This window comes from Benincasa hispida, chromosome 8 (genome assembly GCF_009727055.1).
Source record: "Benincasa hispida cultivar B227 chromosome 8, ASM972705v1, whole genome shotgun sequence".
NCBI lineage: Eukaryota > Viridiplantae > Streptophyta > Magnoliopsida > Cucurbitales > Cucurbitaceae > Benincasa > Benincasa hispida.
Window position 1 is genome coordinate 55,889,081 of NC_052356.1, and position 135,487 is coordinate 56,024,567.

General features: G+C 36.4%; 1 protein-coding gene, 1 long non-coding RNA gene and 1 pseudogene across 2 annotated transcripts; 2 read left to right on the forward strand and 1 right to left on the reverse strand.

Annotated features, from left to right (window-relative positions):
• Positions 1-9,314: 9,314 nt before the first annotated feature.
• On the forward strand, positions 9,315-11,649 carry LOC120084145 (annotated as a pseudogene).
• A 12,565-nt stretch (positions 11,650-24,214) lies between these two features.
• On the forward strand, positions 24,215-108,556 carry LOC120082833 (chaperone protein DnaJ). Its single transcript, XM_039038165.1, has 11 exons — positions 24,215-24,610; positions 26,558-26,626; positions 42,043-42,138; positions 42,715-42,839; positions 50,340-50,535; positions 81,715-81,890; positions 90,428-90,557; positions 101,951-102,111; positions 106,301-106,377; positions 106,880-106,994; positions 108,193-108,556. Exons 1-11 carry the CDS (start codon positions 24,281-24,283, stop codon positions 108,374-108,376), a joined length of 1,659 nt encoding a protein of 552 aa, XP_038894093.1. The 5' UTR covers positions 24,215-24,280; the 3' UTR covers positions 108,377-108,556.
• LOC120082834 lies at positions 107,202-108,719 on the reverse strand. Its single transcript, XR_005483294.1, has 2 exons — positions 108,600-108,719; positions 107,202-107,813 (listed from the first exon to the last, which is right to left on the reverse strand). It is a non-coding gene; the product is annotated as an uncharacterized LOC120082834 (long non-coding RNA).
• Positions 108,720-135,487: the final 26,768 nt, after the last annotated feature.

Consider the following 135,487-nt stretch of genomic DNA (forward strand, 5'->3'; position numbering starts at 1 on the left):
ACATGCAGCAGAAGTATCAAGGATCCATAAGCATTCTAATTCACTAATTTTGGCAAAAACAAAAGCATGCTCTTCATAAAAAATGAGTTTTCAAAACATACCTTTGATGAACTCTCCAAGAAAATGTTTGTTTAGCTGCTGTCTTCACTTGATATCAACGTGAACCACCTCAAAGCCTTCCCTAAGCAGCAGATTGAAGAAGACAGTTTCTTCTTTACCGTAATTTTTCTCTCAAAATTTTGTATCTCTTTCTTCTTCTCCAACAACTTCAATCTTCTTTATATATTTAGATGAACATGCAAAGTGATGGAGTGCATGGTTTACAGCTTATGCTTGGAGAATCAAAGTAGAGAAGATAATGCATTTTGTATGAGCATAAAGATGATGATAATGGAGAAAACTCATTTTCCATTTTGTGCAACCATGCAAAACGTTTTTCCATTTTCTTTTTAGAATACAAAATGTCTTTTAAATCATTTTAATTCAAAAATTGATTTTCTTAAATTAAATTCATAAATTAATCTTTAAAAAAATTAATTAATTTAATATTAAATATTAAATTATTTTTTGCACAATAATCATCTTCATATATTTAAATATTTATTCTCATGTTCCGTTTAATTTGAACGTTTCAAATTAATTTCTCGAGCTACCCTAAAGCTTACCCATTTACGAGCTAGTAGGGAGACCTCGCGGACATATAGATCATGGGCTCCAACGATCCGAGATTAATCGGCTAAACTCATTAGACTAATTTAACCCCCATTCATTAACTAATGGGTGATTCCACTAAAGCCCATAGCTGAACTCCCCTCNCCCATTCATTAACTAATGGGTGATTCCACTAAAGCCCATAGCTGAACTCCCCTCACTCTAGATATATTATGTCCACTCGATATAACCATGATTCGTAAGTTAACCCTTCACAGATTGCTCGTAATAATGGCTGGGTCGAATCTATGTTTTACCCACGAAATTATCTCTTATTCCTTAAGTTCCAATGATCCCCTAACGAACAATTGATTTGTGATCCAATCATCAAATTGAATCCCTCTTAGGCCAATGAGAGGGTGAGGCCTCTGGTTCAAGACCCAGAATTAACACTTGAAAAGAACAACCTCTCTACTAACCCTAATCGTGTAGGAGTGAATTCTCTCTTGCACCCTATGTTCCCAACTATTCATCCGGTCTTATCCCCAAAATGGTAAACTTATTGAGTGGAGGCAATTGGTCTACTCTCACCGTTTGCAAATCAAAGGATGATCTCAAACAAACAGGAGTTTATAGTTAGCTCAGGATTAAGGTTAAGCTACCTAGGTCATCACTTTGAAATAGTCAGTCTTAAATAGTAAACATCGTTATAAAGTAAGAGTGACAGGTTTCGTGGTCTAATCTTGCACAAAACTCATTTGCACAGGACACCCCCACTCCTCATGTCTCAACATGCATGAATTAGGATCACTTCGTATGTAGCACTTTACACCTTTTGTAACAACTACAGAGTAGGCCGCATCCAATAGTGTTTCCAGAATAAGGTACCAAACCTTATTCATATATTATAGATCATTTTGACTATTTACTGGAACCTGATCCACTTGTATGTCTCCACATAAAGTTCAAGTACTCATATAATAGTCAAGGGACTTAGGTTTATTAGATTTCTAAAAAACAATATATTCAACAACAATTTTATCGAATTCTAGAATAAGTTCTAATGTTTACAAACCACAAGTTTTAGGACATAAAACCCAATATATATATGGTGTCCTTTTGGGACCACCACTTATGTTTATGTTTGTGGCCTCTAGGGTCACTACTTATAAAAGCATGCCTTCGGGTTCGCTCCTTATGCCTATGCCTATGATGCCCTTGTGCACTTCAGTCCCCATAGAAAGACTAACAGATCACTAAGCGAGCCCAGTAGTGGGGCCGCTTATTGAGTATACTTTTATACTTATCCTTTTCTTTTCATGTTTTTTAGGAAAGGGTAAAGATAGACTGGTGCATGACAAAAGAGATCCGTGACCTGGCCATTTGGATGATTTACTTCTTCTACATTTAGGTTTCATGCACTAGAGTCTGGTTTAGAAGTTAGGCATTTTTTATTTATTTTAAAGTTGGGTTAGAGGTACCCCAAACGGTATTTTTTTTTAGATTTTCTCTTATTTGCTTATTTGAGCATTATTTAATTAAATAAAAATTTTATCTCTTTTATTTTATTATTCTTTGAGAAAATGTATTGCCAAGCCTATGCATGCATAAAGTAGCGTCCTAGAAACATATTAGAAATTTGGGTTATTACAGTTGGTATCAGAGCCTAAGTTTTAGGTTCTGTAGATTGACTTACATCGTGAGTCCAAATTGTTCCTTATGGCCACAAATGGATCTTTCGTCATCGCCAGGTATGTTCTTTCATTAAATGTTTTATGGAAAATGTGTATAAAAACCTTCATGTCTAAGCTTTATGTATTGACTGATTGTTATTGCTAGTTTAACGACTTGAAAGAAGTTAAAATGAGATGACTATTTTGTTTTGGTGTTATGGAAAGAAATGAGGATCATAATAAGGCCATTTGGCATTAGTTTAATTCATGGAAGGACTGTTAGAAATGAACATATATTTCTGTTCAGGGATATTGAAACCTGATAGAACTATGAAGTATTATGCATTTATGACATGAAAGAAAGAAATGGATGTATTTGTTTAAGCTATAGAATAAAATAGGTGAATTGGAAATTCACGGAGGAATAATATTAAGTTTTGCATTACGAGAATAGAATTAGTGGTGCTACAAGGAACTTTATCATAAGGCACACGTTCTTAGTTACGAGATTAAAGTTTCTTTATAAGATAAGAAAGAGGTGAAGAAGAGACTATAAATTCTATTAAGGATTACTAGATATTAAAGTCAAAAAGTTCCAAGAAAATTTTTGAAAGGATTAATAGGTCATGATCACTTTCGTGGTATCGAAGTTGGTGGAGCGAGTAATGTATGGTGTTTTGGTTCTTTATGTAACGTGCCTAAAAGGAAGAAGAATTACTAGATGGAGCATAAAGCGATAGTATGAGGAACTCTTTACAAGACCTAGGTAAGATGAATTGGTCAAGGAATGCCAAAATGGTTGAAATTATAGTTGCCTTTAGATGGGGGAAATTGAGTTGTTGGATTGAAAAATTCTTAAGGTGCTTGGGTTTGAACTATGTGTTTGTCGCAATGAAAAGGTTCAAGTTTAATTAACGATACCAAAATGGTTGAAATTATAGTTGCCTTTATCTTGTGGGGATACCGTACTAAAGTTCCAAGTTTGGTTTGAAATTTTAGATTTCTGGAAAAGGTTATAAAGGGTCACATGTTTTGGTTTAGGGATTATGTTTCACTAGGAAAGTGAAAAGTGTATCTTCAAGTTGTTGGGTTAAGCAAGGATAAATGTGAAGAAAATAATAGTATTTTAAGGAAATATTTTATTTATTTGGGGAGATATATGGAAATTAACATGTTCAAGATTCTAAAATAGTTAAGAACGGTTTGGTGTAAAATAGGAATCTCTCATTACCATTTGGAACTTTGCACTATAGTATGCATTGTTCGAAAAAAAAAAATATAGCTTGCTTAGGTTGTAGGATTGTAGACTGTGAAAGGGGATTCAAATAGTCACATGTTTTGGTACAGATATATTTCACTAGGAAAGTGAAATAGAGCATCTTGGATTTATTGGTCTTAGAAAAGATAAGGGAAGATGAAAGGATTTGAGAAATCTTTTGTTGTTTTAAGAAGGTAAAGGGAATTAATGTTTGAGATTAAGAACAAAGGTTTGGTTTGGTGTCCAAGATAGGAAATATGTGTTTACGAACCTTTAGAGTTAGTATGAACAATCTCGTTACTATTTGGAACTATGGATCTTAGTATTTGTTGGTTGAATGGATATCCTATCTAAGCTATTGGTCATGGAACTCAGTTTTAGCATGAGAATTTGATTAAGCTAGACTATCACGCGTTGGAAGAGTGCTTAGCAATCTTTTTCAAATTATAGTAGAGTCGGAGGAAATAACGTTTTATGAAATGATGTTTAGTAGCAATAGTTACTAGAAACTATGGAAATGGAAGGGGTAAGGCCTCGTTAAAGAGAGGGAAGACGTTGAAAGGTATTAGCAAGGTTTAGAGGTTTTGATTGTGGACATGAATATATAGAACAAGGAATTAATGAAGCCATCAATTTTATTTGAAGGTGAAAGTAATCTAGCTCCAAGTAAGAAACAAGTTCTATGAGTATTAAGGTTGAGTAAATGAGTTGAGAGAAACTTCTATCCTTAAGGCTCCTCATAGAAGGACTCTGGTAGAGTTAGAATAGCTTAAGTCACTAATACAAGAACCATTTAGAAAAGTATCTCATATGTGCCTTAATGTTTTGCCTTGGAGCACACCATCTTTATTTATTAGGAGAGAAAGATGATTCACACGACTTTGTATCAACTATTACGGATTGAATATGATAGCGTATCTCGGTTGCAAGGAATTGTCAGGGCAATTAGGTGCCGAATCCAAATTCTAAATCTTGGACTTGAGATGCCATGAGAGATATATTTTCTGTTGCATGGATAGTGAGGTGACCCACTCTATGGAGTGTGAACATTTTCAATGTAGCTATTATGAGAATGCAATCATAAAGGTCTTTATCTTAGAAACTGGCATCAGGTAATGGTTACAGCTATTATGAGGTTATGGTGATGTATTTTGGAATGACAAATGCTCTACAGTATATGGGGACTTCAAGAGCCTCATTTAAGTGAGATTTTCAGACTCGTTCATAGGAGGGTCTAAATGGTGATATCTGTTTGTTTTAAGATTAAAGAGTAACATGATATTGTCTCAGATAAGTTATACAATTCATGGTAGGAGGTGAAGACTTTCTGAAACGTGGAGTTAGCACTAATTAAAAGTTCTTTGGAAGTATTAGTGCTAATTAAAAGTTCTTTGGCAGTATTATCAATCTGAAGAAGCGATTTGAAAACATGACGATGAGACAAGAACTAAGTATCACGAGCCTTTAAAGACTTGAACTTTCGAGGATGAAAGTCTCTTAAGGAGGGAAGAATGTAACATCTCAAATTTGAGGAAAATTTAAGTTAATTATCTAAAATTATTGAGTTTAATTTCACTTTCATTTAGAAAATTGGGATTAAATTGAAATAATTGAAAAACTTTTATTGGTTAAATTGAATTTAATTGATTAGATATTCGAACTGATTATCTTGAAAATATTGAATTTTGCTTCCCTTTGATTTCGGATTTTAGGGCCAACTTAAAAAAAATTAAAGAGATAATTAATTTCATGTGGTTTTGAATTGATTTAAATATTTGGAAGGATTTAATTTGTATCAAATTGATGGATCTTATTCTATTTAATTTTGGTTTTTGAAACCTAAATTAAGATAATTTGAAAAGTTAATTGATCATTAAGTTAATAGAATCCCAAAAATTGGGGAGAAAGCAATTCGGTTTTTCAGCGACAACTTCCACAAAATTTTCGATTGCTGGAGTTTGAACCATTGGATCATGCTAAATAAAATTGAGGAGAAAGCAATTCGATTTTTCAAGATCTAATTTTTTCGTAATCGTTGCTAAATAAAATCTGTAAAACTAAAAATTCTCCTTATCTCTCACTCTCTCGCAAACCCTCCTCTTGCAAGACCCTCACTACTAGCCGGCCTAAACAATTTTTGCCGTCTGACAGCAACACCCGTTGCCTATCTATGGTAACCACGAGTCGACGCGTCATTAGCCACCACTGCCCGATCTTTGCCGAAATCTTGAGAAAAACCTTGGGTAAGATTTATTTTCCTTATAATTTGGGTGGTGAAATTCATCCATTTGATTTTGGGTTAAATTAGTAAGCTTTCTTTGGTGTGAAACTTAGATTTAAGATTTGGAAGTTTTGAGGCATTGACCATCAAGCTAGAGACCATTTTTTCGTTTTGCAGAAAATTGGTAAAGATCGGTAAGTATTAGGTAAGTTGTTGGTTGGTTATTCTTTTGGATTGAGAATAATAGTGAGAAAGTTAAGTTAGTGATTTTGGATTTAATTCTTGATCAGATTGGCTAATTGAATCAAGTTTTGGAATTTGTCTTGGACCAAGCTACAACTTTGGGTTGATTCAAGTTTTTCAAAGGTTTTAAGGAATTATTTGCGTGGACTTTTATGACCAAGTTAAGGTAAGTGGTTTACTACCGGTTTGCCCTCGAACCCAAGCATGTGTTACGTATTGGTTCCTAAGTTGGAATAAAATATTTTGATATGCCTGCGGGTCAGATGAAAATTTTGGAAGCTTACGCTTATGTCACTGTATGTCGATGTTGTATGTTGTCGCAAAGTTTGATGGATGGATAAATTGTAAACTTTTGGGTGATCTTAGCATGATTTATGACCTTGTTTGTATGCTTATGTCTGTATGAGATTTTAGTAACTGGTAGTGTTGCCATTGGGCTATGCAGATTGCATGTTGTAAGTCTTCGGGCCCACCCTATGCTTATGTATAGTGTCCTTTTGGGACCATCACTTATGTTTATGTTTGTGACCTCTGGGGTCACTACTTATGAAAGTGTGGCTTCGGGTTCGCCCCTTATGCCTCTGCCTATGCCTACGCCTATGATGCCCTTGTACACTTCGGTCCCAATAGAAAGACTAACAGATCATTGAGTGGGCCCAGTAGTGGGCCGACTTTTATACTCATCCTTTTCTTTTCATGTTTTTCAAGTAAGGGTAAAGATAGACTGGCGCATGACAAGAGGCTGTCTCTTATACACATCTAGATGTGTATAAGAGACAGCCCTTGTACACTTCGGTCCCAATAGAAAGACTAACAGATCATTGAGTGGGCCCAGTAGTGGGCCGACTTTTATACTCATCCTTTTCTTTTCATGTTTTTCAAGTAAGGGTAAAGATAGACTGGCGCATGACAAGAGAGATCCGTGACCTGGCCATTTGAACGATTTACTGCTTTCGCACTTAGGTTTCATGCACTAGAGTCTGGTTTAGGAGTTAGGCATTTTAAAATCTTATGAAATATTCATTTATTTTATTTATTGATTTATTTAATTGTTATTTATTTTAAAGTTGGGTTAGGGGTACCCCCGAACGGTATTTTTTTTATATTTTCTCTTCTTTGCTTATTTGAGCATTATTTAATTAAATAAAAATTTTATCTCTTTTATTCTATTATTCTTTGAGAGAAAATGTATTGCCAAGCCTATGCATACATAAAGTAGCGTCCTAGAAACATATTAAAAATTTGGGTCGTTATAGTATATATATTTTGTGTCCATTTGAAATAACCGTCATTAATAAGTTGATCCTTCACAGGTTGTTCGTAACTTCAGCTAAGTCAATTATTGTTTTACCCCTGAATTACATCTTTTCTCCTTAAGTACCACTGTCCCTCTAATGAATAATTAATTTAGGACTTTAATCACTAAATCCATCCCTTCTCGAGCCAAAGAGATGTTGGGCCCTTTGTTCAAGACCTGGGATCAGCCCTTAAGGGAATAACCTTTCTAGTATTCCTAGAATGGGTAGGAGTGAATTCTATCTTACAAATTCTATGTCTCCAGCTATCTACCCAAGTCTTATCCCTAAGTGGGAGGCATATTGAGTAGTATTGCTGAGCTTACCCTCATCTATGCAGATCAAAGGACAATCCCGAATGAACAAGAGTTCATCGACAACTCAGGATTCATCAAGTTATCTAGGTCATCAAGAAGTGAAGTTAATCAGTGTTAACCGTAAACGATGTTAATACGTAACAGTGATTATTTCGTGGTCAGTATTACACAATCTTATCGTGTAGAACACCTTCGCTCACATGTCTCTACGTGAACGAACTAATCACATTGTTTATGACAGTTTACAACATTTGTAACAATCATAAGGCAGGTTGTATTCAATAGTATCTCCAGAAATAGGTACCCAACCTAATCCAAGTACTACAAACTATTTAAGCTATTTTACTCGAACTTGATCCAATTTATGTCTCCACATAAAGTCCAAGTATTCATGACAATAGTTAAGGGTTCATAGTTTATTTGATTTAGAGTTATTAAACAATCAATTCATTTTCATTTAACAACATTTATCTAAATAAACTTCATATATGTTTACTATTTACAAACTACGAGTTTTAGGACATATAACCCAACAAACTCCCACTTGGACTAGAACTCCTAGTGGGTTACAACAAAGTTGAGTACTGTGAGAGAAGTCTAAATAAAAAAAACTAGGGCATCTCATATCCACTATTTCTCCCACATATCCTATTTATTCTACCCGTAGTTCTAAACTCTTCACGTGACCCTCGAAAATCTTAGCCGGGAGGGCCTTTGTAAACAGATCAGCAATATCGTGCTCAGACGCTATTTGTCTTACAATAACGTCTCATCTTAGTACGATCTCTCTATGAGATGATATTTGCACTCAATATGTTTTTCGCGCTTATGACTTCTAAGTTCTTTGGAGTTCGTTACTGCCCCACTGTTATCGCAATACAAAGTGATTGGTAGATGCATGTCTGGAACAACTTCCAGATGAATTAGAAACTTACGAAGCCATACTGCTTCCTTGGCTGCTTCACATGCAGCACCATATTCTGCTTCCATTGTGGAGTCTATAATGCAGCTTTGCTTAATACTTCTCCATACTATTGCTCCTCCATTTAGAGTGAACAACGATCCTAAAGTAGATCTCCTAAAGTCTATAATGGTTTGAAAATTGAAGTCAGTATATCATGTAAGGATCAAATCCTTATTTCCATATACGAGCACATAGTTCCTCATTCTTTTAAGATGCTTGAGGACATTCTTAACAACAGCCCAATGTGCATAACCAGGATTGGACTGATACCTACTGACAATCCCTACTGCAAAGCATATGTTTAGATAAATACATAGCATTGCATACATTATACTTCCGACTACTGATGCATAGGGAACCCATCTCATATCCTCAACTTCTTGAGGTGTTTTAAGACATTGTTCCGACACTTCTCCATTAAAACGAATCGGAGATCATCTATTACTACTACAAGAATTTTGGGCTTTAATGTCGGTTGAAAAAAGTGAAATCGGATGTATAATGTTGGTTTTGTTTTTTTTTTTTTAAAGCAGATCTTTAATGTCGGTTTAAAACCGACATTAAAGACCCACTTCACTTTTTCCTCTAACTTTCTATTCCCCCCCTCCCCTCCTCCATTTTTTTCATTTCCCTCTTCATTCTCCTTCTATTTTCTTTTTCCTCTCATTCTCACACTTCCCTCTTCAGACCCTATGCTTTCTCACTCCTCTCTTCCAAACCCATATCTGCTGCTCATTTCGTTTCTCACTCCTCTCTTCCAAAGTGGATTTGCTGGTCGTTCGGCCGAATCTGCTACTCATTTCGTCGTAGTTCGCGTGTCTTCAGATCTGTCGTTTGCCGGATCTGCTGTTCATTTCGTTCGTGTGTATCTAGATCTGCCACCGTCGTTCATGTGTCTTCAGATCTGCCACCATCATTCGCCATATCTATCGCTGTCGTCGTTCGTCATTTGTTCCACCGCCGTTCATCTTTCGTCATTCGTTCCGCCACCAGATCAGGTGCGTTCGCCTAGCCATCAGCCTCTTTTCATATGGAAGTTAAAACTCTTCTTCTTCCATCCATTTTCATCTGTAATGATTAATTTGCCTTTGTCTGGTTTCCGACGAGACGGTATTAAATTTTACATCCCTTTCCCCTTCCGATTCCGTTCAATTTCTTCGGCAAAACTTGGATCATGTGCAGCGGCGGGTGGAGTAGGTTTTTTTCCCCTGCAGTTTGAGTGAGTGGATGTTTGCCTGATGCTCTGCCAATTCATTTTCTCTTAATATCTTTATAAATTTATAACTGGCAGTTTCTATGATAAGATCTTAAGATTTGAAGATTTAGTGCTCTCTTAGTTCATCTTGTAGATTATTTGAGCTATGTGGTCAAGAATTAAACATGAAGTTGTTGATAAAAGAATTGCCTTCACTGAAAGATGTCGGTCCTCAGACTTGCCTCACTTTTAGTGTTAATGGTTCTAAACTTGCTATTGTGGAGTGGTAAGGACAAATATGTTATCTAGTTCATGGAATTCATGGTTCTTTTTTATTCTTGTCTTTCTAAAAAACACAGTGGATTTATTTTGACATCAAATTACCTACAGAATGGACATCTCAGAATCTTAGAGTGGCCAAGCTTGCGCCCCATTATAGATGAACCAAGTGTGCATAAATCTGTGAGAGATATGGACTTTAGGTGAGCCATGAAGTTGTCTATTGCTGGTATATTCTCAAACGTATGGCAACATGTCTGTTTGTTTATTTCTTCACACAGTATCTATACAAACATTGTTATTAGGACATCTTTTCGTACAATAAATTTGTGTGTTCATATTTAATGGGTTGCTTTGTGAACATAGTTCTTAGGAAAATGTTCACAACATCTTTAGATCTATGCATAAAGCATGATGGTATGGAATGTTGTGTAGACCATTTGACATTCTCCTGTTGCTAGCAGAACTACATAAATAACTCATAAAACATCAATTAAACTGTTTATCTGTGACTCTGATTATGGTGGATGAAAATTTTCAAGTATTTGTTAGCTTTTCTTCCCTCTCCTAGATTAATGACTTAGACGCTTAGTTTAATCTTGTTCCAGCCTAGACTTAGAGTTCTTGGCTTCTACTTCTAATGATGGATCAATAAGAGTTTGGAAGACTGACGATGGAGTTTCTATAACTACTTTAACCCGAAATGCAGTATGGTAGATATTTTTACATGTTATTTTATGTTTATTGCATTTTCCTCGTAATTAGTAACATGTTTATTTGGATTGTTCAGGATGAAAAAATTGAGCTCTGTCGATTTTCTAAGGATGGAACTAAACCATATTTATTTTCTACCCATCCAAACAGGTACGACTCTTTCAGAACTCATATTATCAAGCTCCAATAATCCAATTGAATGGCTCGTTGTATTCTTGGAACAGGTGAGAAGGTTGTCACCACCGTTTAGGACATCAGTAATTGGAAAAGAATTGGGTATAAAAGGTTGCTGAGAAAGCCTGCTTGCATAATGTCCATCAGTCGAGATGGAAAATATTTGGCTTTGTAAGTACATTTCATTGTAAAATTGATTATTAATGTCTGTTTTTAATCACTGTTCTGTAATTTATGTTAGAACAATCGATAAATTACTGCCTGATACCTCAAGTACGATGATATCAGTGGCAACAAATTAGCAAGATAATTTGAAACAATTCAATAGTCTTTCTGTTCTATCTTTTCTGTATACCAAGTGTCTACCTCAAATTTGATGATATTAGTGGCAACAAGTTAGCAAGATCATTTGAAACAGTTCAATAGTCTTTCTGTTCTGTTTTTTCTGTATACCAAGTTTCTAATTTTACGTTTTTGTTGCACATTTCAATGTGTTTTACGATAACAATGTTCTTTCTAAGTGTGATACTTTTCATTCTAGAAGAAGCAAAGATGGGGACGTATGTGTGGCCGAAGTATAGAAAATGGAGGTTAGTCATATGAGCAAGAGGCTACATCAGGGTACTTCCATAAAAACTCTTGAGTTTTGCCCTAGTGAAAGGTGAACTAATAAGAGTGCTTAATCAATTTTGTCATTTTCAAAATCACTCTGAAATACATCTATGCTGCCGAAAATTTTCCATCGTCTTCGTATCTCATATCTAGGTAATCAAGCTTCTCTTTTTCAAGATCTTGAAAAAGAAGATTCTCTCCTTTATTCAACTATGAAAATAACAACTCCACTGTCAATACAATGGGGAAATCCATGTTGATAAGAGTTAAGTTGTGAAAGGCATTTACCTGTAGTTGGATGTCTACATGACACCCGTGGGGGCAAACCAAAATGAAGGTAAATCACCATGATCGACGCATCAGCGCAACTCTTCTGTCTGGCACAAGCTAACTTAAGCAAGACATGAGTTGAGTTGAATATGGAACACAACCGAAGTTGGACGCCTGCATGATACATGTGGGGGTAAGCCAAAATGAAGAGCATAACCAGGTTCAATGCCACATTCGAATAAGTAAACACATAAGCTTGAATTTTTTTAAACGAATGCATTCTCATAAGCTGAACGCAAAGTTGCGGAGAATGAATAAAAAGTTTTTGAGTAAGGGCTTGCCAAATTTCAACTTAGAAAAGATCTATTTGAAGAAGCAACCAAGGTAGAGGAGAGCATTGTGGCCCTGGTTAGAGGTGCGAGTTAATTATATTCTGAAAAGCTGGTCATCGCAAAGGAACGCCAAAAGGTGAGTTAAGAATTTCTTGAGTGTAACGCATGCTTAAGGACAAGCATGATTCTAAGTTTGGGGGAGTGATAACTGGCAGAAATGCTAGTTATTATAACCCTTTTTATTTAGAATTATGAGAGCTAACATAGAAAATGCAGTGATAATACTTAGAATTTGTGAAAATTTGAGTTTTGCGTCGATAAGCATCTAAAACCTCACTAACCCAATATTATGCATTATTTCGTTCCAAAGTGTCTATTTTTATAGCTATCATAGGAATCAAACGCATGTGTTTGTAATAAGCAATAACAGAAAAACACATGCATTGAAGCTAGGCGACCGCAAAAGACGAACGCAGATGGCAACTCCATGCATCCAACGCATGGAAGTTCCAGTAATCGCATGTATCCAATACATGGAGAATGCGGTGAATAAATAAAGATTGCGGCCACGGATTAACAACCATAATAAAAGATCGCAAGATGGGTAGAACGCGTTGATAACTTCAGCTAAATTCAGCTCAGACGTATACCTTGGGAGTATCAACAAGATAAGGCGATGTGACAATGCCCATACCGCGACAAAGGCAGCAGTGAGCCATACCTTCATCATTACAGTTGTAGGCGTCCAAATTCTATAAATAGCCCTTGAAACCTTCATTTTGAGACATTTGAGCTTGTGCCTCAAGGCAGAAGTTTGTGATCACAGATGAGAGCTTGAAAGAGATTTCCAGTGAGAATTCTTCATCTCCATAACCCAGACCGAGTGACGATCAGAGCATTTGCCGAAGATAGAGCTCGAGAGAGACATCTTCACCATTCAACCATGGCACCACCGACAGCCTTGACGCAGAGTCCTTTATCTCCCTTCTAATCTCTGTATTGTATTACATTTTAGCTTGAGATATTAAGATATTTTGTAATCAATGCAAATCTTAATTCCTTTATTACCGTTTTCTTCATCATCTTCATCTCTATCATAGTTTATCTTCAGCGTTTATTTATCAAAGTCAATCGCATGCTTAAGCCTAGAGATAGGACGCATGTAGCAACCCACCGAGAGGTGTTCGTTGTGCGAGTATAGTGAGTTAATCCTTTTTGCTTGGTGAAAGGCTGTGGCACGCCCTGTCTATGGAATGCTGCATTGCTTGTCTATAAGTTAAGTAACTGCATCTAACTGCCTAAGAAGATAAGGGATGGAACGCACTAAGCAAGGTTCGTATTGTTCCTAGAGATAGGCATAATCTTATGCTCGACGCAACCATGCACTATAGAGATATAGTCATGCGGCTAACCATTGAGAGGTGTGATGCGTTAACGCAACGAGCTGGGATTACTAGGGCGATTTAAGATAGTAAACATTACTATGCGTTATTGGTTGTTGTATCTCTACTTATTCTCATTGCAAGTCTTCTATGCTTAATCTGTTTAGTTAGGAGTAAGAGTAGTGTGTAAAACATTTAAACCTTCTTCACTTTATTTTTATTCTTATTCATCGCCTCAAACACATCACTTCACAAATATTATTGAGTGACAAGTCCCCATGTTCGACCTCAGATTACCCGAGAAACTTGCGTTTGTGTTATACTTAGCACAAGCATAAGAAAACTTGTGATAGGAACGTATGATCATTGCATGCTAAGATTGATGCATCATCATTCCGACACATGACCTCAGACGCATGGGAGCAAACACATCAGTTACGTCTAACGCATGATTTCATGTTCAAACCCATCCATCCTCAAATGATAAAAATAAAACAAAACAAAACGCATCCCTAAATTATCCCAACAGGTCTGCTCAAGAAGAATTATGAAGGGATCCATACTTACTAAGTGGAGACGGACAGTAAACTCATAATGTTTGTATTACTTGTAATTTGTGTTTTCAAGGGCTGAATTATTGTACGACCTTTTAAATTATAATTTTATAGTAGAATTTGCGGATTAAATGTAATATATTTGCAATCCATACATAAATAATATGTCATAGCCACAATGTTCAATGATGATGTGTCATGTTATACTTTTTAACTGAAAAATGGATTCGACAACGTAATTTAAAAAAAAAGGACAATAATTGATAAAGCGGACAAGATTTTGGGCTTCAATGTCGGTTTAAAGGGCTTCATTTGATTCTTGAGCTTTAGTTACAACCAACATTAAAGCCCTTTAATGTCGGTTGCCAATTTCATTAAAGGGTTTTAATGTCGATTGCAACCGACATTAAATACAGTGTTATTAAAGCCCTTTAATGTCGGTTTAAAACCGACATTAAAGACAACCAACATTAAAGGGCTTTAATAACACTATCTTTAATGTTTGACGACATTAAAGCCCAAAATTCTTCTAGTGTACTAATATCGTGTTGATATTCGATTTCCAAGTTCCGTAATTAACATCGTTAAGTTTTTCTGAAGCTAGTAGTTGTATAATTAATGTTGTCATTACTGAAAAATAAACAATTTATTAATGAATTGATTAACTCTAATTTTTAATCCAATTTATTAAGCAAATAATAATGTACTCATACTCATTATTCTTTTGCTATGATACTTCAGTGAGTCAGAATAGCCCCTTCTGAAGGGTAGTCGACTACTCCTTCACTGAATCAAGACATTCTTGACTAAATACTATACCAAAATAACTCTTATCCTTATAGTACTTAGTTACCGTTTATTTGGTCAAGAACGTTACTGACACTTAGTAAGTCTTGTAAGTGTGAACTTGCCATTTTTTAATCACGGAGATCGGAATCAAACAAACCTTTGAAGGAGATACAATTGTTTAAAAATGAACCTAAGTAACTCTATCCATTTCTGGAGTTTACAGTGTTTTGAATCCTATGTTACAACCTTCCGAAGGGATTGTCGTGATTAGCGACTAGCTAGTGCCACCTAAAAAGGATAGCAAGTGCAACATAGAAATCTCACGGTGTGACCTAATGGAAGAGACCATAGGACATATTGACACACACCCTTCACCCACTTACTGTGAAACTACTTCCCCTATTCACCTTGGTATTAACCCATGCAAACACTTTCTGAAGGGAGGTTGCCTAAATAGCAACTTGAAGCTGAGCATGGATCTCACGGTGTGAACTCTTAGAGACGTGAGAGCTAGAAATAATTTAACTCATATATTATTAATCTCCCACTGAAGTGTTCTATTTTATAAAAATGGGTACTGACTTGGTTATTAACCGACTAATTTTATACAACCTAAGTTTAGGTAATTTTTCCTAGTATAGCTCTTATACTGGGATTTAACATATGATGTCTAGGTGATAAACCAATTTTATTACCTTACACCACTCACACATGCTCATAAAACTAGGATTATTGACTTAGACACCAGTTTGATCTCCAGGTAGGAGGGTTTCGTAAACCAACTTAAGTACCCCCAACCTTAGACAAGATCTACCTGAGTAAGTAAACAACTCTTGTTTTACAAGTAATCGACATATTTTAACTTTAAAAAAATCGATAGAATTGCATCAGTTACCCTAAGCAAGCATGTAATTTATCTTTGTTATAGATTTTAAAAGTCTAGGTTATTTTATAACAATTATAAGACCCTAGAACATTCATCTATAACATGCTTCCTTAAAAAAAAACATGCTTTAATATAACACTTATATTAAATTATGAAAATCTAAGTATGCATACTATATACATTATGACACTTATAACATATAACAAATGCATGCCACATGTTTATCTTATGGTGGAGTTTAAAACTATATGACATACTTTATGCACACATAATCAAAACAATATCATACATCACATGCATAATACTTAAACAACACTAAAATGAACCGATTTTGGCATTAAAATAAATAAATAACTAAAGTATTACATAATTCAGCAAGCAGCTCCCTTGAAGCGACCTCAAACCTTTTGAACCAACCCAAACTAGCCAAAAAAACACTCGAATCGGCTAAAAAAGCTCCAAAAGACCAAGTTAACCGGTCAAACCGACTCAACTAAGTTGAACCAGGCCGGACAATGCACGCGAATTAGGTCAACGACTAGAGCAACTGGGCGTGCGGGTTGGGACTTGGGTCGTGAAGCGGGTCGAGCACGAAAGGGTCAGACGGGGCGGGCACACAGGAGCTTCAACGAACCGGGTCGGACGCGGACAGTGGGTCTGATTCTCGGGCTAGGAGACTGAAATGGGTATGTAAGACTTTTCTTCACCAATTCTCTTGACCAGCTTGAGTTTTGCCAATTCTTTTGACAAAAGAAGACCTAATTGGACTCTATTGATCCCATAAAAATTTACAGACCCTTTGCAACACAATAATGTTCATATACATGTGAGCAATTACAATTTCAACAACAAAATAATGAGAAAACGATTACCAAAACTGTAATGTATCCACTTTAGCCCACAAAGAATTCATCATATGAAAAACAACGATTAAATGCAATAGAACGTTATAAGTATGCTTTGATACCAATTGATGGATGAAAAGAAGCATGCACAGCTGAAACAATTGATAAAAAACGCTCTAATTACATTAAAGAACTAGGATTAAGCATGCAAAAGAGTTAGAAATACAACCTTTGTAGTTTCCACAAGAATCTTCCTCCCCGTGAGCAATTGGCACCACCTACGATAAATCCTCACTATTCTCCGGTTGAAGAACACGGTTGTGGGACTGGATTTTTAGTTGAAAGATAGGGAATTTCACTAATTAATTTGGAGAGTAAAAGAGATTTTTGTGGGTTATAATTCAAGACGCATTAGTCTTTATATTTGGAAAAACAAAATATTTTATAAACAAAACACATGCAAAAACTTTTCTTGCATGGCCTCCACCTTAAACTCCATTAGCATGAAAAGATTAGGTGTCAAGCTTAGCAATGAGCCATTTCATAAACCACTTAGTTAGTGGAAAAATCTAACAATTGGATTTTTTTCACTAACTAATTTTTTATTAAAATAAATTTATAAAAAAATAATTTTTGGACAAAATATGAAATTAAATTTTTTTATATTTTAAAAATTATTTAATTAAAACAATTTTAATTAAATAAAATAAAAATTTAATATCACATATTAAATTTTCATTGACACATAATTTTGATTAATCACATTAATCAATTTTTAAAACATCTCATGCTAATATTTTATTTAATATAAAATATATTCTCCAAAAATAATTAGTTATTATTTAATTGTAAATTATATGTTATATAAAATACAAATTTTCCTGAATGCCGAATTCAAACATCTCAAATTCTCACTTCACCTAATTCTTCAATTTTGTTCATAGTCAGCTAGCAAGAAGACCCGATAGACCTACAGATCATGGGCTCCAACAATCTGAGACTAACTGGTTAAACTCCTTAACCCAGTCAATCAACATTCGTTAACTAACAGGACTGTCCACTATAGTCTGTAGTTGTACTCCTCTCATTGTATATATATTGTGTCCATTTGATATAACCGTCATCAATAAGTTGATCCTTCACAGGTTGTTCGTAACCTCAACTAGGTCAATTATTGTTGTACCCTGAGTTACATCTTTTCTCCTTAAGTACCATTGTCCCTCTAATGAACAATTGATTTAGGATCTTAATTACTAAATCCATTCCTTCTTAAGCCCGGGAAGATCAAGAAACTTCTAAGAGAAAGATTCCTATCCTTACCAAGGTGAGTGGTAATTTCCGTTAAGTCTTAAAGCATATCTTTTAGAGTAAATTGTATATGCTTATGTTATGAATGAGTGTCTAGCATGAGAATGAGATTATGTGATCGGGATGGTCAGGGGGTCAATAGACCTAGTTCCTGAGCATGAAAGCAAAACCTCAGGGGGATGGTCAGGGGATCAAGAGGTCTAGTTCCTGGGCTTGTGGGAGGAACCTCGTATGGGATGGTTAGAGGACCGACGGGCCTAGCTTTTGAGCCCATGAGCGGGGAGCTATGTGCACATAGAAGAAATTGAGAACAAAGGGAATGCAAAAGAATAAGCGTTTGTAATTAGTAATAGTTAACTATCTACCGTGTGTGTAGGTAGACAACATACTCATTCTAAATAGTTATCAGTTTAGCTATCTACCGTGCACATAGATAGAGTTGAGAACAGACTCATTCAAAGCCTGAGGTTTGAATGTAATCTCGTATTTATGATATGCTTGTTTTTATGAATTGAAATAGACTCTAGAAGTTGCTTACCACTCACTGAGCTTTGTGAAGCTCATTCTTTTCTTTCATATTTCTCTTTCCAGGTAGCAAAAGGTGAGGAGTTTCAATGTGCTGCTAAGGTCAAGGTCTGTTACGAGCCACAGTTATACTTCCGTGGGGTTTTACAGTTGTTGTTGTAAAGTTTGTAGTTAAGTCTTGGAGTTGTATAAATATTATATTGTTGTAATAAAATGGGCCTACTTAATTAATTGTAGTTTATCTCCTTGACTTAAAAGTTTATTGAGCATTATAAAAAGGTTCAGTTGGACAGCAGGTATCACAAAAGGGTGGTATCTGCGGTCCCTCACGCCTCTCCTCGAGCTCAGAAGTGTGGGCTCGGGGCGGGGTGTGACAATCTACTTCCCAAAACAAATTACAGCTTCGTTCATTACCACCCACTCTCCATCCTTTTCTAGCCACTCCTCCACATTTTCCTCACCCATCTCAGCCTTATCACCTCCCTTGACCCTCGTGTGATGTTGAAAGGTAGTAGGCACCTCTTTTGAGACAGGCATGCAGTGTTGCAATGCTCCAACGAGATGCTATAAGACAGAAGCATCAAATATAGGGCAACATTGCAACGCTGGCTAGGGCATCACAACGCAATAACTTCTAACGGACATTGAGCTTCCGCCCGCACATGGCAACATTGTGATAGTGCCGTGCCTCTCTTTCAACACTTGGGGTCTGCTTCGACAAGGGTGTCGCAACGCTCTTGGTAGCATTGATTGATTAGTTTCTCAATAGAACACCGTTGATTGAAGAAACTAACTTTTTCACTATAATGACTATAAGTAACTTGACTTTAATCCTGAGTGAGTTGTGAAGTCCTGACAAACCTTTGATTTATATGGGTGAGAGTGGCCTTTTTATATACTCAATATGCCTACCATAGGAAGCTGGAAACACAACTACACAAGATGAAATTCACTTATTCTAGTTGAAAGGGAAAGTAGATAAATTGCTCCCTTAATAGCTGATTCCGAGTCTTGAACATTGAGGTCTTACCCTCTCATTGGCCTGAGAAGGGTTAGTTGATAGTTGTTGTTCATTAGAGAAATCAGTGGCATTTAAGGAGTTAAATGTAACAAAAGAGGTAAAACGATAATCTTGACCTAGCTGTAGTTACGAGTAATTTGTGAAGGATCAACTTGTTGTTGATTTGTTATATACAATGGATACAGAAACATATCTAAAGTGTAAAGAGTGCAATTGTTGGTCTTTAGTGAAATGAATGGCAGTTAATGAATGTTGATTAATCCAATTAAAGAGTTTAGTTGTTTAATTTCGTATCATTGGTGCTTCTAATCTGTAGGTCCACACATTGTTAGCTCACTAAGAATAAAAACAAGGAATAATCATTTTTGGAATAATTTGACTTGTTCAAATTATTTATGAGAATTTAAGTAATTAATTATATTAATATGATTGATATAATATATAATGTATGTTGACACATTATAATATATATATATATAGTTAATTATAAATATGATTTATAACTAAAACTATATATTATGTGAGAGAAAGATTCAAATATGTTACATATATTTTATACTATAGAACAAAATTTAATATGAATTTGATTCATATTAAACTATAAGTTAAAAGAGGAGGTTGCAATATAATGTGATTATAAATGCATATAATATGGTCACTAATAGTTAGATTAACCATATTATTAACATTATATTAATATTTTTATTATTTAATATTAATTATATTAATATATTTAATAAAATAACTCTCTCCTCTTTCCCCTCTCCTTTTATCTATGCTAAAACATAGAGAAGAGAAGGTCTCTGAGAAGACTCTCTGCAATTGGTTCTCTCTCTCACTCTCATTCTAAAAAATTCCCTATGCCAAAATTCAAAAGAAGCCCATACTTCTTTTCCTTGTATCCTGAGAATAATGAGGAGTCCATTTGGTTGTGTTCACTTTGGAGAAACAATTTCTTGGGTTTTACAATAGTTTGTTCGTGACCTTGGAGAGAATTGTTTCGAAATTTTGGTTCTACATATGTAAAATTCCTCTATCTTTGATTTTTCAAAATTGAATATGTTTGACCTGTATGCATCATACTCCCACCACACACATAAAAATGATTAAAATATTTTGAAAAATAAGGAGAATTTATCATATGGTAATTTATAATCGGACAATTTGATGGAATGCACATGCTAGATGCACCAGAGTATTTTTCTATAAAAACTAGTTTCAAAACACGTGCGTTGCACGTGATTTATAATGTTTAAAGTAGGTACATGTGAAATTATAAATAAACTTGAAAGTTTACTTATAATGAATTTATGAGTTGAACTATGTAAAATTATTTTTATTTTATTTTATTTTTACAAAATACAAATTAGATAAATTCAATATAAAATATATTGCACAGAGGAATGTGCAAATTAAAGTAAAAAAACTGAAACTATTCTATTTTGAATTATTTTCATAATTATGTGTTATCATTTACATAGTTTTGATGCTTATTATTTTAAATATTTAAGTTTGTTTTTACACATATCTTGGTTTGTGAATAATTATATTATTTTAAAGATCAATTCTTGCTAATTAAATAAAAATATAATTAATTTTAAAATAACATAATATTAATTAAAAAAGTCAACCAAAGACAGGAAAAGACCCAAAGAAACTAACAATGGAAAAAAAAAAAGCTAAAGAAGCAAAAAGATTGATACAAATTACAAAATTGGGCTAAAATGATGGTTCTACTTGATAAAGCAAAAAAATTATTTTCCTTCATCATGACTATCATCATCGTCACATTTTTATTTTCATGTAACACAAAAAAATCTAATTAGTAAAAAGAAAAAATAAAACTTTCTTATTAATCATCAAACCAGATAAGCAAAGGCATGTGTCAAAATAAATTTACATTTAAGTAATTAAATAGCTCACATTCCTATGTGTCTTTTGATGCCAATAAGACACAACCATTCGGGTTGATACTCTTTTCATGATTTATATATAAAAATAAAAAATGTATATTGATAAATACACATAAATTATCAAATTTCATAATGTTTATTTCTTTAGAAAGGAAACGTTGAAAATCAGGAACTCATTATAGATAAAGAGGTACTCTATCATTTTTCTTTAATTTTTGATGGAGTATGTTAAAATGTATTTGTTTTCTAACATGATTGGTCACAAATATTAATATAAAATATTAATTTATATGTAGTTTTAGGATATAAAATAATATTTTAAGTATGTAAAATTCTTGTAAATAAAAAAATTTTAAAAATATTTACACTTTATAGTAAAAAGTTCCAAAAGACTTGTACTTTGCTATAAAGTATGAATATTTTTAGATATTTTTTTATATTTAAAAAGGCCCCTTAAAGTATTCGGATATAATGATATTTATTAAAATACTCTAACCTTTTTCATTGTCTACTTCTTGAGTTGCTCCAATTGTGTTAACCTCCAAGCTCTACAAATTTCTAAAATTATTCTATATTTTTTTCTCCCATAAATTTTTACTAAATGTGTTCTATTATCTACCCATAAATTATTATTATTTTGTGTGTGTTTCAAATGTTGGTTGGATTTTATATGTATAAATTATGCCAAAAAAAAAAAAGAAAAGAAAAGAAAAGAAATTGTGGTTAAAGATATATTTACCAACCGTTTTGATATTATGCTATATTTAAAATGGAAAACATATACTTCATCTAAAAATTTTAAAAGTAAAACCTCACACAAATTTTTTCTTCATAAATCTCATTATTATAATTTTAAACTATTTACAATATTTCATTTACAAAACTCTCTCAATTTTTTTTTTTTTTGGTTGTATTTGATTTAGAAAAAAGCTAATAATAATTATTTTTAATATAATTTCTAAATCTCAAGTAGCATACACTTTTTTAGAAGATAAAAATACTAAAAAAATGAATATAATTAATTTGTTATCTTACTTCATCAACTTGAGAAAAGTAAAGAGTGCTCACTAATATATCTTGTATTAAATATAACCGCAAATTTATAGTACCGAGAAAAATATAAGAAAATTTATAATAATAAAGAAAAATTAATATAATAATTGAATTAACAAAAAGGAGAAAGATGAAATTGATCGTGCTTTTTAAAATTAAGAATAATCAATTTTGCTTACTAACTCTCTCCTCTCTCCATATCTCCTCCTTACCCCTCAGTATCTCGACCTCCCTCTGTATCTCTCTTTTTCTATTTTTTTTCATATCTAAATCTACTAAATCCACTATAGTTACATAAAAATCAAATTGGTCATCATCTATGAAATAGAAAATGCACATACTTGACTTCCCATTCTTCTTTATCAAAACGAGTCAATAAAAGGTTTAGGAAATAATAAATTAATTAAATAGACTAACTAAATAAGCATGTATTCCTAATTTTAATAAAGTAATATATAGGGAAAAAAACAATAAGCCCATAAATCGAATCCAACACTAAAAGTAAATACGATCAAATAAATACTACATCAAATAAGCACTTACATATTTCATGAGATCGATAGACACGTAGGGGAGAAATTTACAAAAAATTATGAAAGAAGTTCATAAAAATGTATATTAAAATATTTTAGAAAGGACTATTTTGTAGGAATTGTGGATTGCCCCTTCATGTGGCAAGTGAGTCAAATAAATAATCCTCTCAAATCAAAAGCCTTCAAATAAAAAGTATTCAGAATAAAAAAACAAACAAACATCATTACTTAACTACATTAATTATTTTCATTCGTGAACAATTTTAGAAATAATTCATTTTAAGTTTAAACATCTAAATTTATTGATAAAAGAAAAAAATATTAATAAAGAAAAAAGAACTTCTCTTCTATTGTTAGATGGTGGTAAAGGAAAAAAAAACTAATAATTGAATTAAAAAATTGTTGGGCTACATGATGTGCCTCATAAAAAAACACTTACGCCGACAAAGATTACTCCACTTACTATCACCACCACACCATAAAAGTTTCTTTTAGAAGATTGTTGGTCTAGCATTGAGAGATATTTTGAAGACCATCTAAATTTCTTCTAATTTTTCAAGCAATTTTCTATTCATTCATGACCAATTTTAGAAAGCATTCGTTTTAAGTTTAATCATATGAATTTATTGGCAAAAGGAAAAAAATATCAATAAAGGAAAAATAACTTCTATTATTTTGTTAGACGGTAACAAAAGGAAACTAACAAAAAAATTGTCGGGAGACATGATGTGCCTCATGAAAAACGCTCATGTCGGCAAAGATTTCTCCTCTACTATCATCACCATACCAAAGTTTCTTTCGAGAGATATTTGAAAGATATATAATTTTTTGTTACTTCCCAAGTAATCTTCTTTTTATAACTCTTCATTATATTGTTAGGATTTAAATCTTTTTATGATGTGTCTTAAAAAAGAAAGTGATTTTAGAATGTATAATAACCTTCATTATATTGTTAAGATTTGCATTTTTTTTATGGATGAGATGTCTTTGAAAGTATGTGATTTTAGAACGATGGATATAAGGATAAAATAGATATTTTAAAAAAAGAAAGGGTAGAAACGAAGATAAAAATTCTCTCTTTTTAGTCCCATTTATATATATAGTATTGAAGATATAGATTAGGGCTTTTTAGAGGATAAAATGGTCATTTCATGGTTACAACGTCCTATCAGCCTTTCAAAATAAAATTCACCTAAATGTCTTTGTTATTATTTTCCTTTCGACTATATTTGGCAATTTGCCCGTGAAGTCCTGCGCTCAACCACGAGCAATAATGCCACCAAATGGTATTCGCAGTCCCTGCAATGCCAACCTCCCAGCATCTAAATTTCGACTAGTTTCTCTATTTCCAATTCGTAACGTGTTAAATTTTCCAATTCCACCTTCTCCTTACTTTGGTTCCAGCTCACACTATTCCGGATTTTCCCGTCTTGTTGGCCCACTCAGGAGAAGGGATTTTCAAACCAGAAGTCGCTTAACATTTGTAAGCTGTGGTGCAGCAGCAACAAGGGGCACCGCTACTGATCACTATTCAACGTTGAATGTTAGCCGGAATGCCACACTGCAGGATATAAAAAACTCATATAAGAAACTCGCTCGTAAGGTATTTTCTGTTTTGAATTCTGCTATTAGTGTGTTCTTGATTTTTACGGGCTTCTTGGTCCATAGCAAAGCGAATTAGGGGGTTGAAAATGGAATGGAACTGCACTGTGGGAGAGGTAATGAGAAACTAGAGACTTGAAAGATGAATGAAATTTCAAGCGCTACGTATATGGTATATCACATATGTTATGCAATTAGCTCTCGCGGCTGTACATCAGCGCATCTGNNNNCAGAGAGAGAGAGAGAGAGAAAGAGAAAGAGAGAGAAGTTGAGGTAGAATAAGTTTGTTGTACACATTAAGAAGCTTACTTTTGAGAATTCAGCTGCTAGGACGCTGATTATTATTTTTAAGAAGTCAGATTTTGTTTAGGCTCTTAAGACTTAACTTCTGCTAAGTAGAAATTTTAAAATGGTAAAAATTGCTTGCTGTAACTTCTCACGAAGACAAACATTTTAGGACTAGAAGTTTATAAATAAAGGTGATTCAGTTTGCAATTACTTTTTAGGACGCTTCAAAGTAAATCGTTCATTTTATTAAAGTATACTAGAAAAATAATTGATTACCACAAATGATGTTGTAGGATTAGGCTAAATTAGGGTATCTTGGTCAAGTTCTTAGTTGATTGGGATTAAGATTAGTTTCCACGATTGATTAGGATTAGGATTAGATTAGGATTTGGCTACATCATTTTCAATTAGGATATATGTAGTGGTTGGAATGCTTTCATCGTTCCTTCCTAATTTTGGGTTTTGGATTTTAGTTGTCTCTGTTTGTTTTTTTTCTTGTTTTGTCTTTATTTTTTGTATCCCTGTATTTTTGGGCATTAATCTCTTTTCGTTCCCTTAATAAAAAGTGCTGTATCCTTTTTCAATAAAGAAGAAAAAGAAAAAAAAGAAGAAGAGAGATACAGAAATTCCATTCCATAAAATGAGAGACACAACCAGGCAAGAAGATAAGACATCTCCTTTCAACCAATCAAAAGGGAATTTGAAAGGCCCTCAATCCAAATTTATTACGAAAATAAGAAGTTAAAATCTAATGACGAAGTTTTAAAATCAGAAAAAAATTTGTGTTTTAGCCCTTCCAAATTCAGGTAAAAGTCCATTAAAAAAAATATTATAATAACCATGTGCTGGCACATGGCGACAGGGACAAAACCTGCCGGCGGCCCATGAGGCTCACGTGCAGTGTTTTCCGGCAATGTAAATGGCAGAATGGGGCGAACAGCAACAACGCTCCTCCTGAGTTGTGGTGGTGTCAACAAAAGGTCACCTGAACTTGACCCAAATGCAAACCCTAACGTTGTGAGCAACACAAACCCTAATGTATCTGTAAAGAAAAAGCAAAAATCTTGGATGGTTTTGATACCATGTACTTTGTACTTTTTGAGAATATACTATATTGTTTTATTCAGAATAAAGATATATATATTTGCAAGCAAGAAACCTTAATCTAGGAAATGTACAATTACTATAAAGGACTACTATACATAATATTCATAATATTATACATACATATTATAACATTCTCCTCAGTAGTCCGGAGGAAGGATTTTAATCGAAATCCAGCCTCCATAACCTTTCACTAGTAGTGGCCGACTATGTCGAAACATATTCCACTTTTCAAACAACAAATGAAATCCAGTCTCCATAACCTTTCACTAGCAGGTTTTATTTTTATTTTTTTAATTATTATCTTTTAAATTTTGGTTGAATAGCCTTTATTTTGGTGCTAATAGTTTGTGGATCCCTTAACTGGAACTTTATCTTCTTTATCTTTTGTAAAGGTATACAAGTTGAAGTTACTCTGTCTTTGCTCAAATGGGAGTCTCGGTTTCCACCTCATGGAATAGGCCCACGGGCATCTTCTTTGTATTTGATTATTAAGATGAACTATACTACACTATGTTCCAAATGATTCCCCCATTTTTTATTTTTATTCGAACAGTACCATCCAGATGTGAACAAGGACCCTGGATCAGAAGACAGGTTCAAAGAGATAAGTGCTGCATATGAGGTGAGAACCGAGACTTGAGCACCAGTTCCTTGTGTTATTGTGTATATTTAATCTTTTAAATCATTTTATGTATCTTCTAATTGGTTTCTCATCTTTCAACTTATTCGTCATGTTCCTTCTTGATGTTTATGAGATTGATATATAGTTTCTCATTCCTGGAATATAGCAAATAGATATTTTTGTTCTAGTTAAAAAAAAAAATTTAATGTTTAAAGTTCTGCCGGGAACTAATGTTCTCTTTCTCCTTCCAACCCCCCAACCCTCTATTCTCCAAACCTTAGCATCTCCTTCGACAATCCTCCGACTGCCTCTCTTTGCTGCCATTAAAAGTCAACAATTAATTCTACTAAAGAGCTTCTTGGGTAAAAGATAACAACCAAACTCCAATTATGAAGGCAGCTGGTCTTTCCAAAAATGCAGGAACCTTGAGTATTCCACAAAACCTTCGTTGAAGCATTAAAAAGAATTCCTTGTGAATCTTCTTAGCATTTTTCTGAGACGTTGAAAGCTGGAATTTCACGCATCTGCAAACCACAAAGCTCAATTAACGGGGGGAACTTGCAAGGTATAGAAGATAAAGAAAGACTTCAAGATTCTGAAGTGTGATTCAGAAGTGACACTTTAACTTATTTGATCTTGAAATTTTGCTGAATTGGTGACTGAAATAAGGAAACAAATGACCCAGAGGACTATTATAAGGATGGGTTTCGATAGTTTGTTTCAAAATGGAGAAAAGGACCAAGAATTAGAAGAGCTAAAGACAGTTTTATCATCGGTAGATAAGTCACCATCTATACCTGCTAAATTTGCTTCTCTTGTTGAAATTTGTGTTTTACAGTTGAAGTCAATCCTAAATCAATCGTCAAAAGTTAAAGTCTTGAGGGGTGGTTTTGGTTAGGGATGAAATTAATATCGTGGAATACTCGTGGTCTTGGAGATAAATGTAAATGTGTTTCCTTGAAAAGATTTATCCAGAGTTCATAGTCCAGATTTGGTGCTTATTCATGAAACAAAATGTGCTGACTTTGATTTACCTTGCACTAAGTCTCTTTGGTGTTCTTGAGATGTAAGCTGGATTGATGTTGCTGCTTTTGGGAAGTCAGGTGGTCTCTTGATTAAGTTGTATACCACAAACCTTCACCAAAGACTCAAATTTGGTAGGAACTGGATGAGAAATCTGCTCCTTAATCGAAGAAGCTTCATCTGCGGATTTCAGTGGTAACTCCACCTGATTATCTAAGAATAGATTATCATAGGCTTCAGCAAAATAATCTTCCATTAGATAATAATTCTTTTCTAATTCAATATGATGGGTCTCTTCAAGAATTTGGGCTTCTTCCACACTGCTTAGGCTCATGATTAAATCCCCATTCGAATCAATATCATTGGATGGTTGTGTAGGAGAATCTGAAATCAAAACTCCCTTGGTGAAAGAATCTCCTGAATTTGATGATGCAATAGTTGATTGACTAAAAACGGGACCTAGATGTAATAGTTGATTGACTAAAAACCGGACCTGCACTTGATGATCCTTTATCTTCCATTACTTGTTCCACCTTTTTTAAATTAATAAAATTTGAAAAGTCATAAATTTTGATGAGCCTCGGTTTTACAAAACAAGTTGCCATCCAACTCCCTCTCCCCTTCAATCTGCCTGTTGTGCCTTCACTTTAACAAAGATCCTCTCCACCTCTTCTTTTCGTGCTCATACTCAGCTTGGTGCTGGGACAAGTTGCTGTCCATCTTCAATCTCTCATGGGTTATGAGCAATGATTTCAGGGAAAACGTGCTGCAACTTCTAACTGGAACAAGTCTGCATAATTCCAGCCGATTACTTTGGTTTAATGCGGTCAAAGCTCTCTTGGCAGAATTATGGTTTGAGAGAAATCAAAGGGTGTTATATGATAAATCTCTTGAGTGTCAAGATCGCCTCGAATCTGCCCGTCATCATGCTTCTTCATGGAGTATCCTCTCCAAGCATTTTAATAGCTATAGTTAAACGGATTTCAATCTCAATTGGAGAGCTTTTATCTCCCATCCCAATGATGGATCTTAGCTTAGCCAGCTGTTTGCTCTCCCTCGTCTAGTTCAGCTTGTCTAATTTTAAGTTTTCCCCCTTCTTCGGCCATTGTTTGGGCCTAGTTATGCTGTTTTGTCTCATGTTTTTGACTTCTCTAATTAATAGTTTTATTTCTCGTTTCTTTATATGTGATGAGGGCGCTAAGGGGGTGTCAACCTAGTTGAGATGCTTGGGTGCGCCTGCTGATCCTTAAGTCTTAGTTTTTGCTTTGCTCATCGTATAATCCTCTTGTACTTTAGGCTTTAGGTCACATTTATCTTAATATAATGAATCGTTTCCTTTTCCAAAAAAAAAAAAAAAAAAAAAAAAACTTGGAGGATCAAAAGAGGGAATGTGTCTAAATCTGAGGAAAAAATCATCAATCTTGGCATTCTCGACTTCTTTTATTGAAAAGGAAACAAAAAATTCATTGATGTAATGAAAAGTGACTAATGCTCCAAAATACAAGACCTCCAATTAGAAGACAAATATTAGAGACAAGCACAATTGATGATGATGAGTCATTGACTAAGCTAGAACCGAACCACAAAGATTCTTCTTCACTTGAATATGGGCTCCTGTGCAATCCAAAAGATTTGAAGTTTGGGTAGAAATGCTAATCAACCCCCAAAATGCTTTCTAGTAGCCTCAAAGACATTGCTCTTCCAGATAGTTAACGATAAATTGGACATCGAAAACCATCCTCCATATCCCACAATGACTTCATGTAATGAATGCTCATCTCTGGACCATTTCTCAATCTTCAAATGAGAATCTCCAATAATTTTTCATTTTTCCCTCAAAATTCAATCCAGCTTCTCTTGCTTTAAACTTCACCATGGCCTTACCAGCCATAAACGAGTTTTGTACTTAGTATTGGAAAATACTCTATATTATTCATATTAGAGTTACACATATATAGATGAACAGAGAAACCCTAATCTAGGTATGTACAGTTACGATAAAGGACAACTATGCATAAATGACAATGAAGACAATGAAATTTTGGATAAAGTTTCTTCAACACCAACAAAAATGGATGACCCAAATGGTAGTGATTAGTGAACTTCAAGCGGGGATATAACTCCAGAGCAGGCCATAACTTTTGGTATTTGGTGGTAAAAAATGTAAAAGCCCCCCAACTCAGATCCTCTACCAAGAATCTTCTTTGTCATATGATCCTGAAACAAGCAGTAAACATGAACAAACGAGACAAAACAGTTAAGGTCATGAGTAAATTTACTTACAGAAATCAAGTTAAAAGATAGTTGCGGAAAATGTAAAGCAGAAGATAGAGAAAGAGATGGGGTGAGATTAATGGTGCCAGATCCAAGAACAGGGGATGTTGATCTATCTGCCAAAGTGATAAATAGATATGGGACATGGGAAAAAGATGTAGAAAATAAGCTAGAATTACCTGTCATATGGGCTGTGACACTAGAGTCGATGATCCATTTGGTAGATGATGTAAGAAGGCATTGATTTATCTTGGCTCAACCATAGTTGCAATAGGATTAGACGAAAATGGTGCTTGCAATGACTCTTGGTACACCTGAAATTTAGCAAAATCATCTATAGAAATGGTGATCGACTTCTCACCCATATCATTGGTGGAAGAAATCTGAGCAAGTTGAGGCCGTTGGTTCTTATACAACAACTTTCTACAGTCACATATGAGATAACCATACTTATGGCAGTAGTGACATACAATCTCTTAAAAGCCCGGTCTTTGATTGTCATAACTAGTTCTCTAAATACTTGTGTCCATCCCTTTAGTAACTTTGGGATTATTATTTTTGCTAATAAGAGCACTGTTGGATTGAGGAGCAGACGAACCAAATTGAGAACTCACTATATAAAGAACATGACCAAATGCACCTTTCAACAATGGGATCTCAGAGTCAATAGTATGTGTTTTAGCCATTCCAAATTTAGGTAAAAGTCCATTCAAGAAAATCATAACAGCCATCTGGCTCGTTGAGCTTGTTGAATATTTACATTTGTGCTAAAAGGTAATAACAAAGCAAGCTCCACATCTTTGTCTTCTTAAGTCTCATAAAATAACTCATAACAAATTCTTCTTTCTACTTTGCACGAAAAAACTGCATGCATACTTCAACCACTCGATGACATACTCTTTTCCGGAATATAGAAATTTGTAAAAATTCTAATATCTCCATCAAGATTGCAATGATGAACCAAATCAACTACCTCACTATCAATGAAATTCTTGATTTGAAGATACAATCAAGCATCATCTCATAGGAAGCTTTTCCACATCATCTGTTGGTTGATCCTCAATCATATGATCATCTATATCAGTAATTCGTAGATAAAGTTGAATTATTTGACTCCAATCGAGCCACTTCCTTAGTTTGATCGTTATGAGATCAAGTTAAAGCTTCTTCATGGCACTCTCTTTCCAAACATTTTGCAGATTACTCAAGTCAAGACATTTGTTTAAATTAGAATGCATTTATCTCCTCTTAAATTAGTTAAATCTTGGATTACTCTTTTTGTACCGACAAATTTTAGTTGATAGTTTTATATTTTGTTTCCTATTTTGTACTCTGAGCATTAAACTCATTTCATTATTTCTGATGAAAAGTAAAGAGAAGAGAAAATGGCACACACTTGTTACGTGGAAAACCCTAGTACAGGGAGAAAAAACCACGATGTAGAGAACTTTTATTATAATAATGTGATACAAAGTAATGCCCAAATGCTACAGTTTAAATAGAAAAAGATGAAACCCTAGGATACACATGAAAAGACGAAAATGTCCCTAGGGCAAATATTCTATTTTTCAACACTCCCCCTCAAGTTGGAGCGTAGATATCAACGAGACCCAACTTGCTAACACATGAGTCAAAGAGTTGTCGTGATAGTCCTTTTGTGAGTACATTTGCAATCTGTTGACTAGAAGGAATATAGGAAACACAAATATTTCCACTATCAAGCTTTTCTTTGATAAAATGTCTGTCAATCTCTACATGCTTCATTTTGTCATGCTGAATAGGGTTGTTTGCAATGCTTATAGTAGCCTTGTTATCACAGTAGAGTTTCATTGGTCCATCATGACTTTGGTTAAGATCAATTAGGACCTTTTCCAGCCATATTTCTTCGCATATCCCAAGGCTCATGGTCCTGTATTCAGCTTCGACTATAACGACCTTAGTTTCCTACAACATTCTAGGACGCTACTTCATGCATGCATAAACTCAATCTTACAATGTCCTTTAAATCATCAAATTAAAGAGCCAAGATTTTATTTAATAATGCTCAAACGAGCAACGATGGGAAAACATAATTAAATAATAATGAATAAAACTAAAACAAAACAAAATAAAATAATTTACTAGGCGGGGTACCCCTAACTTCTACTAGAACATCTATTTGAAATTAAATAATAAAATTGATATATTTTGCATAAAAGTGAAAGACACCCAACTCCTAAACCAGAATTTAGAACAGAATACTATATGCGGAAGCAGTGAAACGTCCTAATGGCCAGATCACGGATCTCTCTTGTCATGTGCCAGTCTATCTCTGTCATTACTCTTACCTGAAAAATAGGGAGAGAAAAGGGTGAGTATAAAAAATATACTTAGTAAGTGGCCCACCACTGGGCCCACTCAATGACCTATTAATTTATCTATTGGACCAAAAATGCACAAAGGCATCATAAACATAGGCATAGGCATAGGCATAGGCATAAGGGGCGAACCCGAAGGCACGCTTTCGTAAGTAGTGACTCAAAGGTCACAACATAATTACAAGTGGTGATCCCAAAAAGGACACCGTTCATAAACATAGGGTGTGGCCTGAAGGCTCACACATGCGATGTGCATGGTCCAATGGTACACTAACAGTCACTAGAATCTCATATGGACATAAGCTTACAAACATCCAGTACATAATTAAACATAAACATGCAGTTAAGGCCATGACTCAAGATCAGACTTTAACACCGTTCCCCATATTTCCATCAACTGTTTCAGTCTGCTCATAACTCATACATCAATACTTACCCATAACTCATACTCAGTACTCAACATCAAGCCTTAACACATTATATCCATGCTTCAACCTTATCACAATATCCTTTAATCCTTACATCCAAATTCATCACAGCAAGAAATACTTCAAATTCAACACATCGAATTCAGCATAAAACCCATAGCAGATTTCATCACAGTTTCACATATGAAATAAGAAATATCTCACAGTAGGCCTAACAACATCCTAGGGCAACCAGCAGTAAACCACTTACTTCAGGATAGCTTACTGTCCAAAACAAGACCCTACTCCGTCGAGGACTTCCTTTACCGACACACGTTCCTGAAACCAATTACAAAATCCATAGGTGAATGTTAGCTTAGGCCCAAGAATCCTCAAATGACAATGGGCTGCCAAGAAAACAACTTACCCCCAACAGACCACCGGATTGCCGCAAAACGACGACAACCGACACTATTCCGGTTTGCAAAACGAACTAGGGAAACTCTGACGCGCGTCGGGCTTCAACTATCGACGTGCGGCGGACGAACAGCAGCGTCGAAGAGGCTCGCGCGACTGGGCCTCGCGCGAAACAGAAGCAGAGGGCACGAACTGGAAACCTGCGGCGCGGAGTAGAAGCAGACGGCGCGGTTGGGCCCTGTACGGAACGGACGGCGTGGCTTGCCGTCGGGGTCAACGGCGGGCGGATCGGAAGAAGGAGACGACCGGCGAAGCGACTGTAGCAAATTGGGGGGGGGGGGGGGCTGGAGGAAGAAGAAGAAGAAGAAGAAAGGAAAGGGAAAAAGAAACCCCCTTTTTTTTGTCCTTTCGCACGCATCCCAATGCCAATTTAAAAACCCTACTTCTCTTCCTAAAAATAACCAATATTCCCTTCATATGTTTTTCATAAGGAGACTGCATAAATTGGCTAACCACGCTTACTGTATGTGCAATATCTGGTCTCGTATGGGAGAGATAAATGAGCTTCCCGACCAAACGTTGATACCTCTCCTTGTTAACTGGTGCACTACTACTCAGATCACTTAGCTTAGTATTTGCTTCCATAGGAGTGTCAACTGGTTTACATTCTGTCATACCTGTCTCTTTAAGCAAATCTAGCGTATACTTTCGTTGAGAGACAAAGATGCCTTCCTTCGATCGGGCCACCTCCATTCTGAGAAAATACCTTAATCTTCCAAGATCCTTGATCTCGAATTCTTCAGCCATCCTTTTCTTCAATCTGTCTATTTCTGAAGCATCATCCCCCAAGATTACAATGTCATCAACATACACAATTAGAACTGCCATTTTCCTAGACACAGACTTCTTTGTAAACAAGGTGTGGTCTGAATGTCCCTGACTGTACCTTTGCGATTTTACAAATGTAGTAAATCTGCTAAACCAGGCCCTCAGAGACTGCTTCAACCCATATAAAGACTTCTTCAGTTTACAAACTTTGTGACTGAACTGTTTTTCAAACCCTGAAGGCGGACTCATGTAAACTTCTTCTAATTCGCCATTAAGGAAAGCATTCTTCACATCAAACTGGTGCAAAGGCCAATTCTTATTAACTGCAACCGAGAGGAGCACACGAATTGTATTTAACTTTGCTATTGGAGAGAAAGTCTCTGAGTAATCTATCCCAAAGGTCTGAGTGACACCTCTGGCCACTAACCGTGCCTTGTACCGGTCGATCGTACCATCAGGTCTATACTTAACAGTAAACACCCATTTGCAACCAACTGTCTTGTGTCCCTCAGGAAGAGTGACCCGTTCCCATGTGTCGTTCTTCTCAAGAGCTTTCATTTCTTCAATGACAGCGGCTCTCCACTCAGGAATTTCCATATCTGCATATATGCTGCTCGGTATTGAAATAGTGTCGAGGCTAGTAGTTAACGCTTTGAACACTGGAGACAGGTTACTATAGGGTATATAACTCTGCATTGGGTACTTGGTACAAGACCTCGTTCCTTTCTTAAAGCAATAGGGATGTCAAGGGAGGCATCATGATCTTTCTTTTCTTCTGACTTCTCGTCACACTTAGTATCTTGCTTTGTCTTAACTAGGTCTTTCTGATCTTCTGACTTCTCATCATACTTAGTATCCTACTTTGTCTCATCTGTACCTTCTTCAACATTTTTAGCCTGAACTTGGGGTTCATTACTGCCTTCACCCGTACCAGCCATATTCCCAGTACTGTCATTGTTACTGTCAGTACTATCAATGTGATCAGTGTCCACATTAGTCACATTCTCGGTACTGTCTCTACTTACACTACTTTCAACACAAGCATTATCACCATACATATTATCATTATTAGGAATAAAAGACTTCGTACTTGGAACTGTCACTCGTTCTGACTCATGTACTGGAGCCGGAGAAGTGATCGGCGGCACTATTTCCTTTCTAAGATTTCTCCTATAGTACGTGATCCATGGAACTTGCTCGGTAGGAAGAATAGGAGCATTGACACTTGTGTCGGGAATGGACTCAGAAAGGTCTAGCAAGTAAGAACTTAGACCCTAGTTGGACTCTTCACTTATACTCTCCTCCAGAAGAGGACTAAGGGGGAAAAAGGGACGGTCTTCGAAGAAGGTGACACCCATGGAGACAACGTACTTGCGGGAAGAAGGATGGTAACATTTGTACCCGCATTGATGAAGGGGGTATCCCACAAAAACACACTTCTGAGCTCGAGGGGTAAATTTGGTTAGATTAGGACCATGGGTATGGACAAACACAACACACCCGATAGTCAAAAGGGGTTTGGAACTTTAAGACCCGAGAAGGCATTTGGTTTATTAAGTGAGCTGATATCAGAACATCATCTTCCCAAAGATATGACGGAAGAGAAGTGGATAGCATGAGTGACCGAGCAACCTCAATTAAGTGACGATTTTTCCGTTTAGCCACGCCATTTTGTTGCGGGGTATAAGCACATGAACTTTGATGGATTATTCCTTTAGAGGCAAGGAATTCCCCAAGGTTATTATTAAAGAATTCCCGACCATTATCGCTCCGAAGAATGGTGATTCTCGAGTTTATGAATTGTAGAACTGCTGGAAGACAGAGGTGACTTCGGACTTGTCAGTAAGGAGGAAGACCCGGGTGTGTGGTTGTCTATAAAGCAAACCACCGTTTGCCAGTAGTGGTTGTAACCGGAGATGGACCCCACTCATCACTATGAAAAAGGGTGAAGGGTTTCGAAGGTTTATAAGGTTGGGGTTTGAACGATACACGAGGTTGTTTAGCTTGGACACACACATCACATTTCAAGTTAGAAACATTAATATTATGAAATAGGTGAGGAAATAAATATTTCATATAATGAAAACTCGGATGATCGCGACGAAAGTGCCATAACATATAATCTGTCTCAGAATTGGAAAAACAGGAAGACAATAAACTAGTCCTATCACAAATCCTAGAGGAGGTATCTTCAGTAAGGAAATAGAAATCCCCATCATGCCGGGCAGTGCCAATCGTCATCTCCGAGTTCAGATCCTGAAAAATAGTAGAGCATTGGGTGAGAAGATAACACGACATTTCAAATCTCTGGTAATCTTATTGACAAATAGTAAATTGTAGGAAATTTTGGGCACATGTAGAATGTCTTGGAGGGCAAAACCCTCAAAGGGTGATAAACGGCCTTTCTTGGCCACAGGGGCGAAGAATCCATCAGCGATCCTGATCCTCTCATTCCCAGCACTCGGGTAATAAGACAATAACTGGTCGGACGTGCCAGTTAGATGGTCTGTAGCTCCTGAGTCTAGAATCCATGGTTTTCTACCATTTATATTAACAAGGCCACAAGAATGATGCGTACCTGATTGTGCGATTGCACTGATACCCATTGTACTAGAGCCGTTCTGACTCGTCTCTTGATTTTATGGTTGATGACCAGCTGTAGATTCACTTGCTAAAGCACGTCCAGGTCCTGATTGTCGTCTTTTACCATTTGGAGGACGACCATGTAGCTTTCAGCATTGCTCCTTAGTGTGCCAGGGCTTCTTACAGTGTTCACAGACTGGAGGTACTTTTCCATTCTGTTTGTCAGTTCCTGACACTTTAAACGCAGTGGAATCTGTTGATTTAATTACTGGGTTATTCATGGCATTAGACCTATTTTCCTTAAGACGGATTTTAGAACATACTTCCATCAAGAAGCGAACTGGGCGAGTTCCCAGAATTCGACTTTGCACAACATCAAATCTGGGGTTCCATACTCCCTATTAACATAGATCGGAGTAGAGAGTCCTCTCCTTTCCATACGCGTTCCAGAGGGTTGCCTTGTCTAGGTTTTGGTATTTCACCAGTCAAATACCCGAGTTTATGACGACCCTTAAGAGCCATTCTCAGCAGGATTCCTAGAAAATAATTGAGCTGTAGATAAAGTAGGGAAAGAAGTTACCGGGCTTTCTGAATAAGTTGGGCAATTAGAGATTTCTCCCCGATCATTTGACGTAGTTCCAAGAGCCTCTCCAAGATTGGCCATCTGCTGCTGTATTGACTCATTTTGTTGTTTAATCTGAAGTTGCAACTGGGCCAACTGTTCAACGTAGTCAGATCCGCTTGGCTGGAAAGGATTAGAACTGCTCGATTGGAAGGAATTGCGAGCGATTCTGGCAGCCATATGTGACGACGACTTGAGAACATGGCTTGAGAGATCGAAGCTAGTGGCTCGGATCGGCGCTGACTCACGCAACTGGGTCTCACATCTGGACATCAACGCCTGCTGTCTGACCTGTCTCTTATACACATCTAGATGTGTATAAGAGACAGGATTAGAACTGCTCGATTGGAAGGAATTGCGAGCGATTCTGGCAGCCATATGTGACGACGACTTGAGAACATGGCTTGAGAGATCGAAGCTTGTGGCTCGGATCGGCGCTGACTCACGCAACTGGGTGTCACATCTGGACATCAACGCCTGCTGTCTGACTACGTTCATCGCGTGCGGTTGGGTGTCATCCGACGACTGGAACATCAAGGGCTGGAACATCACGTTCGGCTGGGACTTTGTGGGCGGTTGGACATCGAACATCGAGGGCTGGAACATCGCGTGCGGTTGGGACTTTGCGGGCGGTTGGACCTCGAGCACCAGCGGCTGGAACATAGGCGGTTGATCCGTGCAATCCGACCTGTTCGTGCGGCTAACTAGGGTCGGAATCAGCAGACCCGTGCAATCCGAAGCTTGATCCGTGCGGCTTGTCAATGGCTGATCCAATCATCTCCTAAAACCAGGGCATCATCATCTGAAAATACCGTTCCATGGCTGTTTTAATGACACCCTCGATTTTTGTGTTCGTAGTGCTAGATGGCCCTTGCGATTCTCCTGTTGGGTTTTCCTCAATGGTGGCCAGGGTTTCATCTTGCTCTGATACCATGATGAAAAGTAAAGAGAAGAAAAAATGGCACACACTTGTTACGTGGAAAACCCTAGTACAAGGAGAAAAAACCAGGATGCAGAGAATTTTTATTATAATAATGTGATACAAAGTAATGCCCAGAGGCTACAATTTAAATAGAAAAAGATGAAACCCTAAGGTACACATGAAAAGATAAAAATGCCCCTAGGGAAAATATTCTATTTTTCAACAATTTCAATGAAAAGTCTTGTTTCCGTTAAAAAAATCATAGTATCCATTTAACTTGTGTTCTGTAATCTTGGTGGCAAGAGGAACTACATTAGGCACCACCACATGTTTCATTGCGTTCTTTAGAAACTCACACAAGGATAGAAGATCTCACAAATCAAGAAACAAACTGAATGGAAGCAAAACCAGAATCGGAAACTAGGGAAAACAACACCAAATTAGAAAAAACACCAAGAAATCCTAGAAACAAAAGTGTATTCTTCAAAAATTTGAACACACGAATAGCGATTTACCAAACCAACTGCACAAAGGGTTTTTCATAACAAGTCTTTATCGTGAGATGATAGGCTCGGTTCTTCTCGTTTGAAGGTCTCTTCATGGTGTTATCTCTCATAGGATTCTTGTATTTTGCGCATTAACCTATTTTCATTTCATCAATGAAAATTGCTTGGTTGTTTCCTTAAAAAAACAACTGGATAGAATTGCTGAAAAATAAAAGAGGAGATGAACTCAAGTGACAGGAAGCAAAACTAAGCTCCCACATGCCAGTGAATGATATACCTTGTCAAATGGTGGCGACACTCCTCATGAGATTGGTGGGATTGATGGATGGTCGCTCTAAATCGATGACCCAAACTCCAAAACCCTAACCCAATCTTGTGAGAACTAGTCATAAAAGAAAAATCTAAAACCATAAATTAGGCTCTGATAGGCTACTTAATATTGGAAAATACTCTCTACATTATTCAGACTAGAGTGACACATATATATATAGGTGAACAAAGAAACCCTAATCTAGTTATGTACAATTATGATAAAGGACAATTATACATAGTAACATAAATATATATTATAATAAGTTTAATCTAATGTTGGTTCCAAAATAATTTTCTAAAGTTTAATGAATTTCTCCCCGTCGTGCGCACACAACTTGGAAACTGTTTAAATCTCATTGAAATCAACTTCTACCATGTCTTTTTCTTTTATGGACCCAGACCGAGCTTCTAAATTAGAACTTACATGGGATCAATGTTGTTGACTGCGTTTCATGCTCTGATACCAATTTGATGTAGACTACGAATCTTGGAGAATACTTGATGGAAAAGTATTATTCATTCTTCTCATATTTGAGGGGAAGACTCCAATTTATAGTATTCTAATACAAGTGGGGTAAAAAGGGAATTAACCTAGAATATTACCCAATTACCCCCGTTCTTCTTATATCACTTTCTCTATATGTGGCTTTTCTCAAGCTTAGTTGGCGTTCAAGTTTTATGTTAAAGCTTTGGTTTGAAAGAGTTCAATGGTCTTAACATGATGAGCATCTTCATGGGATTACTCGCTTTGGTTTAATAGTGGTTCAAGCCCGTGAAGTGAATCGATTTTATTTCTCCTGCTTGGTCATTTTCTCCTTGTCTCCTCTTTGTATTCGTTTTGGTAAAGTTTCCTTGTACTTTGAACATTAGCCTCTTTTCATTTGATCAATGCAAAGCAGCCTTTTCTTTTTTCCTTTTTTTTTTTTGGGAAAAAAAACTAATAAAATCGTGATCTTTACAAATACTTAAGAATGTGTTTTGGACATAGATACTCTTAGTTTTCATGATAATCTAATACTTAAACTTGAAAACTGGATGGAGAGTTGGTTGAAGGCTGAGGATGAAGGGTAGTAGGAGGATAGAGAGCCCATCCAAATGATCTAACAAAGCGTCATGGAGCATTTCCTTAACAACCAACCAACCAACCAACCTGTTTAATTATTACCAATTGGAGCCGTTACTATTGGTCTATAACCAAAAGTTTTTATAACAATACATTTGAGAATTCAACCAAAACGATTCTTTTTTGTACTTAATTGGATAATCCCAAACTCACCCTTAGCATGTCAAAAGAAGTGTGATGTTAATGAATACTGCACAAGGTCAATGAAAGCTTCCTCAAACCAAAGAAGATGCTCATGGTGAATTAACAATGGAGAAAAGGTGAAAACCATTGCTTTCTTTAATCTTGAAAAAATCCAACCTAAAGAATTGATGAAAATGAAATATTTTTCAGAGTTTTTTGGTCTTCCGTGATGCAATATTGTCAGGTTTTTGGTTTGATGTTTCTCTTTATTTGGACTGGTTTCTTTTGGTTTCTTATGGGGCTCTCTCTCTGAGTTTTTTGTGCGTTGAAGGTTTTCTTTGTTTTGGCCAGTGTTCTTCATTGGTTGTGTTTGTCTCTAATTTATCTTCTATTTGAAAATTAGTCTCTTTTAATTATATCTTTAGGATTGATATGGCGACAGGGTGAATTGCAAAAAATTACCAAGTATGCAATCTACTCATGACAAGAGATTGGCTTGGTTTGAAATCATTGCTAGTTGACATTTGGTTTGGAAGAAATCAACGAGTCTTCCATGACAAGAGATTGGCTTGGTTTGAGCGGTTTGAGACAGCCCAGCTGAATGCAACTTCCTGGTGCTCACGCTCTAAGCATTTTGCAGAATATTCAATTCAAGAATTGAGCATAAACTGGCGGGCATTCATCTTTCCAGCTCCTTAAAGTCCTCTTCCATGTCCTTGTCTTCTTTTTGGTTGCACGGTGTTGTGTGCATTTCAGATAGAATAGATTTTATTTATGTTTTGTAGTATCTTATGCTCGGGTTGTATTCTTGATATTTGGATTCTTGTTTGGTATCATTGTTCATGATTGTTCTTTTGTTTATTTTGGATATGATGAGGGTGCTATGGGGGTATTAACCTAGTTGAGATGCCCGGGTGCACTTTTTGATCCTTGAGTTAGGCTGATTGTTCATTCCTCTTATAATTTGAGCTTTGTCTCATTTCATTATCTTAATGAAGAGATTGTTTTTTTTTTTTTTTTTTTTGTAAAGTATGCAATCTACTCAAAAAAAAAAAAAAAGTTACGGAGATTAAAAAAATAGAGAGAGAGAGAAGTCATGGGTTTTATTTGGTTGTCTTCGCTTCATTTTACTTATTATGTCTCACTGTACTTTGAGCATTAGTCTCTTTTCATTTATTCGATGAAAAGTTTTGTTTCCTTTTCAAAAGAAAGAGAAGACACTGATAATTTTATAGTGGTTCGGAATCCCTACTGCTCCACAAGACTTTTCTTTGAGGATTTTTACTGCAACTGTTCTCTTAAGGGTGATAATCAAACCAAGATCACTTCTTTTATAGGTTCAAGAGTCAACTTCGATCCTTTTGCAGGTTTAGGATCCAACCTATATCAATCCTTTTAACGGGATCAGGATCAAACCACTATATATTCAATCATTTTTCATTAAACCGTTACAATGACATCTTTTCGGGATCAAGAGCAATCCTTACAAATAATTTGGAGATGAAGAACAAGATGGAAAATACTCTCTTCAAGAGTGGATACACAAATCGAATCTCACAAACTTTATAAGAACAATTCTTACAAGTAAAAGCCTTCTAATGGGTATGAAAAGTACAAAATGGAAGCAAAAAATTGCTAATAAAATTGGAACAAGCTCTCGAGAGATTGTTGGATTTGTATGATTTTTTCAAGAATATTTAAAATTTTTTTGGCTGTTAGATAGGACTTGTAATTGTTAGTTTTGTTGTCCTTTGGTTTTCTTTCACTCCTCTATGAAGTTTGAATCGTTTGAGCAGTAACCTCTTTTCATTTATTAAATGAGAAGTTTCGTTTCTTGTTTAAAAAGAAAAAAAAAAGAAAAAGAAAAATGATGATCCCGTATTTCTTTGCATTCATGTGATAATGGAGTAGTTGTGTAGGTTTTATCAGATGATGAAAAAAGATCTTTATATGATCAATTCGGGGAGGCAGCTTTGCAGGGAGACTATGGTGTAATGAGCCGTGGTTCAAGAGGGGTAAGATTATTGCTAGCACTTTGCTGACAAGCATATGCATCATTGCTGAAATTATATATACACACATACATATATATATACATATATATATATATATATATCCAGCATATCATAAGATTTCCTTTCTGGAAACTCTGCACTTTCCAAAAACAGAAAAAGAAGGGGAAGGAGAATAGTCATAGATATTTGATTTTTTTCCTAATCTTCTTAGCAAAAGAAGACTAAGTTATTTTGGTAAATACATCCAACCAACTCCAATCCTTGATTCCTCTTTGGATAATAGGTATTGTAAATGGTATTCCTGTCCAATTCAATAAAATTATGTTTCGTAATTTCACTATCCTATGACTAGGAATGCTTTTATTCATATTATTTATAATTGATTCTTTACTTTCAATAGGACCATATATATATATATATATATATATATATATTATGTATGTATGTATATGTATATATATTTTGGGGCAGGGGGAGATTGAAATATATTTGAAAATTCTCTTTTCAATTTGCTTCAATTAATTTTCCTGACAATCAAATGATTCTTAAGCATTTTGTTTATTAAATACTTTTTAGGTCAATCCTTTTGAAATTTTTGATGCATTCTTCGGAGGATCTGATGGACTTTTTGGAGAAAGAGATGGAATTGGAGGCATCAATTTAAATCAGAGGAGTGGAAATATTCAAAATCTTGATATTTAGTATGAGATTGCTCTTTTTTTTTAATTATTTTTTTTTAGATCACTACTAGAATAATTTAATTGTATATTTAATCATTTATTCATACGCTTAAACTCAACCTCCAAATTTGCAAAAGGCCCAACATGTGACTAACAATATTACTTGGAGAAAAAATGACATTTCCAAATTTGCATACAGTACCTCCCCTGATATTATGTCAAATCCCATATAAATACAATTGATAATACACCCATATAAATACAAGAAAGAAAGTCTCACGAAAGGAAAAGCATAATCTAGCCTAACCACATCCTCTAGACTTTATGTCTAAAGTATTATAAAAATAGAAAAGAATAATTTCTTAATTTGTTATTTACAACAATGCTTTAACTTTAACATTAATTTGCATCAGTCCCTACTTGGTCCAAAAGCTAACTGATAGTTTATGATATATTTATTCTTTAACACCTTCATTGTTAGTTAGCATGAGATTATAAGGTGTCTCTCTTACAATTTGTATTCAATAATCAACAAAAGCAACCCAGGGAAATTACTCAAGCTCCCAGCCAGCTTGAAAGGGCTGGAGTTTCCCTACATTGATTTTCCCACGAAAAATGGACATGCATCCATAAGGCCCTGCCCCAACCAAATCACCCTTCCTTGAAATTCTAACTGGTTGGTTGAGTGGGGATTTGCTTCCCTATACTTCCTAACATACGTATTAACAATTGGGGCCCTTGTAGAGACTTTTAACTATCATTCATGACTCTTGAGGCAGAATATGCAATGAAAAAGCTTATGGACAGTTGACTTGGTGTTACTGAAAGGATAAAATGAGAGAAATCTCCCATAAGAAAATCAAAATTTTTATTATGAATCAAAAGTTATTAAGATTGAAAATAGGGTTTTAACCCTAAGGGGCATTTTTGTCTTTTCACTGTACCCCTAGGGTTTCCCTCTTTTCTATTTAAGCATGTAGCCTCTGTCTATCTTGTGTATAAAAAATTATAATAAGAAATTCTATACCGTGGTTTTTTCTTCTTATACTAGGGTTTTCCACGTAGATCTGTATGTGCATCTTTTCACTATTCTCTTTTTTTCATCATGGTATTAGAGCATGAAGACGAAACCTTGACCACCATTGAGGAAAACCCAACAAGAGAATCACAAAGGCCTTTGGTTGATAACAATGGTGTTGATTTAGCCATTATTGTACAAAACGTCATAGAATAGTATTTTCAGACGATTCTCCCACATCACCACAGAACGGATCAGCCGACCGGAGCAAGCAGCATCGACGTGCCCCAGACGGCTGGATTGCAACCGCAACTATCACTGACTGGCGCGATCCAGTGACAGATCGGTGCGATCCAGCGGCAGTCGACAGCGCGATCCAACAGCAGTCGACTTCCAGATCGATGCTATCCCCTCCGTCGATGCCATCCCAATCGATCCTAGTCGTTTCCAGCCAATCGGCACGATGCAGCCAAATCTGCCACAGTTCCAGCCCGAGTCCAGCCGATTCCAGCTGCTTCAAGCCGTGGCTTCCATCATGTTGAAGCTAATCAGAGTTACGACTACACCCATCCAGCGCCGACCAGCAGCAGTCCCATGTTCCAGCCGGATTTGGGTCAACCGTCTCTCATGGATGGAGGGTTTGAGATTGGGGAGTCATCATCTCATTATCCTAGAGGTGGTACAATCCAAGATTAATTTACCCAACTTCAACTCCAAATTAAACAGCAGAACGAATCAGTTCAGCAGCAAATAGCGACTCTAAGAGAAGCTCTCGGAACAACCACAAATATTCAGTCAGATCTTCCTTCAAATCTACCGACACACTTAGGAAATTCAGTAACCTCTTTCCTTGCCTTATCTACAGCTAATTTGTTTTCTGGGGCAATAGGAAATTCTACTAGCTTTATGGTAGGTGAGAAATTAAATGGTCATAATTATTTTTCTTGGTCTCAATCCATTAAAATGGCCCTTGAGGGTCGACATAAATTTGGATATTTGACGGGCGAGACACTTAAACCAAGACCAGGTGACCCTCAAGGACGAATATGGAAGGGAGAAGATTCTTTACTTCAGTCGATTTTAGCAGGAAGTATGGAGCCTCAAATCGGCAAACCCCAATATGCTGCCACTGCACGAGACATTTGGGAGGCTGTCTAGAAGCTTTACTCCAAACGACAAAGTGCATTCTGACTTTATACTTTACGCAAACAAAAGTCCATGGATCATGAGTGCAAGCAGCGGACAATGGACGTGATAGCTTACTTCAACAAGCTGTCTCTTATCTGGCAAGAAATGGACTTTTGTTGTGAGATGATCTGGAATTGTCCGTGTGGGGGAGTCTTACACTACCAATCTGAGGAGACCGACCTAGTTTATGACTTTCTGGCAAGGCTGAATTCGCGAGGCTGAATTCTAAATTTGACGCGGTACAGAGTCGGATACCGGGAACTCATCCGACATCATCCCTGTTGGAAGTTTGCTCTGAAGTTCGCCTTGAGGAAGACAGGTTCAGTGCTATGAATAATACACTGGTTTCACAGACAGACTCTGCTGCATTTATAGCACCGGGTCTTGATAGTGATAAGCAAAACGGTAAGCCAACTCCGGTATGTGAGCACTGTAAAAAACCTTGGCACACTAAAGATCAATGCTAGAAGTTGCATGGCCATCCACCGAATGGTAAACGACGTCAGTCAGGTTCGGGACGAGCTTTGGTAGGTGAATCGGCAACTGGAGGCCCTCAACCTCCGAATCAGGAGGAATCAGAGTAACTCTAGTACGGTGGGTGTAAGTGCAATCGCTTAATCAGATACTTCGCTCCTTTGGTCTTGTTAGTATAACTGGTAGCAAGTCGTGGATTCTAGGTTCAGGGGCTACAAATCACTTGACTGGTTCCTCTGACCAGTTTCTTTCATATCAACCAAGTGTTGGGAATGAGAGGATCAGAATCGCTGATGGGTCCTTTGCCCCTGTAATTGAGAAAGGCCGTTTGTCATCCTTTGAGGGTCTGGTTCTTCAAGATGTGCTGCATGTGCCTAAAATTTCTTATAATCTGTTATTTGTTAGTAAGATTACAAGGGATTTGAGATATTGAGTTACTTTCTCACCCGATGCTGTTGTTTTTTAGAACTTGAACTCGGGGACGACGATTGGCCCTACCCGACATGATGGGGGCTCTATTTCCTCACCGAAGATGCTTCATCTAGGATATGTGATAGGACTAGCTTACTTTCATCCTGTTTTTCTACTTTTGAAACTGATTATATGTTATGGCACTATCGTCTTGGATATCCTAGTTTCCATTATATGAAATATTTGTTTCCTCATTTGTTTCGCAATGTTAATCTTTCTAACTTAAATTGTGATATGTGTGTCCAAGCTAAACAACCTTGTGCCTCATTAAAACTGCAGCTTTATAGGCCTTCCAAACCATTCACCCTCTTCCATAGCATGTTTGGGGTCCGTCATCTGTTACTACCGCCACTGGCAAACAGTGGTTTGTAACCTTCATTGATGACCATACTAGGTTGACTTGGGTTTTTCTTCTTACCGGAAGTCACGTCGGTTTTCAAATAGTTCTATAGAAACCCAATTCAATGCAAAAATTGCTATCCTTAGAAGCGACAATGGTCGGGAGTTTTAAATAATTCCTAGGGAATTCTTCGTCTCTAAAGGAATTGTCCATCAGAGTTCGTGTGCATATACTCCCTACAAAATGGAGTAGCCGAATGAAAAAACCGTCATCTTGTCAAAGTTGCTCGGTCCCTTATGTTGTCTACTTCTCTTCCATCCTATTTATGGGGAGATGCTATTCTGACAACAGCTCATTTGATAAACCGAATGCCTTCCTAGGTCTTAAAATTCCAAACCCCTTTAAATCTCAAAGAGTCCTACCCTGATAACCGACTTTTCCCTGATGTTCCACTTCGGTGTCTGGGTATGTCGTGTTCGTCCATACCCATGGTCCTAATCGAACTAAGTTTACCCCCAGGCTCAGAGATGTGTCTTTGTGGGATACCCCCTTCATCAATGTGGGTATAAATGTTACCATCCTTCTTCCCGAAATATTTTGTCTCAATGGATGTGACATTTTTCGAGGATCAACCCTTCTTTCCCAATAGGTCTTTTTAGGGGGAGAGTACTAGTGAAGAAACTACTTGAGGTCCAAGTCTGTCAGTCTTACCTGAACCTGAACCTATTCCTGACATTAGTATCAATGAACCCATTCTGCCTACCGAACAAATCCCATGGATCACATACTATAGGAGGAATCTTAGAAAGGAAATAGCGCCGCCTGTTACTGCTCCGGCTCTCGTCCATGAGTCAGAATGGGTATCAGTTTCAGGTACTAGTAATCCTATCTCTGAAAATGGTAACATTTATGTTGAAGCTGATGCTTGTGTTGAAAAAGATGTGAGTAAAGACAGAAAAGACAATGACAGTACTAATGACTGTACCGAGAACGATGTGACTAATACAAGTGATGGTAGTTGTGAAAAATTGGTTCCAGTAGGGAGCATTGTTGAAGGTAAGGGAGATACTTCAGAGGATAAGACACATGTGCAAGAGGCTGAGTGCAGTGGAGAGTCAGAGGAGAAGAAGGATCATGATGCCTCTTTTGACCTTCTTATTGCTTTAAGAAAAGGTACGAGGTCGTGTACGAAATATCCACTGCAGAGTTACTTGTCTTACAACAACTTGTCTCCTGTGTTCAAAGCCCTCACTACGAGCCTAGACACAGTTACAATACCAAACAATATACATACAACAATGGAGATTCCCGAATGGAGAGCCGTAGTCATGGAGGAAATGGGGGCACTTGAGAAAAGCAATACTTGGGACCAGGTTACTCTTCCAAAGGGACACAAAGTAGTTGGGTGCAAATGGATGTTCACCGTTAAATATAGGCCTGATGGAACAATTGATAGGTACAAGGCCCAATTAGTTGCCAGAGGTTTCACTCAGACATTCAGAATCGATTACTCCGAGACATTCTCACCTGTAGCAAAGTTGAACACAGTACGTGTTCTTCTCTCAGTGGCGGTCAATAAAGATTGGCCTCTATATCAGTTTGATGTGAAGAATGCTTTTCATAATGGAGAATTAGAAGAAGTGTACATGAGTCCTCCCCTAGGATTCGAGAAACAGTTCAATCATTGAGTATGTAGACTAAGGAAGTCCTTGTATGGGTTGAAACAGTCTCCGAGAGCATGGTATAGCAGATTCACTACCTTTGTGAAATCACAAGGGTACAGTTAGGGACACTCAGATCACACCCTCTTTACAAAGAAATCGGTATCCGAGAAAATTGCAGTGTTGATTGTGTATGTAGATGATATTGTCATTTTAGGTGATTATGCTTCAGAAATTGACAGATTGAGGAGGAAAATGGCTGAGGAATTTGAAATCAAAGACCTTGGAAAATTGAGGTACTTTCTGGGAATGGAAGTGGCTTGATCGAAAGAAGGGATTTCGGTTTCTCAATGAAAATATACTTTGGATTTGCTTAAGGAGACAGGTATGACAGGCTGTAAACCAGTGGACACTCCTGTGGAAGTTAATGCTAAACTCAATAACTTGAGTAACAGTGCTCCGGTTAATAAGGAAAGATATCAGCGGCTTGTTGGGAAGCTAATCTATCTTTCCCATACTAGACCAGATATTGCGTATGCGGACAGTGTAGTTAGTCAGTTCATGCAGTCTCGTTACGAAGAACATATGAGAGCAGTGGAGCGCATCCTGAGGTATTTAAAGTCATCTCTGGGAAGAGGATTGATGTTCAGGAAGTTCGACAAATGGTGCATCGAGGCATACACGGATGCAGATTGGGTAGGTTCTGTGGTAGACAGAAAGTCAACATCAGGATACTGTACCTTCGTATGGGGTAACCTTGTTACATGAAGGTGTAAGAAACAAGGAGTTGTTGCTAGAAGTAGTGCCGAAGCTGAATACAGGGCCATGAGTCTGGGATATGTGAGGAAATTTGGCTGGAAAAGGTCCTGAGTGATCTCGATCAAGGACATGACGGTCCAATGAAACTCTATTGTGATAACAAAGCCGCAATAAGTATCGCAAACAACCCAGTACAACATGACAGAACGAAGCATGTGGAGATTGATAGGCATTTCATCAATGAGAGACTTGATAGTGGCAACATTTGTATTCCCTATATTCCTTCCAGTCAACAGATTGCAGATGTTCTGACGATAGGGTTTCCCAGACAGTTATTTGACTCTTGTATTAGCAAGTTGGGCTTCATTAATATCTACGCCCCAACTTGAGGGGGAGTGTTGAAAATAGGGTTTTAACCCTAAGGGGCATTTTTGTCTTTTCACTGTACCCCTAGGGTTTCCCTCTTTTCTATTTAAGCATGTAGCCTCTGTGTATCCCGATTATAATAAGAAAATTCTATACCGTGGTTTTTTCTCCTGCGGCCTGGCTACGTCATCCTCACGTCATCCTCACTTTCCTTGAATGCTTTTTAGAAGTGAAAATTGTCCTCACAAACCAACACTGGTCCTTTCAGAGGTCACCCAACATATGATTGTTTCAAGCTAACCACGCTTAACTTTGGAGTTCTTATGATTGAGCCACCGAAAAGGAAGGTGCACCTTGTTGGTATAGGTAGTAATTTTTAATTTTTTTAAGCCTTCTTAACTATACTTTCATGTCCTTAGGATTCCTCTCATTCGGATGTGATATCGATTCAATCATGTACCCCTCCTGAACTCAGGTCATTACGCTACCCTTCATTTGGTTTATGCCATGTGGGATACTATGATTAAAAAGGTGAAGACTACAATATATAGGCATGAAGAAAAACGTGGAGATGAAGAATCTTCCTTTTATGAGGTTGTCCATAATATTCTGATTGATCATTGGAACAAGAATTAAGACTCCACTCCATTGTTTAGACCATTCTTTGAACCCAAGTTACTTTAGAATAATTACATCTTTCTATTCTAATCTTAGTTTGTTTGTATTATAATTCTTAAAAGTTCAACATTTTTTACATTGTATTTAGGTACTATAGTGAGCAATAGCTTACGCAAGATCCTAATCGAGTACCTCCACATAGAGTAAAAGGACACTAATCCTAATAAACTAAGGAAACTAATCTCTCGTTTTTTTTTTTGGGAAAGGAAACAAAACTTTTCATTAATCATAAAGAGTCTAATGCTCAAAGTACATAAATCTCGAAGGAGGATAAGAAAAATAACACCAAGAGAATACTGATAGAGGAAATAAAGCAATTATTTCTAATCCTAACCCTAATCAATCAAGGAAACTAATTATATTCTTAATAAATTAAGGATTTGACCAAGATACCCAAATTTACTCTAATCCTGCTACATTATGACCATTCGTCTAAGCTTGCTCTTATCATGGTTTAGCTTGAACTGATCTTGTGTATTCTTTCATATTTGTATTTGTAAAGTAGATGATATGTGCTTATAAATAGTCTGAGTCGTACATTCTTTTTCCTTCTCTTAACCTTACAGTTATGACTTGCACTTAAGCTTTGAAGAATCAGTGTTTGGAGGAGAGCAGGCAATTCAATTTTCTTGTTTTGAGACATGTGAAATTTGTGATGGAACGGGTGCTAAATCAAATAATTGCATGAAATTGTGTGCCGACTGTCATGGAAGAGGAGGAGTGGTCAAAACTCAGAGAACACCATTTGGAATGATGTCTCAGGTAGGTAATCATCTATGCTGTAAAAAATTGATGTTTTATTTATTAATTTTTTTCTAGAAAAGGATACAGAACTTTTCTTTAAAATAATGAAAAAAAACTAATGATCAAAATACAAAGAAATGAAAACAATGAGTACAAATACATAGAGCAAAAAGACTATGTTGTAAAGGCAAAGGCAGTCAATCCAAATTAAGCATACATCTTGGATGGAAAAGTCATCAAAGAACCTATAGAGAAAACGCCAAGTGGAGACAGTCCTGGCAACTTTGAAGCGAACAACCCAATCAATTACTTTTTTTGAAAAATTCTCTGGTTTCTCTTGAACCAAATTTCTTCCACAACCTGGATTTTAGATTCATACCACAAAATTAGCATACCACCAGATCTACCCCACGCTTCCACTTGTACCCAATTAATTTATTTAGAGTTCCAAATAGACTAATATCAAAATCAGCCATTCTAGTCTCTTGCAATAAAACCACGTCACGACATTGCTTCTGAAAAAACTTTCTCAAAGCCACTTGTTTTGAAGCATTTCCTAAACCTTCCTAGAAATAATCTTCATTGACGTCCACAAATAGCTGAAAATCAGACTTGATTAATGACAAAGGGAACAATTTCCTTCATTGAAATCCGCAAACTTCAATCAAAGAAGAAAACTTCTGTGGGATATCTTCAACTTGAGACACTTACTGAAGAGAGTTTTCTTTGACCACTGGAGTATAAGAAGGATCTTCCGAAAACCAAAAATTGAAAGCCTTGGACAAATCTTCTTTCTCAACATAATTTAAATTAATAAAGTCGTCTTCACTTCTTTTGGATCAACACTGCTCACACTTTTATCATAGAAATGCCTTGTAAAAAATTGATGTTTTTCATTGAAAAAGAATGCGACTCAATATTTTTTCCCTAAGACCCAAGTTGAAGTATTTGGAATTGAAGCTCTCTACTTTTAAGTTAAAACATTCTTTGTTGTACACAATCGTGGATGTAATAATAGAGAAAAATATATTTAAATGAAATAATATTAAGTGGCAGAATCCTATGCCAAGTGATTTTTTTTTTTTTTTTAAATATTTTTGAATGAAAGTTTTGTTTAAAAAAATTAGCCGATGACAGACAAGTTAGGGTAAGTATGTCCTCTCCTCTCTCCTCTCCCTTCTCTTCCCGTCCTTTGATCAGTAGTGCTGGTCAGCATCCTCTCTTCCGTTAGTCTTTCTTGCCAAACATTCTACCGTGAAGTATGGAGGTGAAATGTTGTAACGCGAATGGGTTCTATTTTTGTATTTGGCACAATTCTGGCACATTTTTCGTGGAAGACTTGGAAGTCAACAAGCTCCTTCTCCTATTAAAGTCTTAGCTCAATTGGTTTCTTGAAAATTTTAGACTTGATTAAGTGTTCTGCTTCATGCTTCTTTGTGAGGAACGGTCGTCATGGATCAAGTGCCATAAAATTGTCAAGGTTCTGCTGCTCCTTAAGATGAATTATGAGATGTGTTGTTTAGCCTTCTTTAGGGGGAAGATATTTTATTCATATTCCTTTCAGAGATTTGAAGCAAGGTTGGTATTCTTTTGCGATAATGCTCCAAGATTTTCTGAAAATTTTCGAAGCTTCTACTAAGTCATTAAATCCAAGAAGGGAGCCAGTAGATCTTGTTTTGCCAAAACCAGGGAGAGAAACACATGGATATTGTGAAGGCAAATATTCAATTAAGCTTTATTTTCCCGTCAAAGAAACAAAGTATGGATTTCGAAGCTTTTCCACGTCTGAAGCAAGGCTCTATTTTAGTGCCCGATAAACATAGTAAGATCCATTATTGGGTGCTTAAGAACATTGACATTTTTCAAGAAGATTTTAGCAACTTATGGATAGTTTCCAAATTGTTCGAGTTCAACGATTGGTTGGAAACAACTAAAACGTTAAAAGATTACTTTCATTTTGATGTCATTGTCCATCCTTTGTTTGCAGAAAATGCCTTACTAAAATTGGACCAAGGAACTCTAGAGGATTTAGGGATCGAGCAAATGGCAGATTTGTGGTTCGTTTCATCTGAAGTTTGAAAGTGGAACAAGTTTGTGCATAGCCGGCTGTTGTATTCGAAGGGATATGGAGGATGGATTTCAATCAAGAATCTCGCGTTTGATTATTGGCGTAGGTAAACTTTTGAAACTATGAGAGCTTATTTTGGAGGCTTGGAAGATATTGCTTTGGAAACATTGAACCTTCTCAACGTTTCTGAAGCTAAAACTCAAGTTAAGAAAAGTTTATGTGGATTCATGCTGTGAACCATAGAAATTGTTGATGAGGTGGATCTATTTTTCTGAATTTTGGAGATATTGAATTAATTGACCCTCCATCAAGATTGAAAGGTGATTTATTTGTTAAAGATTTTACTAACCCAATTGATTTAGTCCATTTGAATCAAGTTTTACAGGATGAAGGAAGAGGGTTTGAATCTTTAGAACCTGATTTGGATTTTCTTCTACCATCTTGGTTATTAAATTATTCAAGAAATCCATTAGCTTCCAATATAAAGGTGGGAAGTTCACGATGCAGAAGCCAACGGAAGTTGGTCACTTGGCTTCACTTGATTAAGATTCCATTCCAATGCCGTTGGAAAAGACAATCCATAATTCTTCTAGTTCTGATGTGAACATGGAGCATACCCGAAAAAGTTATCTTTTTGGCAACCAGTTTTGGACAACTTTCAAGCTAAATTGGACAAATGGAAGCGTTTAACATTTCTAGAGTTGGTAGAGTCACATTATGTAAGTCAGTTTTATCTAACCTCCCAACGCACTTTATGTCCATATTCATATTGCCGGATGGAGTTGCTTCAAAATTGGAGAGAATCACGAGGAGCTTCTTTTGGGAAGGGCACAACGGCAACAAGCTAAATCATTTGGTGAAGTGGGCTTTGGTACAAAAACCTATGACAGATGGAGGCCTCGGCCTTGATGTATTTAAAACTATGAATTTAGCACTACTTGCTAAATGGGGCTGGAGATTTTTCAAAGAGGAAGGCTTATTTTGGGGGCAAGTTATCAGAGGCATTTACGGTACGGATCCTTTTAATTGGCACACGACAGGTAAAGAGGGTAGAAGCTTGAGAAGCCCATGGATCAGTATTTCTAAGTCTTGGCTAAAAGTTGAGTCGTTGGCCACTTTCAAACTTGGAAATGGCAGCAGAATTGCATTTTGGTTGGACCCTTGGGTGGGAGTGACCCCTTTCAGTTCTTTATTTCCAAATCTCTTCCGAATCACCTTGTTTCCAAATGGCTCGGTTGCTGACCATTGGGACAATAGTTTAGCTACTTGGTCAATCACCTTTCGTTGATTGCTTAAAGAAGAGGAGATCATCTCTTTTCAAGATTTGCTAGGGGTCATTGCAACGAGGAAAATTTCAGAAGTTGTTGATAGCAAGGTATGGTCTATCTCAGCCTCGGGACTCTTTACGGTCAATTCACTTAGAATACACCTTTCCCACTCCTCCCCAATGGATAAAACTCTCTACTCGGCCCTGTGGAAGACTTGCAGCCCGAGAAGAATTAACATTCTAGTCTGGATAATGCTTTGTGGTCAATTGAATTAGCCTCGGTGTTGCAAAGCAAGCTGGCAGCCAGCTATATCTCTCCTTCAATATGCCCTTTGTGCCTAAATTGGTCAGAAGACTCCCTCCACCTTTTCTTTGTTTATGCCCATTCAGCTTGGTGTTGGAATAAGTTGCTGTCCTTCAACATTTCATGGGTTATGAGTAATGACTTTAAGGGCAACTTGCTGCAGCTTTTAGTTGGCATAAATCTACACAAATCCAGCAGTTTGTTGTGGTTGAATGCAGTCAAGGCTCTGTTGGCTGATCTTTGGTTTGAAAAAAATCAAAGGGTGTTCCATGGTAAGGCTCTTGGTTGTCAAGATCGATTCGAATCAGCCCGTCGGCTAGCTTCTTCTTGGTGTATCCTATCCAAGCACTTTAATGCCTACAGCTTATTAGAATTCAATCTCAATTGGAGGGTGTTTGCCTCCCTCCCAAGTGATGGGTTTTAATCTCTTCAGCATCCAGCGGTTTTCTTAGATTTTCATTGATTTTTCAGTCTGTTTATTTAAGTTTTAGCCCCGGTGTTTGTTCCTTTTGGGGAGTGTAATGCTTTCTGCTTTTCTTTTAAGCTAGTTTTAGTTTATCTTTGGATATGATGAGGGTGCTAAGGGGGTGTCAACCTAGTTGAGATGCTCGGGTGCGCTAGCTGATCCGTTTGGTATTCGGTTGTTATTTAGCTCATTGTATAATCCTCTTGTACTATGGGCTTTTGCTCGATATTCTCTTATATCAATGAATTGTTTCCTTTTCAAAAAAAAAAAAAAAACATGGAGCAACTTTTATTGAAGCGTGAGAAAGCCATTCAAGATACAACTGTTGGCCAAAAAAAGGACCTTGATATCCCTTCGAAAGATATTTTATTCCATTCACTAAAGCAATATATACATACAAGTGTACAAGAGTGACCAAAGAAGAAAAGCGTAGAAAAGGCCATAAAAGGAAAATATAACAAAGATATTTACAATAATAAAATATCCCTAATATTAAAACTGTAACACTCCCCTTCAAGTTGGAGCATATATGTTAATCATGCCCAACTTTTTTTGAAAAGGAAACAACCTTTATTATTCATTAAAAGAGAGTACAGGAGATGTGTACTTGAATTATAAAGGCAAAATAACTAAGAACTACGAATTAAGGATCAGGAGGTGCACCCGGGCATCTCAACTAGGTTGACACCCTTTTAGTGCCCTCATCATTTCTGAACCAACAAAACCAAGATCTAAGATAAAGGAAGCCTTACAAAGCAACCAAATAGAGACTATGAACAAACAAACAAAAACTTCTTAAACAGTAGCTGAATACATAGGAAATCAAAAACAAAAACAAAAAACCCCAATAGCACGACCACAATAGGCTGAAAAGCAGTCCAATATCTTCTGAAACTAGCTGTCCAATTGAATGAATGCCTGCCAATTTAGACTTATATCTTGTAAGGAGTAGGCTTCAAATGTTTTAGAGAGGGAGCATCAAAGAGAAGCATTAAGCCTTGCAGCCTCAAACCGAGCAAACCAAGGGGTTTCCTTATCTTGGAAAACTCTTTGGTTTCTTTCAAATCAAATATCAGCAAGCAATGCTTTTGTTGCATTAGTCCACAGTAAATTTGAATTTTTCTTGAGGAATGGCCTAGTAAGTATCTGCTGAATGTTGTTTTTGAAGGTGTTGCCAAAGACCCAACAAGTGGTGAAGCATTTGAAAAGTGCTCTCCAACAATAAGTGGCATAATTACATTGAAAGAAAAGGTGTTGGAGGTCTTCCCCGTTTGATTTGTAAAGAGGACACCAATTGGGAGAAAGAGAATGAGAAGGCAGTTTCTGTTGTAACACTGAGGAGCAATTGAGGGCTCAAAGAAACATTATCCACACTGTTATATTAACTTTCCGAGGACTGTTGGACTTCCAAAGAGCTTTTTGAAGGCAAGGTGTGAGTGGTGAAGCCAAGGAAAGGTGGTTGACCAGTGATTTTACTGAGAAGGAACCATTAGCTTCTAGGGACCATATGCAAGTATCTTGGCAGTTTTTAACTTCTTTCTTGAACACTAGGAGTAACAAATTTTGGAACTCTTAAGATATCTTCTTCCTTTTTACCTTCTGAAGTTGATGGACCATGAAGAAGTTTGAAAATCCCAATGGTTTGAGACTGAACCATTTGGGTTGATGGTTATACCAAACAAGGATGGGAAGCTATCTTTAAGAGGAATATAATCCAGCCATGGGTCTTGCCAAAACAAAATTTTGTTGCCATTTCCTAACTTAAAGGCTGCCAATACTTCCACTTTCATCCACGATCTTGAAATATTGATCCAAGGGTTGCGAAGGCTACATTTTACCTTTCTTGAAGTGTGCCATCCAAAAAGCTGTTGCCATGAATACTCTTGACAACTTGTCTCCACTAGGAAGTGTGTTCGTGCATAGAATGCCAGCCCCACTTGGCTAAAAGGGCCAAGTTTCTAACCTTCAAACCTCCTAACCCAAGTCCACCATCTTCTTGTTTCCTAGAGACAAGCTCCCATTTCATCAAGTGATTTATCTTACCACCTTTGTGACCTTCCCAAAAGAAGTTTCTTATGATTCTAAGGCTGAAACCACCTTTTCAGGCATCAGAAAGGTCATGTAGTAAATTGGTAAATTAGAAAGGACTGTTTTGCCAAGAGTAGATCTTCCTCCCCTTGATAAATTATATCTTCTCCACTTATCTAATTTATTCTGTAATTTGTCAATTACCGGCTGCCAAAACTCCACTTTTTTTGGGTATCCTCCTAAGGGGAGGCCCAAATATAAGAAAGTGTAAAACTCTTAGGTTTGAGAAAGAATCGGTATGCTCTATTCATTCACCAAAGATATGAATATATACAAGTGTACAAAGCATAGAAAAGGAAAATATCACAAAATATTTACAAGAAAGGAAAATCCTAACTATAGAATTATAACACTCCCCCTCAAGTTGGAGCATATATGTTAATCATGCCCAACTTGTTACATAGATAATCTATACGTCTTCCTTCCAATGCTTTCGTGAAGATATCTCCTAATTGTTCTCCCGTCTTCACATATCTTGTAGATACCAACCCTTGTTGAATTTTCTCACGTACAAAATGGCAATCAACTTCAATATGTTTAGTCCTTTCATAAAATACTGGATTAGATGCAATATGAAGTGCTGCTTGATTATCACACCACAACTTTGTCGGTGTAGTGATTTCAAATCCCAACTCAACAAGAAGTTCATATATCCAAGTCAATTCACACACAGATTGTGCCATTGCACTATATTCTGATTCTGCACTTGAACGTGACACCACATTTTGCTTCTTACTCTTCCAAGAAATCAAATTACCACCAACAAAAAACACAATACCCTGAGGTTGATCTTCTGTCTTCTTTAGATCCTGCCTAATCGGCGTCAGAGAAACATTCAATATTTCTATGGCCATAATCCTTATATAACAAACCATGCCCGGGAGCAGCCTTCAAATAACAAAGAATCTGTTCCAATGCAGCCCAATGATCAACTGTAGGGCATGACATGTACTGACTCACAATACTTACTGAATAGGCTATGTCGGATCGAGTCACTGTAAGGTAATTAAGTTTTCCCACTAACCTCCTATATCTTTCAGGATCTTTTAGCAATTCTTCTTTTGTGAGCTGTAAGTTGGGCATCATTGGGGTACTACATGGCTTAGCCCCTAGCTTTCCTATTTCAGTCAACAAGTCATGTACATATTTTCTCTGTGATAATAGAATTCCTTTCTTGCTTCTTATTACCTCAATTCCTAAGAAGTATTTCAACATGCCCAAATCTTTTGTATGGAATTGACTATGAAGAAAGGTTTTTAGAGACTGGATCCCTAAAACATCATCACCAGTAATCACAATATCATCCAAATATACGACTAACAAGATGACACCATCCTCAGATCTTTTAAAAAAGACTGAATGATCTGACCTGCTCTTCCGCATTCCAAAGCTTTCAATCACTTGACTAAATTTACCAAACCAAGCTCGTGGGCTCTACTTTAATCCATACAAGGATTTATGAAGGTGACACACCGTTCCATTCTCTCCCCTTGAGCAACAAACCCTGGTGGTTGCTCCATATACACCTCTTCGTGAAGATCACCATGAAGAAATGCATTTTTAATATCATGTTGATGTAAAGGCCAATGATTGATTGAAGCTAATGAAATAAACAACCTCGCAGATGCCATTTTTGCTACAGGAGAAAAAGTATCAACATAGTCAATGCCATAAGTTTGTGCGTAGCCTTTCGCTACGAGGCACGCTTTTAACTGAACAACAGAACCGTCAGGATTGACTTTAACTGCAAACACCCATTTGCAACCGATAGTGTTCTTTCCTGCAGGGAGAGAAACTAACTGTGTAGACAAGGAAATCATCCTCTAATTCTTTATGCTCCCCCTGACTCTTATTCGAAGAGAAAGACAGTGATGAAAAAAATGGGGTATGTTCAAAAAACGTGACATCAGGAGAGACTAAATATTTATTTAGACTAGGACAATAACACCGATACCCCTTTTGGACATGGGAATAACCAAGGAAAATACATTTTAAGGACTTTGGATCCAGCTTGGTATGTTGAGGCCGAACATCCCGAACAAAGCAGGTACAACCAAATATTTTGGGTGGAATGGAAAACAAATGTTGCTTGGGGCATAAAGTACGAAAAGGTATTTCACCCTTAAGAATGGAAGAGGGCATGCGATTTATTAGGAAACAAGCTGTGGAAACAGCATCAACCCAAAAGGATTTTGAACATGCATCTGAAACATCAAAGCTCTGGCTATCTCAAGAGATGACGATTCTTTCGTTCTGCAACCCCATTTTGAGATGGAGTATCAACATAAGAAGATTGATGAAGAATGCCATGGGTCATCTAAATAAGACTTGAGTGTATGAGAGAAATATTCCTCAGCATTATCACTCCGTAGAATTTTAAGAGTACCACTAAACTGAGTTAGATTTCAGCATGGAAGTTACGAAAATGAGAAAGTAACTCAGAACGACTTTTCATTAAATATAACCACGTAACACGAGAATAGTCATCGGCAAAATACCTAACCCTCCTTTGGACTCAACAGGACATAGACCCCAAAATCAGAATGGACTAATTCAAAAGGAGCACTAGCTCGTTTATTGACTCGAGGATACAAACTCAAAACGATGAAATTTAGCAAACTGACATGACTACAATTTTCTAAAGAAGACAAATGTTGAAGTTGTGGATGAAGACTCTTCAACACAGAGATAGACGGATGACCCAAACGACAATGCTCTTCAAAGGGAGACGACACGCTAGAGCATGTGATGACCGTAGGTGTTTGTGGTTCAAAGATGTAAAGGCCTCCAAATTCCCGCCCTTTACCAATAGTCTGTTTCGTCGTAAGATCCTGAAATAAGCAATAACCAGAAAAAAAGAAGACACAACAATGAAGATCACGAGTGAGTTTACTGACCGAAATCAAATTAAACGAGAAATTTGGTAAATTTAAAACTGATGACAAAAAAATTGATTCAGTGAGATGGACGGTTCCTGATCCTAAAACAGGAATGGAGGTTCCATTAGCTATAATGACATTAGGTGAAGAGGTAGATGTACAAAGGTCAGAGAATAAACTGGGGTTACCTGTCATATGGTCTGTAGCGCCAGAGTCAATGACCCATTTTGACGTGGAGGAAAGAAGGCAGTTAGAACTGTTACCTGTCTCTACGATGGTCGTAATGGGAGTAGAAGATGATGCCCTCAATGACTCTTGATACTGCTGAAATTTAGCAAACTCCTCTGCAGAAATTGTAATTGACTTGTCAAGATTATCAGGAGTAGAGGCGACATGTGCAGAGGATGATGACATCCTCTGACCCTTATTTAGCAGTCTTCTGCATTTATGTTTCGTATGGCCATGTTTATGATAATAATAGCAAACAACACCTCTTGGATTTGATCTCCATGAATAGTAGTTGGATCCATTCAACTTGTGTTCAGTTACTTTTGACACCATAGGAACAATCTCAGACATTACTGGTTTCTTATTAGCCATTACCTCAAAAAATAAACACCGGACAGCAAAGAATCAAAACCCTAAATTACTGAAGAGATGTCATTACAAGTAGTGAGTATATCTATATATCCCAAACAAACACAATCGAGAAGAGCCAACAACACTGAGGAAACCCACAGAAGATGGACAAAAAACGACGGCGCATGCACCTACACGCGTCGGCACGTGGACGAACAGCAGGCTGGAACAAGTAGCGTGTGAGCCTCACACGCTGGTCAGATGGCAACCATACTTCTGGGGGTTTTGTAGATCGATGGCTGGGCTCCTCGTTGGACTGGGCGGTGTCGAAAAAAACAGCTTTTTTTTTTCCTGACAGCAGCGGCGGCTAACGACGACGAACGAACCGAAGACGGCAACTATGAGCAAAAGTGTAAACTCACCACTCCACAAAATCCTAAACATATCACAAATGGGTTCTAAATTCTCAAACCTAAGGTTTAGAAAACCCTAAGTTTGTTTAGAGGGCTCTGATACCAGGTAAAACTCTTAGGTTTGAGAAAGAATTAGTATGCTCTATTCATTCACCAAAGATATGAATATATACAAGTGTACAAAGTATAGAAAAGGAAAATATCACAAAATATTTACAAGAAAGGAAAACCCTAACTATAGAATTATAACAAAAGGTGTAGTAATTGGCAATTCAGCCTGGATGCTACTGCCCTCAACTTGTTTTCTTCTATATTGATCCCACACAGGGCGGATTTTTCCCAATTAACCTTCTGTCCGAAACACCACTCAAAAAGTGCAAGGGTTTTTTTGAAGATTATCTAGCATGTCATCATCATATTTGCAAAATAGCAAAGTATCATATACAAATTGGAGAATGGAGATCTGAACTTTGTCTTTTCCAACCACGAAGCCTTCATACAAACCTTTTTCATGGATTCTATCAACCAACACACTTAAGACATCACTTACCAAAAGGAATAGGAAAGGAGAGAGGGGGTCCCCTTGTCTAATCCCCCTTGTGGCCTTTATTCTACCTCTTGGTCTTCCATTTATGAAAATGGAGGACTTTGGATTAGAAATACAACCCATAATTCAAGAAATTCATTTGGGGTGGAAGTTTCTTCCATGAAAGACTTTTTCAAGAAATTCCCAATCTACTCTATCAAAGGCTTTTTCTAAATCGAGTTTTAGAATCCAACCTTTTTTTCCTTGGCTCTGTAGTCTTCCACGGGCTCATTGGCTATTAGGATCGGGTCAAGAATTTGTCTACCTTCAATAAATGCACTTTGTGTTGGGCCTATTAAGCTAGGCATGATTTTTTTAAGCCTTTCCTCAAGGAGTTTGGCCCTTATCTTATAGACAAGGGTGGATAAGCTGATGGGTCTGAAGTCTTTCACTGAGACTGCCTCTTCCTTCTTTTGGATTAGGCAAATAAAGTTTTCTTTAACACATGCATTGAGCTTCCCATTGTGATAAAACTCCTCAAAAATATCCTTAAAGACCGTCTTTTAGTAAATTCCAGAATTTAAAGTTGAATTCTATGGTAAAGCCATCTGGTCCTGGTGCTTTGTTTCTTCCCAAAGCCTTGATTGCATTTTTAGTTTCTGCAAGGTTAAATCTGGTTACCAACTATCCATTTTGCTCAGTAGAAACCTTGGCCATTCTAGGTTCAGAGGGATTGATCGAGAGCCCAAGCATTTTGAGTAAAGATTGGTATAAAACCTCAATATTATTGCTTCTATTTCTCTGAAGGACTTTGTTGGAACTCCTTGTTCATTGAGCAGTTCAGCAATTAAGCTTTTTCATTTTTTGGCTGCAAGGAATCGATGGAAGAAGGCTGTATTCTCACCTCCCAATTGTAGCCACTTCAACTTGCTTTTTTGCATGAGATCTCTTTCCCCTGTTTGATAAAGTGATATCAAGTCAGCCTTTAAAGGGATTCTTATTTCTTCTTCTAGTGAGAAATCTTCATAGTTTTCCTCATTCATATCTCTTCTTTTTATTTCTTCCAGCAGTGAATCTTCTTTAGCTTTCTGACTTTTCTCATGATCTGCTAACCACCTTTTTAGGGACTGCTTCAAACTCCTTAGTCTGGCTGAGAATATAAATCCTGCCTACCCTTGCTGATCCACTACATTCAGAGATCTTTCAGTCACTCTACGACAATCCTTGTTAAATAACCAGCTATTACAGAATCTAAATGGAGAAGGTCCCCATTCGAACACTCCAGCTTCAAACAAGAGGGGAAAGTGATCTGAAATGGGTCGAACTTGTCTTGATACTCTGGAATCTTCAAAGAATTCATCCCATTTATTTGAAATAAAGAATTTGTCTATGAGAGATCTTGATACTACTTCACCTTCTCTTGACCATGTGTATCTTCCATTTGACATTGGAATTTAAAGTAGACTTGAATCCCTAATGAATTTGTTAAAATGTCTGATTTCTCTTGTTGCTCTCCCCAATGGAATCTTTCTTGTCTTCGTCGAATGTAGTTAAAATCCCCACCGAGACACCATGGGTCTTCACAACGTTCAACTAAAGAGGATAGTTCAGACCAAAATCTTTCACTTTCTCTGTAATTATTTGGACCATAAACATTTGTTACCCAACACACTTTCTTGCAAATAGATTGGCATTTTATTGTTAAAGAAAATTCTGCCTTAACAATCTCGGAGATTGGTAATTTGCTTTCATCCCACAATGACAGGATGCCTCCTGACTTACCCAGCGATTCCACAAAAGCCCATCCCACATCCTTTGAGCTCCATATACTTTTTATGAAGGGAAGGTCAAAACTTTCCCTTTTCGTTTCTTTAAGTAACACAAGATTTGGATTTATTTTTTTCAGGAATCTTTTTATAACCAATCTTTTAGTTTTATCGCCAAGGTCCCTAATATTCCACGAGATGATCTTCATATGAGCCTCTTGTATCAAATGTTTTTGCAAGAGCGAGAAGCTTCAAACCCTGATTAACCCAGGGAAATATCACAATTTTCCAAGAAGGAGTTGAGTTCTTGAGGGATGTCAGAAAGAATTGGGGGGCTGGATTAGGAACTTCTATTGCCTCTGCCTCATGATCTTCACCATTGTGAAATAGGAGATCCAAAGCCAAGTCAGCTCCAATTATTTCTTCAGCAACCTTGTGGTTGAATTCATGGTCCTCTTTGTCAAATGCTTCGTTGCTGACACTAGAAACTGACGCTTCATCAAATCCTGGTGAGAGTCTTCTTGGACTGTAAGACTCAATGAAAGAGGAACCTTGCACGAACGAAAAAGTTGGGTCTGAATCTTTGAAAATTGGAGGATTAGTAGAAGTTTGTTTGGAAGTAAGCTTTACTAACCTTTCAGTCTTGACAAATGGAAGTTGAAGCCTAACACAACAGTCCTCGAGTAGATCCGAGTTTGCAATTAGGGACCATGATTTAATGAAGGATCTTCGTCTTCATGCAAAGTGTTTGGGGAAAGGTTTGAAGAGGTGCGTACACCTCTTAGAGATCGAGGTAGAATCGTCTTCAATACCTTTCAAAGGCTTTTGTGCTGTCGGGGAGGTAGATTGGCTTGCAGGGTAATGCTGAGAGCTTAAAGGCTGAATGGCTATTGCCTCCGTAATATTAATTGTGACATTTTTTGTCTTGAGGTGATTGGGAATTCCAATCGGATTGTGCTGAAGTAGTATCAATTGTGACATTTTTGTCTTTGGAAGACGATTCGTCTGCTTTTTCCTCTCTCCTTAATACAGAAATCTCTTCGGCTTTCTTTGAGAAGATCTCGCCTACCACTTGAGAGTGCTGCTTCATTTTCTGTAACCCTTTTAAAGGGGTTCAAATGCCATTGGGGATTTCGTGCCAATCAATAGTGGCTGCTTCGTCCTCTGCAGCCTCTGTAGGGAAGACTCTTCCTTAGAGGAGTGTGCGCCATCTTTTGAAGAAAAATTCTTCATCTTCCTTTGTGACTATTGGGGAGCCTTTTTCAGAAACACAGGGATTTCTTGAGAACTTCGGTTTGGACTGGATGGATTCAAGAAAGGACCATTCAGCTTTCAAATCTTCGACTGCAATTCCTTCATTCTTTACTTGATTTAACCGGACTAAATCTATTGGATTGGAAAAATTGTAAACAAGAGAATCTACACACTCTATATCCCCAAAATTCAAATAAATATTGCCTCGAGTTTCATCTTTTATTTCTAAGGTTGCTGGCATGAAACCACACAGGTTCTTTGTAACTTGAATTCTTGCCTTAGCACAATTAGTAAGATTACGAGTGTCTATTGTAACACACTCAAGCCCTCCAAAGTAAGCTCCAATTGCTTCAAATGTGCTTCTATTCCAATAGTCTAGGGAGATTTTTTTATTGAGATCCAACCCCCAAAACCTTTTATAACCGAAGGTCTACCATGTTTTGTTTTGTTCCATTTTTCAAAAAGTAAATGGTAGGGACCAATTGATTGCCATTTACCTGGCTCTTCGATTAGCTCTTCGATTAGCTCTTCTAGAGTTCCTTGGTCGACTTTGATTAAAGCTTTATCTGCAAACAAAGGATTGATAATGACATCCGATTGAAAGGCCTGTTTCAATACTTTTGTTATTTCCTTCCATTCATTGAACACAAATAGCCTCGAGATGATCCATAAGTTGTTAAAGTCTTCCTTGAACACATCGAAGTTCTTCTGAACCCAAAAGGTCTTCTTGCTCTGTTTAAACAACAATGGAACTGGGGCTGCACCTGCTTGCTATTACTCTTAATTGATGATTCTGGGCATAGCACTTGAAGTCTCCTTTACCTTTCACCACGTCCACGAAACTTGTTCCATGTACTCTCTGGGAATTTGGCACTAATGTAACTTTGGTGGAATGAGCAAGGGCTGTTAATGGTTCCTTTGATAACTGACGTATATCCTCACTTTTCTTTAAAAATTTTTTAATCATACCAATGAAAGAATGCCATCCTTTTTGCTCAGGACCTTCTGGGACGTGAATAAAAAAACGACCTCCAATTGAAGGCCAGACAACAAATCTCAAAACCCAATCAGAAAGATCTCTGAACTTGGATAACCTTGTGACTCCATCACAACCTCTGCCATTGTTGAGAAAATAGAATTTACTCGAACTTGCTAATAGCTTTGAGGCTTGCTCTACAAACCATCTCAGTTGCACCCTTGAGAGGGGCAGAACCTTTCAAGCTTCCATATCCTCAATGTAGAACCGGTCAGATTCAGTCCAAATACAAAAGCAATATCCATTCACTTTGCAACTTTCAATTTCCATGGGGTGGTACCTCAGGTAGTATATCTCCGATGGACGATGGCAAGGGAGAGAGAAAGCCGTCGGAGAGTGGCCGGAAAGAAAAGGAGGGAAGAGAGCAAAGAGGAGAGAGGAGAGAGTAGAGAGAACTTACCTTCCTTCTCCCATTGGATAAGTTATTAGGTTACATAGATAATCTGTACATGTTCCATTCAATGCTTTCATGAAGATATCTTCTAATTGTTCTCCAGTCTTCACATATCCGGTAGATACTAAACCTTGTTGAATTTTCTCACGTACAAAATGGAAATCAACTTCAATATGTTTAGTTCTCTCATGGAACACTAGATTAGATGCGATATGAAGTGTTGCTTGATTATCACATCACAATTTTGTTGGTGTGGTGATTTCAAATCTCAACTCAGTAAGAAGTTGATATATCCAAATCAATTTACATACAGACTGTGTCATTGCTCTATATTCTGATTCCGCATTTGTACGTGACACCATATTTTGCTTGTTACTCTTCCAAGAAATCAACTTACCCCCAATAAAAACACAATATTCTGAAGTTGATCTTCTGTCTTCTTTAGATCCTGCCCAATCGACGTCTGAGAAACATTCAATATTATGAAATAAAAAACCTCACAGATGCCATTTTTGCTACTTGAGAAAAAGTATCAACATCGTCAACGACATAAGTTTGTGCATAGCCTTTCCCTACAAGCTGTGCTTTTAACCGATGATAGAACCATCAGGATTGACTTTAATTGAAAACACCCATTTGCAACCGATGGGCTTCTTTCCTGTAGGAGAGAAACTAAATCCCAAGTACAATTGTAATCTAAGGCAGTTATCTCCTCCACCATTGTGGCACACTAACCAGGATGAGATAAAGCTTCATGAACAGTTTTAGGGATGGATACACACACCAAGGATGCAATGAATGAACATATAAAAGATGACAAATGGTTATATGAAATAAAAAAGGAAATAGGATGCATGCACTTATGTTTACCTTTACGAAGAGCAATAGGAAGATCATCACTCGTTTCCGAATCTAATGACGAAGAAGACTTTGGTACAGGGAATGGAAATGAAGGAGACGAAGAAGCCGCCTCTGGTGTAGAGCATGGAATTGAAGGAGGTTGTTGTCGATTATAGACCTCACCGATGGGTGGAGGAATAGAGGTAGACACAGGTGGAGATGAATGGGGAAGAGGATCAGAAGGGGAAACAATTGTGTAGACACTAAATCATCCTCCGACTCCTTATGCTCTCCCTGACTCTTATTTGAAGAGAAAGAAGGTGAGGAATAGAATGAAGAATGTTCAAAGAGTGTGACATCAGAAGAGACAAGATATTTATTTAGACTAGGACAATAATACTGACACCCCTTTCAAACACGGGAATAACGAAGAAAAATACGTCTTAAAGACTTTTGGATCCAACTTGGTATGTTAAGGCCAATTATCCCGAACAAACAGGTACGACCAAATATTTTGGATGGAATGAGAAACAAATGTTGTTTGGGGCATAAAGTATGTAAAGGTATCTCACCCTTAAGAATGGAAGAGGGATGTGATTTATTAAGAAACAGGCGGTGGAAATTGCATCAGCCCAAAAGGATTTTGGAACAAGCATCTGAAACATTAAGGCTTTGGCTGTTTCAAGAAGATGACGATTCTTTCTTTTTGCAATCCCATTTTGAGATGGAGTATCGACACACAAAGATTGATGAAGAATATCATGGGCATCTAAATAAGACTCAAGTGCATGAGAGAAATATTCTTTAGAACTATCGCTCCGTAAGATTTTAAGAGCACCACTAAACTGAGTTTGAAATTCAGCATGAAATTTAGAAAATGAGAAAATAACTCAGAGTGATTTTTCATTAAATATAACCACGTTGCACGAGAATAATCATCTACAAATGCAACAAAATACCGAAACCCTCTTTTGGGCTCAAGAGAACACGGACCCCAAACATCAGAATGGACTAATTCAAATTGAGCACTAGCTCATTTATTGACTCGAGAATACAAACTCAAACGATGAAATTTAGCAAACTGACATGACTCGCTATCTAAAGAAGACAAATGCTGAAGTTGGGGATGAAGACTTTTCAACACAGAAATTGATGGATGACCCAAACGACAATGTTCTTCAAAGGGCGACGACACACTAGAGCATGATGGCTGTAGGCATTTGTGGTTCAAAGATGTAAAGACCTCCAAATTCATGCCCTTTACCAATAATCTACTTCGTTGAGCAATAACCAGGAAAAAGGGGGACACAACAATGAAGATGGCGAGTGAGTTTACTGGCTGAAATCAAATTAAAAGATAATTGTAGTAAATTTAAATTGAGGACAAAGAAATAGATTCAGTAAGATGTACGGTTCCTGATCCTAAAACAGGAGTGGAGGTTCCATTAGCTATAATGACATTAGGTGAAGAGGTAGATGTACAAAGGCTAGAGAATAAATTGGAGTTATCTATCATATGGTCTGTAGCGCGAGAGTCGATGACCCATTTCGAAGTGGAGGAAAGAAGGCATTTAAAGATTTTACCTGTCTCTGCGATGGCAGTGATGGGAGTAGAAGATGATGCCGTCAATGGCTCCTGATACTATTGAAATTTAACTAACTTCTCTGCAGAAATTGTAATTGACTTGTCAAGATTATTAGGAGTAGAAGCGATATGTGCAGATGACACCCTTTGACCCTTATTCAACAATTTTCTACATTCACATTTCGAATGGCCAAGTTTACAGCAGTAATAGCAAACAACATCTTCTAAATTTGATCGTTGGTCATTGGGATAACCTTTGGAGCTATTTGATCCAACCTCCTTATTACTTTTATAGTCATTTGTGTACCCAATCAAAACACTGCTAGAATTAGATGACATAGCTACTTGTGGCTTCTTTGTACAAAGTATTAGAGTATAAGCTTCTTCCAACAATGAGATGTTTGAGCTTGACAAAACTTGATCTTTAGCCATCTCATATTTAGGTGTAAGACTAACTAAGAAACTCATGATAAACAACTTTTCACGTTGAGTCATTAGAACTTTTGGATCAGTGCTAATTGACATTAAGGTATTGAATTCCACGCATGTATTTTTGACTTCCATAAAGTAACTTGGAAGGAATTTCTCTCCTTGATCAAGTTGATATAGGGTCTTACAAACAATAAACACTCTAATTTTTTTATTTTTTATTTTATTTTTTTTGAAAAGGAAACAAGTCTCTTTATTCATTAAGAAAATGAAGTGAGATTAATGCTCAATTTACAAGGAAGTCATAAGGATCAGTAGGTGCACCCGGACATCTCAACTAGGTTGACACCCCCTTAGCACCCCTTATCACATCCGAACACTAGAAAATCCTCTAAATTAAAGCAATACAAAGGGATACAATTCTAAAAACGAGAAAGAAAGAACCGGCTGGAAAATTAAGGGAAAAGGAACAATCACAACAAAGAGAACTAAAAAATTGAAGAAATGTGAACTTTAGAAAGCTGGAGAAAGGAATGAATGCCAATTTAGACTAATTTCCTGACTAGAGTATGCTGCGAAGGAGCTTGAGAGGGAGCACCAAAGAGAGGCCTTCAGCTTTGCTGCTTCATATCTTGAGAACCATGGGGTTTCCTTGTCTTGGAAGACTCTTTGATTCCGCTCAAACCACAATTCAGCTAACACAGCCTTTACAGCATTGACCTACAGAATTTGATGAGTTTTCTTGAGAACAGGCCCTATCAACAGCTGCTGCACATTTAGGCTAAAGTTTGCTCCGAAGGTCCAGCACAAGTTAAAGACATTGAAGAGCGAAAACCAGCAGCTTTGTGCATAAAAGCAATCGAAAAAAAGGTGTTGGAGGTCTTCCCCATTCTTTTTACACAAAGCACATATATTGGGGGAGATGTAGTGGGAGACAAGCTTCTTTTGCAGCACGCTTGAGCAGTTTAGGGCTCCAAAAACCATTATCCAAAGGACTATATTTATTCTCCTTGGACTTTTTTGATTTCCAAAGAGCTTATTTAGGAGAGGATCAATTCGAGGGGCTTTGCGAAGATAATTGGTTAAGGATTTAACCGAGAAAACTCCATTGGATTCCAAAGACCAAACCTTTGAGCCAGGGCGATCTTGCACCTTTAGGTTAGAAATGAGGCTTAATAAATCTTGAAATTCAATAATCTCTTCATCTTTTAAATGTCTTCTAAAAGAGATGCTCCAAGAGTTAGTGTTGTGATCCCAATGCTCCCTCACATAACCGTTTGGTTAAGTGGACAATCTGGAGAATCTGGAGAATCTGGACAATAGGGGGGGGGGGGGGGGGGGGGGGGGGGGGGGGGGGGGAGAATGCCAAGCCGAGCATCTAACCAGAAAGCAATTTTAAGTCCATTGCTTAAAACAAAAACCGACAGGTTTTCCACTTTCAACCAAGCCCTTGAAATGCTGACCCATGGGCTTCTAAGGCCTGTCTCTTATACACATCTAGATGTGTATAAGAGACAGACTCTGCACCAAAGGGAAGAGCTTTCATGCTGGAATCTCCAGCCCCATTTTGCTAGAAAAGCCAGATTTTTCTCTTCCAAGCCTCCCAAACCAAGGTCCCCTTCTTCGTGAGATTTAGCCACATGCTCCCATTTGGCTAAATGATTTAGTTTACCCCTTTGTGGCCTTCCCAAAAGAAGTTCCTCAATATTTTTTCTAAGATGGATAACACTTTTTTTGGTATCAAGAAGGAAGACATATAGTAAGTGGGGAGGTTTGAAAGAACTGACTTACAAAGAGTTGCTCTTCCTCCTCTTGAAATGTTGTATCTTCTCCATTTGTCAAGAGTGTCTTGAAGTTTATCAATAACAGGCTGCCAGAAAACTGTCTTTTTCAGATAACCTCCCAATGGAAGGCCTAAATAGAGAAGGGGAAGTTGCTCTGCTTTACAATTGAACTTGGCTGCCCACTTATTTAGCATGTCAAGGTCTATATTTATACCACAAAGAGATGATTTCTCTCAATTAATTTTCTGACCAGAACACCATTCAAAAAGGTCAAGTGTGGCCCGAAGAGAATCTAGCATAGCATCATCATATTTGCAAAAGATAAGGGTGTCATCGGCAAATTGCAAAATTGAGACATGTACTTTAACCTTCCCTACCAAAAAGCCTTCAAAGCATTCTTTCTCATGTAACCGGTTGATTAAGGCATATAACATTTCTCCCACAAGGATGAAAAGGAAAGGAGAAAGGGGATCTCCTTGCCTGATTCCTCTAGTTGCCACTATCCTTCCACGAGGCCTTACATTGATAAAGATGGAGAACTTTGGATTGGTGATGCAGCCCAAAATCCAAGAGATCCATTTTGAGCTGAAATTCTTACCAAGTAGGACCTTTTCAAGGAAGGACTAGTCCACTCTATCAAAGGCTTTCTCCAAATCAAGCTTTAGAATCCAACCTTTCTTCCCTTTCGATTTATAGTCCTCAACTGCTTCATTTGCAATTAGGATGCGGTCTAGGATCTATCTTCCCTCAATAAAGGCACTTTGAGTAGGGGCTACTATGCTTGGCATGATTCTTTTTAGCCTCTTAGCTAAAACTTTTGCAACTATTTTGTACAAGAGGGTTGTGAGACTGATTGGTCTGAAATCTTTGACCTTCACTGCATCAGACTTTTTTGGAATTAGGCAAATAAAGTTCTCTTTAATACATGAATTGAGTTTACCATTGCTGTAAAAATCATCAAACATTTTTATAAGGTTGTCTTTCAGATGAGACCAAAAATGGATGAAGAATTCTGGTGTGCAGCCATCCAGTCCTGGTGCCTTGTTTCTTCCCAACCCTTTCACTGCCAACTTGATTTCTAAAGCAGAAAAACTTACTACTAGCTGTTCGTTTTGGCTTCTTGAGACTCTAGACAAGACAAGGTTAAGGGGAATGGCCCGAGGACCATCACTTTTTGAGTACAATGAGGAGTAAAAGCCGAAAACGATATCTTCAATGTCTCGGGTGGATGTTGTTGGAAGGTCTTGGTCATTGAGCAATTCTACAATCAATTTTTTTCTTTTTCTAGCAGAAAGGAATCTGTGGAAGAAAGAGGTGTTCTCGTCCCCTTCTTTTAACCATTTTAACTTGCATTTTTGAATTAGACTTCTTTCTTCCGGTTGGTATAATGCCAGCAGGTCTGCTTTCAAGGAATAGGATGCATCATCAACCTTGATCTGTGAAAAAAATCCACTGTCAGTGAGTCTTTTCTTTGAAGTTCATTTAGTAAACTTTCTTCTTTCAACTTCATCTCTTTCCCATATTCATGAAACCATTTCTTAAGAGCTAATTTAGTTTTTCTCAAATTTGTGGAGAGAGTAAAGCCTGCCCACCGATGATTTTCCCTCTTTTTTAGAGATTTTTCAATCAATTTACAACACTCCTTATTGCTCAACCAGCTGTTACAAAAACGAAACAGTGAGGGTCCCCACTCAAATGCTCCTGTTTCTAAGGTAAGAGGAAAGTGATCTGACATGGTTCTAGCTTGTCTTGCGACCTTTGAATTATCAAAAACATCTTCCCATGTGCTTGATACAAGAAAACAGTCTAGGAGAGATTTGGAAGCAACATTTTCCGTAGACCAAGTGAATTGGCCATTTGAGAGTGGAATTTCCAGCAGATTGCAACCTGATGAACTTGTTGAAGTTATTCATATCCCTCGTTGCTCTTCTTACTGGGTATCTCTCACGTCTTCTTCAAATGCTGTTGAAATCCCCACCAATACACCAGAGATCATCGAATTTCTCAGTCAGGGAGGATAATTCCACCCACATTCTTCTCCTTTCTCGGTAATCACAAGGGCCATAGACATTTGTAATGCAACAAATCTTTTTGTTTACAGTTTGACACTTGATTGAAGGAGAGAATTCATCTTTCGAACTGTAGGAAACTAGAATTTTGCTTTCATCTCACATTGTTAGTAAACCTCCCGATTTTCCTTTAGCTTCAACGAAGGCCCATCCTACCTCTTTCGAGCTCCAAAGGCTTTTGATAAAGGAGCCCTCAATTTTGTCTTTTTTTGTTTCTTAAATAAGGACGATATCCGGATTGACTTTTTTCAGAAATCTTTTCAGAAGCAGTCTTTTTGAAGAATCCCCTAAACGACTTGTGTTTCGAGTAACAATCTTCATTCTGGACCACCGAGGATACTTTAATTCTTCCCCCTTTGATCAGGCCAAGACGAAGTCACACTCTTTTAGGATGGAGTGTAAGGACTGGGGGACATCTGACAAATTTAGAGGGGGGATGGGGAAATTGTTTTCACTAACCTGTGTATGTTCTCTTTCCCAGAATAAAGAAAATCCAAATAGTCTAGTAGTTCGTTGATTGATTCGCAGTGGTTTACTAATACAATGATTCACGGTCGATAGAATTCTTGATTTGTAGAAGCATTCTTGAATTGTCGTGCCATTAAATCTTTTTAGTAGCATCAGTGGCTCTTGCGTGATATGATCCTCCATCTCATTGCTCCTAATAAAGTGGCGAACGTTTGATCTTCATGAATAGTAATTTGATCCATTTAACTTGTGTTCAGTTACTTTTGATATCATAGGAATCATCTCAGACATGACCACTGGTTTCTTGTTAGCCATTACCTAAAAAACCGGGCAGAAATACAGATTAAAATCTAATGGTAAGATGTGTTGTAGCAAATCTTAATTTACCGAAGAGTTTTTTTTCTTCAATGAACCACAAACAATGAGTACATAGCCCAAACAAACACACCACCACAGAGAGGAAATGACCCCGATGATACCCACAGAAGACGAGCAGAAAGGAGTGGTGCACGCGTCGACTCATGGATTGGAGGGCAGAGAGAGTTGGCGACGCATGAGCTTCACGTGCTGGTCAGATGACACCAAAATTTGGGGTACTGTAGATCGGTTGGGTCCCTTGTTGGACTAGGCTGTGTCGAAAAATAGCGGAGAAAAATGACCCAACTTGAATCGACTGACGACTGATGACGGTGAACAAACCAACGATGGTGGCGGTGGGCAAAAGTATAAACCCGCTCTTCCATAAAACCCTAGATGTAACACAAAAGGGTTCTAAATTCTCAAACCCTAAGGTTCACAAAACTCTAATTTTCTAGTGCTCTGATACCATGTAAAACTCTCAGGTTCGAGAGAATCAGAATATTTTATTATTTCGTTCACTGAAACATTTATATACATGTGTACAAGAGTGACTAAAGAAGGAAAGCGTAAAAAAGGCCATAAAAGGAAAATATAACAAAAATATTTACAATAATAAAATAAATAACCCCAATATTAGAACTATAAAAGTCACAAGCTAATGTTTTCCACTATGGGTTACAATTTTAGACGGCCCGCAAACATAAATATTAATTAAGTAAAATGGTTTTGAAGATGAGTAAGGTTTTGGTGAGAAAGAGGAGTGATGACTTTATGCAAAGATGCATTTTTCACAATTTAAAAGAGAATAATCAATGCCATTAAAAATATTTGGAAATAGAATTTTGAGATAGGAAAAACTCGGATGTCCTAGTCTACAATGCCAAAGCATAATTTGATCTTTCATAGATGAAGAACGGGTACTATTAAAGACCTGAGTTTTTCCATTACCACAAGAAGGTTCATCAAAATAGTCTAGGCCATCAAGCATCCTAGCACGTCCAAACATTGTCCCCGAGGTTTGATCCTGAAAAATGCAATGGGATTCAAAGAAAACAATACGACAGTTAGAATCTTTTGAGAGTTTATTGACAGATAAGAGATTGTAGGTTAATTTAAAGACATGGAGGACAGATTTTAGAGTGATATCTTTAGTTAGTTTAATGGTTCCTTTCCTGCAATTAGTGAAAATATGCCATCAATATGAGGGACAATAAGAGTTAAAGAGAGAGGACAAATTAATCATATGATTAGAAGCTCCAGAATTAATAATCCATGGAGAGGATTTATGAGAAAAGAAAACTTGAGGCTAAATACCTAGTTGCACCGGGGAAATACAAGAATGATTAGATGATAAATTGGTTGGTCGCATTGCCATGGTTCGATGAATTTGCTCCTTCTGGTAGTAGTGATAAGAAAAAGGAAATAATAGACTTAGAGATTGAAAAGGAAAAAAGAATCTGAACTGATCTAGTCTATGCAAGCCGAACCAAACCGGTGTGTGTGAGCTGAACCAAACAGGTCTGGATAAGCCAAATCGAACCATTTTTTTTTAAGAAAAACAAATCACGAGCAGCGCTAGTTTCCAATTTGTGCAATTAGAGGTGATTCACGGAGAACCCACGAGCAGTGCAATGTCGGATCTGGATGGATAGTAGTGAAATCAAATGGACCGTAAATTGGAGATTGGAGAATGGAGAGGCAGTGATCAAAGTGGACTGAGCTGCACGATCGGAGAGGATGTGCTGACTTTATTTAAGGTTGAAGACCTCCATGGACTACAATGACCACGAACAAGCTGTGGATTTACACCGAACCATGAACAGATGATTCGACCGACGATGATGCTAACAAATAGAGGTGGTTGACGACGTTGACAGGACGACCGACTGTGACAACTCGCGAATGACTGATGAGATCTGAGGATGACGAACGAACAAACCAAGCGGCTGAGGAGGAACGTCTAGCAAAGAAAAGATCAACCGGCGCTTGTGATGCAATGTGCGGTAAAGATTGGTGATTGGCCGGAAGTGGTGAGTGATAGTGGGAACTAGGGTTTTTAGGGTTTCAAAAAATTAGCGTTTGTGAAATTTCCCAGCTCTGATAGCATCTCAACACGAATGGAATAAAATATTTTGTATTCCAATGAATAATTATGAGATACAAAACCTTCTTATATAGGAGGAAGACTATATACATCAAAAGGAAAGTATCATAATAAGAATAAAATAAAATCTTTAATAATTTTACAATACATCAACATATTTACAACCAACACAATTCTGCATCTCTGAAAAAGCTTTCTTAAGTTCTTCAATTGATGCTTCCACCCACTGCAAGCGTTGGTTTTGGGAGGCTTCCATGTCCATTCTTGAATTATCAATTCGAATATAAACCAAAGCGGGGATCAATGCTTTGATACCACTTGATGTAAGCAATGGAAAGTTTTCTGAATAATACCTCAAAGGTTGTATTTAATGAATGAATTCAGCCCTTTAAAAAGGCTGAGAGACTGAAAGTCTTTACAACAGAAAGTTAGTTAAGCTAACTTAGACTAAGCCTAAACTCAAAACTAGTGTTTACAAAGCTGGCTGAAAAGCAAGAAATTTGGCACTATTAGCCCAATGGGGGTGGCGTTTTATGAATGAAGATACTTTCTTTGGAGTCAAGTAGTCAAGAGCATCTATGAGAGAAGTTTGTTCGAATGGCACACGTCGGGCAAGGTAAGTTTTAGCCTCCATAGCCCTTGGATAAGCATTTCAAGATCATGATTGAAAGTGGAAGCACTGGCGGTTTATAAGCTTGGAAATGGAAGTCGAATAGTTTTTTGGTTAGACCCTTGGATATTCAATCTTCCTTTAAAAAACAGCTTCCTGAATTTGTTTCGAATAGCTCTCAGTCCAAATGGGTCAGCTTCGGACTATTGGGCTTATTCCACTTCCTCTTGGTCCATCACATTCAGAAGGCTTTTAAAAGAAGAGATTAGAGTTTCAAAATTTGTTGAGCATTGTCTCTAAGAGGAATGTATGGGATTGGCAAGATACACATTCGTGGTCTCTTGAAGCAAATGGTTCTTTTTTAGTCAAATCACTAGTTACTCATCTTTATTTGGCCTCCCCTCTTGATCATCATTTAAAGAATGCATTGTGGAAGTCTGAGAGTCCTCGGAGAGTCAATATTATAGTTTGGATCATGCTATTTGGGCTCCTAAACTGCTCCTCTGTTTTACAAAAGAACTTGCCTTCACACAGCTTATCTCCTAACTCGTGTGCTCTTTGCAGAGCGGATTGTGAAGATCATCAACATTTATTCTTCGATTGCTGCTATGCTAGTAATTGTTGGCGATTCCTTTTCGTGTGCTTTAACATTAGTTGGGTTTTTGGAAAGGAATTCAGAGAGAATGTTCTGCAGATTTTAGTAAAGCCAAAACTCAAGAAAATTCCAAAATTTTTGTGGATTAATGCAGTGAAAGCGGTATTTGCTGATTTATGGTTTGAAATAAATCAAAGAGTGTTCCATGAAAAGGAAACTCCTTGGTTTTGCTCGCTTTGAGACAGCTCGGCTGAATGCCTCCTTGTGGTGCTCTCTATCTAAGACTTATGCGGCATACTCCATACAAGACATTAGCTTGGGTTGGCATGCTTTCATCAACTCGGGCAGCTAGTTGTTTGATGCTACTAGTTTCAATTTCTTGGAAATTTTTCTTTGTTTTGTTTGACTGGCTGTATTTAGTATTTTGTTGTTCGGTAAGGATTCTGTTATGTTCTTGTTTTGGTCTCTTTCGGGAGATTTTGCAAGTTTTAATTATCCTTGTAATTGTTTGAGCTGTTGATGGCGGGGATGTATCTTGGGCCTGGTTGGGGTTGTATTGGTGATACTAGTTTCTTTTTGGATATGATAAAGGTGCTAAGGAGGTGTCAACCTAGTTGAGATGCCTGGGTGCACCTATTGATCCTCAACTTTTTCTTTCATTCGTATCACTTTGTATATTGAGCATTAGTCTCATTTCATATTCTTAATGAACAAAGCTAGCTGAAAAATAGAATTGTTCTAAACATTCGAACAAATAAACAACTAAGAAAATATAAAGAAATATTTCTAAAAACAAGAAGTTTACATCAAGAACCCAAGAAGTCAAACAAGACGAGGACAATGTTTTAAGAGCTAAATATGTCCTACATCAGATTATATAAGATTAATGCAAAGGCCTCGAAGCCTCGGTCGATATTTCTCTTTAGATTTTTGTTTTGGAGTTTGTTGAAGTTGGTTTTGTGTTTTCGGGCAGTGTTTGGTGTTGATTTCGGGATATCCAGTTTTAAGTTTCTGCCTCTTTTCATTATATCGATGTTTTTTTTTTTTTTAAAAGGAAATGATTCTTTATATTAAAAGAATTGTGAGCTAAAGCCCAAAGTACAAGAGGATTATACAATGAGCAAAAAGCATAGACTTAAAGATCAGCTAGCGCACCCGAGCATCTCAACTAGGTTGACACCTCCTTAGCGCCCTTATCATTTTCAAGAACAGAGAACCATTGACTAAGGTTGGGAAGAAGCCATACATAAAACACACAGCATAACAAGGCCCAAACAGTGGCCGGAAAGAGAGAGAACTATAAAGTAAATGGGACAAAAGAAAAAACAAAGCTGAAAAACAAGAGAAACAGCAGCTGATGAAGCTAAGAACCGCCAATAGGAGGGAGATAAAAGCTCTCCAATTGAGGTTGAAATCCATAATACTGTAGCTATTAAAGTGTTTGGAGAGCATGCACCAAGAAGAAGCAAGACGACGGGCAGACTCAAGGCAATCTTGGCACCCAAGAGATTTACCATTAAACACCCTCTGGTTTCTCTCAAACCATAAATCTGCCAATAGAGCTTTAACCGCATTAAGCCAAAGTAAACGGATGGAGTTCTTAAAGCTTGTTCCAACTAAAAGTTGCTGCACATTTCCTCGGAAGTCGTTGCTCACTACCCATGAAAGATTGAAGATGGACAGTAAATTCTCTCAGCACCAAGCTGAGTATGAGCACAAAAAGAAAGGTGGAGAAGATCTTCGCCAAAATGAAGGCACAATGGGCATATAGAAGGGTAGAGGTAATTAGAGGGCAATTTGCTTTGTAAAACAGAGGCAACATTCAGCTGGCCAAAAAGCATTATCCAAATGAGGATGCTAACCCTTCGAGGGCTAAAGGGCCAAGAAGAGAGGTTTATCCAAAGTGGAGGAGAGGGAAAGGTGGTTTTTGAGAGCGTTGACCGTGAAACTGCCCTTGGCTGATAAAGACCACACCTTTTTGTCGAATGCATCAAAGATTCTCTTTGCTGCAATTTTCCCAAGCAACTCTTGAAATTCAAGCACCTCATCATCTTTAAGTAACCGGCAAAAGGAGACTGACCATGAGGCCAAAAGGCTGTCCCTATGGTCAGCTACGGATCCTTTTGGAAAAATGGTGATTCTGAAAAGACTTAGAAACAAGATATTAAAGGGAATCACTCCTTCCCATGGGTCTAGCCAAAATGCAATCCGGCTGCTATTTCTTAACTTGAACGTGGCTAGTGACTCAACTTTCAGCCAAGATTTTGAGATACTAACCCAAGGACTTCTCAAACTCCTACCTCCTTTGCCTGCCATATGCCAATTAAAAGAATCTTTACCATGAATGCTTCTGATTACTTTACCCCAGAAGGAGTCCTCCTTATCAAAGTATCTCCACCCCATTTAGCTAGGAGGGCTAAGTTCTTTACCTTGAAGCCACCCAGTCCGAGGCCTCCATCAGCTAAAGGTTTTTGCACCGAAGCCCACTTCACCAAGTGATTTAAATTGCTATCATTATGGCTCTCCCAAAAGAAGTTCCTTACTATCCTCTCCATTTTTTAAATAACTCCTTCAGGCATAAGAAAGATTGACATGTAATGAGTTGGGAGATTTAAAAGGACTGAATTGCATTGAGTAACTTACCTCCTCTTAAAAGGTTGAAGCTTTTCCATTTATCCAGTTTAGCTTGAAATTTATCCAACACCGGTTGTCAAAAGGACAATTTTTTCGGATACCCACCTAAAGGCAAGCCTAGGTAAGGAAAAAGGAAGTTGATCAGCCTTGAAATTCAGTGATGAAGCTGTGATCAGCAGCTCACTTTCATCCACATTGATACCATAAAGTGCTGATTTTTCCCAATTCACTTTCTGACCCGAGCACCATTCAAAAAGCTCCACTGTTTGCTTGAGTTTAGCAAACATAGTGCTGTCATGTTTACAAAATAATAAAGTGTCATCCGCGAACTGAAGTATGGAAACATGGACCTTTTCTTTTCCAACCAGGAAGCCTTCAACTAGACCGGATTGAATGATCTTGTTCACCAAGGTGCTCAACACTTTACTAACCAGAAGGAAAAGAAAAGGTGAGAGAGGATCACCTTGCCTTATTCCTCTTGTAGCAACCACTCTTCCCCTTGGTCTACCATTGATGAAGATTGAAAACATTGGATTTTTGACACACCCCATTATCCACTCTATCCATTTCTAACTGAAATTCTTGTTTCTCAACAATTTTTCTAAGAAATCCCAGTTAACACGATCAAAGTCCTCCATGTCTAGCTTGAGAATCTACCCCTTCTTCTTCTTAGCTCGATACTCTTCCACTGCTTCATTAGCTATAAGAATAGGATCCAAAATCTGCCTTCTTTCAATGAATGCACTTTGGGAAGGAGCAATGATATTTGGCATCACCAATTTTAGTCTCTCGAGCAGCACCTTTGCAATGACCTTATAAGTCATAGTAGTTAAGCTGATTGGCCTGAAATCTTTGACTGCAACTGCTACTTCCTTCTTTTGAATTAAACAGATGAAGTTTTCTTTTATACAAGCATTAAGCCTTCCATTCTTGTAGAATTCCTCAAAAGTGGAGTGGAAACTTGACTTAACTAGGTTCCAAAATTTCAATAGAAACTCAATAGTGAAACCGTCAGGGCCAGGGACTTTACATTTCCCAAGGTTTTCGATGGCTAATCTGATTTCTAAGTCTGAGAACTTAGCTTGTAACATCAGATTCTGGTTAGAATTGATACAAGGCCAATCTAAATTCAAGGGTATGTGCCTCCTCTCCGGGCATTTAAGAAAGATGCTACTATAAAAATTCAGGATTAGACTTTCAATTTCTCTAAAAGATTTAGTTGGCATCCCTTGATCATCTACTAGTTCAGTGATGAAGTTTCTTCTCTTCTTTACCGCTAAAAATCTATGAAAAAAGCTCGTATTTTTATCTCCCAATTTGAGCCAGTTCAACTTACTTTTTTGAATTAGATTAACTTCCTCCAGCCTATAGAGTGACATTAATTCAGCTTTCAGAGAGGATCGAATATCATTTTCACTGGTAGAGAGAGTAGAAGTTTCAGCAAGAGCATCCCATTTTTCAATTTCTTTTAACAACCCCTCTTTTTTCCTTCTTTGATCTTCTTGAAATTTGGAGTGCCAAGCCTTAACTGCTGATTTTACTTTTCTCAGCTTTAGATTAAGGGTAAAGCCGGCCCAACCATCAGCAACACAACTGACCAAGCTGTCTCGATGATTTTGACACATTCCTTGTTGAGCAGCCAACTGTTGCAAAGTCTAAAAGGGGAGGGGCCCCAGTTGATCTAGCCAGCTTCTAGTAAGATTGGATAATGATCGAAGAAAGTACGAACTTGTCTATTGACTCTAGAGCTTTCATACTCCTCATCCCAAGCTTTAGAGATGAAAAAACGGTCTAATAGAGATCTCGAAACTGAAGCACCTTTGTGGTGCCCCTTGTCCAGCTTTGGTTTCAGTTTCTGGTTGGAGGTCTTTTCATGAGGCTTTTTTTTTTTTTTTTTTTTTCACCTCTCGAGATTACATAAAAGCTTTTGTCTTTGGCTAGTCTCGCTCTTTGGACTTTTTCAAACTTAGCAACCCTGATTTCTTTCTTCATATTGTAAAGGGGTGGTTGTTGCCCTTGAGGTTTCTCTTTTTTTGTTCTGCGTGCTATCTTTTGTGTAGCTTTAGAAGCTTTTTGGTTTGGTGTTTTCGGGTCCTTCTTTAAGGCTTTTTTTTTTTTTTTTTGTAAGGCTCTTGTATTTTTGGTATGTTGTTTCTTTGGATTTTATATTATCTCCCCATATGGGTGGTTGTATCCTTGAACACTTTTATTTGTTTTTCATGTATCAGTGAAGAGTTTGTTTATTGTTTTTTTTTTAAAAAAATACTAGGTCAGGATATATTTAATCTTTTATACACATTATTACCAATTATAGTAGATGCTAGAGGGAAGGTAACGAAAAATTCTTCTTGATTTTGGCGCCAAGGGGGTGTTAACCTAGTTGAGATGCTCGGGTGCGCTTGCTGATCCTTTTAGTCTTAGTCTTTGCTTTGCTCATTGTATAATTCTCTTGTACTTTGGGCTTTAGCTCACATTTATCTTAATATAATGAATCGTGTTTCCTTTTTTTTTTTTTAAAAAAAAAACACTAGAACTTAATAATCTTCTAAAATTTCTCAATTGTTTTCTTACAGATTTCACGTGTTTGGATGAATTTTGGTTTTTAGAGAAAAATCCTATGAAAATCTAACTCTTAGCCTAGTAGATTTACCTTAAGATCATTGTTCTTTGACATCTTAGGTGTCCATATGTTCTGAATGTGGCGGTGATGGTAAGATAATAACAGAGTTATGTCGTAGCTGTGGTGGCAGTGGTCGAATGCAATCAATTAGAAAAATGAACTTAGTAATCCCACCAGGTGTCAGTGATGGAGCCACAATGAAAATTCAAGGAGAAGGCAGTTCTGATAAGAAAAGGTATGTCTATCCTTTCTTTTCTTACCCTTTTTACAGATTTCAAAATTTAAGCTGCTGTTTGGTTTGGACTAGTGATGATATCGATTTATAATCACATAATTCTGATAGCAACGGTAAAAGAGTAGCAGCAATTGCAAAGATGATATTTTCTTTTGAAAAGGAAACGAGTCTCTTTATTGAAGTAATGAAATGAGACTAATGCTCAAGTTACAACAAAAGATACTGAGAACACATTTTTTTTAACGAAAATAAACCTCTTCATTGAAATAATGAGATGAGACTAATGCTCATAGTACAATATTTAGAAACTAAGAGCAACAAGAACTAGAACAAAGGATTAACAAGTGCACCCAGACATCTCAACTAGGTTGACATCCCCAAGGCACCCTCATCATATCCATACAATCTATCCAAGTGGACAAGAAATTGGAACAAACACTCGAAGACCAATACACAAAAGCCAAGAGCACCATTCATCAAAGCTACTAGGGAACTAAGCAAAAACAAAACAAAACAAACTAAAGCAAGAAAGATCACTAGAAGAATTAGGACTATTAAGCTGGTAATATAAATGCCCTCAATTTAAACTTATGTCTTGAACCAAGAAGTCTGCAAAGATCTTGGACAAGGCGCCTTAAGATGAAGCTTTAAGACTTGCTATCACAAACCGGTCCAGCCTTGGAGTTGATATTTGAATTCTTTCTAAACCAATGATCAGCTAACAAAACTTTGACTTTGAATACTCCACCATATCTTAGGACCAGATTTCAGCAAAGGATCAACCAAAACCTACAAAAATGATCACGAAAGGTGAAAGGGGACAAGTTGAGGGAGACATTCATGGAGAAGGAAGCTTTCGATGCACTAAAGCCGATGCCGAACAATTATAGATTCCATGACTTATTAACGAATCCATGATAATAACTCGTCGTGGCTGAATTAGGTTCGCAGGTCGGGTTTGTAGGTCTGGGTCGTATAAACTTCTTCTTTCCAGGTCTGGGCGTTCCGTTTGGGTCTGGCCACATCATTTTTCCTTATTTTCAGGTTTGGGCACATCATTTTTTCCATTTCCGAGTCTGAACATTCCGTATTAATTTTTTTTTTAATTATTTCGGATAAATTTTCATCAAGCTTCGGGTTTGTGAGAACATATTTTTCTGTTTTTCCTTTGTTACAAGGAATATTTGGGTAAGTGGTAAATATCTTCCTCTACAGAATTGAACATTCTAATATAACATCTATGAGTACTAATAGTACAGAAGGGACCATTCTTCCAATTACTAATCACAAACTAAATGGAAGGAATTATCTCCCTTGGTCACAATCTGTTATGATGTTTATATGTGGAAAAGTAAAGGAAGATTATCTATCAAGCGAAAATCCCATCCTAGACTGAGTTGATCCGAAATACAAGACATGGAAAGCTGAAAATAGTATGGTTATGTCATGGCTACTCTTCTACTCTTCTCGACTGCAAGCGACATTTGGGAAGCAACCCATGAAACCTATTCCGACCAAGAAAATACTGAGGAATCATTTGAAATTGAAGGCAAAATTCACGAGATACGGCAAGGGGATATGCAAGTTACTATTTCACTCAACTGTCTCGTCTTTGGCAGCAACTTGATGTATTTGAAAGACATAAATGGGAATGCACTACAGATGGAGCTACATACAAAAAAATAGTTGAGAAGAAACGAGTGTTCAAATTTCTTCTCGGCCTTAATAAAGAATTAGATGAGGTACGTGGTAGAATCTTAGCTATTTACCTAACATCAGAAGCTTTTGCAGAAGTAAGAAGAGAAGAAAGTAGGAAGAAACTAATGTTAAAAGTGTTTGCAAGCTCTGAACCTGAAGGATCGACTTTAGTTGCTCAAAATCTTGGCAATGAGGTACGTATAAATACTCATGATAACCGCTACAATCGAAATCAGAACTACACAGGAACTGTTAATCGGCAATGGAAACCAAGACCATGGTGTGAGCATGGTAGAAAACCAGGACACACTAAAGAAGTGTGTTGGGATATTCATGACAAACCTCTAGATTGGAAGGCAAACAAGGGAACGGGCGATAGACATGGAAAGGCCTACCAAACAAGTGCAACAACTGAAGGTAACATTACCCCTGAAAATAATGTGTTTACTAAGGAGCAATTGGATCTTCTCCAAAAACTCTTTGGTCAACCCAAATCTACTAAAAAAGCATCAGAAACAAGTATGGCTATAGTTGCACAATTAGGTAACTTCCTCTATGCCCTTAATGTAACTATAGAAAATTGTAGTACTTGGATTATTGATTCTGGAGCTTCAGATCACATGACAGATGATATCTCACTTTTAACTAATTATGTCCACTGTAGCAGTCAAACTATTGTAAAAATTGTTGATGTTACCTATTCTAAAGTAATGGAACTGACATTGTTCTTATCTCTATAGACTTTATGTTAGAAAATGTGTTACATATTCCTAAACTTAGATGCAATCTTCTTTCCATAAGCAAACTAACACTTACAAAAAGGTGCACTGCGACTTTCTACTCCCATAATTATGTATTTCAGGATTTGAATTTGGGGAAGACGATTAGGAATCCTCGGGTCTCTACATACTAAGTACTTCTAATTCTCATGTCAAGGAGTTAGGACTTAGCAAATCTACTTTTGTTGTTTCTAAGGACAATTATGATAGTACAATAATGTTATCGCATAATCGCTTAGGACATCCCAATTTTCACTATTTGAAATGAATTTTTCTTGATATTTTTAATAAAAGTTCTCAGGTTTTTCAATGTGAGTCTTGTGAAATGGAAAAGTTGACTCGAACTTCATATCTGGTAAGCGCTTATAAGCTCTCTCATCCTTTTTCGATAATGCATAGTGATGTTTGGGGACCTAGTAGAGTTCAGAATATAATGGGAGCTAAATGGTTTATTTACATTGATGATCACACCCGACTTATTTGGGTCTTTTTAATGAAAGAAAAATCTGAGGTTATTGTCATATTTAAAAATATGTATGCCATGATTCTCAATCTCTTTAACACAAAAATTCAAATCCTTCACATCGATAATGCTAAGGATTATTTTAACACTTCCTTCGGGAACTTTCTAAAAGAAAAAGGTATTGCCCACCTAAGTACATGCCCTAACACTCCCCAGCAAAATGGAATTGCGGAGAGGAAAATTAGACATCTCTTAGAAGTTTCCAGAGCTTTAATGCTTTCCGCTAACACCGCCCATCGTTTCTTGGGAGAAGTTGTTCTGACTGCCACATACCTTATTAATCGAATGCCCTCTCGAACATTAGGCTTCAAAACTCCCTTACAAAAACTTAAGGAAGTATTTCCACATAATTGATTAGAAAAATTTTATACCTCCATGAATGTAACCTTCTTTGAAACACAACCTTATTTTCAAAAGCAAGACATCATTGAACCTTCCGTTCTTGTTGAAAACAAAGGAACCCCAATAACAACCTTCATTGAAGAAAGTGCTCCCTTCCTAAATAAAACTAATATTTCCAACAAAGCACACTCAAATGTAGGAAAGATCCCATAGTCTATAATGAAAATGATATTTTCAACCAAAACACACTCGAATGTAGGAAAGATCCCATAGTTTATACTTGAAGGAAAACAAGCGCCCTTGGACATAAACCAATACTTAGTCAAAATCCAACAGAAATATACGAAAATCATGTCCCCAACTCCACAACGGAAACCCTTACAGAAAACCTCGATCTTCCCGTTGCAAAATGGAAAGGAGTAAGAACTTGTACGATGCATCCTATTCAAAACTATCTTTCTTATAAACATCTCTCTCCCAAGTTCAAAGCATTCACAACTACCCTATCCAATATATGCACTCCTAACAACGTTTATGAAGCTCTTAAAGACCCCAATTGGAAGCAAGCTGTATTAGACAAAATAAATGCCTTGGAAAAGAATAACACATGGGAAATAACAAACCTACCCCCAAGGAAAAACGCGGTAGGGTGAATGGATCTTCACCATCAAATATAAAGCTAATGGAGAAATCGATAGGCTCAAAGCTAGACTGGTTGCCAAAGGATTCACCCAGTCCTACGACATTGACTACCAAGAACATTTGCCCCGGTGGCAAAATTAAATACTATCGGTGTCCTTTCTGTAGCAATAATAATGATTGGATACTTCACCAATTAAATATAAAGAATGCCTTCCTTAATGGAGACTTGGAAGAAGAAGTTTATATGGACATACCCACCAGTATAGAATCAACTAAAACCATAAATAAGGTATGCAAACTCAAGAAATCCCTTTATGACTTAAAACAATCCCCTAGAGCCTGGTTTGAAAAGTTTTCCAAAGTAGTAAAGAACAAGGGATACTTGCAATGTCAATCTGGCCATACCCTCTTCGTCAAACATCCTTGCAAAGATAAAATAGCAATTATTATCGTTTATGTTGATGACATTATCCTTACAGGAGACCATGAAGAAGAAATAAGAAAAAGTAAACTACTCTTAGCCAAGGAATTCGAAGTAAAAGACTTAGGTAACCTTAAATACTTTCTAGGAATGGAAGCGGCCCGCTCAAAGAAAGGTTTGAGTATTTCTCAACGAAAATATGTCCTTGATCTCTTAAAGGAAACTGGTATGCTTGGATGTAAGCCCGCTAATACTCCTATCGGCACGAATCATCACGTAAGCAAAGAAAACAAAATGGTTAACAAAGATCAGTATCAAAGATTAGTTGGAAAACTAATTTACCTAACTCACACTAGACCTAATATCTGTTTTGCAGTAAGTTTTGCAAGTTAGTTTATGAATAATCCAACTGAAGAAAACATGCAAGCAGTTTATAGAATACTCAGGTACTTGAAAGGAACTCAGACTTCAAGAAATCTAAGAAAAGAAACATTGAAGTATTTACAGATGTTGATTGGGCAAGCCCAAAAATAGACAAAAGATCAACAATTGGATACTGTACTTTTGTTTGGGGAAACTTAGTCACTTGGCGGAGCAAGAAACAAGCAGTCGTATCTAGGAGTAGTGCTGAAGCTGAACTAAGGGCACTAGCTCAAGGAATATGTGAATGGATCTGCCTCAAAAGCATCCTATCAAAACTTAAAATCACATCAGAAGAATCAATGGAGGTACATTGTGACAATCAAGCTACTATAAGTATTGCCAAAGACCTGGTCCATCACAATCACATAAAGTATATGCATATTGATCGACACTTTATTAAAGAGAAAATAGAAAACAAAAGTGTCTCCATTAACTACATACCCACTAAGATGCATATTGGTGACATTCTCACAACAGCTTTATTCAAGAACACTTTAAAGTCTTAAAGGCCAAGCTGGACTTAATCAACATATACAATCCAGCTTGAGGGGGAGTGTTGAATATAGAAAGACTTGTTGGAAACTTCATGGAAAACCTGGGAATTGGAAAAGTTCTAAGAAACATGCCTTTAATGCTAATGTTGTTGACTCCAGCCCGTTTAACAAAGAGAAAATTGATAATCTATATATTTTCCTACAACAGAAGAAAAACTACCATCGGCAATTCTAATTTTCTCATTGCAATATAATGGAGAGTACGAATTAAAAGAAGACAATGAACTAGTCATGTGATCTGAAGGTCCAGAATCAATAATCAACAGAGATGAATTACTACACGAGAATGTCTTGGGACCTGTGTGATTCAAAGAAACACGTAAATTATTAGATGAAAAATTGGTGGTTGACAGTTGTAGGAATTGATGAATTTGCTCTAATAACATGGTAGAGATTTAGAAAATAGTAGAAACCCACCTAAAAAAATAAAGAGTTTTTAAAACCAAATCCAATAGAAGCAACCCAAACTAGGAGTGAACCAAACCTGAATTTGAACCAACCAAAATAAAATCAGATCACAGTGAACCAAACCAAATGAACCAGATTTTAAATAAACTATTAGACCAAGACAGACCAAATGCTGAACCAATTGTTGGAAGAGGAACAGGCTGGTGCACTGGGCGGTGGCTGGCAGCGTCGATCGGCAACCTGAACGAAACGCAACCCAACGACAGAATGGACGATGGTGATGCTCGGAGAGGACTCAATCCAGATTTCCCTTTCTCTGATACTATGTAGAAATTGGAGGAATATAAATATTAATCTCCTTTTTCTCTTATTTAATATGTGCAGATTAGGTCTTCTTGTATAGGAGAAAGACCTTTTACAAATATGGAAAGAATAAAGACAATAAAGGAAAAAATAAACATAAAGACATTAAAGGAAAAAATATTCATATACAAATATAGAAAATCCAACAGATAGAAAATGGTCCAATCTTCTTGTTTGTTAGCTTGGAATGGTAGCTGGTAGGAAGTCTACTTTTCTTCAAGTGAACCATTACTAGGTCTCCAATCTGGAATTTTGCAGCTCGTTTGTGTTCATCTGCCTTAGATTTGTATGCTGAGTTGCTTGTTTTGAGGTGTTGTTGAACTTCATGAATTGCTTTTATCCGATCAGCCATTATGCTTACCTCAACACTAAGATCAATAGAAACAAGTATATTAGCTAGCGAGGTCTAATGTTAATCTAGGTACATGGGCACTTCCTTGTTGAATGGTTGACCAAATTATTGAATACAAACTTGGTTTGAGCTAAGGAAAGGTCCCATTGGCGTGGTTTGTCCCCACTTAAGCATCTTAGAAGATTACCAAGGGTCCTATTTGTAACCTCTATTTGTCCATCAGTTTGTGGATGACTGGTTGTGCTAAATAGGAGGTTTGTGCTGAATTTTTTCCACAAAGACCGTCAGAAATGGCTCATGAACTTGACATCTCTATTGGATAATATGCTTTTTAGTATTCCATGAAGTTGAACAATTTCCCCGAAAAAATGATTAGCAACATTTGATGCATCATTAGTCTTTTTGCAAGCTAAAAAATGTGCCATTTTGCTAAAGCGGTCCACTACTACTAGGACCGAGTCATACCCTCGTTGGGTTCTAGCTAAACCAAGGACAAAGTCCATAGAAAGATCTTCTCAAATGTTATTGGGTATATGTAATGGGAGTGTTGAGTCCTTGGCTAGAACTTGATCCTTTCGATGATTGGCAAATGTAACATCTTTTGACAAAATTGGCAACATCTTTTTTGAGTTATGGCCAGAAAAATTTTGAAGAGAGGAGTCTTAAGGTTCTATCTCAGCCATAATGGCCTGCAAGGCCTCCTTCATGTTCTTCTTTTAGTAAGGACGCACGAAGTGAGGTTTGTGAGATGCATAAAGTGTTGTTTTTGAATAAGAAACCATAAAAAATATGGAAATTTTTAGCTAGAACATGATTTGAACATACTTGCCAAATGTTTTGAAAATTCGGGTCATTGGCATAAAGTTCAGGTAGATGATTACAAGCATAATTTCTCCTTGAAGTAGGGTTAGAAGCGTACCTTTTTTTTTCTTAAAGCATCTGCCACTTTATTTACCTTACCTGGTGTGTGTTTTACGACAAAGTCAAAACGTTTGGAGGAACTGAATCCATTGGACATGCATGCGGCTTTGAGAATGTAAAAACTTCAAAGAAAAATGGTCAGTTAGTAATACAAATTCTCTATCTAAGAGTTAATGTTCCCACTGCTTGAGACCTAACAAGAGAATAGAGTTCCTGTTCATAAGTAGACCATTTTTGTCTAGAGCGGCTCAATTTTTCACTAAAATACTCTATGGGATGTTTGTTTTGGCTTAAAACAGCACCTATCCCAATCCCTGAGACATCTACAATGACTTCAAAAGGTTTGTTAAAGTTTGGAAAACCTAAAACTGGTGTTGAACTAAGAACTTTGAATTTAGAAAAGCATTTTGTTTGGTCATTAGTCCAAGTAAAGGGGCTATTAGCTTTTAAACAACTAGTAATGGGGCTGCAATGGTACTGAAGTTTCTGTTAAATTTTCGGTAAAATGATGCTAATCCTAGAAAGCTTTGGATTTTTTTTTTTTTATTGATTTAGGTTGTGGCCAATCAACAATAGCTTGGATTTTCCTAGGATCTACTCTAATACCTTCTGAACTTATCAAGAAGCGTAGAAAGTACAATTCAGTTTGGAGAAAAGAGCATTTTTTTAAGTTGATATACAAGACATGTTCCTTTAAAACAGTAAAAACAAAATGGTAGGTGTTTTAAATGTGCCTAAGACTATAGATTAGGATGTCATCAAAGTAAACGACAACAAACTTATTCAAAAAAGATACCAAGATTTGATTCATAAGTCACATAAATGTGCTTGGTGCATTGGAGAGATCGAAAGACATAAGTCTCATAACCCAATTACAACCTTCCAAATGGTCCCTAAAGTGACTAGAATATTTTTGCACTTGGGTACAAAACTTGTTCTAATCGAAGTCCCAAACTCTCTCTACAATTTAGTATAGATTACTATTCATCTCATGCTTCCTTGCATTTTATTGAAAATAGTCTTGCATTATGCGTTATGCACAAAGGTTGTATTCTTATGAAATCAGTTTCATAATGTTTTCTTCTTTTTGGGACATTCTTTTCTTTGGCAGGAGAATGACTGGTAACCTGTATATCAGGCTTCGTATAGATGAAAAGCATGGAATCTGGAGAGATGGTATTCATCTATACTCCAACATTAGCATTGACTATACAGAGGCAATATTAGGTACTATTGTCAGGGTAAGTTAAAATTGTTGATTGGACATAAAAAGAGATGGAATCAAAATTATTGTTTTCTTCTTCTCTATAATTTCTTGTAGGACATCAAAAAGAGTACGAAATTAAAAGCTTTGATGTTGGTTATTTATTTTTGCATTAATCAATGTTGATGTATTTATTGTATTATCTTTGCTAGAATTTTATTTCCTTATTTGTAACAGGTGTTTCTTCTATTTAAAAAAACTCATTTTTTCTCAAAGAAAATAAGATAGAAAATATAATACTTTTAGCATAGTGTAAGAGAAGAAAACCCTAATTTTTTGAAACCCTCAAAATTAGCCCAACCCTATTGCTCCTACTTCGTCTGTTGTGATCGATTGCTCGCATCTTTGGGCGTTGCTTTTGTTTTCCATTCGTAGCCTTGCATCATTGGAGTTCTGCTTTGTGTTTGCAATTGTGAGTCTCCCGCTCAGCCTGATGTTTTGTTCGCTACATTTTTCATCTGTTCACCATCGGCTGTGCATTCCTTTCTGGATCATCGGTCATCACCTGCTCAGCCGTTGGTGTTTGTCATTCACGGCTGCCAGTCACTGTCTTCTAATCTCACATTTTTAATAGATGTTTTATGGTTTGATTTGATGTTTTGTTTGCGCTATTTTTTACCATTCTGGATCTTTTCTTCTTTAGCAATAATATCAAAAAATAAATAATTTATTGCAAGTCTTAGACAAACGACCTTACTTGAAGAGAATCTATTCTATAGGTTGTATACTTGTGTCCTTGAGTTCTATTGCAAGTTTTAGATAATCGCATCCATTCCAACAACCTTATTGTCTAAATAATCACCATTCGATTTAATAGGGATAACTTTCTTCGTTGATATATTCACACTATTTCACACATAGATTATGCCATAGCTCTATATTCTGACTCAACACTTGATCGGAAAACTACATTCTGTTTCTTACTTTTTCACGACACCAAGTTTCCTCCTACAAAAACACAATATCCAGATGTTGATCTCCTATCTTCTCGAGATCTAGCCCAATCAGCATCTGAAAAACATTCAACCCTTGTATGACCATGATCTTTATATAAGATCCCACATCCAGGTGCAACTTTTAGATAACATAGAATTTGTTCAACTGCAGCCCAATGATCCACAGCTGGGAAAGTTTAGGTCGTGTCACTGTTAAATAGTTCAACTTTCCAACTAATCTTTTATCTCTCAGGATCTTTAAACAATTCTCCTTCCTTAGCAAGTTGCAAATTTGGTGTCATCAGAGTACTACATGGTTTGGCTCCTAGTTTACTTGTCCTAGACAATAAATCAAGTACGTATTTCTATTGGGATAGGTAAATACCTTTCTTGCTTCTCATACTTCAACATACCCAAGAAATACTTCAATGACCCCAAATCTTTGGTATGAAATTGACCCTGGAGAAAAGTCTTGAGAGAGGATATATCTGATACATCATTTCCAGTGATAACGATATCATCAACATATACAACAAGCAAAGTTATACCATTGTCAGATCGTCGATAGAATACAGAATGATCAGACGTACTTTTCGTCATACCAAAACATTCGAGTGTTTGACTAAACTTAACAAACCATGCACAAGGACTTTGTTTCAGTTCATAGAAAGATTTTCGAAGTCGACATACCTTATCATTCTTCTCCTGAGCAATAAACCTAGGTGGTTGCTCCATATAGACTTCCTTTTGATGATCACCATGAAGAAAAGCATTCTTAATGTCAAGTTGATGCAAAGGCCAATTGTGAGTAGCAGCCATCGATATAAATAGTCGAATGGAAATTAAATTAGCAACAGGAGAAAATGTGCCAGGATAATCAGTCCCATAAATTTGGGCATAACCTTTGGCAACAAGACGAGCTTTCAACCGAGCTTATGTTCCATCGGGATTAACCTTTATAGCAAACACCCATTTACACCCAATAGTCTTCTTTCCAATCGGACGCGAAACGAGATCTCAAGTACCATTATCGTCCAACGTAGTCATCTCCTCAATCATTGCACTACGCCATCCGGGATGAGATAAAGCTTCAGTGACAAAGTTAGGGAGAGGTGGAATCAAGAGATGTAATAAAGGAATAAGTGGGAGAAGAGAACTGGTTATACGAAACAAACGAAGAAATAGGGTAAGTACAAGTGCGTTTACCTTTCCGAAGGGTAATGGGAAGATCATCACTCGGTCTCGGATCAGATGTCGAAGAAGCCAGTGGTGGAGGACATGGGTCTGAAGGCGGCTGTGGAGGATGCCTAGAGTAGACTCGAATAACCGGAGGGTCAGAAGGAAGAGACACATAGGAAGGTGAAGGAGAGGATGATGTAGAAGATGTAATCTCATAGACAAAAAGATCTTCATCTTCCCTCTGACACGGACTCAACGTTGATGGACTAAAGGGTATATCTTCGAAGAATGTAACATCGGGAGATATGAGATACCTATGATAACCTTTTTGAACACGTGACTAGCCTAAGAAAATGCATTTCAAAGATTTCGGATCTAATTTGGTACTGTAAAACTCGTAGGTTTGAGAAAGAATCAGAATGCTCTATTCATTCACGAAAGATATGAATATATACAAGTGTACAAAGCATAGAAAAGGAAAATATCACAAAATATTTACAAGAATGGAAAATCCTAACTATAGAATTATAACACTCCCCCTCAAGTTGGAGCATATATGTTAATCATGCCCAACATGTTACATAGATAATCTATATATTTTCCATCCAATGCTTTCGTGAAGATATCTCCTAATTGTTCTCCAATCTTCACATATCCTGTAGATACCAACCATTGTTGAATTTTCTCACGTACAAAATGGCAATCAACTTCAATATGTTTAGTCCTTTCATGAAATACTGGATTAGACGCAATATGAAGTGCTGCTTGATTATCACACCAAACTTTGTCGGTGTGGTGATTTCAAATCCCAACTCAACAAGAAGTTCATATATCCAAATCAATTCACACACAGATTGTGCCATTCCTCTATATTCTGATTTTGCACTTAAACGTTACACCACATTTTGCTTCTTACTTTTCCAAGAAATCAAATTACCACCAACAAAAACACAATACCCTGAGGTTGATCTTCTGTCTTCTTTAGATCCTGCCCAATCGGCGTCTGAGAAACATTCAATATTAGTATGACCATAATCCTTGCATAATAAACCACGCCTGGGAGTAGCCTTCAAATAACAAAGAATCTATTCCAATGGAGCCAAATGATCAACTGTAGGGCATGACATGTACTGACTCACAATACTTATTGAATAGGCTATGTCGAGAGTCACTGTAAGGTAATTAAGTTTTCCCACTAACCTCCTATATCTTTCATGATCTTTTAGCAATTCTCCATCTTTCGTGAGCTGTAAGTTAGGCATCATTGGGGTACTACATGGCTTAGTTCCTAGCTTTCCTGTTTCAGTCAACAAATTAAGTACATATTTTCTCTATGATAATAGAATTCCTTTCTTGCTTCTTATTACCTCAATTCCTAAGAAGTATTTCAACATGCCCAAATCTTTTGTATGGAATTGACTATGAAGAAAGGTCTTTAGAGACTGGATACCTAAAGCATCATCACCAGTAATCACAATATCATCCACATATACGACTAACAAGATTTCCAAACCAAGCTCGTGGGCTTTGCTTTAATCCATACAAGGATTTACGAAGGCGACACATCGTTCCATTCTCCCCTTGAGCAACAAACCCTAGTGGTTGCTCTATATACACCTCTTCTTGAAGATCACCATGAAGAAATGCATTTTTAATATCAAGTTTATGTATAGGCCAATGATTGATTGAAACTAATGAAATAAACAACCGCACAGATGCTATTTTTGCTACAGGATAAAAAGTATCAGCATAGTCAATGCCATAAGTTTGTGTGTAGCCTTTCGCTACAAGGCGCGCTTTTAACCGAGCAACAGAACCATCAGGATTGACTTTAACTGCAAACACCCATTTGTAACCGATAGCCTTCTTTCCTACAAGGAGAGAAACTAAATCCCAAGTACAATTATCATCTAAGGCAGTCATCTCCTCCACCATTGTGGCACACCAACCAGGATGAGACAAAGCCTCGTGAACAATTTTAGGGATTGATACAGACTCTAAGGATGCAATGAATGAACATGTGGAAGGCGAAAAATGGTTATATGAAACAAAAGAGGAAATAGGATGAGCACATGTATGTTTACCTTTACGAAGAGCAATAGGAAGATCATCACTCGTTTCTGGATCCAATCACGAAGAACACTCTGGTACAAGGCATGGAATTGAAGGAAGTTGTCGTCGAGTATAGACCTTAACGATGGGTGGAAGAGTAGAGGTAGCCACAGGTAGAGATGAATCAGGAAGAAGATCTGAGGGAGCAATAACTGTGTAGACAAGGAAATCATCCTCTAATTCCTTATGCTCCCACTGACTCTTATTCGGAGAGAAAGATGGTGATGAAAAAAATAGGGTATGTTCAAATAACATGATATTAGGAGAGACGAAATATTTATTTAGACTAGGACAATAACATCGATACCCCTTTTGGACACAGGAATAACCAAGTTAAATACATTTTAAGGACTTTGGATCCAGCTTGGTATGCTGAGGCCGAACATCCCGAACAAAGCAGGTACAACCAAATATTTTGGATGGAATGGGAAACAAATGTTGCTTGGGGCATAAAGTACGAAAAGGTATCTCACCCTTAAGAATGGAAGAGGGCATGCGATTTATTAAGAAACAAGTTGTGGAAACAGCATCACCCCAAAAGATTTTGGAACATGCATCGAAACATCAAAGCTCTGGTTGTCTCAAGGAGATGATGATTCTTTTTTTGCAACCCCGTTTTGAGATGGAGTATGGACACAAGAAGATTAATGAAGAATTCCATGGGCATTTAAATAATTGAGTGTATGAGAGAAATATTCCTTAGTATTATCACTCCATAGGATTTTAAGAGCACCACTAATACTGAGTTTGTATTTCAGCATGGAAGTTACGAAAATGAGAAAGTAAACTCAAAACGATTTTTCATTAAATATAACCACGTAACACGAGAATAGTCATCGACAAATGTTACAAAATACCTAAACCCTTCTTTGGACTCAACAGGACATGGACCCTAAACATCAGAATGGACTAATTCAAAAGGAGCACTAGCTCGTTTATGACTCGAGATACAAACTCAAATGATGAAATTTAGCAAACTGACATGACTCACAATCTAAAGAAGACAAATGTTGAAGTGTGGACGAAACGATTCTTCAACATAGAGATAAGACGGATGACCCAAACGACAATGCTCTTCAAAGGGAGACGACACGCTTGAGCATGTGATGGCTGTAGGTGTTTGTGGTTCAAAGATGTAAAGACCTCCAAATTCACGCCCTTTACCAATAGTCTGTTTCGTCGTAAGATCCTGAAATAAGCAATAACCAGGAAAAAAGGAGACAACAATGAAGATCACGAGTGAGTTTACTGATCAAAATCAAATTAAATGAGAAATGTTGTAAATTTAAAACTGATGACAAAGAAGTTGATTCAGTAAGATGGACGGTTTCTGATCCTAAAACAGGAGTGGAGGTTCCATCAGCTATAGTGACATTAGGTGAAGAGGTAGATGTACAGAGGTTAGAGAATAAACTGGGGTTACCTGTCATATGGTCTGTAGCGCCCTATGACCCATTTTGACGTGGAGGAAAGAAGGTATTTAGAAATGTTACCTGTCTCTGTGATGGCCGTAATGAGAGTAGAAGATGATGCCCTCAATGACTCTTGATACTGCTGAAATTTAGCAAACTCCTCTGCAGAAATCGTAAGTGACTTGTCAAGATTATCAGGAGTAGAGGCGACATGTGCAGAGGGTGATGGCATCCTCTGACCCTTATTCAGCAATCTTCTGCATTCACGTTTCATATGGCCAGGTTTATGACAATAATAGCAAACAACACCTCCTAGATTTGATCTTTAGTTTTTGGGATGACCTTTGGAGCTATTTGATTCAACCCCCTTATTCCCTCTATAATCATTTGTGTGCCCAATCAAAGCACTGCTAGAATCAGATGACGTAACTGCTTGTGTCTTCTCAGTACGAAGTATTCGAGTGTAAGCTTCTTCCAACGATGAGATATTTGAGCTTGACAACTTTTAATCTTTGGCCATCTTATATTTAGGTGCAAGACCTACTAAAAAACTCATGATAAACAACTTTTCACGTTGAGCCATTAGAACTTTTGTATCCGTGCTCATTGGCATCAAGGCATTGAATTCCGCACATGTATTTTTAACCTCCATAAAGTAGCTTGTAAATGATTTTTCTCCTTGATCAGGTTGATATAGAGTCTTACAAACATTAAACACTCTATTAATATTCTCTTTCCCAGTATTATAATTCTTAATTAGAGTTTTTCATTCTTGTAAATATTTTGTGATATTTTCCTTTTGTATGCTTTGTACTCTTGTATATATTCATATATTTGGTGAATGAATAAAGCATTCTGATTCTTTCTCAAACCTAAGAGTTTTACATGGGATCAGAGCTCTCTAAATAAACTTAGGGTTTTTGTGAACCTTAGGGTTTGAGAATTTAGAACCCATTTGTGATACGTTTAGGGTTTTGTGGAGAGGTGAATTTACTCACAGTCGCCGTCTTCGGTTTGTTTGCTGTCGTTAGTCGCCGCCACCGTTCGCCGCCGCGGGGAAAAAAAGAAAAAGCTGTTTTTCGACACTGCCTATTCCAAAGAGAAGCCCAGCTGCCGATCTACAAAACCCCCCCAAAGTCCGATTGCCATCTGACCAGTGCGTGAGGCTCACGCATCACCTGTTCCAGCCTGCTGTCCATCCATGCACCAGCGCGTGTAGGCACGTGCACCGCCGTTTTTCGTCTGTCTTCAGTGGGTTTCCTCAGTGTTGTTGGCTCTTCTTGGTGGTGTGTTTGTTTGGGATATATAGATATACTATTTGGGACACGACTGTGCAAGGACCCCAAGTATTAGAATGGACTAACTCAAAAGGAGCACTAGCTCGTTTATGAACCCTAAGACTAGAATTAAGATGAAGAAATTTAGAAAACTGATACGAATCAAAATTCAAAGACGATAAGGACGAAATTTTGGATAAAGTTTCTTCAACACAAACAATGATGGATGACCCAAACGAAAATGAACTTCAAACGGGGTTGAAACTCCAGAACAAGCACAACTTTCGGTATCTGATGGTCAAAAATGTAAAGACCCCCGACTCATGTGTCATACGATCCTAAAACAAGCAATAACTAAGAAAAAAACGAGACAAAATAATTAAGGTCACGAGTAAGCTGGCTAATAGAAATTAAATTAAAAGACAATTGAGGCAAATGTAAGACAACGGACAACGAAAGTGATGGAGTGAGAGAAATGGTGCTGGATCTAAGAACAGAGGAGGTTGATGCATCTGCCAAATTGACAGACGGAGATGAGACAGGAGACAGAGGCATAGAAAATAGGTTAGAATTATTTGTCATATGACCCATTTGGTAGATGATGTAAGAAGACATTTCGTATTGCCTGTCTCAACAATGGTGGCAATAGGATTTGATGAAGAAGATGCCTGCAAAGATTTTTGGAATACATTTAGCAAAGTTGTACGCAGAGATGGTAATAGACTTCTTAGCCATATCACTGGTGGAAGCTATCTGAGCATGTTGAGATCGTTGAGTCTTGTACAACAACTTTCGACAATCACGTTTCATATGTCCTGGCTTACGACAATAGTGACAGACGATCTCTGGAGAATTTGATCTTCGATTTTCATAAGTAGGCTTCTGAAAATTGTTAGTCATCCCTAAAGTACTATGGTATTTATTATTATTCTTACTCATAAAAGCACTGTTAGGTTGAGAAACAGGCGAACTGGATTGAGAACTCTAAATACGAAAAACACAACTGAAGGCTTCCTCTAATGATGGAATTTCAAAATCAGAAAGAACCTATTTGTTCCAAGGAATATACAGGAAGCCCTAAATGATTTGAATTGGAAATTAGCAGTGATGGAAGAGTTCAATGCACTGAAAAAAAATTGCACATGGGACATAGTCGAACTACCAAAAGATAAGAAGACGGTGGGATGCAAATGGGTGTTCATTGTAAAATGTAAAGTTGATGGTAGTATTGAAAGGTACAAGACCAGATTGGTTGCCAAGGGGTTCACTCAGACCTATGACATTGATTATCAAGAAACATTTGCTCCAGTAGCTAAAATTAATTCTATTAGAATCTTGTTGTTTGTGGCAGTTAATTTTGATTGGCCTCTTTATCAACTTGATGTGAAGAATGCTTTTCTCAATGGGGATCTTGAAGAAGAGGTTTTTATGGACTTGCCACTTGGTTTTGAGGTGGATCTCAGGATTAACAAAGTGTGTAAGTTAAAGAAATCATTATATGGGCTTAAACAATCTCCCAGAGCATGGTTTGAACGGTTTGGAAAGGCAGACACAAGCTATGGATTCAGTCAAAGTCAAGCTGATCATACTATGTTCTATAAACATACTGGAAGTAGTAAGTTGGTCGTTTTGATAGTGTATGTTGATGATATCATTCTTATAGGTAATGATGAGACAAGACTGAATATCTTGAAGAAAAACTTTGCTAATGATTTTCAAATCAAAGACCTGGGAACCTTAAAATATTTCCTAGGAATGGAGTTTGCCAGATCTAGAAATGGCATTCTTGTCAACCAGAGGAAGTATATTCTTGACCTACTGAATGAGACAGGTTTACTTAGTTGCAAGATAGCAGAAACTCTTATTGAGCAAAATTTAAATTTGGTTGCTGCAACTGAAAAAGAAGTAAAAGAAAAGAAAAAGTACCAGAGGCTTGTAGGGAGTCTCATATACCTCTCTCACACACATCCTGACATTGCTTTCCCAATTAGTGTAGCAAGTCAATTCATGCATGCACCTAGGTCAGTTCACTTTGAAGCAGTTTATAGAATTTTGAGATATTTGAAAGGTACTCCAGAAAAAGGTATATTATTCACAAAGCATGACCACATAAACATTGAGGTTTTCACTGATGCTGATTGGGCAGAAAGCACGACTGATAGAAGATCTATTTTGGGGTATTGCTCTTTTGTTGGAGTATTTGGTGAAGGAAAAAGACAAAGTGTGGTTGCAAGAAGTAGTGCTGAAGCAGAATTTTGGGCATTAGCCCATGGTATTTGTGAGGGCATATGGATAAGAAGACTATTGGAAGAATTGAATTTCTCTCAGACAATGCTCATACGCATCTATTGTGATAACAAATCAACAATTTCCATTGCCCACAATTCAGTCCTTCATGATAGGACCAAACATATTGAAGTTGATAAACACTTCATAAAGGAAAAGATTGATGTAGGAATAATATGTATTCCCTTTCTTTCGACAACATAGCAAATCGCAGATGTGTTAATCAAAGGTCTTCCAAAATGGCAATTCAACAAGTTGATTGACAAGCTGGCTATGAATGATATCTTCAAACCAGCTTGAGGGGGAGTGTTGATTATTTCCTTTATTGTAAAATTTTATATTGTACTTATTGTATTATATTTGTTGTATTTTATTCTTTCCTTATTTGTAATTGGATGTTTCTTCTATTTAAGAAACCCTTTCCTCCTAAGATTAATAAGAGAAAAAAAATAATGTTTTTTAGCAGTAATCAAACTTTATAAATAGGAACCTTCCTTTCTTATATGAAACACATTATCATTCTAATAAAAGATTCACAATCTTGATTCTTGGAGGATTACTCCTTGAGGCTACTTAGGCTACATCAAATTTGCTAGTTTCCTTGTATTTTCCAACAAGTGTCTTTAATGTGACCCAATTATGACAATGATCACACCACGGTCTTTCTTTGCATGGCCATCATTGAATAATTGGGAGTTGCCTCTAACAGCAAGAGCAATTGGATCATTTTGGTGGTCTAGTTGGGAAATGAGAGCAGATCCATTTAAAATAGGAGGAAGTTCAATTGGTCCTATCATTACTTGCTTTCAACTCTCTTCCCTACGAACTTCATTAAAAACTTCTCGTAGACTAGGTAATGATTTAGTACCAAGAATTCTACGGCGAACATCATGTTGTTTGAGATCTTGAAGCGTGGTCTCGATCTGGAAGAGTTCAGTAGTATTTTCTTTATTAGGGAAAATGTCTTAAGCAGCATCCCAGATCTATTTGGTAGTTGAAAATAGAAGAAAATTTTCTCCAAGCTTAGTGGTCATGGAGTTGATTAACCAACTCATAACTTGATTGTTTTGTGGGCCCTCCATTTGCAAAATTTTGGATCCTCTACTTTGGGTGAGTTGCTTTACGCAATTATATAGTCTTCTCGTCCATGACTGTACATGAACATCATCACGGATTGTGACCAGTAAAGGTAGTTGTGGTCTTTGAGTTTGTGACATGTTATCTGTGGATTATTACTCTCAATGGTAGTTTGTAATTCTGATCCTGACATTAGAAAACAAATGAGAGTGAAAAAGCAAAGGGGAAAAATTGCTTTCTGGTGTACGACAATAGTGGTGCTAATGGTAGAAGTGGCAGAAGGTGGCAAAAATAGTAGCAGTGATCAATGATGAATGAGGACTACGATGTCAATGACTAAAACCCTAAAAGATGGCAACTTAGGGTTTCTGAGGTGGCGGCTGGATGCAAGATTCATTTTTGTGGTAAGTGGCGGCAAGATCTGAGGATGACTTCGCTTGTGGGTAACGATGGCGATGAGGTTTGCGTGAGTGATGGCGGCTTTGTCTAAGGATAGCGATGGAGACAGCATGATTGGAGATCAACAAAGATGGTGTGCTAATTTGACATCCTTTTTGTCTGTGATCAGTGTCAAGGAGCACGTACTAGATTCGGGGCGAGGCTTGTCTGTGGAAGAAGGTAAGTCCAACGATGGCAGCTAGGTTTTTTCCCTTTAGAAAAAAGTCAAGTCTTTGATACCATGGAGCTATGTATGAGAGAATGGTATTTCTTATTATTGAGAGGTGAGAAAACCCTCACATTTACACAAAAGCGTTCTTAATTAAAGACCATGAATTATGCAATCAATATAAATATTTATGGAAATAAAATATACAAGGAAACAATCTTATCAATTCCTAATTTACAATGAAGACAAGTAAGCTTGATTTTCTTCCCTAAGGACCAAAATAGTTACTTTTTAAAGACAAAAATAGACCGTTTAAAAATACAAGGATAAAAATATCTTTGTTTTTGTCTTTTTTAATTTGATTTTCTTCCCTAAGAAGCATGCTTACTAAAATGCTTTGCAGTATATTTTAGAGGAATGCAGTTTCTATCGACATGAACCAAAAGTTATGAGTTCTTTGCACCTACAACGTGAAATTTCTTTAGGTTGAAACTGTTGAAGGCTTGAAAGACCTCCAAATACCTGCTGGTGTTCAACCAGGGGATAGAGTTAGATTGCCATGCCTGGGGATTCCAGATATAAATAAACCTTCTGTTCGTGGTGATCATCTGTTTATCGTGAATGTTCAGATTCCAAAACGCATCAGGTCCAGCTTTTACCATTATGATTTATTCCCCCCCCCCACCCCCATATAAGTGTATGCGGAGATAACTAGGGAATAGTCTCTTTTAATTTTATCAATGAAAAGTTTACCCCTAGTTATTATTATTATAATTATTTTTAAAATGGATATGAAACGTTTCATTGATAAAATGAAAAGAGACTATTGCCCTAGTTATTATCTCTACATTTATCATGTATATATTTGTGTCCAGGCTAGCGGATGAGAGTTATGTGCTAGGAACTGCAAGTTTCAGAATCCCTAGCCCACCCAGAAAGAACTAACAAAGTTGAAAAGTGTTTTTAAAGCGCAAGTTGCACTTTAAGGCAACAAGCTCTTTAATCGCCTCAAGGGGAGAGGCAACCAAAAAACGTTGCCCGACTAAAGCAAGGTGCACTTAGAAAAAATTAATAAATTCTTAAATCACCAATTGATCCAAAAGCTTAAGCTTGTGGATGAAGGTAAATTTAATATAATATCTAACACTCCCCTTCACTCGTGGGCTTGAAAATGAAGAAGACCCAACAAGTGGAAATCAATACTAAATGGGGAGGAAACAACATTGTAGGGACTTGAACCCAGTAGTACATCATGAAGCAACCTGCTCTAATACCATCTTAAATCACCAATTGATCCAAAAGCTTAAGCTTGTGGATGAAGGTAAATTTAATAGAATATCTAACATAAATAAATATTATTTTTACAATTATTGATAAAAGAAAATACATAGATTTTAAAATGTTAAAATATTAAAATATTAACAAAATTATTAAGAACTAAAATAAAAATTAACTAAAACAATATGAGAAAGAAATATATATTTGGAAAAAGAAATAGAAATAGAAATGATTTTAAATAGGTAAAAATTAGTTCTTTGAGTAATGGGGAAGAAATTTTGCCATTTGACAGTTTGGTTGGCATGCAGCCAAAATTACTTTAATGCTGGCAGCCAACCCTTCATTTCTCTTCAAGGAAATGTAAAAAATAAAATAACAGTTCTTCTTCCCTTCTGATTTTCGACCCCTCTTCTTCTTTCTTTGCTTCATTTTTTAAAAACAACCGATGGATGGCCTGATGGGTAAACAAAAAGATGACTTCAACTTTTTTCTACTACTTGTGCTATTCTTTTTCTTCATTTCTTCTTCCTTCGGTTTTTCTTGACTTCTTGCTTAAATCTTGATTCTTGATATTAAAGAAGAAAGTTTGAAGAAAGCATAAAACTAGAAAACTGGAAGAAAAAAAAAAAAAAAAGAGCGCCTGTATCGCCTTGAACATATAAAGGCGCAAAAGGCGAGGCCCCATTGAAGGTGCTCGCCCAAGGTACTTGTAAGGCGGTATGGCCTCTTATCGCCTCGCCTCTTGCCTAAGGTGAGCGCCTGGCTGCGCCTCAACAACACTGGTTGAAAAAGAGTTGAAAGAATGTGAGAAACAAGATTTAAAAGTCTCAAAGCTCCTTTTGGACTGCCCTCACCCCCTGAATGCTCCTCTTTCTCTTCCTTTTCCTTTTTCTATCTTTTTGTCCTTTTTTCTTATTTTTAACAAAGTTAAAGGAGCTTGCCTCTATTGATAGAACTTAAGATCTGTACGAACAATTAGGAGTATTTCAATGCCAAAATATACCAGTTTGAAATCCAATGATTACGATAATCAAAGATCAATGACATCAAATTTCAAATTTGCGTCCAGGTATACATCTGACAGGTTGTGCTTTTTCCATCCGTCATCCGTAAGCCTTCTGACAGTTGCTTAACCTCTTAAAATTTCACCATTAAATGCATCGGCTTCCTCACCTCCTTGGATGGCTTTAAGTCTTTCTTTGGGGGGGGGTGGGGGGCATTCATTGGCAAGGTGTCTTTTCTGTTTTTTCTTTTTTTCTTTTTCCTTTTTAAAGGATATCACACTTTTCATTAAGAGAATAAAAAGAGACTAATATTCTAGAATACAAGGATAACAAAAAAGCAGATAAAAAAAACCAAAAGTAACCAATCAGTAAATAAAATACATAAGAGAAAGATAAATAATCAATAAGGAAGAATGAGGCTCTCCCGGCTACAATTAATATCTTGAATAGAGAACCCTTTAAATCATCTGGTAAAAGAACACCAAGAGGAAGACTTTAAGCGAGTTGTATCAAAAGTTGTAAAACATGAACGAGCTTCCCCTGAAAAATACCTTGATATCATTCCATCCATAACTCAGTGAGAATGACTTTGCTGCATTAGTCCAAAGAGAATAAGTCTTCAAGTTCAAAACCGATCCACATGGAAACTGCAGAACATTATCACGCATTTTATTTGTGAAAAGTCAATGAATACCAAAGATGGAGAATAATTTGAGCCAGCAACATCGACAGTAAGAAAAATCGTAGAAAATAAAATGGTTTTTACAATGTCATTTTTTTTTCACTAAAAGGTTTGTTCTCTGTGTTGGGCAAATGGAGATTATCTCAGCCAAGAGTAGTTCTATCATATGGGTTAGAAAGTTTTTTAGAATTACCATTTTCCGAACCTTTGGCACTCGTTCTGTTCTTGTATTGAAACTCCTTTTTCTTGCCCAATTGGTTTGTTGTTGAATAACTTCCTTACATAAGAGATTTGGTGGCTTCGTTTGTGCTTCTTTTTTGAACTTATTCCTGCCTCTCCCAAATGTTTCTTCTATAGTAAGTTCGTACACAAGTTTGATGTTGTCTTACCCCTCAATTTTATTTGCCAAAGTAATTGCATCACCAAAATAAGCAGGGGGATGGAGATCTAACTCTGCCTCCATAGGTGTGATCTCAATCCAAAAAAATTCTAGGTCGAGGCATTCTAATACCAACTTTGATACATTCAAGTTCACAAAACTTCACAAAATTCTTTGTTAACCGATAAAATAATACAACAGCCTACGACTGAATAAATAAGCTACTAAACTAATCAACCAAACAAAGTAACCATTTAACCAACCAACTTTAACCGCATGGTAAATGGTTTACTAACCAAATGAATACACGACCAATGCAGTAAAACAAGTACCATAAACGGTTAAAGAAAATAACAATAAGAAAGAGCAAAGATCCTACATCAGATACCCAAAATTACTTCCTCATCCTTTTTAGCTACAGAGATTAATTTTCCCATCACTTGGGTTATTGAGGAGAGGATTACTAATTTTAATTTCTTTTGCCTATTCTTGCAGTATGGTAGACAAATTTATTATAAGTTAAATTACCAGATTAGTTCTTCCGTTTAAGTTTGTGTTTATTTGGTCTATGTTCTTTCAACAATATCCTAGGTTCCTGAACTTTTAATTTTATGCCAAATAGGTCCCTAAACCTTAAAATGTATCTTATAGATTCTTAAACCTTCAATTTTATGTCCATTATGTTCCTAAATTCTAAAAAGTGTCTAATAGATCATTAGACTTTTAATTTATGTCCAATAGATTCCTAAATTTTTCAATTTTTCAATTTTATATATGATGGGTCATTGTCTATTCCACATATATATCTTTTTGAATTCATGTATATACTAAACATAAAATTTTAATTTTAAGGTTCAACTTTATATCTAATAGATCAGTTATCAAATTAATTTTTTCGTAAAAAATTTGAATATATCGAGGATATATTAGATATAAATCTAAATTTTAGACTTATTAGACACAAAATTAAAATTCTAGGGATCTATAGACACTTTTGAAAGATCATGGATCAAATAGGCTCAAACTTGAAAATTCATGGAGTAAACTTAATATCTTATGTATTAGTTGTTTTTAATGTATGCTTTTTCAAGTTTGTTGAAAGATAATATTGTTCTATGACGGACTCTCAACTCTGAATTTATACTGTTATAATAGATTTTTTTTACAAAAAATTAATTTAATTAATTTATTTATTTTTGGGGTAAGTAACGGTCAGTATATTAATTAAGAAATTTTATTAGTGTATAAAGTTTTTGTTCATGGATCATCAATGCCTACGTTAACCAGAAAGATTATCTTCAGTTGGATACGCATTGATTTGGTTCTCTTTGTGCTTCAGTGTCATTGTAAACATAGTGACTTAGGATGTGCACTGCTGAAAAGCTATAGAATTACTGTCAGATATATTTGTTAATTAATCCTCTCTTCTTTCTTCAGTTACAAATAATATAATTTAGTTTTTTCTTTGGGTTTCATATTATGGTAAATGCAGTGACTCAGAACGCACAAAAATTAAAGAATTGGCATTACTCAAGGCATCTAATATGAATGATGAAGTTTACACTCATGGTACTGGACCACTAGTCATCATTTTCATTTTTGTCAATTAATTAACTGGTTTTAAAATCCTATTCAGCTTCTTAAATTTTCATAATGATAATCTTCTAGTCATACTTTCAAATATTCTATTTAGGTTTCTTAAACATTGAATAAAAACTCCTTTTGGTTCTTACCGTCCAAATAGTTCATTGCTTTTGTCATTAGAATTTTGTAATACATTTAATTGAAATCTTATATACCTATCGTATCAACTTGTGTTTTAGTCAAAGAAATTGGATTTGGTATATGTATATAACTCGAAGATAGATAGCCTATGATTTGCATTGAATGCAATATTAAAAAAGTTCAATGGCGACCATCAAATAGATTTTTATGGAAGTTGAATTACCAAAAGAGAGCTTTTTGAAGCGTGAGGAGCAAAACAAAATAAGTGTCGGTTGATTCCTAAATATGTTGTACTATGTTCCAGTGATAGTTACTGAATTTCATTTGAATTTTCATGCGATTCCAGGGATGCCTCAAGGAACGTTTGATAAATGTACACATGAAAATCAAGGAAATCTTGCTTCGAGCCAAGCAATTAAGCGCAACACTTCAATCTGGTCTTCAATCAAGCACTTCATTGGGTATTATTCAGTGAAGAGCCTTTCTAATTAATTACTAAGTACTGCTTTGCTTTCAGTGGTCTAACTGATTTTATTATTGAATTTAATCAATCATGCAATGTGCTTTGATTTGTGCTACTAAAGGATTAACACACAACTAAATGTCACAAATGGCAAGTCAATTACTAGCAAAGTAAAGAAAATATTCAAGGATGATCAACTCAAACATAATAAAAAAACATAAATTCAAATACATTCAAGAATCACAAGCGATGAGAATATAAATTACAAGTCCTCGCAACATGATTCAATAGGTTTCTTCCTCAACCCAAACTAGAAAGTACCCCTTAGTCTATACAAGTCTTCATCCTCAATGGATACAAATGTAGAGGGCAAAGATACAGCATAAAGATGTGAACATACAGAGAAAATAGAGGGAAAGTTGTGGGAATTTGGATGGAGGTTGTGTGATTTAATCTAGAGGCAAAAAGATGTATTTATAAAAGTATTGAAAGCGTCACAGCACTATGCCCCTTTAATTGCCGTCTTTCCATATATGTGATACCACTGTGACACTGTCCTGTTTTGAAGCTTGTCTTTGGCGCCTGGCACTGCAGTGAAGGGCCATCCACGGTCTTTTTCACCTCCTTTGACTTAATTTCTTCATTACGGCTTCCATTGATCCACCTAAACTCAATTTTTGCTCTAATGCTTGATTCTACCTTCTCTACATCCAAGTCCTACAAAATCATCTAATAAGCCCGTAAAATATGGGAATGAGTCCGAATTAAGCTGAGCAAGATAGCACATTTCAGGTGCTACCTTTTCCATGCCCACGACCTACAAAATCATCAAATAAACTCATAATACATAGGAATGAGCCTGAATTAAGCTGAGCAGGATAACAAATTTTAGAAGTTGGGATTGTCATTTTTTTGTGCCTTCATTGGGACCCACTTGAAAATTGGTGATGACTGGTATCACTCGTGAGACAATTAGTTGTGGAAATTGGTTGAGGCAGTTGTTTGCCAAAAGTTGAGTTATATTTTATTAGATGCAGTTTAATCTTCATAAAAGGCCTCCAGTTAAATGCCTTTGTTAAAATAATTACCATGTTTTTTCTTTATTGTTATTATAATATAAATTCCTCTTGTTTGGTTCTCAAGCGCTTGGCTTGAATTTATCTTAAAGCCCTAATGAGTTGCTCTTCTTTTCCCAGTAAAAGACAGCCCCGAGAAGGTTTTGCTTCGATTGGCGTGGAGATATCAAAACCGCCTTGTTGGAGGCATTTGAAGTTGCATTCTTCATACACAGACTCGCTGATAACGGTTTTAATAGTAACTTCACTCTTCTTGGTCGGGAGAAATTACTTCTGGACACTTGTACGAGGAAAATATCATTGACTCTGGAGCTAGAAGTTTTCATTGAGAGGTTCAAAATAAATATATTATAATCTTGAAAATTTAGGAGTTAAAAACTGGGAAGAACATTACCTTTATCGTTTATATATTATAAGATAAATCAGGAGAATTAAAAGGGGCATGGCCCTTTACTTCTTCGCACCTGCCTGAGATCCTATCATAGAACTAAAGGAGCGAAACTTTATTCGCGTGGTTGAAGGGTTACCTGAGTTTAATTTATCTTCATAATTGCTTGTAGTCGATACTGCGAGGGAGGGAGGGGGAGAGATGGAGGTATTATAGATCGGCCTGCCTAGTGCTGAGATGACATGAAGATGGAACCATTATTACCAAAAAAAAAAAAAAAAAACAAAACAAAAAAAACAAAAAAAGAAAAGAAAAGTCTAGTATTTGTCTAGTTTTCATTTAGACCCTATGTTTCAGAATATTCTGAAACATTTTAGTTTTTATGTTTGAGTATTATTTTAATTTACTCACTAATTTTAAAATATTGTTTTATCCTTGACATTTAACTTTTGCTTCAGTTTGATTTCTAGATTTTAAGATATATTTCAATTTTTTTTATTAAATATTCATTTCAATCTTTAATGTTTGAATCTATTAATTAATTTGAAATAATCATGAAGTAAAATTTTAGATTTATTTTAAGTAGTGATAAAAAAATAATTAAACTTAATTAATTATAATTCTTTTAAATTAGTTAATAAACATTAATATTAAAGATTGAACGTGGGTATTTAATGAAATTTGAGATTAAAACTATAAACCTTGAAACTTATGGATCCAAGTGAAATAAAACTCAAATCTCAAAGTGTAAAATTGTAATATTTTGAATTTAAGGACCAAACAAAATCTAGCCCCAAAATTTTAAGGTAAGAAGGTTTCTTTTCTTTTTTCTCTCTCTTAGAAGACTAATTTATGAGTTGCTATCAAAACCTAACCCTTTTTGAAGGGGGGAAATCGCAAATTACTTATTGAATCATAATCTTAACTGATTCATAGTATTTCCCAATTGAATAATTGTTTTAAAAATAAATGAAAACAAAACAGTTTCTTCATGCATTTTTCATTTGTTCAGTACTTAGGTCTATTTTTTTTAAAATTAAAAAAAAAGTAGAAAAGAAATATAATACATGATTAATATCGATGCCATTTTTGCAGTTATATATATATGTATGGGTCGAGCACAAAAATAGCTAATTTTAGGTGGTTGCATCTCAAAAATACCTATAATTTAGTTTATTTGCAAAATGCCTAATCTTTCATTTTAGTAGAATTTGTTGGATTTATTGTGACAAGAATATCTAACTTAAAGTTATGCTATTTTTTAGAAACTATTTTAATCCCTATAAAAAAAGGAGAACAAACAAAATCTTATTAAAATAAAATAACAACACTACACATGCAAAAATTTTAATTAAACTAACGAATTCTAATAAAGCAATCCCCACCCATTGCAATTTCAAATTCACACTAATTTCCCCACTTATCCTCGAGCTCATAAATATATATATGCATGTAGTATATATGTGTTAGTAAAAATGATGTTAGTATTACTGAGTATATATAGACACCCTATGGGAACTTATGTCGTGCATCTAAGCAAAAATGTGTATGGACAAAAATACATCTATATCACAAAAAATATATATATATATATGTACTAACTATCAAGTGGTAAATACATAGTCGAAAATTGCTGATCTCCCTAATTATCTCCAATCTCACAGACTTCTTAGAATCGACCAACGGGTAAATAAATGTCCGAAAAATCTTGTCTTATGGATGAATTTCAATGAAGTATATACGCATAAATACGTGTTACATTATAAATAACATGGAGTATATATGTAAAGTTATAATAATATTCAATAAAAATGGGATTATAATGGTATATACAAAACGATCTACAGGATCTATTTGGAGTTACAATGGTATATACATATCAGATTTTTTAATAATAATTGCATGCAAAAATTAAAATTAACCAACCTCAATGGTTTCATAGAGTGCATTCATCCATTTAAAATTCAAAACCCACCTTACCCTCCAATCTCAGACCCTAATAGAGAAACTCATCAAACCCTTTAGTTTGCTTCCAATACCATGATTGCAATTAGAATGTAGAACTTCTACTGATATTTTTCTAACAATTTGCACATAAGAGATGATGAAATGTGCAATGCCATGCCTGAAAATTTGCATAAGTTCCATTTGCTTCAATCAAGTAGAAGGCACAATTGAAGTAGGATTGAAGACAAGCAGATAATGTAACTTCACCAAAGGACACTATACTTTTCTCTCTTTCCTTCACCATGATCCACTGCATTTGTTTATGTTTTTTGTTGCCATTGATGAAAGAATCTTGTGGTATAGTAAGAGGATGAGCATATCATAAACAGAAAATGAGAAATCTCAATCATAAATATAAACAATATAAATAATAATATATTTATAAATATTTGTAGTATTCAATTGGTTTTGGGTTATACATAATATATATTATTCAAATCTTTTTGAAAATCTCTTACTTCTAATAGAAAAATCGTATTTCTATTGTCATGATATATCTGTTAGTAATTTGATATACAAGGATATAACTGGAAAAATAAATCACCGCTATTTTTTCCTAAAAATCTGGTAGGCAGTTTTACAATATTATCGACAATTTAGGCATATCTCAACATTGGGTATTTTAATAAGGCATTTCTTATAATTTCTCGATACATACATACACACACATACATATATACATTCATGCATACATACATAGATGAAAAAATCTAGGGTTGTTTACATATGTAGTAAAATGGTTCAAATTAATTACAAATATAGCAAAGTCTATAACAATTTACAAATATAGCAAAAATTTGCCCCAACCCAAGTAAAATGTCAAAAAGCCTATGCTCCAAGAAAATCCAAGCAGACTTGCTTCTCCCATCCATGATCACCATCTATCACTAGTAGACATTGATAGTCTACTATCATTATTTATCACCGATAGACATTAATAGACAATAATAGTTGAAAATCATCTAAAAATTCCTTCTATTTGATTTTTATTTAGATAAAATTTCACTTCATTTAATTAGATTTGATGTTGTTTATTAGTGATCTCCAGGATTTGAGTAAAAGAATAAGATTTGGAGCCAAAACAAGTCAAAATGGTCCAATATTGCATAATCAAGACAAGACCAAACTTTGAAAGTAGAGAAGAAAGAGGAAGAAAAGATGCCAAATTGCCCAAAAGGGTAGCGCTCGATGCTAAGAATAGAGTAAAGTGTTGCGAAAGGTTGTGAAGCACCATAGCGCTATCAAACGCGACGTTGTGCTACAAAAAAAAAAGGAAAAAAATGTACTATTGGAAATCTTTGCCTAGAGCGAGTGTTTTGATTGGTCGAAATCATCAAGTTTTGGAGTTTTTGAGGCCTAGATAGAGTGTTCTGAGCAGAGTATGGAGGTTTTGAATGTCGAATTGATTGGAGAACGTTGAAGTGTCAATTCCACCACGGAGACGAGGCCGAAACGCATGATTACGCTTTCCCTTCTCTATTATATCTTAGATTCTTCTTCATTTTGCATTCTAATTCTAGTTCTGTCTATGGAAGTCATGTTAGGCCAAATTCTCATTGTTCTAGGGTTAGATGGATTTTGTGCAATATTTATAAACACTTTTGTCAATCTTGAATTTAATTCACATTAATATTTTCTAGCAAGACCTTTCTTAATGCTTTTGAATGTTTGATCAATATTTGAATGATTTCATGATTTGAATCTTACTTTAACTAGTGGACTTTAGAAGAGCATGCATGTTAGAGTATCGTATGGATACAATTGAATAGGAAAACAATAAAGATTGTTGATGAAGAATTTCATGGGATGTTTGGCTCACCAACATGAGTTGAGTTGAGTTAGTATAATATACCAACTCAATGTTTGGTCCACCAACTTTAAATGTTGGTGGAGTTGAGTTGATATATTTTATCAACTCATCCCAACTCTCTTTTCTTTCAAATGTTTTCAATGGTTCCACCCATCGGCCACTGTCGGTGACTATCGCTGCCACACTTTGGGAACCAACTTCGGGCTTTGACAACCACCTTCGATCAAATCTTCAGCAACCAACTCCAACTAATAACTTTAGCCTCTAGTAACCACCTCCAGTGACAATTTCGATGACCAACTCCAACGACTACCTTTGCACGACCAACTTCAACAACCAATTTTAGGCTCCAGTAACCACCTCCGACAACAAACTCTTATGACTGAAGAAACAAAAGAGTGAGTGTCATAAATCCTCTCTCACCTATCAAATAATATTTATAATATCACAAACTAACAACTTATACTAACTAGTAGCACAAGTGGTAAGTTCGGGTCGAACCATAGGGAAGCACGGAAGATTAGTACTTGTAGATTAAATGATTGGAAATGCATAGAAAATAAATGACACGAAAGTAGAAATAGAAATGCAATTAAATGAAATAACCTAGCTTAGAGGATCGAAATTGCCAAATGTAACTTTGATCATCGAATTGTCTAAATATGATTTTACCTTCTTGACTATGCCCAACCCAATTGATTGAAAATCCAACCAATGGTCCTAATTACCCACTTAGTTAAGTTTGCTAGATGAATCTATACTAACCATGATTAACCAACCGCAATACACTTTAAGGCTTATGCTAGGATGAACATTTTATTTCCACCATCTAATTAAATATTCAATATGGTGTCTCATAGGTCAATACGAACAATAATCTTCATTATACACAACAAAAATGCAAGCCTATCTAACCTATTTCTTCTCAAGGATTATCCCACAATTACATGTCACATATTGCAAGTTAATTCAAAAGAATTCAAATCGTATAAAGTATTGGTGGTCAATCAGTAACAAAATCATGTCATTCATAAACAATAAAAATCAGAATGAAACCCATGGCCAAGATGAAATATTACATTCAAACAAAACTAATAAGATTTACGTTGTTCCAAAATCCTCTAAACTAGAAAATAGCTAGAACTTACCTTCCCATGGAAGTGGAGAGGATAAATTCCAACATGGCTCCATTAATTACATGAGAGAAAGGAAGAAAAATAAAAATTGAAGAGAGAAAAGTGGAAGAAATTCAGCTCGGGGCCGAATGGGAGGTGATTTGTCCTAAAAAAAATGAAGATTTATTTTATAGAGTCGCGACAGCTCTACAGCGCTAGGAATAGCATCGCGACACCCTTGCCACATAGTGTAGAGGGGGGTAAGGTAGCGCAGCAGCACCACGGGGCAGAGTCGCAGTGTTGCACCAAATTTGATGCTTTTGGGAAAAGCGTCGATCGTTGGCGCCGCAGTGCTGTACACTGCACCTCCAAGGGCATTTTTGTGATTTTGCCTCTTTTGAAGCCCAGATGCTCTTTTTGGCTCCCAACTAATCCAAATTAACCCCAAACGATTTGTAATGGTTGCTTTTACCTCCTAGGCACTTGAAAACTGTAAAAACACTAAGTAAACACATTAAACACAGTAACGACCTTAAATTAAATGGAGTGGGATAACACATTTTTTGTGCTATTAAATACTCCCAACTTAATTTTTCATCGTCCTCAAGCAAGATAGAATCACACATTGTCATAAAAATATGCTTGCTCAATCATATGGGCCATTACTCTGGTCTCAATAGTCTTCTAAATGTATGATTTGCAATAAAAAATGAAATCCGATCACAATCAAGTGAAACACATTTTAAAAATGATTCTAAACCTATTCATACATGAATGAGTCAAAAGCCCTACTAATTAAGTCCGCACAACTCGGAATGATTTTATAAGGTTCTCATTTCATTTTTCCTCTACTCTTGCTCGAAGGCTCAAGAGCTAAGCTTCCTAGACTCAATAATGCAATAACTTATTCTATTTTTTGTCTTTTTCTCATTTTTCTTACTTTACCAAAAGAGGAAACCTTATCTAGACACGCCATCTTCATTTTGGCTTGCCCACATGGGTTACGTGAAAGACATCTAACTATGAGCAAGATCTCCTAATTGTTAGGATTGGTGTCCTAATTCTCTCAAAGTCTCGTTTTTTTTTGTAAAGATACACATTATTTGATGAATAAAATAAATGTTATTTAATTCTGGCATTTACTCATATCCAATAAACAAAGCTCTTTGGTTATCTTATGTGAACTTAAGCATGTATATGTGATATACAAGTGGATCATGCCTTAAGTGATAACCTAAATAGGTCTGTAGTATAAGGATTAAGGTGGGATACTTGATCCGGGTGATACTACGGATACGGCCCGTTTTGTAGAGGTTTACAAGTGTTGTAAACTACTACAGATGGTAGATCCTGACCATTCATGTGGAGACGTGCGAGCGGAGGTGTCCTATACAAAGAGTTTGTATAAAACCTAGACCACGAGATGACCAGACTCTGTATATAACGCTATTGATACTAGAGACTTACATCTCACCTAAATGACCATAGGTGACACGACCTCAATCCTGAGTGTTTTGGGAACTCCTGCCTTTGAGGGTAGTCCTTTGATTAGTATGGGAGAGAATGGCCAGATTGCCAACTCAACATGCCTACCTTTTTGGGGACTTGTTTGATCTGGGAGATGGGAACTTAATCCACAAGATGGAATTCACTCATTTTCCGAAGCAGGGATAAGTAGAGAGATTGCTCCCTTAAGGGTTGATTCCGGGGCTTGAACATAATGGCCACAACTTCTCTTTGGAAGAGAGGACTCAGTTATAGTAGGACTATGACTTATATTCATTAGAGGGATCAGTGATATTTAAGAAGTTAGATGTAACTACAGGGGTATAACAGTTATTGGCCCAGCTGTACTTATAAGCGATTTGTGAAGGGTTGTCGCATTTCTGATTGGTTAAGATGGACACGTAGTATATCTGTGGTAAGGAGAGTTCAGCTATCGGTCTTTAATGGAATGCCTGGTAGTTAACGGATGGTGGATCCCGTGACTAACGAGTTTAGTCAGTTATTCACATACCGTTAGAGCTTCGAGCTATAGGTCCATGAGGTCCCTTTGGTAGCTCAATGGATTCAGTTGAGGATCAGTTCTTGGTGTTGATTTGAAATGTTCAAATTGACAAAAGGTATTTTGATTATATATGATATAATCGGTTTGGTGTATGAGATACATCTAGTGGAAGATTGATGTAAATGAGATTTACATTAGTACCATTGAAAAGAAAAAGAACTATGGTTTATATGTTTCATGAGATGAAATATTAAAACTATAGATTATAAATATAGTATGATAAGTTGCCAATTATATTATAATAATATTAATTATTGGATAATTATATTTTTTTCTTTAATAACCAATTGAGTGTGAGGTTATTGGTGGTTCATGGTAACCATGAGATAAAAGAAAAATGTTTTCCTAATTTTAGTAAGTTTTTTACAAAAGGTTGAAAAGTTGTTTTGAGTTTTTTTCTCTCGCAAAAAAGAAACTCACAGAAGCTTATCAAGTAAATACAGATTTACTAAGCGATAGCTTGAGCGAAGTAAACGATCGTGTAGTGTTTTGTAGCCGACAGACACTGAGCTAAACGATCGCTTAGCTTTTGCTAGACGATCGCTTAGCTTTAGCTAAATGAATGGGCATCGACCTATGCGATAGGTTTCTGTCTTCTCCCACTTTTCCCAATCATGTACATGATTGTTCATTCGTCCTTCTTCTGCCTCAATCTAAGTTCGAAACAAGCTCACCCTCTAGATTCTCACACCGAGAATACCAAGGTAACCTTCTTGATGGTTCTTACTCAACTCGACACCGTCAAGGTTCTATGGAGGTCGTTCGTGTTGCTGGAGTGTTCGTGACCGAGGCGATCGCAAATGACGAGAACGCGAAGTGTTTGTGCAGTGTTTCAGTCGTGTTGTTGAAGCATTCAAGGTTGCTGTATTTGAGCGTTCGTGAGTAAGGAGTGTGGAGACGAGTCAACAAACATTCGTAGCATTCTCATTGTTTATTTGATTGTTCATGCTGTAATTTCTATATTGATTGCATAACTATATGTTTTGTTTACGACTGTAATTTGTAATGTTCATTCATGATTGTAATTTGGAATGATCTATTTTTCGCTGTTCATGGAAATCTCGGATTCAATTTCCTTCACTAACAAGGTGTCGAAGCTTACTCGTTTCTCAAGGATACTTTAGCTCTGAAAGAAACTACAGGTGTCATAGTCACCCCAGGTTAATCGTATCCCCAAGAAAAAGGAGTAATCCCCTTCAAAAATAACATACAAATTTGTTTTTACTCTACAATATAGTGTTGATTATTTTCTTTAATTGCTAATTTTGTAGGTAAAATGGTTCCCGAGACGTTTAGGAGTCATTACAAGAAAATTGGGTCAAAAGGATAAAAAATAACCAAGAAAATCAACTAAATGGAAAAAAATAAAAAAATTACCAAATTGCCATAAAGTATCATCGATTTTTACCATCGAGTAAATTCCAGTGAATACCATCAAACAATTGACCATCGAGTAAGGCTGTTGAGTAATCGATATAATCAATCATCGAGTATCATGGAGTATTATCAAGTATCATCGAGTAAAATGTCATCGAGAAATGACCAAAAAGACCATCAAGTAAGGGTCATCGACCATCGACTAATCGAGTTAAAGAAATAAAGCATCGAGTAAATTTCATTGAGTAATTAAGTTAAGGCCATCAAGTTTCAGTGTCACGATCCTAGGAGAGGTGTCGAGCAACGCTTGAAGATAGAATGCTCACTTTTGCTGCAAAATGGAGCAGCATTGCAACACTCCCCACAGCGTTGTAACGTTCTGGATTTTGACGCGATTCATCCCTTGCGCTTTGTGCAACCAAGCTTCAGCGCAGCGTTGCAACATTAGTTCAATGCTTCTCGGCTTTTCTATGATTTAGTGTTGCAACGTTGGCCTTGGCGTCGCGACGCTATGCCTATAAGTATAAATTGTTTTCTTTCATTTTTGCTGAAGGGGAGAGGAGGGAGCACGATTCCGATGGAGGTTGGAGTTTCTCTCTGTATCAATTAGTCCCTATGGTAATTTTGTTTTCTACCTAGGTTAGATTTTGATTTCTTTTTGAATTTTAATCAATAACTTGTAATTCTTCATGAATTTGTCTATGGATTTGTGAAGTAATTCAATCTTATTTCTATTTCAAGAGTTCTTGCAAATTCTTTTGAGTTTTCTACTTTTCTTTATGATTAGCAATCTTAATTTAAGCATTCTTAAATCTGATTTAAATTCTTGAAGCATGTTGAATGATCTATATCTTTAACATATTTAGCCTAGATGTTTGGTTTTGTCACATTCACTCATGATTGAATACATTTTTTTTAATGTGTTTGATCTCCAAGAGGCAATAGTAATTGTGTGTTGAATGGCTAACTATCCTAGGACACACTAATTACTAGATTTAGAGAATTTTGGTTAATTGAGTAAGCTACATTAACAATTAATCGACGCAATTGAATCTCATAACTTAATGAGCATGTTTTCTCTTCAATATGGCCGTTAAGGAACCCAATAGAGGTAGAAGCATGTAGATAGAATAGGGTTAGGGCTATCCTGCCTTAATTGTTGATTAGGATGCTTTCTTGACTAGGTTATGCTAATTGTCCGCCTTTGTAGATACTAGTTTAATCTTAGATTAAGTGAGTAGTTGCGTGCTTAATGCGATTGTGAATTAAATTTATAGAATTCAATGATAAGGATTGCAATAAACATCTAACTTGGATTAGAAGTAAGATTGTTCTAAACTTGGTTACAACTATCATTTATCTTTTGATCTTTTACATGTTTCTTGTCTTAATAAAGAAAACCCCCATTTTATAGCTTTCATAGTTAAGCTTGGTTAAAGAAAAGATTAAATAAAATTTTCCTGTGGATCGACCTCTTACTTCCACTTTAATTACAAGTTAGTTTAGGTTGATGTTTGATCTTTAAAAATATTGTTTGTTTTAGGTTAGGTAGAACTAACGACACCTACTTAGCTCCAGACAAACATGTTTTGCCTTTTACAAACTTTCTTTTGTTTACTCTACATTTGACTTTTACAAAACAAAACAAGAGTTTGGAAAAAACTTATGTTTGCTAGGTTGAGCTTTCAATTGCTTAACACCTATCACCTAAGCCTTTCAGAGTAACAACAAAAACTAAGCTAAACAATACAATTTTAAGCAAGTAAGACCTAATTTTGTTAGATAAAGGACCTAAAGATGCATGAGAGATAAGAAAAAAATTTTAAAACAAGCTAAAAGTCATGATTATAATCTTCAACATCATCTCATACAAGTCTAATCACAAAGAGGGTGCATCATCAACTCGTCATTATAACTGACAGATCCGAAACTTACATCGTTAATAAGCTCCAGACTTGGTCAAAAGAAAATGTATATAACAAACTACTCCTATTACTACAAAGACATAGCAATATTGGTAACTACGAGTTGATCTGGAGGGAAGCGGGTGATGACATAAAATTAGTTACCTTTGCCTTTATGCATATAGACAATGATGAATATGAATGATACAAGCTCATGCTACCATAAACCTATAAGGATACGACATGTAATGTTGTCTATCTGATGCATTGATGAATGAATGAATTCTCTAATTACGCTTTAGCTCTTTTGCAATAAAGACATTTTTTATGCGATACTACGTCTAAATATTTGCGTTGTTAATGATATGCTCGTAGTATGCGTTGGAGTAGTGTGTGTCACAAGTTTCCTTGCGCTGAAACCAAGTATAATTCCAACGCAAGTTTCTCAGAATGATTCGAGGTCACACAGGGATTGTTTTCGTTAATGCGTTACTTATGTGATACATGCGACCGATTTTTAATAATGAATAAAGAATGTTGATTTATACAGAAATGTAAATTGCGGTAAAAGTAAAAATGCGTTAATAAAATAAATCCTAAACTAATATGATACACGATATAAGATACATGATACATGATACCAAGGTCGAGAACTGATTGTGAAGTTGTACAAAGAATCGATGTATATGATGGAAAGTCTTTATGAATGAAGCAGAAAGAGAAAGAGTAAATAGTAAAAACATCACAATTTTGTCAATTGCGTTGAAGATGCAACTAAGGTTCCGCTTTCCCTTGGCGTACACCTCTCGGTGATCGACCGCGTTCCCATATCTCTATGGTGAAACAGGGATGAATGTGATAAATGCAAGGTTGTTTCCATTCTGGAACTACTTCTCACTTTGGTTAACGCATTCTTCCAACCTTCTCTCGATAGGCGGAATAGCATCTTCATTTTTGCTCTCACAGGTGAAGATGTCGTCGAGCATGCTTTAGCTAAACTTAATTATTTCCTTAACACAAATTAACTCACTCGTTTAGTTCTTGCTATTTACCCATGGGATTAAGAACATTTATGGAGAAAATGGGTTATGGATGTACGGAAAGAGACAAAGAGATGACAATGGAAATGACATTTAATTCTAAAATTAAGCATTCGATACATGTTGTGAATGAAAGATTAGAGAAGATGACTACAGATGATGAAATAGAGATTAGAAAAAAATACGGAAAGAGTTCAACGTCTTGACACAGATCTCGAACAGAGATCATGCTTGCCGGCGTGTGGAAGTGGTGGAGAGGAAAGCTTCCCTCTCAGGCTTGCTTTCTCGATAGAATTGACCTTTGTACAGAGCTTTAACTACGGGAATTGGAAGGATTCTCTGCTCGGAGACTCAACTCTCGGCCTTGTCTCGTGGTTCTCTCGGATCTACTTTGTAAGTCGCTTCAGACCAACCTCTCTCTCCGAATTAGTATATGCACGTCTCTATGTATATATAGGTGTACAAATACCTGTATCTGTATGTATATATATTTTCAGGGAATTTGAAGAAGCTATTTATAGGAAAGGCCTTGGCTCTTTGAATTTGTGGTTCCAACTGTAAAGTTATGGTAGTTCCTAAAATGGAGGAATGGAAAATTTCTTTTGTTATGCAATCAACCCATCAGAAATGCACAACTGAAAGTTCTACACTTGTTAGAATCTTCCGCAAATGCGTTGCTCCTCACATCTTCAATCGATCGCCGCATGCGGTGTTGTTTTTTATTACTGCATGCGGTTGAAATTGCGTTGATCGCTAGAGCTCTTGATCGATTGTCGCATGCACTGTTATTGCGTTGATCATCTCTTCATTCTTGATTGATGGGCACAATGCGACAATCGATGCGTTGTTCATTTCGTCTTTGAGCCATGAACGCATGCGGTGACTTATTTCCTGCAAAACAAAAACTGAAACATTCTATTCTACCATCGTAATGGTGTTAGTGGGTGTATTGACGACATTTTATAATTTTCGCAATTCTTAGCCAATTTCTATACTATCGACGCAACTTTTCTTTCTTTTAGCCGCAATATCTAAATAAAATAGTATAAATAACTTATATTTCTACAAGTTATTAGCGGGATTTGTTCGTTAAGCTAATTTCCTAACTAGAGCGCTAAATGGGAGGTTTTGGTGTGAATGAGATAAATTCGTGAAACTGAAATAAAAGGGTAACTGTAATCTAGGATATGGACCTATCGAATTTCTAGAGCAAGAGAGAGTATCCCATGCAATTTCTATCATGAAAATCAATAATTAAACAAACATTCCATTCTATGCATGCACAACTGCTAAATCAATTTGATTTAACTAATCTCTACAAAGGCCAACAATCAATTAAATCGAAATCAATCAAGCGTCTTAATTATTAATTAAGGTGGGAAAGACCATACCCTAATTAAACTATATAATCTTAATTCTACTAGATTCTTAATGATCCTATAAAATAAAAAATCATATGCATTAAGAATGAGGATTCAATCGCGTCGATTCAATGTCAGGAAAAGCCATATTCAATTAATCAATATATTCTTCAAATCTAGATTAAACATGCATTGCCAAGATACAATACTAGTCTATAAATCTAAGCATTCACATCTAATCTTTTGCTACCGGGGTAAGTTCATGCATAGACGAACACCAGAAAACGTGCGAGCTCGAAATTAACTAGCGGAGACATGCAATTATTATAGGGTCGTCAGTCCAACACACAAATGTAAATCTAAATTACATCAAGATTCAAAGAAAATATAGAATTGAAGAACATCGCATTTAATCACAGAAATCACAAAAAATTAAACATAGGACTCTTGCTTAAAGAAATTAGATAGAAGCTACCTCTTAATTCATAGAAAAACTAGAGATAAACATCTGATCCATCGATTAAAACCCAAAATAAAAAGAAAAACTAACCTAAATATACTAAAAATATGAAGGGAAAAGAAGAAAAGAGAAGATCAACCTCGGTCTCCATCAATTTCGCCTCCAACTTTAGAATATTTTGACATAAAGGAGAAGAGGGATATTTATAGGATTCATCACAGCGTTGCAATGCTTGGTGCAAATTTAAGGCTCACATGCAAATTCGACACTCTCCCGTCAAAATTCATAGTGTTGCAACGCTGTAGGAAACGTTGCAACGTTATACGTTATGCTTTATAGCATTGGACAAGCGTCAAGCGAGCCTTGCAACTTTGTGACAATGGAATTTTCGTAATTTTCTCTCCTTTGAAGCTTGAATGCTTAAATCAACTCCAAATTGTTGAATGCTTAAATCAACTCCAAATTTCTTCAAATTAATCTCATTCTTCATCAAATAATTAATTATACCTCTTGATTGCTCGGTACCTACAAAATAAGATTATAAATACATAAAATCTAATAATGAGTCTGAATTAAGCTAGAAATTGTTGGGGTTGATATCCTAATTCTCGTAGGGTCCTATAGTTTGTAAACACTTGTAAGATCCCTAGTTATCTTTGTAACTTAAGCATGTATGCGGAGACATAAAAGTGGATCGTGCTTTAAGTGATAACCTAAATGGTCTGTAGTATATGGATAATAGAGGGAAACCTTATCCTGGCGACACCACAAGTTAATTGGGGAAAAGGGGTGGTTTCCAACTTATTTAGGGGAAAAGGGTAGTTTTTTTGTCCCCATCCGAATACGCTTCTTGAAGAGACGCATTCGGGACTATTTTATTATTTTTTCCCCTGTACGTTACATTAATGTGTCTGTTAAACACGATCATTTAGTAAATTACTATGTGATCGTTTAGTAAATTATACACGATCGCTTAGTAATTTATACACGATTGTTTAGTAATTTATATACAATCTTTATACACGATCGCTTAGTAATTTATACACGACCGCTTAGTAAGTTATACACGATCGCTTAGTAATTTATACACAATCGTTCATTTATCAATGATTTGTTTATCCAATTATAGATCAATGGCGCTACTTCACATCTTTCTAGGATTTGGTGGGGATTGGGATGAGTTCGGAAGAAATTATGTAGGTGGTCATATGAAAGGTCTGAAAGTTAGAAATGATATTACAGTTAGTGAATTAGTGAGTATGATGCACCAACGACTGAATATCGATCCGGATATGTTTGATATACACATCAATTGTATTGTACAATATGTAATTTTAGCACCAATTTTAGCACCAATTATATTCTGTACAACACCAATTGTACTGTAGAATATGTAATTTTAGCACAAATTTATCTAAAAAGTCGCATAGTTATTTATTTACTTAGTTAAATGTACAACACCAATTGTATTCTACAAATTTAGCACAAATTTATCTAAACGAAAACTAAACGATCGCATAACAGTTAGGTAAACGATCGCTTAGTATTATCTAAACGATCGTCTAACAAAACCTAAGCGATCACTTGGTATTAGCCAAACAATTTCTCTATAAATTAGTACACGATCACATAATGGATATCTAAACGAACGCGTAATAATTATCTAAATGATCGCTTAACAAAACCTAAACGATCGCTTAGTATTATCTAAACGATCAAATAACAAAACCTAAGCGATCGCTTTATAAATTAGTACACGATCGCGTAATGGATATCTAAACGATCGCTTCATATTAGTTAAACGATCGCTTAGTATTATCTAAACAATCGTTTAGTATTAGCCAAACGATCGCATAATGGATATCGAAACGATCGCGGAACAGTTAGCTAAACAATCGCTTAGTATTCTCTAAACGATTGCTTAACAAAACCTAAACGATCACTTAGTATTATCTAAATGATCGTATAACGAAACCTAAGCGATCACTTAGTATTAGCCAAACGATTTCTTTATAAATTAGTACACGATCGCATAATGGATATCTAAACGATCGCTTAGTATTAGCCAAACGATCGCTTAGTCTCCGACCGCTTAGTAATATCTATCTGATCGCTTAGTATTATCTAAACGATTGCTTAGTATTAGTCAAACGATCGCTTAGTATTATACACAATCGCTTAGTAATATATATCCGATCGCTTAGTATTCTTTCCGATCGCTTAGTAATTATCTATTTGATCGCTTAGTATTATCTAAACGACCGCTTAGTATTATCCAAATGATCGCTTAGTATACTCTCTGATCGCTTAGTAATATCTATCCAATCGCTTAGTGTTCTCTCCAATCGCTTTTCGCTTAGTATTCTTTTCAATCGCTTAGTAATATCTATCGGATCGCTTAGTATTCTCTTCGATCGCTTAGTAATATCCATTCGATCGCTTAGTATTCTGATAACTGGCAAAAATGTCAGTTATTATAAGCCTTTTATTTAGAATTATGAGGGCTAACAAGTAGAAAATGCGGTGATAATACTTAGAATTTGTGAAAATTTGAGTTTTGCGTCGATTAGCACTTAAATCCTCACTGACCCCAATATTATGCGTTACTCCGTGCCAAAGCTATCGCAGGAATCAAATGCATGCGCTGAAGCCAGGCGACCGCAAAGACAAATGCATGTTCTGAAAGCCGAGCTATCGCATAGACGAACGCATGTGATCACATGCATCCATCGCATGGAAGTTGCAGTGATCGAATTCGTCCATCGCATGGAAGTTGCGGTGATCAAGCGAATGCGGTAATCACTTGAAGATTGCGGCCATGGAGTGATATTAAATAGAAGGGTGATCACAAGAAGGGTAGAATGCGTTGATACTTCAATGGAATCAAGCTCGGACACATACTTCGAAAGTATCAACAAGATAAGTTGATGTGACACTGCCCATACCGCGATAAAGACAGCAATGAGACATAACGCAATCATGATGGTTGTCGCCGTTTAAACTTTATAAATAGCCCTTTGGACTTTCATTTCAAGATATCTGAACTTCTGCCTTAAGGCAGAGGTTTGCGATCACAGATGAGAGTATGAGTGAGATTTTCAATGAGAATTCATCATCTCCACAAACCAACCGAGTGACGACCGGAGCTTTCTCCGGAGATAGAACTCGAGAGAGACGTCTCCACCATCCATCCATGGCACCACCAGCAACCTTGACGCAGAGTCTTTCATTTCTCCTCTAACTTCTGTATTGTATTACATCTTAGCTTAAGATATTAAGACACTTTGTAATCAATGCATATCTTGATTCCTTCAATGTCGTCTTCTTCATCATCTTTATCTTTATCATCGTTTACCTTCATCGTTTATTTATCAAAGGCGATCGCATACTTAATCGTGTAGCCTAGAGATAGGATGCATGTAGCAACCCACCGAGAGGTATGCGTTGTGCGAGTATAGTGAGTTAATCCTCTTTGCTTAGTGAAAGGCTGTAGCAACGCTTGTTGATAGGTTGTTGCAATGCTTGTCTATAAGTTAATTAGCCACATCTAACTGCCTGAGAAGGTAAAAGATAGAACACACTAAAGCAAAGTATGCATTGTTCCTAGAGATAGGCACGGTCTTATGCTCAATGCACCCATGCACTATAGAGATATGAGTCATGCAGCTGACCATCGAGAAGTGTGCGATGTGTTAGTATGACGAGCTGGGATTACTCGAGCGATTTAAGATGATAAACATTACTATGTGTTAATAGTTGTTGTGTATCTACCAAATCTCATCGCAAGTCTTACATTGTTCAATATGTTTAGTTAGGAGTAGGAGTAGTGTGTAATCCATTAGACTTCTTCTTTTTACTTTTATTCATCGCCTCAAATGCATTGCTTTACAAGCATTATTGAGTGACAAGTCCCTGTGTTCGACCTCGAATTACCCAAGAAACTTGCGTTTTCGTTATACTTGGTGAGAAAGCAAGAAAACTTGTGATAGGAACGCATGGTCATTGCATACTAGATTAACGCATGACCTCCGACGTATGGGCATAAACGCATAGCTTAAGCATGTACCACACATGATTGCGTGCACCCCCATTTTTCCTCCAACATATTCTCTCCGATCACTTAGTAATATCTATCTGATCGCTTAGTATTCTCTCCGATCGCTTAGTAATATCTATCCGATCATTAGTATTCTCTATCTGATCGCTTAGTAATATCTATGATTGATTTGATAGTAATATTGTTGTTTTGAGATTAAGAAATTGCTATGATTGATTTGATATACTCAATATTAATTTTTAATTTTTAATTATTTTTGTTGTTTAAAGTTGTTAGAAACTTATGCAAAAATATAGATATTAACTTTCGTCTATTGTAAATAATTGAATTTCAAATGCATTTTCATAATTGAATTTCATTAATAAATTTAATCATATTTACGACTGGAAGAAGATCCTCTATTACGCTTAGATCGATCATGTTGAGTGACATAGTGACCACGATCGCCACGCCCTCTTACACTTGGTGGTTGACTTTCCTCTGGAAAGTGTATACCCTCACTACATTGTCGATATGTAACATATTGGTCATGAATATTTGGATGGACATGTGAAGTTTGTCCTTCTTCCATACTTAGTGTACTGAGGGTTGTTGGAAAAAAACCAAATGTTGAGAGAGAGAACATCATGGAAGTGTGTTGATCGACTGGCGTTGTTTGATATTCATTCCAAACATTAGGTTGAATAGGAAAATCCTCATGTCTTGTTGGATCACCTTGTTCTTCCATTGGAACGTCACCATCGAAATATCGCACTCAATATATCGAGGTGAGTCTACGCAAGGCTTTTTGAGCAAATATAGGCAAATTTGGAAGCTCGGCCTGAAAAAGAATTGAATAACAAGTTAATGGCTTTAAAATTTATTTTGGTGTGCAATGAAGAAATAAAATCAAACAATCATAGTAAACAATAAACTCATACCAACAAGTGATAGGATGCTCCTACTTTAGTTATGTACCACCTGGTCACAGTGGAATACCATTCAATATATCCAGGCTCGGTACCTACACCGTTGTTAATAGAAGGTCCATTAACAACCAAATTGTGTCGATTTTTCTAGATTGTAAGTTGAGGAGCCAAATATGCAATCCAGTCTTACTCATGCCTTCCCCTTAGATCGTGTGAATGAAGTCGAGCATTCGTGTTGCAAGATTGAGGAATTTATTGCAACATCCCAAATTGACGCATCACACGATCTGGGTGATGCCACTCCACAACGAAGAAGCATATGAGTGGACATCTGGATGTCCATATCTCATTGCCATCGAGACAGTATGACGACAATAGTTGGATCAGATGATTATATGGCTCCCAAATGATCTGCATGCATATGTGTCAAAAAATGAATTAACCAGAAGATTGAAACATTATGAATATATGATATATGAATTAATAAAATATTACCTGGTTAGGCATATGTGTATTGAGTATGTGCCTATACTGTATTAGAACATGCGTAGGTGCTCTAATTACAAAATAGTTGTCATTCCATCTATAACAATCAGAAGTTAAATTTTAGCTATTAGTATTTTCATAATGAAGACAACAATAATGAGGTAAATATGCTTACTTTACTGCAAATGGTCTATCGCCTAAGTTATTCTCGTATCAATGGAGTCATCAAGGTGCTAGAAGAGGAAATCGATCCCATGCTCAAATTTGTAGCAATAAAAGTGGGCCTGCAATGTCTTTTCCATCTATAACTACACCCTTGCATAGTTGCCTATACAACCATGCAAGACATCCAGCGTCCCAATTGTAAGTCCCGACAACATCAAAATCTACCAAGAAAGGAAGATACATCAAGTGCACTCTGCTATTGGATTTGTCGGGAAATACCAATCCTCCAATCAACATGAGAATATATACTCAAGCATATCGTTGTAGGTCCTCTTCATCTGCATGGTTTGTAGATAGGCGAAGTTGTTAAATTGATCAGCTAACCATGGCAGGCTTAGACGACCTCCCTTAAGAACGACATCATTCATGGTTATGCCTAAGAGAAGGGCATAAATTTGTTCCTAATCATAATTTAGAGAGCCGATCAATGGTCTTTCATTAATCAGGAGTCCAAATTATTGTACACTCTCCATGCAACATGTGGAAAGTGTGTGTCTCCTGACGCCATTGTTTCACTAATGTCGTTATCAGATGCTAGTCTAGTTGTATAAATTTTATACAAGAGACTCCATAGAATCTGACAGCTCGTAGATAGTTCAATATACGGGGTCTGGGTTCTCCTGCCTGCAAATAACAGCCTCTTTTTGCAAACAATGCATTGCATCGATATGCTCTTCTTCTCAAACAGCCTCGGATCTATGGTTGCACTGTAAGTACAAAACCGAGTCGTTGTATGGCCCTATGGTAATATCCCCGTCCATCTGATCCCATAAAAATAATATTAAATTTAGTAAAAATCAATGTGAATATAATCAACAAATATAATGTCAGCTAATAAAGAATACACCCTTCATTGTCTAAATATAATCAATAAATACAATGACAATTAATAAAGAATACATCCTTCATTGTATAAATACAATCAATGAATACAATGACAACTAATAAAGAATACACCCTTCATTATAAAACACAATCAATTAAATACAATGACAATTAATAAAGAATAAATAAGTAAATGAAGTTACAATAAATTAAATACAATGAGAATTAAAAATAACTAACTAAGTCGCATAACGAGCTCGATTGGGACAATTCTCTTATGCCCTTCTTATCTGTAAATTGTGCACCGTGTCTTGTAACATTCCCTCCAATCCATCTCGTTTTGCATGCGAGAAGTACACGGTCTGTCAACCTTCCTAACTCATGATTCGTCTAGATTAATAGTTGAGAAGTTAGGATCAGGCCAAAATTTTTTATCATGGATGGACTTGGACTGGGGTGAATAACATGCCAGATAAGTGGGAATTTTGTAATAGTCTTCAATGTAGTAAAAGTAGTCTACCTCAATAGTCTTACACGCAGCCATAGCGTAAGAACAAGGGATTCCAAAACTCTGCCACTTATTGCATGTGCATGTTCTTTCACTTAATTTTACTCGATGTGTTTCCACCCTTTAGTGTTATTGAGTTGGTGACTTCATACAACCCTCTTCGATGGTCAAATATGTTGACGAAATGTTTAATTGCACATTGTTCCCAATGACTTATTTTCTTTACCGCATACCTATGAAAAATACGACAATTACTTAGAATACCTCGATAGTTAGTATAAAAATGTGGGTAACTAAGATGTGAATAATTTACCTCATGAAACACTCTCCCGATTCAAGGGCAGTCTCTATTTCTACACGATGAGCAGTGAAATAAGCAATAGTTCAGTAGAATGTTGCTTGGACTAGTGCAGTGATCGGTAGCTTTCTGGTTCCTTTCAGAACAACATTTGTACTTTCAGCCACATTCGTGGTTAGCCATCCATAACGATGACCACCATCATGTGACTGTGTCCACTGCTTAGGATCTATGAAAGCAAAATATCATAAGCAATTAGGATTTTCTGTTTGAAGTTTGGCCATACAGTCATTAAACTTCCCAACTTGAAATTTTGATCCTGCACTATACACCAAACTCTTTAATAAACTATTTTTGAACTTGTCGTTAAAATAACTCGTCACATGTCGCAAGCATAATCTGTGGTGTACTCCAACCCAACCGTTGCTAGGGTTTCTGATTGCAGATATAATGCCTTTGTATCTATATGAAATTAGACACATTCCCTCCCTTCTATGCACCATATGATCTGTGTAAAAGCCTCGAGAAGCAAGACATTGCTATCGAGCTTGTTATCCCTGCTTTCCATTGTTGTTTTGTATTATGATATTATTTATAAAATGGAATTCTCATCTCAACATCTGTTCAATCTCTTCACATTTTGCATGAGTAGCTAAATTTCTGAATGGGTTGAGAAGCACTTAGCTAGCATGACCTAAGATATTCACTTTATGCGATCATATTGTCTTATGTATGCATCAGTCACCCTTTAGAGATACTTGAGAGAGTAGTCTAAAGAAGAACCTAGACTTGATAGAGTCAGGTTAGAATCTAGGCTTGAGAAAGTCAGATTAGAAACGCATAAGCAAGAGATAGAAACTTAGACATAAGTTATGTTTGCTATTATGCATCACATGCACCCTAGAAATAGGATATGATAGTATGCGGTCACCTTGTGTATGTATGTATCATTCACCATTGCATAGACAAGAATGGAGGCTTAGACCCCCAACTTAATTCTTGATCATCTTCAAGCAAGATAAAATAACACATTGACATAAAAATATGCTTGCTCAATCACATGGGTCATTACTCTAGTCTCAATATTCTTCTAAGGTAAGATTTGCAATAAAAAAAATGAAATTCGATCACAATCAAATGAAACACATTTTAAAAATGATTCTAAACCTATTCATACATGAATGAGTCCAAAGCCCTACTAATTAAGTGCGCGCAACTCAAAATGATTTTATAAGGCTCTCAATTCATTTTCCCCTACTCTGGCTCGAAGGCTCAAAAGTTAAGCTTCCTAGACTCAATAATGCAATAACATACTCAAGAGAACTAAAATTTATTCTAATTTTTGTCTTTTTCTCATTTTTCTTACTTTACCAAAAGAGGAAACCTTATCTAGACATGTCATCTTCATTTTGGCTTGCCCACATGGGTTACGTTAAAGACATCCAACTACGAGCAATGTCTCTTAACAAGGTGTCAAAGCTTACTCGTTTCTCAGGGATACTTTAGCTCAGAAAGAAACTACAGGTGTCATAGTCGCCCCAGGTTAATTGTATTCCCAAGAAAGAGGAGTAATCCCTTCAAATATAACATACAAACTTTCTTTTACTCTACAACATTGTTAGGTTTTTAAAAGATGTATATTTTCTATGTTAATTTCCCCAAAATAGTGTTGATTATTTGCTTTAATTGCTAATTTTGTAGGTAAAATGGTTCCCGAGGTGTTTAGGAGTTATTATAAGAAAATTGGGACAAAAGGATAAAAAATAACCTAGAAAATCAACTAAATTGAAGAGAATCAGAAAATTATCGAATTGCCATCGAGTATCGTCGAGTTTTACCATCGAGTAAATGCCAGTGAATACCATCAAGCAATTGACCATCGAGTAAGGTTGTTGAGTAATCGAGTATAATTGATCATCGAGTATCATTGAGTATTATCAAATATCATCGAGTAAAATGTCATCGAGTAATGACCAAAAAGACCATCGAGTAAGGGTCATCGGCCATCGAGTAATCAAGTTAAGGTCATAAAGCATCGAATAACTTTCATCGAGTAATCAAGTTAAGGCCATCGAGTTTCGGTGTCAAGACCCTAGGAGAGGCATCAAGCAATGCTTGAAGACAGAATGCTCACTTTTGCTGCAAAATGGGGCAGCATTGCAACACTCCCCACAGTGTTGTAACGCTCTGGATTTTGACGCGATTCAACCCGCGTGCTTTGTGAAACCCCATTTTATAGCATTCATAGTTAAGCTTGGTTAAAGAAAAGATTAAATAACATTTCCCTGTAGATCGACCTCTTACTTCCACTTTAATTACAAGTTAGTTTAGGTTGATGTTGGAGCTTTAAAAATATTATTTGTTTCCGGTTAGGTAGAACTAACGACACCTACTTAGCTCTGGACAAACATGTTTTGCCTTTTACAAACTCTCTTTTGTTTACTTTACACGACTTTTACAAAACAAAACAAGGGTTTAGCAAAAACTTATGCATGCTAGGTTGAGCTTTCGATTGCTTAACACCTATCACTAAAGCCTTTCAGAGTAACAACAAAAATTAAGCTAAACAATACAATTTTAAGCAAGCAAGACCTAATTTTGTTAGATAAAGGACCTAAAGATGCATGAGAGATAAGAAAAAAAATTTAAACGAGCTAAAAATCATGATTATAATCTTCAAACATCATTTTATACAAGTCTAATCACAAATAGGGTGCGTCATCAACTCGTCATCATAACTGACAGGTTCGAAACTTACGTCGTTAATAAGCTCCAGACTTGGTCAAAAGAAAATGTATATATTGAACTACTCCTATTACTACAAAGACTTAGCAATAGTGGTAAGTACGGGTCCATCCGGAGGGAAGCGGGATTTGTTCGTCAAGCTAATTTCCTAACTAGAGCACTAAATGGGAGGTTTTGGTGTGAATGAGATAAATTCGTGAAACTGAAATAAAAGGGTAACTGTAATCTAGGGTAGGGGCCTATCGAATTTCTAGAGCAAGATAGAGTATCCCATGCAATTTCTATGATGAAAATAAATAATTAAATAAACATTCCATTCTATGCATGCATGACTGCTAAATCAATTTGATTTAACTAATCTCTACAAAGGCCAACAATCAATTAAATCAAAATCAATCAAGCGTCCTAATTATTAATTAAGGTGGGAAAGACCATACCCTAATTAAACTATATATTCTTAATTCTACTAGGTTCTTAGTGATCATATAAAATAAAAAATCATATGCATTAAGAATGAGGATTCAATCACGTCGATTCAATGTCAGGAAAAGCCATATTCAATTAACCAACATATTCTTCAAATCTAGATTAAACATGCATTACCAAGATTCAATACTAGTGTATAAATCTAAGCATTCACATCCAATCTTTTGCTACCGGGGTAAGTTCAAGCATAGACGAACATCAGGAAATGCGCGAGCTCAAAATTAACTAGCAGAGACATGCAATTATTATAGGGTCGTCAGTCCACCACACAAATGTAAATCTAAATTACATAAAGATTCAAAGAAAATATAGAATTTAAGAACATTACATTTAATCATAGAAATCACAAGAAATTAAATATAGGACTCTTGCTTAAAGAAATTAGATAGAAGCTACCTCTTAATTCATAGAAAAACTAGAGATAAACATCTGATCCATCGATTACAACCCAAAATAAAAAGAAAATCTAACCTAAAGATACTAAAAACCTGAAGGGAAAAGAAGAAGAGAGAAGATCAACCTCAGTCTCCATCAATTTTGCCTCCAACTTTAGAATATTTTGACCTAAAGGAGAAGAGGGATATTTATAGGATTCATCATAGTGTTGCAATGCTTGCAAATTTGAGGCTCACATGCAAATTCGACACTCTCTCGTCAAAATTCGTAGTGTGGCAACGATGTAGGTAGTGTTGCAACACTATACATTCTACTTTATAGCGTTGGACAAGTGTCAGGCGAGCCTTGCAAGTTTGTGACAGAGAAATTTTCGTCATTTTCTCTCCTTTGAAGCTCGAATGCTTAAATCAACTCCAAATTGTTGAATGCTTAAATCAACTCCAAATTGCATCAAATTAACCTCATTCTTCATCAATGATTAATTATACCTCTTGATTGCTCGGTATCTACAAAATAAGATAATAAACACATAAAATCTAACAACAAGACCTAATTAAGCTAGGAATTGTTGAGGTTGATACCCTAAATTTTGTAGGGCTCTATAGTTTGTAAACGCCTGTATGAACAAACTCTTTGTGATGTAATAATATGAGATATTTTATTCACTACTGTTTATGAAATATGAGTTATTTTAGTTGAATTAACCATAAACCAATAAACTAAGATCCTTAGTTATCTTTGTAACTTAAGCATGTATATGAAGACATACAAGTGGATCGTGCTTTAAGTGATAACCTAAATGGTCTGTAGTATATGGATAAAAGAGGGAAACCTTATCCTGGTGACGCTACGAGTGTGGCCCACTTTGTAGGTGTTACAGATATTATAAAGTACTATAAATTGTCTGATTCTGACCATTCATGTATTGGACATGCGAGCGGGGATGCTCTATACAAAGGAGTTTATATAAGACCGGACCACGAAATGTTTAGTCTCGTTATATAACGTCGTTCATGACAGAGACTTTCATTTCACGGGGTGACCATAGGTAACTTGACCTTAATCTTGAGTGAGATGTGAACTTCGGCCTATGAGGGCGGTTCTTTGATTTGCATGGGTGTGAGTGGCCAGATCGCCGACTCAAACCTACCATTTTGGAGATTCGTCTGATTGGGGAGCTGGGAACTCAGCTACACAAGAAGGAATTCACCCGTTCCTCAAAGCAGGGGTAAGTAGATAAATTGCTCCCTTAAGGGATAATTCCAAGGCTTGAACAATGTGGCGCCATATCTTCTCTTGGCCCAAAAAGTGTTTACTCATAGTGGGACTATGATGTATTGTTCATTAGAGAAATCAGTGGTACTTAAGGAGTTAGATGTAACTACAGGGGAAAAACGATAAATTGGCCCAACTGTACTTATGAGCGATTTGTGAAAGGTCATCGTATTGTTGATTAGTTATATTCAATGGACACATAAATATATCTGTAGTGCGAAGAGTGCAGTTGTCGATCTTTAGTAGAATGCCTGACAGTTAACAGATGGTAGATATCGTGATTAAAGAGTTTAATCACTTATTCATGTACCGTTGGAGCTTCAAGCTACAGGTCCATAAGGTCCCCTTGGTAGCTCAATGGATTCACGATGAGAACCAGTTTTTGGGTTAGTTTGAAGTGTTCAAATTAACAAGAGGAAATTTGATTATATATGATATAACTAAATTAATTCAAGTATATGTGATATAGTTGATTTGATGTATTAGATACATTAATTGGAGGAATTAATATAAATATGATTTATATTAAATGCAATAAAAGAGAAATAGAACTATAGTTTATATATTGCATATGATGTGATATTAAAACTATAGGTTATAAATATAATATGATAAATTAGTTATTATATTTATTTATAATCAAATCAATTATTCGGTTTTCTCCAATAACCAAATGAGTGAAAAGTTATATTAAGTTTTGATAACTGATGGATAAAATGAAAATGGTTTTCATTTTTTCAAAGCCAATGCACTACAATCGAGAAAAAGAGAAAAAGCTATATGATAGCTTTGAGAGAGTACATGATCAAGGATCGAGTTTGTTAGACGATAGCTCCCTGATACTAAACGATCGAGTACCCAGTCTAAGCGATAGACTTAGCCCTTCTCCCACTTACTCGTTTGTTTACTCGATCGTTAAATTCCTCCTTCCCTCTACCAAATCCATACAGAGCCCACACCTCCTAGATTCTCACATCGAGAATACCAAGGTAACTAAGTGGTAGTGTCGAGTTTCTTGTTTGAGGTTGAGGATCGAGTTTTACTCGATTGTGTTTGAGATTCTACCAGTTCAACTTTGCTTGGATGCTTGGCTGATTGTTGAAGGGAATACTTGAAGAAAAGTTCTTCAAAAGTATGTATTACTCGATCCCTTTGTTTTTAACCCTCGAAGCATGCTATAATTTACTCATTGATGCATAACTATTGTTGTTTGATTGTAAATGTCTTGTTCTGTCATAATGGGGTTTGGAACGATTTGATTCCGCTCATTGGTTCTCTTGTTTAAGAGTTCCTTCAGGAATAATAGCTATTTTTTAGAGCTATCAATAACAAACCAAGCAAAAGAGAAAGTAAGCAATTCAAGCATACAACGTTGTTCAAGCACAATGCTAAGGACCCCAGGCTATTACAATATACCCCACCCCCAACTTAAAATGATGCATTGCCCTCAATGCACCTCTAATCTAAGCCTAATGAAATAAAAGAATCAAGAGAACAGAAAACCTCCCCTGATAACATTTTTTAGAATGTAGTCTTTAGCATGAAGTAAGAGGGTTGCGCTTGAATTGATCTTCTTAATCTTTTAATTGTGGTATGGTGTCCTTTAGTAAAGCTATGTCTTTTAGCTTTTCCCAAAACACAATGTTCACAAAAAGCCAACTGGTTGTTAATGCCTT

What these genes read in the sequence shown, in the direction of transcription:
- LOC120082833 (XM_039038165.1), top strand. Translation starts at nt 24,281, where the DNA reads ATGCCACCAAATGGTATTCGCAGTCCCTGCAATGCCAACCTCCCAGCA. An exon ending in TATTAGGTACTATTGTCAGG is followed by an intron (nt 90,558 to 101,950) that starts GTAAGTTAAAAT and finishes AAATTTCTTTAG; the next exon opens with GTTGAAACTGTTGAAGGCTT. An exon ending in TCAATCAAGCACTTCATTGG is followed by an intron (nt 106,995 to 108,192) that starts GTATTATTCAGT and finishes TTCTTTTCCCAG; the next exon opens with TAAAAGACAGCCCCGAGAAG.